The following is a 121,896-nucleotide window of genomic DNA, read 5'->3' as shown; positions in this document are numbered from 1 at the left end:
TAACAAGAGGTTCAGGGTGACCCCGGTTGATTGAGACAGGATAGGGAACGGCTTGTTGGAGAACTTGACGCGACAGGTAAAAAGAGGCTCATGGATGGACTGCGCTAGTAGCCGGGTCACGTCTCACCTTGTTGGGGCTCCTTTAGAGATACTTCTCAGTTCCTCTTCCCCCCAGGTCAGCTGAGGCTGGACTATGCCACTGAGGTGCGTTTCTATGGTTACCCTTTAGCGATGTATTCATTAACCTGCAGCCACCACCCCCAGTCACAACACTGTCTGGGCTGAGGAGGCAGGAGTCACTCCCAATCAGATGGCAGAGTACACAATGGGAGACCCTGGTCACCCCAGCATCACTTGACGATGAACAGCAAAGAACAAGATGGAGGACAACCAGTGGATGTTCATGATAGCTTAGTTCACTGGAGGAAAGCACAGGGCTAGCAAGACGCAGCAGGAACGCGCAGCACCAGCAGGCCATGCAGCAGAATTCCATCCCTACACCTCTGCTTTGAAAATGAACCCAGGCCGCTGGGAGGGAGGGAAGGAGAGAAGAAGAAAAGGCAGGATGCCAGGGACATAGGCGTTTGGGTCCTCGACAGGAGGCAACTGCAGCTTGGGACAGCCATTGCCCTTGCCAGCGCTGTCAAATGTCATGCCAGCCTGCTAACCATCACACTGCTACAAGTGAGACAATTCGGACTCTGCCATGCCCCCAATGCTAGTAGGATGGTGTGGGTGGCAGGTATTAGTAATTTTTACCTTATATTGAACGAATAAAGAACTGTTCTTGCCCTGATCTCTAAATGAGATATACAGCGCCGCAATGTGGTAGACTGTCAAAAGTACCGGTGCTGACAATCAAGTACTGGTGCCGAGCACCGGAAACCACAGGCTCAAATTAAGCACTGAAACAGGCCAGAAATGCCGAAGGCATACCATTGCCATTATGCGCCTCAAAGGCCCCTTCATAATGGACCACAGAGCTTTCAGGTTTTCCAGGCCCATTCGTGAATGGCTCATTCAGTCCAGAAGTGGTCTCTGCATTCTGGGACTTGTAGTACTGTTCACCCCGTTTTAAAAACAGGGCTGGTTGAGTTATGAATGTCTGGATCCGGGAATATTGGTCGCATTACACTAAGAAAATTGAAAATCCATTAAGTGGGGAGGGATGTGGTCCGTCGGCCAGACTGCCGACTTTGGTGCTGCAAACCAGGGTTCGAGCCTCGGGGTCGCGTCCACATCCTGTGATTCTGGGCAAATCACTTAATCTCCCTGTATCTGAATGTGTAATGTAAATACGGTGCTCGTGTAAAGAGCTCCAATACCTTCGGGTCGAGTTCGCGCTACATAAATATGCAACAAAAAAATAAACATGATGGTGTTAAGCTTTTCAGTTGTGTGGTGCAATAATCATATTACGCGCTGATTTACAACGTGCTGCACTGACCTTTAAACTTTCACGGACGCTTTCCCGCCCAGAGTCTCGCTCTACACTTTCATGCCTACTTCTGCATTTTTTGTTAATGAAATTATGTTGCTTTGCGTTCATAAAGGGTGTGGACAACTTGTAATAAAACATAAGAATGAAGGCCTGCAGTTCCCGGCAGAGGGTTCGATGGGTACAATATGGTTACTTTCGTACTGCGTCACCGTCAGCGCTCAGACTGCTTTCAGTGCGGAAACAACACCGCGCGCCCTCACATGAACCCCCTCAGCTCGAGGCGGCCTTGAAGACACTCGGCTGTCTCGGTGCAGAATCCCAAGAAAGCAATCCTTTTTTGGATGCCACAAAGAGTAGCCCGCCCATTTTGGCTTGCCACATTCATTCCCCCCTCGCCTGTCTCTTATCCTCAGATGAAACTCAGCCGCCCCCCTGCACATTTTATATGTGCGGCACGTGAAGTGGAAACCCACTCCAGCCGCGCGGGGCAGGACGCCGGAGCATCCGTTCTCACTTCTCCTCCCAGGGCCTACTGCCCCGGCATGAATATTAAGGCCGTGCTCGTGCTGCTCGCCCTGGCACTGGCCACCATTTTAGCCCTGGTCTGCGTGCTCTTGTCTGGTGGAGGGGCCAAGGCGCAAGAGTGCGGGGGCCAAAAACACAGTGGCCAGCAGGAAAAGCAGACTGGCCAACAGGAAATGCAGGATGGCCAGGGTGTGATCTTTTCTGACCTCACCCCTACAGAGTTATCGCAGGTGGTGCGTTACCTTCAGCAGAACCTTGGCGATGACTTTGTAGACGCCGCGGAAGCGAACCCCTCCGACAACTGCATTTACTACGTCGATGTCGTGCTCCCCAAAAAGCAAGATGCCCTGAATTTCTTAGACAACAGAGGACCACAGCCCAAAAGAGAGGCGCTGGCGGTGGTCTTCTTCGGCAAACAGCAAGTACCTAATATCACGGAGTACGTGGTAGGCCCTCTGCCTCGCCCAACTTACCACTCAGACATCACTCTGCAGAAGTACAAAGACCAGCTCCCCTACTTCCGCAGACCTGTGATTGGGAAAGAGTACATGGAAATGTACTCTTTGATCTACCAGAAAGAGTTTGCCAAGGCGCCTACCTTCCTGAAAGATGCGTATGACTATGATGGGACAAACTTTGCTGCTCTCACCACGGTCCCCCGTGGGTTCCGATCTGGGGACCGCAGAACGTGGTTTGTCCTCTTCCATAACGTTAGTGGTAGTGGCTTCTTCCTGCACCCGGTGGGCTTGGAAATCCTGGTTGATCATCAAAGTCTAGATGTCTCCCAGTGGAGAGTGGTCAGAGTGTTTTACAAGGGCAAGTATTTCAACGATATGGTTCACCTGGAGGAGGAGTATAAAACAGGCAAAGTGATGGTTGAAAAAATGGGTAAAGTGCCACCTGAAATGGACATTGCTTCCATGAATCCTTTAGGGGGCACCGCCGCAAATACTCCTTTCCAATATGAGCCCACCGGCCCACGTTACAGTGTCAAAAACAACCAGGTCTTCTTTCAGTCCTGGAGCTTCGCCTTTGGAAAGCACGTCAACTCTGGGTTGCGACTCTTTGATGTAAGATTTCAGGGGGAGAGGGTTGTCTACGAGCTGAGTGTGCAGGAGGCCATTGCAATCTATGGTTCGAATGCTCCAGGTTTACTCGTAACCAGGTACATAGACAGCAGTTTTGGCATCGGAAGATTTGCGCATGAGCTGGTCAGGGGAGTGGACTGCCCTTATCTAGCTACCTACGTGGATACCCACCATATGATTGAATCCCAGTCTCCAGAAACTGTCAAAAACTCAATATGCATTTTTGAGCAGAATGCAGGTATACCTCTGAGGCGGCACTATTCCAACTTGCATTCTATGTATTACGGTGGTCTACCTAGTACCGTCCTGGTAATCAGGGCCGTTTCCACACTCATCAACTATGACTATGTGTGGGACTTTATGTTCTACCAGAATGGAGTGATTGAAGCCAAAGTGTCTGCCACGGGCTACATAAGTTCTTCATTCCTCTATGCCGACGGTCTCGATTTCGGCTCTAGAGTTGGCGAACACACCTTGGGAACGCTCCATACCCACTTCATGAATTATAAAGTTGACCTAGACATTGGAGGTAAGTTCATCCCCTTTACTCAATTTTACCATTCTTTAGGCATAGCAAAACTCTGCCTGGCCACTAAAGGCATAAGGCTTCTGTTTTGCTTTTGAGGTTGGTTCTAGTCAATCAAAAGAAGGGGTCAAGGATGTTTTTTCCCAATACTAGGCTCATTGTGAGTGCTATTACTGCTCTTCGGAATTTATACTCAATTAATTTCCCAGCTATTTTTTACTAAGATCGAATGTAGATTTTTGATTCCATTTGTATTTTTCATTTCTTTTGTCAACAACATGTCCTCTTTATGTAAATGCAGGCATGTGGACTGAAAAGGTGTTTTGCATATGTTGAGTGTGTCCCTGTGTTTATTCACACATACCTCTGCTGGCCTTGCGTGGGATGCAAATTTACTAGTATGGGCAATGTTACATGGAGTTATCATTATCAAAGGAATGTTTTCCCAGCTTTCTTCTCACAGCTGATTCCAGTGCTAGCTTTATTAAAAGGCTAGTGATCGCCAGCCACCCTTTTAGGTTTTGTTCTTTTAAATGTGCCTCCCCATGCCATAAAGTTTTAAAGGTTTCTCATAGGAAGTTAGACAGTGAACAGTGGCTGTGAGGCAAGTTATATTGTTGTTGAAATGGACAGAGGGAAGACCAGGTGAGTGTTTTGCTCCCATCACTGACTCACTGAGAGCCTGAGAAATTTAATGGTTGAAAAGATATAAAGGCTAAAGTTAAAAAATATGAAAGAAGGGCAGCCTTCTGCGCGACTTATAAAACAAGCATTTGCAATGCATTAGGTCTCGCATTTATGCGAGTTTGAGCTATTGACATTGCAAATAAAAATGCCTATTGGCATTGTCATTTACAATGCCAATAGCTTTAACTCGTGTAACTGCGAGACCTATTGCATTGCAAATGCTTGTTTTGCTCACCATGCCGTTCCAGCTTGAACCTAGCCATATGCAAATCAGTCTTGACCCTGTGCCTCATGGGAACAGTCCAGCCCGCACTGCCAAGCCAGGTCTCGGGGTTTCACCCCTCTTCAGCCAGGATAACTTGATTCCAGTGGCATGGAGAGCACGGGACCCACGTCTGGGCATACCCGTCCCACTCGGGGTGACAAATGCAAAAACAACAATTGATGGACAGAATGCAGAACAATGTCATACATTCACCCGAGTAGAGAGATCTGGGCCTAAATCCATTGTTTTTTTGCTCACCATGCCATTACAGTTTGGCCCCAACCATATGCAAATCAGTCTTGACCCTGCGCCCAATGGGAACAGTCTAACCCGAACTGCCAGGCCAGGTCCTCCCTCGACTGGTAAACAAGCATCCTTGGACCTGTTTTGGGATTTCAGCTCTCATCAGCCAAGATAGCTTGACTCCAGTGACATGGAGAGCACGGGACCCACGTCTGGGCATACCCATCCCACTCGGGGTGACAAATACAAAAAGAACAATTGATGAACAGAATGCAGAACAATGTCATACATTCACCCCAGTGCAGAGATCTGGGCCTAAATCCATCGTTTTTTTTGCTCACCATGCCGTTCCAGTTTGAATCTAGCCATCAATTGTGTGTCTTTTGCTTAATATACATCCAAGGCAGCACAAATATATGTTGATTGTCTACTATGGCAAAAAATGGCACTCGTTACTAATCCTGGGCGTAGTTCGCGAAGTAGCACTTCGCGAAGCTACGCAAAGTGCAGTTCGCACTACGCGAGCTACGCGTAGCACTTCGCGAACTGCGTAGTACCTTGTTCGCACTGTGCCAGATGTCGGTTTCAATGATTGCACAGTGCGGACAAGCAACCGGCACTGTGCAATCATTGAAAATGGCATCTTGCACAGTGCGAGCTGTAGTTTTCTGCTGCTCGAGTAGATTTTTACTCGAGCGGCAGCTTTCTCAACGCGAACTGATAGTTTCTCATCGCGAGCGGTCGCGAGCATACGTGACCCCTCGCAATGAGAAACCTGACCTCCTCGCGTTGGGAATCTCGCCGGGAGGTTTATTTTCCATGCTCGCGATCGCCAACTTGATGTTGCTGATCGCGAACAAGGAAAAAGTCTAGCCGGGATGTCATTTTGCTTGCTCGTGGTCGCCAACTTGACGTTGAGGACCGTGAGCAAGCAAAAAATGACCGCAACACTACACTACGCGTGTTCGCACTGTGCTACGTGCAATTCGCGTAGCGCGAAGTAGCTCGAACTTCGCAAACTACGCGAGCGTAGCGTAGTGCTTTGCCCAGGCTTACTCGTTACTATGAACAGTCTTACACCCATGTACTTCTGACGGGCCATAAACATGCAAACAAGCCTAGAAGGCAAGTAGGCTCTGTATGGCCCTCTTGTCTCAACCATCACACACCAAGAACCGTCCCCCTTAACTCACTGATGTAAACAGATCCACCCAACACAGAAACATAACGAGTCACGCTGGTGGTAGCACATTTTCACAAAATGAACAAGAAAATCTCGGACACATTTGGAAAATCATTTGTGGATTACAATGCTTACAACAAGAACAGAGAAGGGTCTGTTAACAGTATCATTAGCATAGCTGTTATAGCACGTGCAATTCAACTGTGTGCAGGGGTGTGATGGGCCCACTGCACCCCAATTCTGGCTGTCTTACACTGCCCAACTAATATCAGAGACATTTCTCTTGCATTAGGGCTCATGGCAGCCTTGAAACTGCACCCCAATTCATCAAACACGTTTAGCTCGAAAAGGCAATTCTGCAAGCCCAGTCATTAAGCAAAACCTCAGTATAGCCAGAGCACTCGTAGATACTAACCAAACGGTGTAGCTCCAGTTTAAAGAGTAATCAATATTGACACTGAAGAAGCCTCGATAGAGGCAAACCTATAACATTATGATCCATTCCCCACTCGGAGGGTTTACACCCTGCCTCAGCATGCTTCAATTTCAAATTACCAGGAACTTGGCACAGGTGTGTGTGCTCGGCCCCACGTAGTCCGAGGTATACGTAATATTTTAATCTCATTATATAAGGTTGAGGTCATCAAACACATTCATCACCTATAAGGTGTTATTAGAAGATGCCGTCAGCTGATTTCTACAGTGAATTACTTATACGTACCCACCCAAAACATTCCACTCCTTTCACGCGTGCGTCGCTTTCCGCAATTACAGTTCTGCGAAGGAGGCAACTTTACTTATGACACACACACGCTTCCGTCTGATGTTGCCAATGACGTAAGTACGTAGAAAAAAAACACCAAGACGCTACTTCAGCCTGCTCTATTTACAGCAGCTGCTACCATCGAATGCTGGGTGACGAAACACAACTAAATACAGGGACGTGGAAGAAGCAAACGTGACAACTGCAGCATCATGTGAGAAGCTGATCTGAAAATAATTAGAGAGAAGAATGAAAACAACATTTTCGCACGTGTAGCAGGAAGTGTTCATCTTTGCTGGGCGTGTGAGATGCTTAAGAAAGCCTATGCTTTGACAGCACTGAGAAGAGGAATGTATTCTGAGAATAGCAGGTGCCGAATGATTTCTAGCTTCCCGGGTGTCAGCCTGACCCTGTTCTTCTCGCGGTAGGCTTGACTTAAAGTCACTTCTAATTACTGGACCCGCTTGAAAGACTTCAACACAGGCCTGTGACGTCATGCATGAAAATCACTCAAGTGCTACAGGGATTCACACAAGAAGCAGGTAATGACTGCCCATTGTACAGGGGGGGCGGCGGCGGTGGCGAGGTGTGTGCGCGCGCGTTAGGCAGCCGCGGATGCGGTGAGGGGGGTCGGCAGCGGCGGGGTGTGTGCGCGCGCATGTCTGTGTGTGTGCGTGTGCGTCTGCGCAAGTGCGTCTCAGAAGCGCGTCCACAGACCCCGATCGCTGCGTGTGCCCAGGTCTGTCTCCCTTGAGAGGCATCACGGCAACAATAGTTCTCGTTGGCGGCAGCGCTTCGCGCTGCAACGCCAGCGAGACCTAAAAATCCTGTAGCTCACTACGGTGATTCATGGCGGCTAAGCACAGTGTTTGACCCATCTTTCTGCTGGGATCTGTTTTTTTGGGGGGGATATGGAATCTTTTATGGGCATTTCTTAGACAAAACATATTGTGGAATACTGTATGCATTATCTGACATTCAATGACAAGAGTAAACCCATCTGGGGAAATTCTCTGCTGAGATCTTAATCTGACTCACCTGATAATGTAATAAATAATACCATGCATGGGTAAAGCCAATAGGTCTGGTGGTGCAACAGTTATTATTTTTTGTTTCTAACATATGCAACAAAAATAAAAATAAATGCTAAAAAGGAAAACATGCCACCTACCTGTGGCGACCGTGTGCTTCCAAAAACAATGAAATTAAAAAAAATATATAACCATCACAGATAATTTTAAAGAAGACTACGGGGGCTTGGTACCAAGCAAGCGTATGTGAAATGGATATTGAAACCCTTTTCAGTTCTAATGACGAACACAGGAAAAAAATCTTTTTGGCTCACGGAAATTGCACTGTTGGCTTTGCTTAAAAAACATGAAAAAAGGCTAAAGAATGAAAATAAATATTGGCAAATTATTGTCCCTCCAGCCCTAGCACTGAAGGATACTTCTCATTAGGAGGATGCACGCATGTGATTGGGTTAAATGCTGTCACTCACAATGCAAGAGAGCCAATGGCTGGAGTGGGCTGATCAATTGCCATGCTGTATGCTTTGGTAGAAAGACGCAAAATGTGAATGACAGTGACCCAGAACTCCTTTTTGTAAATATAAGTGTATTTTTTATTTAGTATTTGTTTTTGTTTATATGAGGCTGGCGACACAGCTGTAGCTTTCTCTAAGACATCTAAAAATATTGGTAAGAGCTGGAGAGGCCTAAGTAAATGTGAAGAATAAGAAGGACAGTGGGAAGGGATTGAATTAGGGATAAGAGATAGTAAGGCACAATAGTTAAGGGGGTAACAGCAGGGTTAACTAGCAGGTGTGAGCAAAATAGGAAGATGATGGAATGAGCCAAGAGCAAAGAAAGATTGGCAAAAGAATAAAAAACAGGAGAATCAGAGTGAACAAACATTTACAAATGAAATAAGTTTCACCTTGTCTAGAAAGTCCCATTTTTGGGCATAGTTATGCACCACCAAAGGTACTGTAAGTACTTTACTTCGCCATACCTTCCTCTGTCTGGATTCTCAGCCTGCTTCCCTCTTGCCTCTCCCCCCCATGTTCCACTGTTGTGTTGTCATGTCACACACCCATCAATCACACCTCATTGGGTACAAGACTGGTCCACCCCTCTTTGGTTTCCTGGCATTGGCAACCTCCTCTCGAACTCGCCCTTCCTCTCTCCTGTTGTGACTGCAGTGTCACCCCATTTTCCCTGGCAACAACCTGCATCAATTGTTCTTCTTGACAGGAGTCGTTTTGGGAACACCGAACACTTACAACGTTTTGCCAATAGGCCAGACCTAAAAAGCAGGGCAGGGAAAAGGTCCGGGTGAAAGGGCTAGGAAGAAAAGTCATGGAGAATATAACATATAAATAGGCTGACCGGTGTTAGGCCTAAACCTATAATAACTGATAAAACCCCCCTGATAGAAAAATAGCCTTCACCAGTGAAAATATATAAACACTGAAAAAACACCTGTACAACCACAAACTAAATGCCATTCAAAGAAAGGAAAAAGAGAGTTAAAGAGTCGTTTCTTTCTTCCTGAAGGGGCCAATACAATGTAACTCTGTTATACAAGCTAGCAGTAAGAAAGTCTGGGCTAACCTTATTCTGCTTGAGTGTTGTTGTTTAGGGATGCCACTAAAATATTGTTTCTGCTTCCTTTTGGTTTTTTTCAGTTTTGTGGTCTCAGGTCTAAAGATGCAGGATTTAGAAGCATGTTTTAGGTCTTGTTTAATTGTTTTATGAACTGTCGAGAATCAGGAATAATCAAAATCATATCTGATATTTTGGCTGCGTTTGATTCTTTCACTGATAGATAAAATGGCTGGTTTTATAAAAATCTTTCCTAATATGTGGCATCACATTTACCCACAGAGAATGGGTAAAAACCCTTAATGCATCAGACCCCAGTTTCTAGTGAGTCAATGTTATGTTATGTTATGTTAACAATGATTTGTATAGCGCACTGACACCGATTGGTTTCCTGGCGCTGTAGAGACCGAGAACAGTCAGAGTAGGAAGCCAGCGGAGTTAGTAGTAGGCTTGTTGATAAAGCCAGGTCTTTAGGGATTTCCTGAATGATATGAGGTTGGGGCATAGCCGGATCTCAAGGGGGAGGGCATTCCACAGACGGGGTGCCAAGGTGCCAAATCTGCAGCCACCCGAGCGTTTACGTTTAAAGGATGGGATTTGTAAAAGGCATTGTTGGGCTGAGCGAAGGCTACGGGACGGGGCATACTTTATAATGAGTTTTGTGATGAAGGTGGGGCTTTTACAGTGGAGCGCTTTAAAAATCATACAACTGACTTTGAAGGTACAGCGTTGGGCGACCGGGAGCCAGTGAAGATCTTTCAAAAGAGGGGTGGCAGAATGCCATCTAGGCTGGTTCAAAATCAGTTTTGCTGCCTGATTCTGCACCATCTGAAGTCGTTTCAGAAGGAACTGGGGGAGGCCCAGATATATCGAGTTAGCGTAGTCTATGTGGGAAATCACGATTGCGATCACCACCTGTATCAGGGCTTCGTGGGTCAAAAGACGGCGAACCTTCCGGATTTTTCTCATTTGAAAGAGGCACTTGGATATCACCTGGCCTACTTGCGTTTTTAAAGAGAGGTCACTGTTTAGGGTGATACCAAGCGTCTTTGCCGAAGATGAAGGGATCGGAGCTTGACCCATTTCTGTTGGCCAATACTGTGGGCCCCAGTATTTAGCGCTGTCCCCCGTCAGGACCAGCTCGGTTTTTCCTGGGTTCAATTTCAGATGATTTTCGTTCATCCAAGCTTGGATGAACCTCATTATTGATTGGAAGAAGGAGATGGACGTATCTGAGTTGTCAATTGTGAATAGGAGCTGTAGGTCATCCGCGTAGTTCAGCACCGTTACCTGTTTATCTCTAAGAGCTTGGATTAAAGGGGAGATATAGAGGTTAAACAGGAGGGGTGACAGGGACGAACCCTGGGGTACACCGCAAGTAATGGCCTGCTTAGTGCCCGCTAGGTTACCCAGGTGGACTGCCTGGGAACGATTTACTAGAAAGGACCTCAGCCAACCGGCTGCCGTGCCCCGGATGCCAGCCTGAGAGACACGGTCGGTCAAGATGGTATGATCGACCGTGTCGAATGCGGCTGACAAATCCAGGAGCACCAGGGCCTGTGGAATGCGATTGTCTGCTGAGTCCCTAAGGGTGTCCAATACTGCCATTACCACCGCCTCAGTTGAATGGGCTGGGCGAAAGCCCGCCTCATGTGGATCAAGGCAGTTAGATGTCTCTATAAAATTGGACAAGCAGTTGGCAACATGAGCCTCCAGCACCTTAGCAAGAAAGGGAAGAAGGGAAATTGGGTGGTAATTTGCATCAATATGGATAATAGGTGAATTGCCAACACCTCAGGCTTTAAACATTCAATGCAAGGTATAGTGACAAGTATATGTGAAAAGAGCGCTGTCACCAAGCATCTGGGATAGTGGTTAAAACATGACACCAGACTTTTGGAAAACACGGAATGCAGTGTCACTTGGAATGCTCTGCAAAAAAGGTTCCTTCCAAGTTCAACAAAGATTGGAGTGATATTGTTTGTATTTGCAGTGATTCAGCTATGTATATGAAAAAGCTTTGTGATGACCTGTCAAAATTGAAACCTGAGCTGAAGTGCTTCCCTGTAAGAGATCCTTGCCACTTGTTAGATGGTATGCCGAAAGCATCTTTACAATCTTCAGAGTTAATGAGGAATGCTATTGACATTTTAGTCCATTCTGGTTCACTGTTTTCTTATGCACAGGAACTAAAACCCAAATATTTATCATTTGGTGCTTTATGCGGCATCAAAGAAAGAGTCATCCCAACTGTGTCCCTTAGCTGATGGTTCTCAGTCCAAGTGGCTATGAATGGTATATTATCCATGCGGCAACCGTTTACAGAATGTTTGCTGAGTGATGATGCCAGTGGCAAGAAATGTGAGGATCTTTGGTCGCATATTGATAGTGGTGTGAAACAAAGTACACTCTACTGCATCTTAGATTTTTAGATTTTTACAGGAAAACATAACTGCTGTAGTGGACATAATAAAAACTAGAGTCTGAAAACACCCTTGTCTGCCAAGTGTTCAGCATAATTGGTGTAGATGTGAAACATCTCCTTGAGAGTAGGCTGGGTGACACCTTTAGTGACTTTGGCACTGTAACATGTTCCAAAGCAATGGTGAAGAGCAATTCAGGAACTTTTGTTTTACAATGTATGAAAAATGGCTTGCAATGATGCATAGAAATGTCCCTTCACCACCAATGACATTTGAAGTCAATGAAACCTCACTGTGGTACTCTGTTCTAGATCCCTTCTGTAAAGGGGAATTTCCTACATAGTTCAAAAGTGCTGCCTCATTTTTGACCCCTTCAATAACTCTGAGGGTATAAGCGTCCAGATCAGTGCAAATACTGAAGACCCTGCCCTGAGTATCGCAATCTTCAAGTGAACCAGTATTGGCATGGAAAGCTATACCAGTGGCCAGATTTAACAAATTGCGTACTGGCTATTTTGGCTCTGCCCATCTCAAGTGTCAATGTTGAGAGGGCCTTTTCACAGAAGTTTATATGAGAAGGAAAGAGCGAGTGCACATAACCAAAGACTCACTGAAGAAGTATTGTATGGTGTACAACAATAAGTTTAATTTGCAAAAATCTATTTGGACCACATACACAATATACTTACACTATCTATATACCATGCGCTATCTGTGCAGAAAGCAAGCAATAATAAAAGCAAAACGTTCCATAAACACGGGAAAAACACTGTTTCTATAGTTTTTAATCGCGCGAAAATGTGTAACCACTGATAACCACTGTTTTTTTAAGGTATAGAAATCACTTGAAAACACTGAAAAAACCCCACTGGAATTTACCAAAAATAGAAACTGAAAACAGGAAAGCCTACATATAAACAATGATCACGCTGCACAGCTCTGTGCAAACAGTTGGACAGGTACTGTATTATTGGGGAGAGAAAACAAATTCAGCCATGTGTTAAGTACACCGTGTTGGAACCACCAAGATTTGTGTCATTACTTAACTGAAGAATACCTTTGTCAGGTACAAATAAACAAACCACTGTGATTTGGAAGCAGTTCCGGATTACCAAATAGGCGAAGTAGGCACCAGCCTATGGGCCCCACTCCTTTTAGATGCCCCGCGACAATGGATCAAAATACAACTTTAAGTTAATAAACCAGACATCAGATCCACATAACAGTTCGACTCTTAAAAAGCTCATCTTCTGTCAGCTGTCAGTTTGCACACAAATCTGGTGCATTTGGGTATTAGGAGATCATTTACGAGGGGGGCCATGAAATTGCGACTGCCTAGGGGTCTCAATAGGGTTTAATCTGTCCCTGCATGGAAGTTGCATATATAGGTGGCAGCTATACCCAGCTCTGATAGGGCTGGTAGTTATACAAATGCGCAGGTGGTCATGGATGCCACATCACACAAAATTATATCCCTTCAGCCCTGCAGTAGCGCACAGGGGAAACCATTATGGCAACCAGTAAGTAAAGTAACATGAAAATAACATGGATGTGTGAAATGGTTTTAATAATTTGTAGGTAGGATGGCTTCCAGTAGAGGCACGGGGGATAGCTGTGTGGAAGGAATTTTTATTTGCTTTAGCAACGGAGAAGTGACCTGGACGAGGGTTTTCTGGAAGTTGCTTTGGATGGGTTGATAGGTGAAAAGGAATTTTTACTAGCAAAGATCATTTATAGTTGGATGGAAGGTAGAGTTACTGACAATACAGTAGTGTGGGGAGATGGGTGGAATGAAGTATTACTGGCCCAAGGTATGGTGGTGGCTGGTTAAGAGGGTATGTTGTTTTGTGAGTATATATAGGGCACATATTCTTCCATTGGTGTGTACTTTACCGTGCCAATCAGGTTCGGTACCTACTTTCCCAAGTATTGAGAGTTCCAGCTCAGACTGCATTCTGGTGGTAAATTTGAGGCAGTTTGAGGATATCTGATATTCTGCTGTTGATAATTGTGTATATTATAAGTTTGGGGAGGTGTAACCAACATACTTACATGATAACTGAGTTACTTGCCTGCCATAGTACCCGGTTAATTTACATGTGAATGAACTAACTGAAAGCATCTGGTAAGTCCTGATATCCATCTGCTGACTATCTTGACTGAGTTGGGTTGTTGTTACAAGTCGTTTTTAGCTGTGTACTATTGCCTGGTCGTAAGCATTGATGGCATGATTGACTGCTGTTTTCAGCCTAGTGGTTCGATTAAATGTCCAGTATGAAGCGTGGATGCAAACTGTGCACCCATTAAATACCGCAATTGTAGCGGGCTACATTTACTGGGTTTAAAATTTGCACCTGATTTCGCTCTGCAGCTTTTTGATTGGGGAATTATGCACAGTTGCAAATAGTCTGGCCATGCACTCAACCAACTGCGTGCAGTTAGCCTGCCAGGAAGTAAGGAAAACCCTGGGTGAGGCACATTTGGTATTTTCGCTGCAAAGGGGACTTTGCTCCCTAAACGAATTTCCAGGGCCAACCGCAGTCGGGGTCTAAGTGGTAAATATGTGTGATGTTGGATGTGTGTGAGATGTTCTGTCTCATATATTGTTTGGAAGATGATATATATAAAGCGCTGTTGGAAGCAGGTTGTTGCCCAATATGGCACGTGTGCACTGTGCTCTTTGTTTGTACAGAGGGTGTATAATGTGTTCTGCAGGAGGTTGTGCTAGTGTTAAATGATGCTGGGTCTTCATGTTGTGTTGTGCTCTAAGTATACTGTTTGACAAACCTTCACCATACTGATACAAAGAATCCACGGCCCAGCCAGCCTGGCACTCCCAGGAGTGGGTTCATACTGTGTGGTATATCACACCGCACAGACACAGCCTGTTCTCAGTGTTAGAGCCTGGCACTCCCCGGAGTGGGTTCATACTGTGTGGTATATCACACCGCACAGACACAGCCTGTTCTCAGTGTTAGAGCCTGGCCATCCCAGGAGTGGGTTCATACTGTGTGGTATATCACACCGCACAGACACAGCCTGTTCTCAGTGTTAGAGCCTGGCACTCCCCGGAGTGGGTTCATACTGTGTGGTATATCACACCGCACAGACACAGCCTGTTCTCAGTGTTAGAGCCTGGCCATCCCAGGAGTGGGTTCATACTGTGTGGTATATCACACCACACAGACACAGCCTGTTCTCAGTGTTAGAGCCTGGCACTCCCAGGAGTGGGATCATACTGTTTGGTATATCACACCACTCAGACACAGCCTGTTCTCAGTGTTAGAGCCTGGCACTCCCAGGAGTGGGTTCATACTGTGTGGTATATCACACCGCACAGACACAGCCTGTTCTCAGTGTTAGAGCCTGGCAATCCCAGGAGTGGGTTCATACTGTGTGGTATATCACACCACACAGACACAGCCTGTTCTCGGTGTTAGAGCCTGGCACTCCCAGGAGTGGGTTCATACTGTGTGGTATATCACACCGCACATACACAGCCTGTTCTCAGTGCTAGAGCCTGTCACTCCCATGAATGGGTTCATACTGTGTGGTATATCACACCACACAGACACAGCCTGTTCTCAGTGTTAGAGCCTGGCACTCCCAGGAGTGGGTTCATACTGTGTGGTATATCACACCGCACAGACACAGCCTGTTCTCAGTGTTAGAGCCTGGCACTCCCAGGAGTGGGTTCATACTGTGTGGTATATCACACCGCACAGACACAGCCTGTTCTCAGTGTTAGAGCCTGGCACTCCCAGCAGTGGGTTCATACTGTGTGGTATATCACACCGCACAGACACAGCCTGTTCTCAGTGTTAGAGCCTGGCACTCCCAGGAGTGGGTTCATACTGTGTGGTATATCACACCGCACAGACACAGCCTGTTCTCAGTGTTAGAGCCTGTCACTCCCATGAATGGGTTCATACTGTGTGGTATATCACACCACACAGACACAGCCTGTTCTCAGTGTTAGAGCCTGGCACTCCCAGGAGTGGGTTCATACTGTGTGGTATATCACACCACACAGACACAGCCTGTTCTCAGTGCTAGAGCCTGTCACTCCCATGAATGGGTTCATACTGTTTGGTATATCACACCACTCAGACACAGCCTGTTCTCAGTGTTAGAGCCTGGCAATCCCAGGAGTGGGTTCACACTGTGTGGTATATCACACCACTCAGACACAGCCTGTTCTCAGTGTTAGAGCCTGGCACTCCCAGGAGTGGGTTCATACTGTGTGGTATATCACACCGCACAGACACAGCCTGTTCTCAGTGTTAGAGCCTGGCAATCCCAGGAGTGGGTTCATACTGTGTGGTATATCACACCACACAGACACAGCCTGTTCTCGGTGTTAGAGCCTGGCACTCCCAGGAGTGGGTTCATACTGTGTGGTATATCACACCGCACATACACAGCCTGTTCTCAGTGTTACAGCCTGGCACTCCCAGGAGTGGGTTCATACTGTGTGGTATATCACACCGCACAGACACAGCCTGTTCTCAGTGTTAGAGCCTGGCACTCCCAGGAGTGGGTTTATACTGTGTGGTATATCACACCGCACAGACACAGCCTGTTCTCAGTGTTAGAGCCTGGCACTCCCAGCAGTGGGTTCATACTGTGTGGTATATCACACCGCACAGACACAGCCTGTTCTCAGTGTTAGAGCCTGGCACTCCCAGGAGTGGGTTCATACTGTGTGGTATATCACACCGCACAGACACAGCCTGTTCTCAGTGTTAGAGCCTGGCACTCCCAGGAGTGGGTTCATACTGTGTGGTATATCACACCGCACAGACACAGCCTGTTCTCAGTGTTAGAGCCTGGCACTCCCAGGAGTGGGTTCATACTGTGTGGTATATCACACCGCACAGACACAGCCTGTTCTCAGTGTTAGAGCCTGGCACTCCCAGGAGTGGGTTCATACTGTGTGGTATATCACACCGCACAGACACAGCCTGTTCTCAGTGTTAGAGCCTGGCACTCCCAGGAGTGGGTTCATACTGTGTGGTATATCACACCGCACAGACACAGCCTGTTCTCAGTGTTAGAGCCTGGCACTCCCCGGAGTGGGTTCATACTGTGTGGTATATCACACCGCACAGACACAGCCTGTTCTCAGTGTTAGAGCCTGGCAATCCCAGGTGTGGGTTCATACTGTGTGGTATATCACACGACACAGACACAGCCTGTTCTCAGTGTTAGAGCCTGGCACTCCCAGGAGTGGGTTCATCCTGTGTGGTATATCACACCGCACAGACACAGCCTGTTCTCAGTGCTAGAGCCTGTCACTCCCAGGAGTGGGTTCATACTGTGTGGTATATCACACCGCACAGACACAGCCTGTTCTCAGTGTTAGAGCCTGGCACTCCCAGCAGTGGGTTCATACTGTGTGGTATATCACACCGCACAGACACAGCCTGTTCTCAGTGTTAGAGCCTGGCACTCCCAGGAGTGGGTTCATACTGTGTGGTATATCACACCGCACAGACACAGCCTATTCTCAGTGTTAGAGCCTGGCAATCCCAGGAGTGGGTTCATACTGTTTGGTATATCACACCACTCAGACACAGCCTGTTCTCAGTGTTAGAGCCTGGCAATCCCAGGTGTGGGTTCATACTGTGTGGTATATCACACCACACAGACACAGCCTGTTCTCAGTGTTAGAGCCTGGCAATCCCAGGAATGGGTTCATACTGTGTGGTATATCACACCACACAGACACAGCCTGTTCTCAGTGTTAGAGCCTGGCACTCCCAGGAGTGGGATCATACTGTTTGGTATATCACACCGCACAGACACAGCCTGTTCTCAGTGTTAGAGCCTGGCAATCCCAGGAATGGGTTCATACTGTGTGGTATATCACACCACACAGACACAGCCTGTTCTCAGTGTTAGAGCCTGGCACTCCCAGGAGTGGGATCATACTGTTTGGTATATCACACCACTCAGACACAGCCTGTTCTCTGTGTTAGAGCCTGGCAATCCCAGGAGTGGGTTCATACTGTGTGGTATATCACACCACTCAGACACAGCCTGTTCTCAGTGTTAGGGGTGAACGTCGGTGGCCCATCCTACTTTTAACACAAGACATGCATTCCCACCAGAAAACTGAACCGTAACTAAACCCTCCTCCCCTCCTTCTCCTTCACTTGGGTCAACTCTCACTATGCAGTTTGCTATGAAGAGTCACACAGGGCCATCCAAAAAATACAGTTCTAATCAGAGTCACAAAGATGCCTGCCCGGGTCCAGGGGCCCCAGGGACCGTCATCTTATCAGTCTTTATTCAAATACCTCGGGACTGAGTTCCTGTGTTTCACAAATTTATTCTATTCGTCCTTCAATTCATATGCAATTTTCTCAATGACTATCAGTTGTCATATCTTCTGTACCCAGTGTTACCTTGTGGGAAAACAGCCCTGCCCCATAGCCCCACGATTGTTTCTTTGGTTGCTAATATGTTATATTATGTTATGTCTATTTGTAAAGTGCACCAATCACCCATGGGAAATTCTCTTTTTGTGGCTTCTAGTAAAACACAGGCTGCACTATCCATCAGGGCCATATCCTCAATTTCCCTTCTGGCAGAGGTCGGTGACGAAAAACTTGCGATCTTGGGGCATAACCATGGGATGTGTAGAATCCTGTCTGCGCCTCCACATTATCTCCAGCATAGCCCAGAGTGTGTTGTTCATAACATGCAGTCTGGCGGGAGTTCAGTGCCATCTGTACACTATTTTATACAGTGTTTCTTAATCAATGTTTCCCAATCAATCAATCAATCATTCAGGGTTGATAAAGTGCAACTAGTCACCCGCGAGGGTCTCAAGGCTCTGGGGTCATCCGAAGAGCCAGGTCTTGAAGTCCTTCCTGAACTGCTGCAGTGTGGGGGCTTGCCGGAGGTCGAGGGGGTGGTCGTTCCAGGCCTTGGCAGCAAAGTAGGACAAGGAGTTTCCTCCTGTTCTGGCTTTGTAGATGCACAGGACAGTGGTCGGATGATCGGAGGTGTCGTTTGGGTGCGTGGAAGGAAAAGCAGTTGTTCAGGTATGTTGGTCTGGTGTTGTGAAGGGCCTTGTATGCGTGGGTGAGGAGTTTGAAGGTTATTCCTCTTTCAACTGGGAGCCAGTGGAGATCGCTGAGGTGTTGGGTGATGTGGCTGTGGCGGGGGATGCTGAGGATCAGTCTGGCTGGGGCGTTCTGGACGGTCTGTAGTCTGCGTAGGAGTTTCTTGTTGATTCCGGCATAGAGAGCGTTGCTGTAGTCCAGTCTGCTACTGATGAGAGAGTCTGTGACAGTTTTTCTGGATTCGGATGGGATCCATCTGAACATCTTTCAAAGCATGCGGAGGGTGTTGAAGCAGGTCAATGATACGGTGTTGATGTAGCGGTTCACTGTGAGCAGAGTCTAGTTTGATTCCGAGGTTCTGTTTGTGGTCTGTCAGTGTGGGTGGATTTCTGAGGGCGGGGGGCCACCAGGAGTCGTCCCAACTAGAAGGGGTGAAGTCCCAGGATGAGAAACTCTGTTTTCTCTGAGTTGACTTTCAGGCAGCTGTTCTTCATCCAGGTGGTGTCGACTTTCATCCCTTCTTGGAAGTTGTGTTTGGTGTTGTTGGGTTCATTGGTGAGGGAGAGGATAAGCTGGGTGTCGTGTGCGTATGAGACAATGTTGAGCCCATGGTGCCTGACGATGGTTGCGAAGGGGGCCATGTAGATGTTGAAGAGGGTGGGGCTGAGGGAGGAGCCCTGGGGCACTCCACAATTGGTCTCTGTCTGTTCCGAGATGTAGGGCGGCAGTCTGACTCGCTGACTTCTGCAGGTGAGGAAAGAGCATATCCAGTTGAGGGCCTTGTCGCGGATGCTGGCATCGTGGAGTCTCAATCAATCAATCAATCAACAGATTTGTAAAGCGCACTACTCACCCGCAAGGGTCTCAAGGCGCTGGGAGGAGGGGGGAGACGCTATTGCTCGAACAGCCAGGTCTTGAGCTGTTTCCGGAAGGAGAGGTGGTCCTGGGTCAGCCGTAGGTGGGTGGGGAGGGAGTTCCATGTCTTGGTCGCCAGGTAGGAATAGGATCTTCCTCCGGTGGTGGCTCTGCGGATACGTGGGACGGTGGCGAGGGCGAGGCTGGCGGAACGGAGCTGGCGAGTGGGTGTGTAGAATGTGAGGCGGCTGTTGATGTTGAGGTATTTGGGGCCCATGTCGTGGAGAGCTTTGTGAGCGTGGGTGAGGAGTCTGAACGTGATCCTCTTGCTGACTGGGAGCCAGTGCAGGTCTTTCAGATGGGCGGAGATGTGGCTGTGGCGGGGGATGTCTAGGATGAGTCGTGCAGAGGCGTTCTGTATGCGCTGGAGTCTTTTCTGGAGTTTGGCTGTGGTTCCCGCATAGAGGGTGTTCCCGTAGTCCAGTCAGCTGGTGACGAGGGCCTGGCTGACCGTCTTCCTGGTTTAGATGGGGATCCACCGGAAGATCTTTCGGAGCATGCGCAGAGTGTTGAAGCAGGATGACGAGACGGCGTTGGCTTGCTTGGTTGGTCATCGTGAGCGAGGAGTCCAGGATGAAGCCCAGGTTGCGTGCATGATCCGTTGGCTTGGGGGCGGTGCCCAGGGCAGGGGGCCACCAGTAGTTGTCCCAGGCAGAGTGGGATGGTCCCAGGATGAGGACTTCCGTCTTGTCTGAGTTCAGTTTCAAACGGCTGAGCTTCATCCATTCCGCGACATCTTTCATTCCTTCCTGGAGGTTGGCTCTGGCTGTGGCGGGGTCGTTGGTGAGGGAGAGGATCAGCTGGGTGTCGGCGGCGTAGGAGATGATGTTGAGGTTGTGTTGGCGTGCGATGGCCGCGAGAGGGCTCATGTAGATGTTGAAGAGGGTGGGGCTGAGCGAGGATCCTTGTGGAACGCCGCAGATGACTTCGGTGGCCGCGGATCTGGTGGCTAGGGTGCGGTGACAGATGGTGTTGAATGAAGCCGAGAGGGATTCTGTTTTGTCCTGGTGCGCCTTGAAAAATTGATGGTGCGAGTGAAAATCATTTCCCATTGTTTCTGGTCTAGCTGGAGGAGCATCGCCCCCAAACCAGAGGTGAAAAATAAAATGGTAATAAAGTTTATTTATTACCATTTTATTTTTAAGCAACCAATCCGGCCCAAACTGAACATCAAGACGGGGCGGGCCATTGCTGCTGAGTGGCAGCAGGGAGCTGTGTGCTTAAATTTAAAATGCGCATGTCTCTTTGGCCGGCCGTCTTGAGACGACCAGCCAGGCATGCATATTTTAAACCTCTCTAACCCAGCTGTCTTAGAAAGCGCAAGCCTCCAGTGCTCTTAAGAGGGCTGAGAGAGGCCGCTCCCTCCAATCCTGGTGCTTCTCTCATGCTAGTTAACAGAATGAGAACAGTGCCAGGATTAGCTTGGGAGTTGGAAGGATTAGCTTGGGAGTTGGAAGCCTGCCTCGAGGAGAGAAGGCCTCCTTCATGCACAAAAACAATCAATGGAGGCTTTTTCCTCTTTCTATGTGTGCTGCAAAATGTAGCACACATAGAAAGAGGAAAAACAAGGAGAAATAAAGATATTTCTCCTAGTTACGCCTTCCCTGGGGAGGCGAACAGTTTTGATGCATTCTCAGGTTTACGGATCCTTGGAAACCTGGGAGTGTGTCAAAACCCATGGGTGTTGCATGAGAAAAATCAGCATATTGCCCAATCAGCCTGATCAATAGCAGCAGCTGACCGATAACAGCATGATTTTTGCCTGCTCCGGTGATGGTAGGTGCAGTTGCCACCCATAGGTGAACTGCTGTTCCTGTCGGCAAGAATACTAAGAGTTTGTGTAGCAGAGAGTTTAAGGGGATAGCAGGCTTTGGTGGTCAGTGACAAAGGACACACTGCACACAATTTAAAAAGTGACCTTTTAATACTCAAACTAAGCCTGGGCAAAGCACTACGCTACGCTCGCGTAGTTTGCGAAGTTTGCGCTACTTCGCACTACGCAAATTACACGTAGCACAGTGCAAACACGCGTAGCGTAGTGTTGCGTAGTGCAACGGTTATTTTTTGCTTGCTCGCGGTCCTCAACGTCAAGTTGGTGACCGCGAGCAAGCAAAATGACATCCCGGCGAGACTTTTTCCTCGTTCGCGATCAGCAACATCAAGTTGGCGATCGCGAGCGTGGAAAATAAACCTCCCGGCGAGATTCTCAACGCGAGGAGGTTATGTTTCTCATTGCGAGTGGTCGCGTATGCTCGCGACCGCTCGCGATGAGAAAAAACCAGTCCGCGTTGAGAAAGCTGCTGCTCGAGGAAAAATCTACTCGAGCACCAGAAAACTACAGCTTGCACTGTGCAAGATGCCGTTTTCAATGATTGCACAGTGCCGGTTGCTTGTCCGCACTGTGCAATCATTGAAAACGACATCTTGCACAGTGCGAACAGGGTACTACGCAGTTCGCGAACTGCTACGTGTAGCTCGCATAGTGCGAAGTGCACTTTGCGTAGCTCCGCGTAGTGCTACTTCGCGAACTACGCCCAGGGTTACTCCAAACTAGTAAAATTAATCATTTGGGTATACTAGGAATAGATTATGGCGCTCATATAGTAATCACACTCTATCTCAAAAGGACAAACTCTAAGGGGCATCTAAAATAAAGGGAAGAAAATACCCTACTACCCTAAATTCAATCTGAAGATCGAATAACACAATACAATTTTTTCGGAGCACACAATTTCAATGATCATTCAAATAACAGTTTGTTAAACACACAAGAACGAATAATCAGTTAGGCTCTTGCTCTTCTTTTAATGTTCCTCCAATCCCATAAGCCATCGCGTTTCGCCGTGGTAGGATTAACCTACGGCTTCATCAGGGCTGGAAGTAATACAGAGTATGTAATTGTAATCATAGTGTATATAAAACCATGGAGCCCACATTTTGTGACAGCCAAAAGCCAATGAGTTATTCAAAACTATTTGATCCGGTGCAATACATTATAACATAAACCTTTATGAATACACAACGCATTCATAGTAAAAGATCAAGGAGGATTTACACTTCACCCAGTTCTCCAGTGAAATGTGACCAAACTGTCAGTTTCTCACACCACTATCAAAGTGTAAATTATATCTATTACACCTGTGCAAAAAATATTAAACTACGCCTTCCGACGTAAGTACCTCAAAGTTCTTTTGGATGTATTCTAGAAAAACATAAATAAAATCCTTACAGCTATAGATATTATGAGGCAAATGGGTTCACTCGCTTCGAATATTTAATCATTAGTAACAACATTGTTGCTTTTCATTAAGGAGCCATACCTTATCATAGATAGCTCTCCACTATGTAGTTATATCTCCATCTCATAAGCTCTTTGTGAAAATCAGGATAATAATCGATTCCAAATCTAAACCAAAATAACGTCATATTATATTTTAGTCATTGTACCATAATCCAACGTCACAAAAACAACATTATTTAATATATCAAAATCCTTCTAAACCAGCTACTGAGGTTTAGGTACTGAGTCTACTATATCAGTATGGTACCAGCATACACTCAATCTGAGTCCCAAAACAACTCGTAAATATTCTTGCAGGCATAACATTAGTTGCCTATTCATTTAAAAAGAACTTTTGCCGCTAGAGAAGTTTAAAAACAATGAATCCATCGCGGTCTTTTTACCTATCAGTATGATACCAGCACATATTTAATCTAAGCCCCAAAACAACTCGTAAACATTATTGCAGGCATAACATTAGTTGCCTTTTCAATGCATTTACAAGAAACTTTCGCCGCTAGACAAATTTCAGAACAATAAATCAATCGGAGTCTTCTTACCTAGCCGTTAATACTCCACGTGTACTAGAGTTATCCAAAAACGCCGTCTGCCACAATGTATAAGTCAATGGTTCCAAATCCTGGTAGGAAGCGTCAATAACAGACAAAGAGTAAATTAACTACTCCTCCCTTTGATATTACATAGGTTAAGGCACTGTACAAATATTCTAACTCTCACCTTTAATTTCAAGAGCGTTTCCCGAGTACAGGTAACGTTTGCTCTCTTCCGGGTCTCCGAAGCACATAAAGGTTATCCGAGATAGAAAAAGGACTCGGACAAACCCTGTAATGCCAGCGCCATCTTGGAATGGCATAAACTCACCGATTTAGGTGCAATGAATATGATTCCCTCATTGAGGAGTTTAATACCCCTTGAAATAAAATAGTTTATCATTGATTCAAGCTTTCTCTAGCAGCTTAATCGCAAACACATCATGTCAATTTATAAGTACCATTACAATCGTCTAGAAGCCATGCCTCAATAATATCAATCAAACGTGTTATTAATGAAGTGCTGCATCTTTTCTCTACTTAGGTGTACCTATTCCATTATTAATCATCTTTAATTTCTAATTTTTAATTTTGGACTACATCAGAGGGTGAATCGTAAAAACGAAACACAATATTGAATGTATCAATTCAGTAATTCTGTATCAATTAATGAGAAATTCTCATTTCAATAGACTCAATCACCCAAAAAATATTGCAACTCCTGATCAAAATTCAAGCCGTCCTCCACGGCCCTCAAACGCATGATCCACTTTGCCTCATGTCTCCTCAAAGTGAGTTCTCTGTTACCACCATGTGAGTCTACTTTCAAATGCTCTATCCCAAAGAATTTAAAACTTTTGTTATAACCGTGAGATGCGCAGTTGTGTACATGTTCAGCAATGGGATATCTTACATCATTATTTTTAATAGCTCTTAAACTCTTAACTAGTCTCCAACTTCACAAAAAAGGACTGAAATTAGTCTTGTAGCCATAGTAGGTCTTCCAGGAGTATCAAACTTTAGACAACTATATCTCACGAACATTTGATCACAGCTTGGGCCACCAGTTCATATTATTAGATAGGGAACTGTATTTAGGTTAGGTTAAAAATGAGTATTTCATGGTATCTCAGGAACCACAAGAGCTAGAAATATGGTTGAGTGGTTTCAGCATTTGAGGGATAAGCCTCAGTCAATAGGAGAGGACCACAACATGGGATGGAAAAATAGTTCCATTCTTCTCACCTGAAAATGGGCTGCTATAAGCTTTTTACAAAGTCACAGAATGGTAGGTGGTGGGTGAGTGTGCAGGCTGACCGCACACGGTCTTAGAATGTCTCCTGCAGGTCCTCAACTGTCTCTCAAAGCTGATGCCTACAGTGCATCTGGCTAGTGGTTCCTGATTGGCTCACATTTTCATGAGAACCTCTAAGCAGACATTGTTCAGCTGGGCCTTGTTCCTTGTCCTCCTAGCCAAGTCTTAATTTTGATCCTAGCCTTGAGATTATGATCCTAGCTTTGAGGAAAACAGCAGCTCACAGAGTTATGCCCCTAATCAAATGTCCTCTCTGATGTTGCAGCAAAGTCTAGATGGATATGAACTGCTGGATCAAGGGGTTATAACTGGGTGCTCTGATGACAATTAAGAGCCACTCAAGTGAGGAAGTCACCTAGTGGTTCCATATTAAAATATCGATGTAAAAAATATAGTTAACAAAAATATCGCTGTAAAAATATTGAATACAAAAATATCGACTCCCTATACTTAAACAGGTAAGTACAATAATATCGAAACAAACATATCGAAGTAAAAAATATAGATGTAAAAAATATCGACTTAAAAAATATATATAACTTGAACAAACTATATTAAATAATATTAATATATTTAACAAAATAAATTATATTTAATACATTTTTTACCTAAATGTAACAAATAAACGCAATTTAAAATAATATAAACACACAAAAATGTGTACATATACATATATTTACTTAAATACATTGTATTAACTATTATCTTTATTTTATAAACTTTTTAAATTATATAAAAATAAAATATACATATATATATCAATAATTTAAAATAAAATAAAACATCCTATAATTAATTAACACATTAAACTATTAAAAAAAAAACATACATTTCACAAGACAATAATTACAATAGCAGGGAAAGTGTTGGATAGCGGAGGGGTAAAAATTACTATTCCCACTCCAGTGAGTGCAACAGCAGGGAAAGTGTTGGATAGCGGAGGGGTAAAAATTACTATTCCCACTCCAGTGAGTGCAACAGTAGGGAAAGTGTTGGATAGCGGAGGGGTAAAAAACTACTATTCCCACTCCAGGGAGTGCAAAAGTAGGGAAAGTGCTGGATAGCGGAGGGGTAAACATTATTATTCCCACTCCAGGGAGTGCAAAAGTAGGGAAAGTGTTGGAGAGCGGAGGGGTAAAAATTACCATTCCCTATCCAGTGAGTGAAAAGCAGGGAATGTATTGGATAGCAAAGGGGTAAAAATTACTATTCCCAATCCAGTGAGTGCAACAGTAGGGAAAGTGTTGGATAGCGGAGGGGTAACAATTACTATTCCCACTCCAGTGAGTGCAACAGTAGGGAAAGTGTTGGATAGCGGAGGGATAAAAAATACTATTCCCACTCCAGGGAGTGCAAAAGTAGGGAAAGTGCTGGATAGTGGAGGGGTAAAAAATACTATTCCCACTCCAGGGAGTGCAAAAGTAGGGAAAGTGCTGGATACCACGCCAATAAATAAAAATAAAAAAATCTACATTTTATTACATTTAATTTCCATTATTAACATCAATAATATTGAAATTTCAATATATTAATAAAAAATGGAATAAATATTCATTAATTACACATTGTTCAACACTATAATATCCACAACACACAACTAAAATGAATTACAATTATTAATTACTAATACATTTATACAAATTAATTAACAAACAATTAATAATTCATCAATAAAAAATAAATTCCTTCCCACCCTTCCCACCATTTACATCTATAAACACCACAACACACAACTAAAATTAAACAATTACCGTAATTAATTAATTTAAATTAACTATCAAACAATTATTAATAAATTAATGTACACATTTAACTCAATAACATCACAATTATACAATTATGAATAAATATAAATTATTGAATATATTTCATATAATTAAATTACTTCCCACCCTATTCTCCGATAAACCCACAACCCGCTACAGAACTAAAAATGCAAAATTCAATTTTAAAAAAATTGTTAACTACCATAAACAATAAATAAAATCTATATAATTAAATTACTTCCCACCCTATTCCCCTATAAACCCACAACCCGCTACGGAACTAAAAACGCAAAAATATTAACTACTAAGGTGCCAATTCCGATCCAGGAAAAATTTTCCCCGTACGAATCGTATCCGGATTTTTTTCCGTACGAATCGTACAAGAACCGTACAAACTGGCAAGTACGATTCGTATGGGAAAAAATACATACGAATCGCATTGGGAAAATTCCCCGACACGTCCTCGGGTCGGGAAAAGTGTCCGACACGTCCCCGGACGATTTTACGTACGAATCGGAAAACTGAAGTCCGAGCGAGCAAGTACGATCCGTCCCGTCCGTCCGATTGTACAACCATATGGAAAAAACACCGTACGGAGGTAACTGCAATAGCAACCATGGAGACATGTGCCCGCATACGCGCCGTCCCCCCCCCCCAGCCCCCCGTATGTACGCGCCGTCCCCCCCAGCCCCCGTATGTATGCGCCGTACACCCCCCAGCCCCCGTATATGTACGCACCGAACACCCCCCCCAGCCCCCGTATGTACGCGCCGAACACCCCCCCAGCCCCGCAGATGGACGCGCCGTACACCCAGCCCCCCCGCGGATGGACACGCCGTACCCCCACCCGTGTATGTGCGGAGCGTACCCCCACCCATGTATGTACAGAGCGTACCCCCACCCGTGTATGTACGGAGCGTACCCCCAACCATGTATATACGGAGCGTACCCCCACCCGTGTATGTATGGTGCGGACCCCCAGCGCTACGCGCAGGGGGTCCGCACCGTACATACACGGGTGGGGGTACGCTCCGTACATACACGGGTGGGGTGGGGGTACGCTCCATACATCGTTGGGGGTACGCTCCGTACATACACGGGTGGGGGTACGGCGCGTCCATCTGCAGGGGGGCTGGGGTACGGTGCGTCCATCCGCGGGGCTGGGGGTGTTCGGCGCGTACATACGGGGTTGGGGGGGGTGCTCGGCGCGTACATACAGGGGCTGGGGGGGCGGCGCGTACATACAGGGGCTGGGGGGGACGGCGCGTACATACGGGGGGCTGGGGGGGACGGCACGTACATACGGGGGCTTGGGGGGAAACGGCACGTACCGGGCCCCCTATTCCGCTCGCATCGCGGCATACTTAGCTTTTCCGGCACTTTTTGGGTGCCGTAAAAATATTGCCGTCCGGACTGCTGTCGGTACGATTCGTACTTGCTGGAATGTAAAAACATGCCTAACTCCGTCCAGACGTCACGTCCGCGGTGTCCTGGATCACATTCGTATGTATTTTACTGTCGGTCGGTGTTTTTTCCGACTCGTACGGAAATGGTGTTTCCGCACGAATCGTACTTGCAAGTTTGTAGGGTTTTTTTCCCGGGTACGAGTCGGACGGAGAAAACGCTCCGACCGACGGTTCGTACCCGGTTTTTCCAGGATCGTAATCGGCACCTAAGTTTTTAAAACATATAATAAAAATGAAAAAAAAATATCATACAAAATACTAAAATACATAACATTAATAATAAATGGATATTTTTTACAACTATATTTTTGTAAATTATATTTAATACTTCGATATTTTCGCAATCGATATTACTTACCTAACAATCGATATTGACAACGATATTTTTTTTTTAATCGATATTTCTCACCCACGATATTCTTACCTCGATATTTCTGCACATCGATATTTATACATTGATATTCTTGCTCTGTACCCACCTAGTAGCCTAAGAAAAGGGGATCCCTATGAGGGCAATGCAGTTTTCCTGAGTGAAGTCCTTGCTACCTCTAGACAGCTCCTGGCTGAGGGCAAAGGGCTTTGCTCATTTTAAGAAACACCTGAAAACATTACTAGTCCAGCAGAAATAATTGGGGTTTCTCCTGTAGGGAGTAGTATCTATCAGTTCCAGGACAATATATTTAGGATGAGTTTTCTAGAATTTAAATAAATAAACAAACACATTTCACCCTTGCGTGTTCAGGCAAGGCTCTGAACTGAATGTAGGGTAGCCAGAATCCCGATCAGAGTGAAACTAGGATGGAGACCTTGAGGCGCAGTACAGAAAAGCTAGAATGGCCTTATTCTGCACAGGAGCCTCCATGGTATGTTGTACGTAGCATGTCCTTGCAGAGGACACCACTGACCCAACACTGGGTCTCTATTTACATAAGATGGCACAACCCTCATGGGGATGAGAATGACCCCAGTTGTGTCAAACTGAAAGCTTGGCACAGAAACAACCACCAGCCGCCTCATATCCTGGCGGGGGTGAGCAGTAGCCACTCTTTAGTATGGCTGAAGGGTACACGTTGTGTGCCCTCTCCAGTTAGGTCTGCTGGAGAACAACACGAAAGTACATGGAGCACCTCCATTGTCATCACAGATCTTGAGTCTACTGGGATAAACAAAGGTCAGCCAGAAAGTCAAACAAAATTACAAAATTTCACAGCAGTTAACACAATGTGGCAGTGTTCCTCAGCTACAGCAGGGATTCCACAGTCCATGTATCCATTCCTGGGCTCTCTTGACAAATCTTTACTTTCTGGGTGTTGCAGCCTTTGAATCCTTGAACTGAATCAATTGGACTAAGACACCTGATAACAATGATGTTGATAGAGCACAGAAACACATGAATGCACGGAAGTAAAAGGTATGTGAACCTATTGAAAAATATGTGGCTTTGTTAAGTGTGTTGATAGCTAACTGCCACTTTGAAAAGATTCTAAATTTATCAGAACAAATGAAAGGATACAGTTTGTGGTGCCAGGAGATTTACTAATGAAGGAGACAGAGAGGAAAACCTAATTACCTTAATGACGGACACCACACCACTTACAGTCCCTAATAGGAGCTTTTTAGAGTGGTTTGAAAGAAGAAGGGCTGCTTTTGAAGTGAGCTCGATATAGATAAACTGGGAAAAGAACAGAAAAGAAATGGAGAAAATATGGAAAGGGAGATGTCAGTCCAAGTACTAAAAGGTCTGCAATGTGGTAAATGGGGTTTCAAGGTGTTTTTAAACTAATAGTTCACAGTTTTAAATGAAAGTGTTTCTGCAGGTTTTACATAGATCATCATGGGTAGCAGGGGATGTTAGGAGGTGGCCTAAGCATGCGGAAGAGGAAGCTGGACAAAGATGCTCTCAGGAGGGCAGGAATGTGGTTGACGTTAGGGTGGCGATGGCCGTGATGGAGGATGCTGCTGAAAGAATCAAGTCGAGAAAAGCTGCTACAGTGCATAAAGAATATTTGAGAAAGGCAAGGCCATGTTCTTGGAGTATGGTGCTGACAGGAGAGTATCTGTGTGAACCTTGATTAGAATGTCGTGATTATGCCAATGCACCTATAAAGTGGTAGGATTGTTGATGATTCTACAATGCGGCTAGGCTATGGAATGCCCTTCCCAACCACGTACACAACGAATCCAACCATCTGTCTTTTCGGAAACTACTTAAAACGTGGCTTTTCAATGCCACTGTCCAGTAAAGGTGTTTTTTTCGACTGCGTCTGCAACCAGCGCTGGGATGCCTAAGGGTAGCTACGAGCTTTATAAATGTTTCTTTCATTAAATTTCATTCTTGGGGGCCGATTCCGATCCGGGTCGGAAAGCACTCCGACCGAGCCGGATCCGGAGTGTTTTCTGACCGTGCCGGAGTCCTGCAGTCCGACCGAGCGAGTACGATGCGGCCATATGCTGCCGGACTCCCATAGAAGTCAATGGGAGCCGGTCATATGAGGCGTACATGGGCTCCCATTGACTGAATAGGTACGTCGCGGACAAGTGCGCCCCCTACAGTGGGTACGCGTCGGTGCAATCCGCACCGTACATGCCTGTGTTGGGGAGACCCAAGCGTCTCCCCCTGTGTCTGAGTCGTAGGGCTGCGAGTGACAGGGGGTGCGACGCGGACCCCCAAAGGCAACCACCCGGACGATTTGCGAGCCGGACACTCCGGCTTGCACAGGCTGTCCAACGCGTGCATCGTACTGGCTCGGTCATGAATCGCATCCATTGCACGCCACGGTTAGCTTACGACCGAGACGTACGGAGCGGTTTGGACCCGGAAACGACTCGGTCGGTGAATTTCATGTAGCTTGCATCGTACTTGCTCGCTTGTACAGCTGTACGAGTTGGCCAGAAAACACGCGTACAGCTCGTAGTTTTTCCGGCCAGATCGCGTTCGGTGCCCTTCCAACCCGGATCGGAATCGGCCCCTTAGTGTCACATGGTGTTTAAATGGCTGTCTATGGAGTGGTGACTCATGTGAATTTGGAAAAATGTTTGGCTGGTTGATGATCTTAGCACTGAAAATATAATTTAGAGGGAATTCATTAAGAAATATGCAGTTCAACCCTTACTGCTCATTGTGGTTACTCAATTTGTCATCTCCACACTATTATCATAGGAAGTGTTTTTTATGGTTGCTACGACGCAATGTGTTGCCATACACCCACTGCACCGATCCAGATCTCACAAAGTGAGGAATGACTTCCTACATCAGTTGACAGTCACCCTACCCTAGTCTTTCCTTTCCAAAGCCACTGTGACCATTCTATTTGTATGAGTAACAATGCCATCCAGACTCACCCCATATGCAGAGGTCTGGAACTCCCTGTTTTTCTGGTTTACAGATAGACTTTTGAATAAAGCATTTGTTTTGTGGTCAGTGTACAATGCCATTAGCCTTTCTGTAGCAAACACCCACCTTCTTGTGGCTGGCATTATCATCTTTCTGCTACCAATGCCAGAAAAAAAGACATTAAATATACATCTCTTTGATGAACCATGTGACTTTCTGTGATAATAACAGGGAATCGCCAGACAAATTCTAATGGCTGTCATACAAACCTACAGGCAGTAACTTGTGGATTTATTGTCAACAACTGCTAGTGTTTCACGGGACAAGCAGGGGCTACGGGGTCTCAACCATGGTGGTTGTGGCCTTTTACCACTGATGTCCTGGGGTCTGACTTACTAAAACACTGCAAACAGGACACCAAGTATACTATTTCGCAGTTGACCCTCAGGGTGGCAATGGTGAGCAGTCCAGGGCTTTCCAGAGGAGAACACCAATGCTTTCCATCAGATCCAACATCAAGGGGCCGATTCCGATGTCGGACGGACTCAGGTCCGTCTGACATCGATCAGGAGCCGTAACTGACCAACCTGCTGTCGTCGGTTGCAGCCTTGCTAGTACGATGCGACCGAACAGGGTTCGGTCGCACTTGTATACAAGGAATGCATGCCTGCATCCTTGAAAGCAGGGGTGCACCCTGTGGGCGGCACCCCAAGGTGCCTGCCACCGGGTGCAGTGATCCACAGAGGGGCACCCTAGGTGCCCCCAGGCTGTCATTTGGCGGCCTCGCACTCATGGGGGCCCTACTGGGGGCCCCCAAAGACAGTTTCCGACTGCCTATCCGTGCCGGAAAAAACGGCACGAAAAGTCAGTGAAAAGCTGCCATCGTACTCTCTCGGTCGCAAAGAGATGGCCGGGGGAGTACTGGGAGATTTCCGGACGGTGGACGGGCTCTCCGAGCCTGTCGTCCACAATCGGGAAATCCATGTCGGATTCCTTTCCGACCGAGCCCATCGGTATGGCTCGGTCGGAAAGGAATCCGGCCGACATGATCCGAATCGGTCCAACCCAAATGTACTAAAGAAAACACCTTGTGTATCTCAACAATTATCTGAAGACCTACTGGAATCAGGGCCGGACTGGCTGTAGTGAGCACTGGACATTTTCCCAGTGTGCTTTAAGGGTGGGGGCCAGTTTTTTAGTGGAGGGGGCCATTGTTGTTACTTAGGGCTGGTTTTGTAGCAGTGCTGTAATATCGGCCCCCTGTAACAAAAGCAGCAGCAGTGCTTCTCACTAGCTCCCCCCGGGGCTGGTCCAACTGAATTACCAGGGCTGGTTTGTGTTCCCAGTCTAGCCCTGACTGGAGTGCCTAGATTCTAAAATAACGGAAATAGACAACTTAGAGGCCGATTCCGATCCGGGTCGGAAAGCACTCCGACCGAGCCGGATCCGGAGTGTTTTCCGACCGAGCCGGAGTCCTGCAGTCCAACCGAGTGAGTACGATGCGGCCGTATGCTGCCAGTCTCGGTTCGGTCAGACTCCCATAGCAGTCAATGGGAGCCGGTCGTACGACGCGTACATGGGCTCCCATTGACTGAATGGGTACGTCTCGCGCAGTGGGTATGCATCGGTGCCATCCGCACCGTACATGCCTGTGTTGGGGGGACCCATGGGTCTCCCCATGTGTCCGAGTCGTAGGGCTGCGGGTGACAGGGGGGTCCGATGCGGACCCCCAAAGGCAACCACCCGGACATTTTGAGAGCCGGACACTCCGGCTCACACAGGCTGTCCGACGCGTGCATCGTACTGGCTCGGTTGTAAATCGCATCCATCGCACGCCACAGTTAGCTTACGACCAAGACGTACGGAGCGGTTCAGACCCGGAAACAACTCGCTCGGTGAATTTCACGTGCTCGCATCGTACCTGCTCGCTCGTACAGCTGTACGAGTCGGCCGGATAACATGCATGCGGCTCGTTGTTTTTCCGGCCGCCTTCCGATCCGGATCGGAATCGGCTCCTTAATCTTACACTGCATCACCTATTCCACTGTCCGTATTCACCGCCTTCAGATTCGTGGGTTGTGAGGCGGGCCCTTACAACTAAAGTTTCTCACTTGCCTGTCCAATGTTTGGCTTCAAACAAATGCTTCGGTCACTCACTTAAAATATGAACAATGCATCTGAACAACGCTGCATTTCTTAATAGTACTGTCCTGGATCCTCTGAAAGGCTGGAAAAGAAGGTATCTGAACCACGCGTAAAGAGGAACTGAGCTACCTCCTCTAAGACTACCACACGCAATAAGGGCCCACAAGGGGTACTGAATTCCAATTTTGGAAAGAGCTCTTAGGCTGAAAAAATTAAAAAATCCTTAATACCGTGCAACCGTTTCCATACATTATGCTGGCAATACAACACATTAGTGTTTCTGTCAGAATAAATTGGCCATCATTTTCTTAGTTAAAAGGCAGTTATCAAATCCCTCCTCATGTACAAAAAATGTAACAAGCATTGGCAAAGCCAATAGGTCTCGGCAATGCAAGTATTATTGGCGTTTTCAATGTCAATGTCAATGTCTTTTAGTCATGTTGTATAGCAGTACAGCTGCTGGTCAGCATGGCTGAAAATCCTTGTAAAAAGCGATATGTCGTTGCCAGTGTCAAAAGATTAAAAAGTGCTGCTGTGATAAATTCTTGAATCGCTATGGGGACCCTCAATGGCTCATTTATGATGGCTCAATCTGGTATCAGAAAACATTGCCTACATCTCTCCAGTTAGTAAACAGACTCTGCTCCTCACAATCTCCCACTTTAAGACCCCATCACTTTTCTGCTTCTGTACACCAAAACTGTCGTTTTCCAGGGTATTTCCTTAGAGTCCAACACTTATAATATTGACAAAAAAAGTAAGTGCCCCAAAAATGCTGGATAATGTGAGTGTGTGGCCTTAGCAGGGAACTACTCAAAATACCAACTGGAAGGATTTGTCCAATTATAAGCTTCATAATAAGGAAATTGGTAGATTTGCTTTCTACAGCCTCATGGTAAGAGACAGAAAAAAGACAAATAGTACAAAACTCTGATGGGAGGCTTAATCAAGCAGCAACCATTTTATGCTGGATTTGTTTTGGATTTCTGCTACGTTTAGTAACCGGTAGCAAGCTGTCCTGTCTAACTAACTTGTCTTGTGTCTCCTTCGATTTTGTTTTAAGGCTGATAAATATTAAACATTTTGGGCAGCAACATTATTTGAGGCAGAAACAGAGTTAGTAAGTGAACGGTCTAACCCAAATTCATACCTCGGAAGGCGGGGCTTGCGGTACAGTTGTCATCACACATATTGTGAGGCACAAGTGCACTAAATGCCTGCGGCAGGGGGCATGCAGGTAATGGTGAAATGGGAAAGACAGGTGAAATATAGGACAGAGCAAATATATATATAGGAGAAGAAGACAAGAAGAAATAGGAAGGGCAGACACGATGAGGGAAGTGGCAAAGAGTCGAAATGTAAAGGACAAGCAACCTTGAGACATTGATTTAAAAATTCCTCTCACTTTGAAGTCAGAGAAAGAAATGTAACGAGTAACCCTGGTTGGGTAACTCTGCTCCACCAGCAGAGATTGTGGAGATTTGCCTACTCTGCACTCCGTGGCGAACGCGGAGGTAGGCAAAACTCCACCTCCGTGGCAGAGTAGAGTTAGCCGCTCCCCCCCCTTTCCAAATGCTTTAAAAAGGTATAAATAAGGCACTTACCTGCATGTCTGCAGCCTCCCGTGCCTAGCTGCTCCTCTTCCTGCTCCTCTCGCGTCCTCGACGTCCTTCTTAAAAACACTACGTTGTACCTCTTGCGAGTGTGCATGCGCACCTGCAAGTCTTACAACGTAGTGTTTTTTTTTTTTTAAGAAGGAATTCGAGGACGAGACAGGAGCAGGAAGGAGAGCGGCGAGGCCCGAGAGGCAGCAGAAAAACAGGTAAGTGCCTTATTTACACCTTTTTAAAGCATTTGGGAGCGGGGAGGGAGCGGAGATGGAGCGGAGCAGAGCTACACAGAGATTTTGCCAAACTCCGTGGAGCTACGCGTAGAGGCACTACGCCAGATCCGCCCAGGGCTAGTAACGAGGCGCCCTGGGAACACAGCATCTGACATTTTATCTCAGTCTTTGAATACACAACAAATGTGACAAGATAAGAACAAGATTTACATGCCTGTATACATCAATGGAGCTTGGAGTGTGTGAAAACACAAGCGCTTGTATGAAGTGCTCTTTAACAAAGAAAAAAGTAATTCCTAAAACAGTTTCTAAAATGGGAACAGTAGATGGATAGTAGTAATTGGTCCATGCTTTCAGGGAGGGCTAAACACAAGAAGAGGCATGACGTATGAATGCCATGGACAAATGGGGAGAAAGAATACGAGAGAGTCAACGAAGCCAGCAAATGGGAAGCCCATGTGAGGGCTGAAGCCCACATATTGAATATCGCAGTCTCTCTGAGACTGTGCTGTCTAGCCAAGACTTAAAAAGATTTACAAGAAAAGCACAAGCTTAAGAAAAATAGAGTAGGTATTATTTTTGAAGCAATTTTATAATATATTATCAATAAGACAATTAGGCAAGGTGCTCCGTGTGCTAGTGAGACCAAAATGTGCTTGTGCTGAGTGAAAAGTGTGTGTTACAACATTCCAGAAAAGAATAATTCAATTTCTTTGTCTTGTACAATCGCTTGGCAGGCCCACCTGTAAAATCTCTCAATATTAATCAGAAAGTGGAGATGAACAAATCCTCCATGTTAAATCCACACTCAGTCGTCCCACAGTGCAGGGCACATGTACATTTTGCCAGTGTTTTCACGTGGTACACGTGTGTGCAGCTTAAGCATTGTAGGTAAGTAGGATCTGCTTTTATGGATATCCCTACTTTTTGCCTGGTGCTATGCTTGCAGTTTCTGACTAGTCTGACTGGGATCCTGCTAATCAGGACCCCAGTCTCTGTGCTGTCTCCCCTAAATTGGTATGGTAAGTACTTAGGTACAACCCAGATTGGACACTGGTATACCCTTATCAGTCCCTAGTATATAGTACTGAGGTACCCAGGGCGTAGGTACATCAGGGACCCCCCATGGGCTGAAGCATTTACTATGCCACTCATGAGGGACCACTCAAACTGTAACTACAGGCGTGCCATTGCAGCCTGTGTAAGCTGGTGCTAGCACCACTTACGAAAGATATAGTTTTCCCTATATCTAAGGTCACTGCATGTACAACCTATAAGTCACCCCTAAAGCAGGCCTTTCAATCCTGAAGGCAGGGTGCTCGGTTCTAAGAGTGAGGGTGCCCCTGCATTAGCAGGACACCCCTACAGCCTTCGGAGTCCATTCTCCCAGGCTGTAAGTGCATCAGCCATTACGATATGTAGAGTGGCCATGCGTCATTACGCGATGACCATCTCTAAACTGGCTGTAGCGAACCCTATAATATATGGTATCAAACATGTTGGAATCATACCCCCACACAGTAAATGCTGTGGGAGGTATGATTTCATGTACTGTAAAGCTCCTCTGGGAGGCCCTCAGTGCTCCCGGTACCAGTCTTCTAGACCCGGACAGCACAACATGGCAGCTGCCAACCAGAGACACGATTCTGCCCTCCTGCTGCTGAACCAAGCTCAAGCAGGGGAAGGCAGAACAATAGGTATGCTGTCACAGGGAGGTGCCACCACCTCCCAGACAGAGTTTAGTGTATTGGGGCCGGGTGGGAGCGCTTGCCAACGCCACTCAGTCTGCTTGAAGGGCACATTTGGTGCCCTCCTTGCATAGTGCAGTTCAAAGCAGCTCGGGGAGCCATTGGCTCCCGCTCTGGCATGAAACTGGACAAAGGACATGAGAGTATCCTCCCCACTGTCCAACCCCTACCCTGGGAAGGAACCCTGAATAATCCTAACCCTTTCCTTAGGGTACATAAGAGCTTACTTGAGGGTGGGTCCCCTGATTAATTGTGGGCCAATATTCATTTCAAGACACCACTTCTTCGACTGTCTGTGCACTCTGGACATCAAGGCTGCAACTGGGAAGACTCCTGCTGCTCCTGATCTCTTGCCGCCCTGCTCGTCTGCTGCAACATCAGTGCCTGTGCTCCATACAGGAACCTTCCAAGGCTTGTGAGCATCCAAAACACCTGAAAGAATCCCCCTTGAAGTGAAGGAGTCACTCCCCTGCATCTGCAGACACCGCAACTAAGCTGACCGGCCTGCTGATCCTAAGCTCCTACGGACTCCAAAAGGCTCAGCAACACAGGTGGTAGTTCTTCACATCCCTCAAGGCTTGTCCTGTCCTCTCACCAGGTTTGAGGCCAGAATCCCTCTCCAGAGCCGCAGGAACCAAACCACTGTGCACTGCATTGACTTCCTGTTGCAAAGGCTTAGTGGCTTCTTTCCATCAAGATCTTCAGGCTTGAAGTAGCCCCAATCTCAAGCATCTCCAGTGACCAAGATCTTTGTCCTCACCACATCACATGCACCGTTGGCCTTGATCTGTAGTGAGCTGCTTAAGGTCCTCTTGCAACTCCAGTGCCTTTGGCCTATGGGTCCTGTTGAGGGTCTTCCTTGATTTCTGCAGGCTCTCCTGATTTCTAGGGGCCTGCCCTGACTCCACTGCTTGTGGTGAGTCACCTGGACCTTGCTGGTCTCGACACGGCAGCTTCTTTGCTTTCCACGCTGTTTGCAGTTGCCAAGGTTTGTTGGTGTTCTCGACAGACACCGACCCCTCAACTCTCGACATTCGACAGCTCGTGAATGGCTTCTGGTCTTCCACAGTGTCGCCTGGTCCTCACAGCTGCAGCTTCAAGGTCACTATCATCTCTCCTGCAACACGACATCAGTGGCCATTCGTCTTCTGTGCCTCCTGGTCACTCCTGAGTGGCGCAGACCTTGTCCCCTCTGCTTGCAGGTACTTCACATCCTGAATCCACCTTTGTGTTCCACTGGACAATTTCACCTTCTCCAGCAACGGCATCTTCCTGCAGTCCTCCGTTGAGTTTGATGGCGGTTTGCGACGCCACTTCCCACTTATGCACCCGGCTTCCCTGTTGTAGGTATCCTAGTTCGAAGGGTATCCATGGATGGGGAGGCTCCCCAACCTTATGTCTTCCACAGGGTTTCCTCAGGGTCCACTGGGAAGGGTCCTTCTTCTTTAAAATTGCAACCGCAACTTACCCGTTGACATGTATTGAACCTGCGGTCGTGTTCCCACTCTGCACACGGCCTCGGTGGGGTACCTAGTTTCTTGCCTTGGGTGGTTCCTTGGGTACCCAGCACTTCTACATCTTCTGGGTATAGTCTTGACTCGAGTCGTGGTTCGCGTACCACTATTTTAGTATATGGGTTGTTCTACCCTGGTGACCACTTTATATTTTGTGCTTCTTACCTGTTTCTATTGAAACGTTTTGTGCGCATTGTGTATGTCTCTGTCTAGAAGATATCTGTATGTGTTAGTGAGTGTCTTATAGTAAATACACATTTTTATAAATACACTCTGTGGTTCTGTTTCACTTAATCTATACCTATAAGTTTATGTTCTGGTAAAACAAGCTGCTTTACACTCTTTCTGGACTAAGCCTGAAGGCTGCTCTACACAGCTACCACTTAGAGAGCTTTTTAAGGTTGTCTAAGACCTCTTAAATCACCATAAGGGTTGCCTGGATTGGTGCATCATAAACCAAACCAGCTTCTCACAAGCATCTATTCTACAGGTAGAGAAAGCAAAGTGAATAAGGGGTAGTGGGGCATGGCTTACACACAAAAAGACCGACACTTTGGTCCTACGAAATGAACTGGCATTGAATATTTGTTTCTGCAAGTAATGTAAATTTAGCCATGTTTGCCACAGAAAACGTGCATGTCGCAAATTGTCTAAGTTGAAGAATGTGAAGGTTTTCCACAAAATATAGAAACTGTGCTTCTTTTTCACAGACTCATCGTTTTGTAGACACATACCCATAAAAAAATACATACTTTCTGCAAAAAACACAGAGATTGCCCATTTTTGAGGGAAATGCACTGAACAAACGTACATTCGTGAAAATGAAACAATACACAAGGGTTTTCTGCAACTAAACGATTGTAAATATGAAGAAAGCAGCTTCAGGATTGGTTGGAGCAGGCTAACCCAGCGCCCATTTTGAAACTGAGAGTTTGTGTTTGCAATCGCTCGGCTGTTTTACAGTACTGGGATTGCAGCCTTTTGAAGTGCACATTTCGGATTGGCCAGCTGTATAAAGCCAGCAAATGTGTCATGCGCACGCTTGCGCGACTGGCGGTACACAGAATAATACAATGGTAACAATTATTGTATTATTCTGTGTGTACCTTCTGTGCTCGCTGCAGGGGGGGGTGACGCTCTTCTGCCTTAACCCCTTCCCTGCGGGGGTAATTCCCCCGCGGTGCAGGGGGGGGCCGCGGTGCCGCTGCGCTCGTGACGAGCTCAGCTCGTCATGACTCACAGTGGAGCTGTGCTCATGACGAGCTGAGCTCATCACGACCCCGCCCACTGATTAATTCTCCCACACAGGCGGGGAATTAGTCGCGCGTGGGCGGGCCACAGCAGTTATGACGAGCTGAGCTCGTCATGAGCACAGCTCCACTGTGAATCATGACGAGCTGAGCTCGTCATGAACACGGAACGGGTTAACGGAGGAGCCGCTGTTGACGTGGCGTGCAGGAGCCATGTACTGTTTTGTTTGGCTTGATCTACACCTTAAAGGTTCTCACAAAGGAATGTATAACACAAAATCTCACTCACTTTAAAGATGCCTGTACCAAAGTGTTTTAGGCAGAACAGGTTCTATTGTTTGAAGGATTACATGAAAGGAATGTCAGTAACATAAAGCGCCGTAACAATGCTGCAAAAAGAACAATTCTGTGTGCAAACATTTCTGTTTTTCTGCTGCCAAATTTGGTAGTCCATGGCGCAATACCCTGGGAGGACTGAGCTCTATTGTAACATGCTTTAAATTGGGAACTCATAGAATGAGTGCAAAGACTACACAATCAGACAACCAGAAAGCACTCCTTTTCATACCCACCATGTGAACAGTCTTTTCAATGGTGCACAAAGTGTACAAGCTGCCATGTGTCAACTGTATGTCACCATAGATAGACCTGAAGTGTTCAAGCGGATTTTTTATTCAGCTCCTAACTGAACTCTTTGCAGAACAGGGGTAGTGATTCTCCAAAAACTAACGTCTGCTAAAATGCAGACTTAGCTATATTTACCATTGGGGGTGGATTATGCTGATACGACCACAGGGTCGTATCAGCAAGGTTATCGCCGTTTTCCATGGAACATCGCTGGAAAACCAGCGATGTTCCATGGAAAACATCGCTATCGCTGGGAAATTATCGCCATTGCGCTATGCGTTGTTAATACAACGCTAGCATGGCGATAATTTCCTGCGATAGCCAGCGATAAAAAATTCTGGCTTAGAGCGGCCAGCGATAATCATTGCTGCCGCTTTTTAATATGCCCCTATTTTCCTAGTCTCTTGCACATTTCTACTGAAGTGACTGAAAGGAGAGTGCAGCACTGCACAGAACTCTGGAATAAATACATATATGGTGCTCTATATAGATGCATCAGCAAATTCCCAAGTGCTCCCAGTTTTTGCCGCATAATGGATCTGAGATACACGGTGAAGTGCACTGGCCACGATCACACATGTTGTCAAGTGAACAGGGAGCCAGGTCTCCTGGATCTAAAGACGGCACATTGGCCTGTGTGGTGATAAATGCCAGTCATGCACATGGCCCACCTTTCTTGCTCGTAGAGCAGGCATACACAGGCAGGCACAGAGGCCAGGCCTCCAAGGCATACAACGGCAGGCACAGAAGCCAGGCCTCCAAGGCATACAACGGCAGGCACAGAAGCCCGGCCTCCAAGGCATACACAGGCAGGCACAGAGGCCAGGCCTCCAAGGCATACACAGGCAGGCACAGAAGCCAGGCCTCCAAGGCATACACAGGCAGGCACAGAAGCCAGGCCTCCAAGGCATACAACGGCAGGCACAGAAGCCAGGCCTCCAAGGCATACAACGGCAGGCACAGAAGCCAGGCCTCCAAGGCATACACAGGCAGGCACAGAGGCCAGGCCTCCAAGGCATACACAGGCAGGCACAGAAGCCAGGCCTCCAAGGCATACACAGGCAGGCACAGAAGCCAGGCCTCCAAGGCATACACAGGCAGGCACAGAAGCCAGGCCTCCAAGGCATACACAGGCAGGCACAGAAGCCAGGCCTCCAAGGCATACACAGGCAGGCACAGAGGCCAGGCCTCCAAGGCATACACAGGCAGGCACAGAAGCCAGGCCTCCAAGGCATACACAGGCAGGCACAGAAGCCAGGCCTCCAAGGCATACACAGGCAGGCACAGAAGCCAGGCCTCCAAGGCATACACAGGCAGGCACAGAAGCCCGGCCTCCAAGGCATACACAGGCAGGCACAGAGGCCAGGCCTCCCGTGTTGAACCTTCACAAAGAGAGCATGATTGCTCCTTTCAGCTTTAAACAAATATTCCTGCCAAAAGATCCTGGCTTCTGGCTCCTTGGCATTTCCTTTTGTAGAAGCAGTGGTGTGGCTTAGCTGCAAATATTTCCGGATGTTTAAAAATACAAGCAGCCTCCGACAATGCTCATCGTGTATTGATTTCAGACTACCGGGGGCCCTGGGCTGCAGGACGCACTCCCATACAAGGAGGGCGGCCCTGTCACCTTCTCTGAAATGCAGACACAAGAGGCACAGTTATCGTGCCATTATTTAAATTGACTTCATAAATCTGCTTCAAAATAATTCACCTGAATCTATAAGCGCTTCTATTGTATGCTGATGGCAAATTCTTCAATGTGCTCAGGGTCACACCGTGATCGAAGTACTGCTGCTGAGATTGCTGAGCCTCCATTTAATAATGAGCCACCACAGGACGAGACTGAGTTTCAAATGGCTGCAACCAATCTTCTTTAATCTTATCTCACAATTTAAAAGTGGGAGGCTGATTTATACATCAGTTCAATGTATTCAGGGGTTTGGGCAACCCTAACAATAACTAGATCATTGGGGTTTTGGGAGGTCACTGAAGACAGTGGAGGGGCTGAGGGCCAATATGACTGGGAAAGACCTTTTGCTCCAACATCTCAATGCTTGGCTTTCCGTTTCTCCCCTAAAAAGTTAGAACAATCCACCTTCAGCGGGTGGAATGTTCTGTTAGCATTATAAGCCTTCTGCCTTAGGTTGCACCGCCATTGTATGAATCCTCAGCCACTGTAGGCCTGTAACTCGGTAGCAGGCCTTTAACGACCAGTATAGCCCTTGGCAGCAGCCCTCCATGTATAGTACAGACAGTGGGGGATGGGTAGCTAAATGTTGGCATGATAAATTAGTTTATATCTGACATATATTGTGCCAAGTGAGTGTTGTCATTGAGTCTGACCATCTCTGAAGGAATTTGGGGAGAACATTATATTTGGGTCCACAAGAAAAGTGTGTGCGCTCTCTCGGGGCTGTTAGCCAGGCTGCGTATCTTTCCGTCCACCCCGTGACGCAGCCTCCTGGTCCTCAGCCTTCCAGTTTTTCCTGTGCCTGGAATGGTCAGTCCAAGCCCTAATTACAACACATTACTTATTATTTATCAAAGTATCTAACTGTTAGTAGTGCTGCCCTAAGCCGACAGCACCTTGCATTATGAGCCTTGCACACAGGTACATATTATCATCTCACACCGTATGCAGAGAATGCACAATTATGTTATTTATTAATAGGTACTGACATACAACCTGGCTGTTCTCGTTTCTGATTGACAGTCTTTGGGGCAGATTAACAAGCCCCTTGCCACACATTTGCGCCGCAGTTGCGTCACTCCTGGGACGCAGCGGCGTCGTTAACAATGCGCCACATTGCGACATATTTACAACATGACGCATCTAGGCGATGCGTCACATTGTAAAGCCCTGCACTACATTATACCTGCATCAGGTGTAATGGCACGCAGAAAAGCCTCGTAAAAGTGAAGCAGTGAAATCTACAAGATTTCACTGAGTCACTTTTATGACGCCACTGCGTCGAAACCTGAAGCAGGCGTAAGGAGTGACGCAGCATGTTAGGAATAGGCCGCCCCTGAGCACTGCTAGAGTTGCGTCACGCTTGCGACACGACTTCAGCAATGCGCTGCCCTTACGATAAAAGATGCAACACGCATCTGTTTATCCTTACGCCACGGTGCGCCGCGTTGTAAATGCAACGCATTCCTGGTGGTGCAAGGGTATTTTTGTGTGTCGTATCTTTACTGGCGCATCCCTGCTAATATGCACAGATGCATCAGTCCTTGTAAATCTGCCCCTTTGTCCTTAGCTAGACCTTTGGCCGCCCATGGCAGACCCGGTGTTGTACTGGCAGATTACTGAGACAGCCGCAGGTACGAGTGGGGGCATGGGGGAGTCCGCCCCCCCTTTATACACCACTGCAAAAGGCCCCTGCCATCAATCAGTTCCACAGACAATGCAAAGCAAAACTTCACTAATTAACACCCTATACTTTAAGACTTATAAATCAGTATGCCATTTATTTCCTTCTGGGAACAAATATTCTTGAATAGAATAGGATTCAAAGCAACTGTACTTATGTCCTCTCTTTACCCCACAAGTGGAGGAAAGTACAGCCTTAGGGACTCTTCAGAGGTTGGCAGGTGGCCTGACGTCCGTCCACCATGGTGGCGGAGATCATTACCTCCATTACCCTTGCATACTGTTGACCACAACATTTAAAGATCTCTCCTGGCTTGGCAGAGATCTCTGTGCCTTCCAAGGAGGCTTCTCTGAAGGCACTGAAAGTTTGATGAGTGGCACCTTGTCTCATGCGGCTATTCAGTAAAAAAAATGTTTTACAAAACCAAGCTCTCAAAGTGGGTCTTTGTGTTTGGGAAACAAAAGTCCGATGAGCCTGACACCCCAGGAATTTTCTCCCAGGTTGTGGGGGTCATTTTCTTTTCTTCAGTTTGGGAATGCTGGGCTTTCCCTGGTGGTCTTGAACAGAAAAATATACATTGGATTGTCTGCTGTAAATAGGGTGGATGGTCTGATGAACTTACATTGAAATCCCCAAGTCTGTTGGGCCGTCGATGTGAGGTTTCTGCTGGCGAAGCCAGCTGGTTCACCACCAGCAGAAGCATGGTGATGTGCCCAACTCTAAGTAGAGCAGATAGACGGTACTCTGACCTAAGTCATCAGAACTCATCAATGATGGCAAATAGTCTCTCAGTGTCTTCATCACAGAGTTTGATATTTCAAAAGTAAACAATGTCCAAAGCCGAATATGTGATGTTACAGCGCATGCCATTACATCGCATGCCGTTGCAACGCCAACATTTACCCCGACTTTCTGTCGGGGGTGCGCTGGAAGTTGGAATAGATTCATTTTCTATTCCAACTCCAGTGTGTGCAACAGTAGGGAAGGTGGTGTTAAATCCAACCTTTCTACCCACTGCTGCACACCTTTTGCGTTGCAACGGCATGCGGTGTAATGGCATGCGTTGTAACCGTTGCGTAGTAAAGGCTGTTTCCCTCCAAAGCCTGATCTTCTACCAATGTCTAGTCTAGGCAAACACCTCTCTCTTCTACCTTCCCTGTTTGACCTCTACCAACCAAGGACCTGATTTGGAGTTTGGCAGACAAAATGTACTCTGCCAGGGTGATGGAGGAAAGGACCCGTCGCCCCGAGGGAGTACCTGCCAGACAAGTTTCGAGATGTCCGCCGGCCCAGCAGACATCGCGTGCACTTACAGGAACTGTTGTGACAGCAGTTCCTGTAAATGCATCGAAAGTTTGACCCATGGCTCCGTCAATGTGACGGAGTTGTACGTCAAAATGTCGAATTTTTTCATTTTCAAAAAGAAGTTTTGTTAGCAGAATTTTCATTTTGAAAACTAAAAGAAACAATGCCCCCTCACCATGGGAGATTTCTCCCATGGCATGGGGGTCGTTCTGTAGTTTTCACTGCTCGGACAATAAAAACTTGCCATGTGTTCACCCATTCCAAATAGGGTGGGGAACACACGGCCAAACCTTACTCCATCTGTCTGTCAGATGTCTATGTAGGCAATGGAGACAGAGTATTCTCCATTGTCTACATAATCAAGTTACTCCTGACCGGCAGCGGTCCATGCAGGTAACAGTGGTGGGGCTGTGTAAGGGGCGATTTCAAGGGACGATGGCGAGAAAAAAATAATTATTTATTTAATTTTCTCTCTGCAGCATCCCTCAAAATCCCCCCTTCGCACCACTGCTGTTACCTGCATGGACCGCGGCTGCTCCTGACCCTGAATGATTTGTGCAGAACTTGGCATTGGTGGAGAGGGTACGCAGTCACATTGGGATGGAGCATCCTCTCTGCCAAAGTCTAAGTCAGGATCTAAGTCTTCATTTCTTCATTCCGTGAGGCCTTTTCCTTGGCTCCTAGGGCAATGAGTAGTTACAGGCAGTATCTTGTGTGTGTGTACAATGTCGCTTACCATCAGTGCCATAGAGCCAACAATACTGCTGCGGAACAGTTGTATTACTGATTGCTACCCTTTTCATGATTGCCTCTTTTGAGGTAGCAAATTCGAGCAATTAAGGAATATTCTAGGAAGGGGTAGGGGCTAGAAAATCAACTACAGCAAGGCTGTCTGGCTCCCGCTATCCCCTTTCCCTGATCCCACACATCTCCCACTTAAGCTCTCCCTCCTCCTACATAACAACAGCCACTCACTTTAGGTTCCCAGCAGACTGAGAGACTGGGGCTAAATAGCACCCCTTCTCCACATGCTTTTCTCTCCAGTGACTGCACCCATCCAACCACCTATTCTCACCTATTCCCCAGATCCTCCTCCTAACCTCCCTACTCTCACCCTACTTACTATTCTTCATTTCTGTTTCCATCTTTCACCCCACCCTGTCACTACTGGCACAGGGAAACTGCCTCCTCCCTCTCACAACCTCCTGAACCCTATTGCTTCTTTACAAAGCCTTTTGGAGGGTGACTGCCAACATTCCTGAACCTTTGTCGAGGCCCCTTTCCTGGTGTCCCTACAACCCCTACCCTTTCCCTGCCCCTCATCCAAAGCACTTCTGTCCTGCAACCTCACCAGTGTAACATGAACAAGAATCAGATGAACATCTTGGACCATGCATGTCCCTTTTTAAAAGAAATATAACTAAAAACAGATACTATACACGATGCATCTTAAAGGTAACTATATATAGGTAAGTTTAGATTTACTATCGACATACATATATTGTGAAGAACAGTATACATATATACACACATATGTGTGTGTGTGTAGATTCAAGTGTAGCAAACTTAAGGGGCCACGCGAAGTTTGCCATGGTGGACCAGAGGATCCAGTGAATGCCATAAATAAAACCCTTAAATGTATTGTTTCAATCACAGAGGGTGACCCTTTATGACCCCCAATCCATCCAATGTGTCAGAGTACCTCCACCCGGCCCCCTTGCGCCATTATTATCTTATTTGTTGAGTACATGGGGACTGAGTCTCCGAGTCCAAAGATGGCGGCCGCAACTTGAACTTAAAGTTGCGGCCAGCCAATCCGAGTCCATGGTTTGGCTTGCAGATTTGCAGATCCACCACATAAAATATCTATAGGTTTTTTAACCTACATTGCTCAGAAACTACTGAATGGATTAACACCAAATCACAAAATGCTCATTTTCGGGACCTAGATCTAACTTTCCACCAAATTTGGTGTAAATCCGTTCAGAGGGTTTGGCTGTATTTGTGTCTACATTTCCAAACGGAAAATGTGTTTTGGGACTCCTCCTTTTTTTTAAGCCCCCGCTTGTTGAAACTTTTCAGTTTGGAGCTGAGGTGAAAGAACATTTTTATTGGAAGGTTTTGTGAAGATTCCTCAAATGCCACCAACGTTAATCGGAAAACAGAAATGCTGTTCCTATCGAAATACAATCCTAACTAACAATTTTATGGATTTTAGTCGATATTCTGGACACAATATTTTGGCACTACCATATTTAAAACTCAATATGTTGAGGGATGGCTAAGACCAGCTGTAGCCCCATTCATTCATGTAATTAAAAGCCATAATGATGAGCCAGGCAACCTGTGGTCACACGTTTGTGCTCTTCAAAGTTGTCTTGTGTTTCGTCATCCTAGTTTATATACATATTTCTGGTGATAAAATGGACAGTTCCAGTAACCTACAAGTGTTTGGAAAAACAAAACTTGAACTGGAAAGACGTCAATTGGTTGTGTCACTGGAGGACAATTCCAAAGGTCAGCCTATTGGCCACATCTTAAAATGGAAAACATGTATTGAAAGAAGAATCAACTTGCCTGTTAACGTTGGTGGCATTTGAGGAATCTTCACAAAACTTTCCAATAAAAATGTTCTTTCACCTCAGCTCCAAACTGAAAAGTGCAAAGTGGCGGTCAAACCTTGGAAGGCTGTATTGCAGAGATACTCATTGATAATAAGGATCAGCCTTTTTGTGGATCCCTCTTCAAATGTAGTTCAGAAACATTACCTTATTGTTGCATATAATAGCATCACAATCATTATTACTCAAAAAACAGAAATCCTATAGCAGCATTTCAGTTAACAGCTGATAAATAAAGGTGACTCCCTTGCCTATTAATAAAAAGAACATCATTCTTCTTCTCTGGTAAACTGGAATTTTAAAGCAGCATATGGGGTCATTTCTTGAGATTTGTATCATACGGTTCCTATAACATATTGGGCGCCATGTTATACGGTTCCTACAAATTAAAAAGGACTGTGTATCTGGACAACATAAACCTCAGAATATGGGAACTCAGTGCGAACATATCATCAGAAAATGTTAGTCCAATTCCTAGCTAGCTCACAGTGCCCCATCTGAACCCCTAACCTTACCAGGGTACCCAATGGTGTCAGCAACCTCACACATCGTAGCAACAGATCTACCCTTTCGTTATTACGTTTGCATGTCTAGGGTAAACACAAGAAAGATATGAATGTGGATTTTAAAACATTTATTGAAACAATAGTATTCTTGTATAGAAAGAGTGAGCTGCAAATATTAGGCAGAAGAAACAAAGCAATGTAACCAGAATTACAAGAATGGTGAAAAAGATAAATAGTTCAACCATTATAACATCACTAGATGATTATACTCCCATCTAATACTACCTACACTATTGAGAGCATAGTGGGAGTACCCTCTGTCAGATACATTGGGATAGTCTTACCCTTCCCCCCATACCTGAGTATGTTGTGTCAGGAAGCAGGTCTGATGTAGAGCAGGCTATCGTCCTTTACAGGATGAAGGTTAGAGCCAGCTGGGCTGCATCTCAGTCATAGTGGACCGGATTCCAGGACAATTCCAGCAGAAGTGTTCCTCTGCTTAATGGATTGCGGGGGCTGTTAATACAATAAAAGCACTGTTCCAATCGCACTTTGTCAAAGGTGCAGAGCTGATGTGATGGTTTGTCTGGAGCCTTAGAGCTGTCTCCAACTGGGCAACCAAATACAACCATATTGTGTTCTATGTGCCTAGCTTGGACAGAGTGTATGAGCAACACCATGATAATGCTTACTAAGAAATGCATGTAGAATGTAGAATGCATGTTAAACAGCTTCTTAGTGCATTATCGTGTAAGTGTAAAACATTTAAAAAGTCACCATTCGAAAAATGTGTAACTAGAATGGAGACTCAGAGCGAGCCTTGTTCTAATTTATATCCGTGTCCAGCTCTTGTTCACTTTAATGCATTTCATCTAGGTGGCTGTATGTTTGTAGGACTTTTCAGGCATGTTTTGTTACATTTGCATTGCTATAGTACTGCTATTTGTGGTAGTTTTGTTTCCCTTTTGTTACTCCTCTTTGTTTTATGCCCAGTTTCTGCCTCCACTGTAATTGCTGTGTAGCTCAATAGCAAAACACATATCTTATAATCCATATCAATCAATTTGAGTGATTTCAGAGCTAAAGCTGTTTGGCCTTGTAGGGCTATTTATACATTGGAGCGATTTACTTTTTTGTCTTTATTTCAGTGTAATTGTTTTATTTTGCTTGATAAAAATTCAAAACTGTGTGCCTGGTTTCATCTTGGTTGACTTCTCGATGGCTTTTCGTATTGTATTCCACCTTACCTTTCTATAGATAAACTTCCAATAGCAGGGACTAATAGTGGGCTGACTCTCATCATAACTTGTAAAGAGATATCTAACAATCAGCCTCCCTCCATCCGTTCTTCACTTCCATACGGACAACGGTATCCCCCAAGACTCTGTTATCTCTTCCCATCTCTTCAACACTTACCAGAGCCCTCTCCCAAACATCATCAAATCCTTCAAACTCTCCTGCTACAGGGATGCTCATGAAGTCCAGGTCCAGACTCCTGGCCATGGACCAGTGCTTGCTATCATTGGACCAATGGCTGTCAGGCAGTGAGCAATCCAGTGGATGCAAACCAATGGGTGTGCTAGCACCTGCACTATCTGAGGCGGAGACAATGCACCATGTTTTGTTATATTATTTGCACGCTAGCATGTTTATAGTGTTGGGCCTTTTATTCAATGTTATCCTAAGGAGCTGCTCTCAGGTCTTCTTGAGGGACTTAAGACCTCTGGGTTTTACTACAATGTTTACTGAGAAAATATCTATCAGTGGAGGTAGGAACAATTCAGCAACCTTGCCATGATATGTCTTTTCGCTCTGTAATTGGTGTCTTCCTTTGGATACAACCCTGTGCAACTCAGTGAGCTGAACCCCAGTTGCTGACCTTCGATTTCTGGCCCCTAAACAAACCCATTCAAACTATTAGTACTCAACAAAGCAAAATCAGTGGTAGTGTTCAGCGTACCAAAGGAGGAGGCGGCTGGTAACTGGGCCTCATCGGTGAGGTGTATCTTGAGTCCTATCTCACATGGAACTCAGACCCATGGCTGGGTATACCTATCCTACCAGACATCCTAGCGTTTTGAGTTCTAAGGCACAGCGGGCCAAGACTCATTTGCATAAGGTTGGTGCCTGTTTGTAATGGCACAGCAGAGCTGAAAAAACAATGGTTATAAATGCAGTCCAGAGAAATTTCTGGCAGCTGAGATCATCTGAAGCATTTCCCCCATCATTCTGTGCTGAGTCTTCCCAAGTAGGGGGGCTGTGCCCAGATGTCTGTCCCAAAGTCTTCCAACCATCACTTTTTGTAAGGTTTAACCCCTTCGCTGCGGCGGGAATTCCGCCGCAGCGCTGGGGGGTGCGGGGGGGGCAGCGCGGTGGCGCTGTGCTCATGACGGAGCCACTCCGTCATGAGCCACGGTTGAGCTGTGCTCATGACGGAGCAGTTCCGTCATGACTCCGCCCAGTTGCGTTGTCCCCCCGCACAGGCGGGGAAACAGCGCCGCGTAGGCGGAGCGGCCGCCAACGGTCGTGGCATGACGGAACCGCTCCGTAATGAGCACACGGCAACCGTGGCTCATGACGGAGCGGTTCCGTCATGAGCGGGGAAGGGGTTAAGAGAGTTTGCGCCCAGCTTGAAGATATATTTCAGAGATTTTTCTGGACCAGGAGAGTTAAATTTGCTATTCTCCAACAAAAACAAATCCTTTGTAAATGGCATTAGAAGGGCTGTGCTACACTGGCCGGCCTCTCTACTCTGTTTCCATTGGTGTATGGTCCACTGAGCAGAAGTGCCTGAGGGTGGAGCCAGCAGCAGCTCCAGCATCGGGAACGCCGCATTGCCAAGCTCTAGATGAGGTGGGGATATGAAGAGGAAGGCAGACCCCCTTCTTTAATTAAGGCTCCTAGTTCACCGAGAGATGTCTGCATGAATGAGTGAGTCAACGCTTAATTTGAGCCAGCGGTTTCAGGTGAGAGCCAGGGGCACTTATTTCTGGGGACCGGCACTTATCTTTCCACAACAGAGTTTCGTCCAGAAAAACACAAAAGGGGGAAAGCGGGAGGAAGAGAAAACCTAGAAAAGAATGACAAATGGAGAATGCAGGGATCAACAACAAGCAAGAGTTAGAGAAGGAGATAGGAAGGGTCTGGTGAGGATTAAAGATGCGTAAGATGGAAGCAACAGAATGCATCCTTGGTATTCGGCACGCTGGCATTCAAAAGCGCAGGCCGCGGGCTTCTTTGCAAAACCTTGGGACCCAGCGCTTATTCTTTTACACTTTGAGCACTGGTGTGAGTGTATATCAAGGTGGATATCATTGTATGTCCATGGGTTTGGTCATGCATGTTCACATCATTTCGCACAAACGTGTGTTGATAAGTCCATCATCCCCTTTGGTGTCGATAAGTTTCCGCCTGCACCTAAGTGTCTTTAGTAGTCAACATGAGTCATTATGGCCGATTTAATGAGATATTGACGTTGACCTCAAGGTAGGCTCAAAATATCTACATGATGGACTGTTCTAAAATTCCGGAAAGCAAACAAGAAGTCAGATGGTGAATCAGGATTTGTAACTTTGTGTCACAAGACAGAACATCTCCTCTTCTCTAGGCTTGGCAGCAAGAGTGAAGTCTCAAATTGCATCTTTTGTTCTTGTTTTCCAGGAACCTCTAACTCTTTTTTGACACAAGACATGAAGTTCGAGCCTTTCAACATCCCTTGGCAACCAGAAGTGCAGATTCAAAGGCCAAAGATTGTCCGACAAGTGGTGGAAACGGAAAACCAGGCTGCCTATCGTCTGAATGACAAAATGCCCCGCTACGTCCACTTCGCCAGCAACCAGACCAACAAGTAGGGTCACCCGCGCTCCTACCGGATCCAGATTGTCAGCTTCGCCGGGGAGTACCTGCCGGAAACGAGTCCGGTCGAGAATTCAATGAACTGGGCAAGGTAGGTGTCTGCATTCGCCTATGGGCTGTATGATGCTATATCGACGTCACCAATATCAGCCTGCAAAAATATCTCACTGCCACATCGCCTATCTGTGCATGGTTGAGTTAGGCATACATCTACTACTACTTACCTCTTGATGTAGTGGTTAGGTCGGTGTTGTGGATGCAATATTTATGCCAAGCAATGTAACGCATGTGGTAAAAGAGGAGAGGGCCCGTTTTTGTGGTCATTCATTCATCTATGCAAGAATAGCTCTCTTGCCGATTTGCAGTCACCATAGACCGCTTTTATGTGAAAGGAGAGGTGACATGTTGTCTAAAGAGAAGTAATCCAGCGCCAGGACACCTTCGGGTAATCGTGTGCTTTAGAAATCGCCTTAACATTAACATTAACATGTTGGTGTGAGGTCCCTTCCCTTTCTGCTTTTTTTTTTGTTGCATTTTTATGTAGCGCAAACTCGCCCCAAGTGTATGAAAGCGCTTTACATGAGCGCCAGTTGCATTACAGACTGACCTATTGTTTAGATCCGCTGCGTTCCGAGACAGGAACAGTTCACAGACTCTAGATGTCATGGGCACAATTAAATGTTTGGGTCGTACCAATGCCCTGAGAAGGTCTGCATTCGCCACTCTCAGTGGCAGCTTTGTATCTCCTGCAGCCCTCTCCAGATTGTACTGTCGGTCTTCAAATACCATTTTGGGGGTTCAGGACATAGATCGGTTGTAGGAAAAAGGGGGTGGTGATGGACAGAGTTTCTGAATGATGCAGAATACTCTTACCAAGTCAAGAGATCATGGTTTTAATCCATCACCGTTTTTTAGCTCACTGCACCATCCCAGCTCAGAACCTGGCTACATGCAAAGTAGTCTGTACCTGTCCCAGTGCATGATGGGAACAGGGCAAACCAAACTACCAAGCCAATTCTTATACTGGGAAGGAAACAAGCTTCCGGGTTTTTTTTTCGGTTTCTGGCATCACAGCCTTCGTCGGCCCGGCTTGCCTGAATCCTGATGGTGCAATGAGCAAGGGACTCACGTCTGAGCATACCCTCCCACACTGAGTGTGGATAAAATCGATTTGGGAAAAAGGGGGTGGTGATGGACAGAGTTTCTGAATGATGCAGAATACTCTTACCAAGTCAAGAGATCATGGTTTTAATCCATCACCGTTTTTTAGCTCACTGCACCATCCCAGCTCAGAACCAGGCTACATGCAAATTAGTCTGTACCTGTCCCAGTGCATGATGGAAACAGGGCAAACCAAACTACCAAGCCAATTCTTATACTGGGAAGGAAACAAGCTTCCGGTGTGGGAGGGTATGCTCAGACGTGAGTCCCTTGCTCATTGCACCATCAGGATTCAGGCAAGCCGGGCCGACGAAGGCTGTGATGCCAGAAACCGGTCCCCGGAAGCTTGTTTCCTTCCCAGTATAAGAATTGGCTTGGTAGTTTGGATTCAGATGTGCTCAAGGGAGATTTGAAATACATCAGTGGCAATGTTGAAAGCACATCGGGCCAGGATCATCAAACATAATAGAATAAAAATGCATCTTTAGAGGACGTTTGGGACGGTCCCTCGAGGAAGTAACCTCAAAGTGTTATGTTCTTAAAAGGCAGTTCTAGCCACAATCAAACAGTCATCATACTAACAATCAGGAAACAGGGCAAATACTTCACAAGTAGAAGCAACCGCTCTCTGTTGTTACTATTCTCAGAGGGTGAGTTCTGGTACATTAAACACTTGCTGGATTTTAAGGGTTGTGTTTTGTGTACTTTCAATTTTACCTGGGCTGTTTGCAATATATAGTTTGTCCAGCCGAGCAAGGCTAGCCTCGAGCCTGGCTCGATTATAATGCCTGCCTCTTGCATCCCGTCACCATGGAGACTGGCATGTGGAAAACAGAAGCAGGCGTTGACATTTTCCCTTCCTACTGCCGTGTTTTTTAAAATAAAAAACTGCTACGCACAGGACGAATGAAATGATTAATGAATACAAACATAAAGACCAGAAGGATGGTTTTTATTTTGATTTTTTTTCCTGAAGTTTAAACACTCCAAGAGTAATACTATTTTCTATGTGGAGGATTAAAAAATAGAGAAACATGTTTTAAATGCACTTTTACAAAATATATCCGAGTGTGTAAATGTACACCTTCTGCATTTACGCATGCATAAACATTAATGCATGGGAGTATTCCTGAAAAGCACTTTCCAACTCTCCCAGGAGTACTCCTGGAATCCACTGTTAATTAGGAAACAAAAAACTACTCAAAAGTAGGCAGGATAATTAATGATATCTTTCTGAGAATGTCCCAGTAATCTTTTATTTACGAAAGCTCTTCTAACCCTGTGAATTTAACTCTTCAAAAAACTAACAATTCACTGGAAAGGAGACAAAAAATCCACAAAGGACGAATTTGTTTGTTTAAAAGCAATCAGCAATGTACTCTGCGATGTTTACTTTGGTGGGCTCCATTAAACTGTAAAACAACGTTCTCATGTGGTCTCCGCTTAAGTATGAGGTTTATTTATTTATTTGTTTTAATTAGAGGAGGCTTTGAGTTAAGTGAAAATGCGGCCCCCGGGGGAAGAAAGGTCAGCGGACTAGTCTTCCCCCGGGGATTTCGCGCAAGGGAGGGACAGGGTATGGAAGGGGTGGGATAAGGGGTGGGGTCGTTAGGAGGATAAAGGGGGCTGGAAGAGGAAGTCCTTCCTCTTCCTTTCCCCAGCGCCTCAGGGTGGGTTAGTTAGGTTGTTTGGAAGGGTTTCGGGATCTGCGTTGGTTTTTTTGTCGGGGCCTGCAGGCGGCGGAGCGGCGGACACGAGGCGGCCCAGTCTGGCGACGGGTGGCGGCCTGGGAGCGGTGCACGCATCGGTGGAGGCGGGGATCTTGGCGGCGCGGAGGCGGTTGATCGGCGATGGAGGTAGGCGAGGGGCAGAGGCCAGATAACGCTGCGGTGCGCGCAGCGCTGCAGCTCCTCGGCCGCGCGGGGACAGCGGATCTCCTGCGGCTGGGGGTTTTAGACCAGGCATGGGTGGGGATGACCCGGACACCGCGCTCGGCTTCCGCGGGGGTGGCGGCGGCAGTGGCAGCATGTATGGAGGAACCGCCTCCAAAAAAGCACGCGGTGACCGCGCGGGGGGGGCCAGGAGAGGGGGACACGGGGGGAAGCGTGGGGGTCGGCGTATGAGCCCCCCTGCGCTGGGGGCCACAGGAGTTTGCGGGGTGGGGGAGGGGGGGTCAGGGGGGCGGGGGGCCAGGTGATTCTGGTGCAGGAGGTCCCACGGGGGCGATCATGGGAGGGGTGCAGGCGGAGCGGGGGGACGTGGCGCTTGGGCGGGGGATGGGCGGGGGCCTGGTTGAGTACAGTGAGGACAGCGACCCGGGGGAGGAGAGTGAGGAGCCGGTGGGGGAGGATTTTGCGCTGTATCTCTCTGGTAGTGAGTCGGCAGGGGGGAGGGGGGTGGGTGGGGGGAATTGCCCCCGGAGTCCAGGGTGGGGGCAAGGGGAAGGGTGGGGGGCGGGGGGGCAAAAGCAAGGGCCCGGCAAAGGCGGCGAGGGGGTCTGGGGGGGGCGTGGGCAGGGGCGATGTCCGGTGGGACGACCGGTGGGAGGGGATGTCGTTGGAGGAGCGCATCCGGGAACAGCGTCGGTTGATTGAGGAGACGGAGCGTAAGTGGGGGGAGATGTGCGAGGCCAGGGAGAGGGCAGCGGGGGGGGGGTGGCGCCGGGGGGGTGCGGTCCGAGGGCAGGGTGGCGGCACGCGGGGGAAGTGCGGGGCGGGCGGCGGGGCACGGCTGGTGGGTATGGGTGGATGAGTCAGGGACTGACTTGATGTTTCAGAGACCTGGTGGCGCTGGGGCCCCTTCGGACTATGTCGGTCCCGCGCGCGGGGGGGGGGATTCAAGCCAGCGCAGTTTGCTGGTAGAGGCCAGGGGGTCCGCGGCGGCCTGCCCTCCGTCGCGGGAGCGGGCATCGTCGGCGCCGGAGTATGGTTTGTGCAGGGTGCGCATGGCAAGGGTGTGAAGCGAGTGGTGCGTGAGGTGCGGACGGATTTGTGTACGGATGATTTCGAGGAGGAGCTGGATTATGAGTCGGATGGTGAGGAGTTGGAGGAAGGTGAGCTGCGTGAGGTGCATGAGGTGAAGGGAAAGGCGGCAACCCGAAAGGTTGGTATTTTGCAGGCGCAACAGGCCAGCTGTAGCAGGACGCCCGTGGAGAGGACGACGGCCCCAGTGTTCGGACGGGCGCAGGAGGTGCCCGGCACCATTGCAGGTGGGGTGCGTGGTGGGGCGTGGGGGGGGACAAGGCTGAGAGTAAGAAGACATGCAGGTCAGTGGGGGTAGGTGACGGATCGGTGCGGGAGGCGGGAGCGACGGCACAGGGGACGGACCTGAAGAAGGTGACGGACCTGGGGGGGGATGGGAAGCGGCTCGTGGGGGCCGGTGTTCAGACAGACAAGGAGGGGAGAAGGATGGGAAAGATGAGGGGGGGGGAGAAGCACAAAAAGAAGCTGCCCTACATGGGCTTGGCGATGCCTTTAGGGTCGCACTTGTCCGAAAAAACGAGGACACGGATTTGGAAACATGAGTATGTCGATGTGTTCATGGAGAATTGGACGTCGGCCTTTTTGATTTACGTGAGTATTTATTGCGAAAAACATCAGGACAGGGCCATCGCGTTATTTAAATACATAGATATTATTCGCAAAGCGCAGATGCACTTTGGGGGTTTCGCCTGGCTTAGCTATGATGAGGAGTTTCGGGCCCGGATCAGTGTGAATCCTGATAAGCCCTGGGGAGAGGTGGACCAGGAGTTGTGGGTACAGTGGATGTCGTCGACACAATCGTCCGCGTCCACGCATACGGCCAGCGGGCTTCCGGTGACGTATCGGCCTTTTCAGTCCCGTCCCGCTTCGACAGGGGCGGGGGGAGGACAAACTGGTGTCACGAGTGCAGGAGGACAGGCTGCTGCTGCCGGCGCAGCTGGCCAGTCGGCCAAGAGCGGGGGAGCCACCACGGGGGCCTGCTGGAACTTTAACAAGGGCTTCTGCTCCCGCTACCCGTGTAAGTTCAAACACGAGTGTTCTAAGTGTGGAGGGCGACACCCGGTCACACAATGTTTTACGCTGGCCACTCCCTCCGAGCAGTGGCGGATTACCAAGGGCCGGAGCCAGCCTGGGCTGAAGGGCTCCTACGCCGGTTAAGGTGGAGGCCATGAGTCCGTGGCTCTCCCGGTATCCTGATGGGGAAGCGGCATTGAAGCTTTACTGGGGGTTCACTGAAGGGTTTTGGGTGGGGTATCAAGGACCGCGGGAGCGCAGATGGGCGGAGAATTTGAGGTCAGCGAAAGATTTGCCGGGGGTGGTGGAGGCCAAATTGCGGAAAGGAGTTCTGGAAGGGAGGGTTGCGGGCCCATTTGACATGTGGCCTTTGCCTGAGCTTATCGTATCCCCTTTGGGGGTGGTACCGATGAAGGAACCAGGGGAGTTTCGCGTGATTCACCACTTCTCGTGGCCGGAGGGGGCGTCGGTGAATGATTTCATCGCGGAGGAGGATTCCAGGGTCCTATATGTGTCGGTGGATGATGCGATTGAGCTGGTGAGGGCGTGTGGCCGGGGGGCAGAATTGGCTAAGTGTGACATCAAGTCTGCGTTTCGCCTCCTGCCCATTCACCCGGCGGATTTTCCTTTGCTGGGGATGCAGTTTGGGGGGGGCCATCTTCGTGGACAAGGTTTTGCCCATGGGTTGTACGGTATCTTGTGCGCTGTTCGAGACTTTCAGTTCCTTCCTGCAGTGGGCTTTCACAGACAGATCGGGGCACCGGCTGGTGTCCCACTATTTGGACGACTTCTTGTTCGTCGGGCGTGGGCAGTCGAGCGAGTGCGGGGGCGCGTTGAGGCATTTTCAGCAAATGGCTGGTGAGTTTGGGGTTCCCTTGGCGCCGGAAAAGACGGCTGGGCCCAGTTGTTGTCTGTTGTTTCTGGGGATTGAATTGGACTCGGTCGCCTGGGTGGCGCGGTTGCCCCAGCAGAAGGCGGAGGAAATGCAGGAATTTTTGCTGCATGTGGTGGTGCAGCGGAAGATTGACTTGAGGTCCGTCCAGCGGTTGTTGGGTTTACTGAATTTCGCGTGTCGCGTGGTGAGGGCTGGCAGGACTTTTTGCAGGCGGCTGGGGCTGGCCATGTCGGGGGAGGTGCTGCCCCACCACAAGGTGCGGATTTCCATGGGCGTGCGGGCGGATCTGCGGACTTGGCACACGTTTCTGAGCGATTTCAACGGGGTCTCCTTGGACTTTGCGTATGACAATATGGTGTGGCAGGTGCAAATCTTTTCGGATGCAGCTGGGGCACAAGGTTTTGCCATTTTCTGGGATGGGAGATGGTGCGCGGAACAGTGGCCGGTGCACTGGTTGACACAGGGCAGGAGTATTGCGTTTTTGGAGTTCTTTCCGCTTGTGGTGGCATTGCAGGTGTGGGGGCTGGAATTTCAGAACAGATCAGTGTTGTTCCATGTGGACAACCGGACGGTGGCTGACCTGGTGAATCATCAGAGGGCCAGGGATCTGCGGGTGCTGCGCTTGCTGCGAAGTTTTATGCTGCTGTGTCTGCGTTTCAATGTGCTGTTTCGTGCGAAGCATGTGCCGGGCGCTAGCAATGACGTTGCGGATGCATTGTCTTGTTCGCAGTGGCAGCGTTTCAGAACGTTGGCGCCCGGAGCAGAGGTTTTCAAGACCAAGGTGCCGGAGGGTATCTGGAGCTGGGGGGAGTGAGAGTGGTGGAGTTGGTTGAGAAGTCTGTTGCGGATTCTACAAGGCGGGCGTATCGTTTGGCTTGGGCTGAGTTGGGTGCTTTTCTGGGATGGTCGAAGGATGCCTGGCGTATGTCGCAGGGGGATTGTGAGGAGGGAGTGCTGAGGTATGTTTTGCACTGCATGGACAAGGGTTTGTCGCCAGTTACGATTGCGGGGAAGTTGGCGGGGATTTCCTTCTATCGGATGGTTTATTTGGGGTTTGATCCCGCACGGAGTGAGTTGCTGAGTAAGATGTTGAGGGGTTGGGGTAGGGTGCGGGGGGGGGACTGGGGGGGCAGCCGTGCGTGCAGCTATTACGTTTGAATTGCTGGTGGACATCTTGGCGGAATTGAGTTTCTGTTGTTATGACGAGGTGGAAGTGGCGTTGTTTCGGTTCTGCATGACGTGGATGTTTTTTGGGGCCTTCCGGGTTTCGGAGTTGTTGGGGGCTAGAGGTGCTCCGGGTAGGGTATTTGAGGACGTTCGAATGGATGGAGCGCGCCTGGGTATTTGGCTGGGGAGGTCGAAAACAGACCAGGCTGGAAGAGGCACTTGGGTATGGTTGTGCGAGTCGGGAGAGGCGGGTGTTTGTCCTGTGCGAGAATGGAGAGCCTTTGCGGGCAGGTGGGTAGGAGTGTAGGAGAGATCTTTTGTCATGCTTCCGGGAAACGGGTCACAGCTTTTCAGCTGCTGGCGGTGTTTCGTATGGCAGTGAGGTGACTAGGTAGGGACCCGGCAGGGTATGGGACGCACTCTTTCCGGATCAGCACGGCGATGGCGGCTGCGCGGCTGGGGTGGTCCTGGCACAAGATCAGGCGGATTGGTAGATGGAGGTCGCACTGTGGCGAGCGGTACGTAAGGAAGTAGAGCGGCACGGTGCGCAGGGGCGCGACGGCTGTGGGGCGGTTCTGTTATGTTTCGTGTTCTAATTTCTCCTTTCTTCGTATGTTGTGTTGGGGGTCCGGGAGCCAAGACGGTTACCTGGATCGTTGGACATTCATTTGTGCATTGGGCCTCCAAGTATTCCGACAGGCAGGTGTATGGTCGTAGCCTGGGCCTGAGAAGCAGCCATCACGAGGTACATTGGTGGGGCAAGAGTGGGATGCGCTGGGGGGAGCTATTGCCCTGGCTGACGAAGAAAGTGTCGCAGAGGGGATGTCCGGACTTGCTTATCATCCACCTGGGGGAGAATGACCTGGTGAAGCAATCAGGGGTGTCGTTGCTGTATTTGATGCAAAGGGACTTGGAGGCTATGAAACGCAATCTGGCTGGTGCCGGTATTGTGTGGACTGAGTTCATCCCTCGTCGGATCTGGAGGGGGCATTGAAGCCCGCAGCGGTTGAACGAGCCCAAAGGAAATTGAATAGGGCAATGTGGGTCTTTTGTGAGAACATTGGGATCAAAGTGCTGGCGCACACTGGACTGCGGCTTGAGGAGCCCCTGCTTTTTAGAGACGATGGCGTGCACCTTTCGCACATGGGCAATGCGTACTATATGATGGAGTTGAGGGATGTTATTAGTGGTTTATGGAACGAGTCTATCTGGTGTCGAAGAGCGTGAGGGCGAAAGGTGCACTGGAATGGGGTGGGGCAGGTAACCGCCCTCCGGGGGTTCCCTGGTTGGCGGATTTGGGAGGGGGGAGGAGTCCATGACGGGCATACTCACCCTTCCGGGGAGGGGGATACTGGTGAAAGGTGGGGGTGCGTCATACCAGTTTACAACGAATGGAGATGATAGAACAGGTTGGAAGAGAAGTGAGGAAGCGAATGGGATAAGTGAGGCGGTTGCTGTGTGAAGTGGGATGGAGTAGTTGGAGTATGGGAGAGAATGAAGGAATGAGAAGTTATGTTGTTGGGGATTGTTGGGGGGTTTGTCTGATGTTTGGTTATGGTTGTCCAACCCTGTCCTAATAAAATGGCCTTTTACGCTAAGTTACCTTGCGTGGAGAGATTATTGCGCGATGCGGCCCCCGGGGGAAGAAAGGTCAGCGGACTAGTCTTCCCCCGGGGATTTCGCACAAGGGAGGGACAGGGTATGGAAGGGGTGGGATAAGGGGTGGGGTCGTTAGGAGGATAAAGGGGGCTGGAAGAGGAAGTCCTTCCTCTTCCTTTCCCCAGCGCCTCAGGGTGGGTTAGTTAGGTTGTTTGGCCACCCGCCCACCCTACAGTCGAGGGATTCGATTGAGGGCTACTAAGTTTTTCTATAAGCGTGCCAGTTTAGGACGGGTTGTGAGTGCTTGGAGCGGATTTGGGAGGGGGGAGGAGTCCATGACGGGCATACTCACCCTTCCGGGGAGGGGGATACTGGTGAAAGGTGGGGGTGCGTCATACCAGTTTACGACAAATGGAGATGATGGAGGAGGTTGGAAGAGAAGTGAGGAAGCGAATGGGATAAGTGAGGCGGTTGCTGTGTGAAGTGGGATGGAGTAGTTGGAGTATGGGAGAGAATGGAGGAATGAGAAGTTATGTTGTTGGGGATTGTTGGGGGGTTTGTCTGATGTTTGGTTATGGTTGTCCAACCCTGTCCTAATAAAATGGCCTTTTACGCTAAGTTACCTTGCGTGGAGTGAATATTGCGCGATATATCTCCTCATCTATTTTGCCTAGCCGACCTTCCCCTCGACCTGCACTGTCGGTTTTCAGCAACTCTTGTGACTGCCGACTTTGGTACTGAAAACCATGGTTCGAGCCTCGGGGTCGCGTCCACATCCTGTGATTCTGGGCAAATGGCTTAATCTCCCCTAGCCTGAATGTGTAATGTAAATACGATGCTCGTGTAGAGCGCTACAATACCTTCGGGTCGAGTTCAGCGCTATATAAATATGCAAAAAAAAAAAAAGGCAGTTCACTCAGATGAGAACGTTGATGGAGAGCTACATAGGGAAAGTAGTGCAAAGGCCCAGTGCCTCGCCCTCAATCTCAGGGATGTTCGCCAATAAAAAGTTGACTACCATTCCCAGAATGCATTGGGTTGTTAAATGAAATATAATCTCACAAGAAGGTCATAATTGGAGGAATTATTACCATCCACGGTACTACTCCACTCATATACTTCTCACAAAAAGTAACTGGATGGTGTATCAACTAAATGTAAATATGGGTTATGAAAATTAGGAAGCAATTGCTTTCTAAAGACAAGAACCCTCACTCACCCAGAGGTAACATGCTTCATCATTGGGTTCCCTCTTGCACACTGGGACCGCAAGGTACACAGTGTGGGCTACAACTTTCCCTCAGGAGAGGAGCGTGAGGTGTTTTTTCTCCAATGCTTCTATGAGTGAGGGGCAGAGTGCACAAAAATTTCAAAAGTGAGTTTAAAACTATCTCATCAGAGGAAAGTAATTTTAATAAGTATCCCCTATGGATAGAGCTAAAAAACTGTGTGAGGAATAAGGATATGGATATTCCCTAGAAGACTAGGTCAACATGTTTCTGCCTTGATGACCAGAGATTCGTGGCATTCTTCAGGACCGACATCATGTCACTCTGCTGTCAATGTGAATTAAAACAAAAAAACATACTTATTTATATGGACGATCAAGGAACCAACTGCAGTCTGTTCTGTTTTCTGTGAACATAAAAACACATTACCTATATCATATTTACATCCCATATAAACAAAAATTATACCCAAGTGAATGTGAGAAACCAGCGACAAATCACCACACTACACACATGGGAATTGGTGTATTTCAAGTCATCTCACCAATATCAGACCAATTGTCTGCCTCTCCCTTTAGGAGGTCCTCTACATATGAGTCTCGAGAATCTAAAGGCAACATGGAGAGCACAATTAAAACCACAACCATGTCATATATATACATTTTCCTCGGTCCCTTATACAGCACATCTTCAATGTATCCTAAACAGAGAGTCTACAGTCTACATTACTTTCTCATCATTAACGTTTTGTTGCTTGTCAATCATTCATGTCCATATTGGCCGCATTCTATGCTAATGGTATAAAAACCAAAAAAACAACAAGCATGTGCTAAAAAGCATCAACGATGCATCGCATAAAACACCACTCAATTCCCTCAACATATAATGGGATTCCAACGCGGTCTCCTTACCGACTTTCCCGGTTCTTCCAGCTGTTACGTAGAGGCCGAAAGGAGACCGGCCGCATCCGCTCTTAATACTCTTCCTGCTTAATGCGTCACTACCTGGAAGCGGAAAATCTACTTCCGGTTCAGTTAATGTTGAAGAAAATTCTTTTTTTTTTTTTCTTTTCACACGGGCATTATCATAAAAATAAAGATGTCAAGAATGTCAGTGTTTCCATTGTACATGTAACTTCAATACATAATTCAAACAGCTTACAAAGTACATTATTACTTTCTTTTATGTATGTGTTTGTCGAAGACTACAGGGGTGATGGGAATTGTAGTTTTCAAATGCCGATCCATGTATAACATCTCTGTTGTAACACTATGGATAGAAAACTGACTAAATAAAAGCCCATGTCCTATCAAGTGTCTTCAAATGAAAAATATTCCATCACCTTTTCTCCAATGGACTGAACCAACGTAGCTACAAGTTAAGTAACACCTATGTATGTGTGCAGTGCATCCTACCACAAGAGTTAGTATAATAGTGTCACTATCTAGAAAGGTGTTAGTCGAAATCACAGGGTATTAATTTACATATTAACTGTAAGTATATGTCCGTCTATAATGAGCACCAAGGGATATCCTCATGAAGTCCTGTCACATGACTTTTAATGCGGAACACCCATCTCTGTTCCCGTCAGAAAAGCACTCTATCAAGGGGCTCCATATTGATTTTATATCTTGGTTTGTCAATAACAATCCATGTAAAGTCGTCCTCAGTATGGCCCATTTCTACATAGTGTCTTGTCATGGGCGTATTTGTTTTTTTGCATCTAAAGGCACTTTGATGTTCCACCATCCTGTGTTTAACCTTGTGTGTCGTCATCCCAATATATACCAACGAGCACGGGCATGTAATCAAGTAGATTACTCCGCTCATATTACAATTGGTATGTGAATTGAGTAACCGAGGTGTTTTCAAACCCATGTCCAATTATGTCACATGTTTAGTAAATGGACAAACAGAACAAGAACCACAAGGGAAGTGCCCTGTCACCGGGGATGCTCCCCACAAGGTGCTCTGTCTACCCTTTGTTGTCTCAGTCTAGGTCTTGTATGTACCAGTAGGTCTCAGAGACTACTACTCCGTTTCAAGGCAAAGAGTGGTTTCTCCAAAGTCAATTGCACCGTGTTCAGAATGTGCCAAGATTTGTTAATTGCCTTTTTATGTTGTCAGTCAGATTACTAAAAGTAGTCACACAAACCATTCTCTTATTTTCAGGTTTTTCATATGACTCAAGGAGTGCTTCTCTGTGGTTATTGCGTGCTCTCTTTTCTGCTCCACGTACCAATTTAATAGGATAGTCTTTTGCAAGTAGTTCTTCAATTAAGTTTTTTGGCTTGTTGTTTATATCTTGTAATTTCACTACAATTCCTACAAAAGCCTTAAGAATTTAGCTATCGGGAGATTGGTCAATAAGGCACGTTGATGGAAGCTATGGTAGCTAAGTAGTGAGTTCCTAGCCATAGATTTTTGGTATAATTATGTTTGAATCTTCCCATTTTTTGGGTATAGTCGAAGGTCCAAGTATGATTCTGTCATGGCACTTACTTCACCGGTAAACTTGAGATTAATGTCCCGACAGTTCAACCAGTTAGTAAGACATCTAGAGAATTCTGGTCACCTTCCCAGATGACCAGGATATCATCTATATATCGTCTCCAGAGTTTGCGGCAAGGTTGAAATGGATTGGTACTTGAGTATATGAACTTCGTTTTTAAAGCCATAAATATACAAATTAGCCATGCTGGGGGCACAGGTGCTGCCCATCGAAGTTCCAGTCGTCTGTCAATATAGATCACCTTCATAACTAAAAAAGTTCTCTTTTAAGGCCATCCTCCTAGCACACTGCATGACAAAAGCATTAGGTGTTTGATCCTCGCCTGGGTGACACCCAAGTAGATGTTCTATAATTTCAAGAGTGTAATTCTACGGAATGTTAGTATATAATGACTCAACGTCATATGTCACCATAATGTTCACCATAGGGTCAAAAGACACTGTATCCAAGAGACAAAGAACATGCTTATTGTCCTGCAAATATGAGGGCATCTCAGCCACTATAGGTCGAAGAAAATGATCCACAAACCTAGAGAGGGGTTCTAAGATAGAACCAATGCCTGACACGATTGGTCTGCTAGGTAGAGGTCTTTGTTCCTTGTGGATTTTTGGAAGAATATAGAACGCCGACACCTTGGGATGTTTTTGGATCAAAAATTCTGCCTCACTCCTAGTGATCCAATTGGAGTCTCTTCCCTCTTCCACAAGAGATTTAATCTGTAACCTGGGCGTGGGATCCTGTAAAATGAGAGTATAAAATCTGGCATCATTCAACTGTCTTAGACATTTATTATGTTAAACCTCAGTATCCAAAATGACCGTGGCACCACCTTTATCAGCCGGTTTAATCGTAATGTTGGCATCATTTCCTAATTCCTCAATAGATTTCCTTTCAACATTAGAGATGTTACAGAAGGGTTCTTTGGGATGATCCGACCTGGACTCATATTCTTTGAGTACAGCTTTTTCAAAGGTATTTATTCCAGAAGGCACTTAATGATGGAAGGAAGGTAGATTTATTCCTAAAACCAGTACTTGGAACGAGATTAGAGTCATCCTTATCTAAATTAGTAAAGAAAAAGTGTAATCGTACCTGCCGAACAAACTCTGCCAATTCTTTATGAATCATAAAATCATCACCTAGTTTTGTGGGAAGAAAACCCAGGCCTTTAGACAACACACTATGTTCTAGAGCAGTGAGAGTTTTGGAACTGTTTTTAGCTCTATCCATATGGGATACTTATTAAAATTATTTTCCTCTAATGAGATAGTTTTAAACTCACTTTTGAAATATTTCGTGCACTCTGCCCCTCACTCATAGAAACATTGGAGAAAAAACACCTCACGCTCCTCTCCTGAGGGAGAGTTGTAGCCCACACTGTGTACCTTGCGGTCGCAGTGTGCAAGAGGGAACCCAATGATGAAGCATGTCACCTCTGGGTGAGTGAGGGTTCTCGTCTTTACAAAGCAATTGCTTCCTAATTTTCATAACCCATATATACATTTAGTTGATACACCATCCGGTTACTTTTTGTGAGTTGTTAAATGCAATCCAGCGTTGAAAATTAGCTGTACTAAGAAAATTGAGTTATATATTCAATTCCTATAGTTGCTACCAAGACTGCCATCCATTTTAGTCGTTCCATTGCGGAAAACAATGGTACATGATATTTGAACTCCATTTTAAGTGGGACTCATATTGCACACATATTCCCTTTAGCGATATCCTGTATTTTAAAAACAGAATACGATGCTGCTTAGAGGATAATTGAAATACCTTTCTATGGATATTTGTATAGCCTCAGTCACACAGCGGTAAAATGCACTGACATCATCCACCTAGGCTACTATTTGAATAGTATGGCACAACATATTCCAGTTCTATTTTGACCATAGTGTCTACTATGTATATTATTGATGAGTAGCTGTCAATAACAGGGTTGTGTCTCCACCAACAGGTTCTCAGAGACATGAAATAAACAACGAAAGCACAGCTGAAATGATGCATTGTGTCATAATGACCCTTGGTAACTACCTTTCCATAAAAACCCAATACTCGTCATCCTGCCGCTGTCTCCACCTTCCTCTGAGGCCTCTCTCCACCTTCCTCCTTGATTACCTGGCTCATTGCTCTCAGTAGGAACAGAGAGCTGGTGCCATGGTGGACCCCATCAGTGCGGATGCTGACAGCCGTGAGCTGCATAGACCTGTGGCTGCTAGGAGTGTCACTGGTCGGTGGCCATAAGAGTACTCTGCCCATTACCTCACCTCCCTCGGTGCTGCTCAGAGGCGGTGGAGTAGCCACCATCTGCCATGCTACCTACTTCATCCAGACCTCTGGAGACCCAGGTGAAGCAGAAGAAGACCAAAGGAAGTAACCCCTTGGTGGCAATGACTTGCTCTTTAAGTGCAGTGATGCATTGGCGTAGAATGCTTGCCTACTCTTGAGCCTGGTCACTAGCTGCTTGGACAGAGCAAGGGCAGAGAAACCACAGGCTTGAATCTGGCTCACAGCCACCGGCTAGTAAATATTACTCTCTGTCCATTCAGTCAGCCCTGATGTGGTAGTGGAGGAGTGAGGTGTGTGTGCTGCCTATTAGGACCCAGGGATTGGGGAACAGTGTTTACTTTCGCCTGAGCTGCCCTTTGCACTGGAAGTGACGTCAGAGACAGGCGTACGTATACTTACACTGCTGTTCGAAGCTTCCATTTTGTAGCCTATGGAAGAGATGTCATTTTCGAAAAGACCAAGAGTAACTCTATAGGTTTAGCACACCTTATTATATGTGACGAAGCATAGTCCGGTGTTGGAGGGGCAGGTTTTTCCCTTTCTGCTTTTCAGATCTTACGTGAAAAATAGGAAGGGAATGGAGCTGCATGAAGACCTCTCAATATGTATAGAAGCCCTTCAAAGTTTCCCTGGTTCATGCACGACTAGCTACTCCAGCCCTGGTTTCTTCAATGGATTCCGGGACTTCATCCCATTATAAATCGAGGACTACACGTCTAGGTTTACAAAGGGAAAAAATTGAATGAAGCAACGAGTCACTCAAGGACTATGGAATCTTGTCAGGGCTGGCATGACTCTTTACATGGGGCAAGAGAGGTGCCAGGAATCCCAGTGCTTAATTTCTCAAACATAAAATGTAATAAAATAAGTGCAGGGACCCAAACCTTTTCTTTGGAGCACACCACTAGAGCTACAGAATGCAGGGGTTGCCAGATGCCAATGCTACCAGTTCTTAATTTAATCTCTTTCTACCTTTTCTGCCATTCTCTTTTGGTCTGGGTACAAATCTGAGAATGAAAAATAAGTCCCGCTCCCCTGGTTAAGAGCACAGGTGCTGCCCACCTCTGTACTGGGGTGAATGTATGACATTGTTCTGCATTCTGTCCATCAATTGTTGTTTTTGCACCTGCAACCACCAGCACAAAGTACGCGCTGAAGAAATCGTTTATTAGGAAGTTACCCTATCTGTGATCAAGATGGGTCCTAGACGGATTGGCATTAAATTTGTATTTAATTTTATTTATTAAATTTCTGGAGCACATTTGACCAAAAGGCATCAAAGCGCATAGAGCAGAGGAGTAACAGAAAGACCGGTGGCGACCCCAAACAAGCACCCCCAAAGTCACGCTCCTTAACAGAAGCGTAATCCGTAAAAAGCCACCTTTTAAGTTGCTTACGGAACAATAGGTGCGAGCTCAGGCAAAAAGTGTTGCATTTTTTAAGTATGAAATTAGTCTTGGGACATTGGTTTTTAGAAATACACCAGACATCTATGGTTAAATGGTGTTCGAACACGCAAAGTTGTTGGCCGATAACTGTGATAAAGGACTGTGCATCATCCGTGTATTTCAGAGGATGGATATCTTGTTGGGTGAGTAAAAAACCAGGTAATCCATATAAAGATGATCTTTAGTTAGTAGCATTGGACTTGAGGATAATCTTTGACCTTGAGGATGTCATCTGGAACATCTTCCCGAGATGAACGTAGGGAGCCAAGTTGATATCTGTGATGCCCTGGTTCTGAAGAGGGTTCCACAGAGTGGCTTTTGGTCAAAAAATGAAAAGCTGCTGATGGGTCTTGGGGAAATAGGCAGACGGGGACTCCCTTGTTAATGATATGTAGAGGGTGGTTGACTACTTAGATGGTTGTTTTCTCAATGCTTCGGGAGACGGGTAGGGGATTGATATGCTGTTGGGAGTTGATGTTACTGGTCCACTCTGTGATTTTACCAATAAAAAGAAGGTGGGTACTTGCTTTTCTTGCTGTGTTCAAACTATATATTCCGTGAGCAGAGTTGCCCCGGTTACTTACCGGTAACCTTCATTACTCCGAGAATAGCCTTCCTCACCACATGAGTTCCCATCCCTCCCTCCCTGTCTGGCTATCGGCTTCATGTTGTGCTTGGTAGTTTTAGGCTGATGGGTTGGGCCGGCCCGCCTCTTGTAGAGGTCAGGGTGTAATGGGTCGGCCATATTGGGAAGGGATGGGAGGCTTGGGAGGCTGACTTTTTGCTTTGGAGGGTTCTGGTGTGGAGCTGAAGCTCACTTTGTTAGTCATGTGGCGAGGAAGACTAACAAGGAGGTAATAGGGTCTTTCTGATACTGAGAAAGTGAAGAGCCACAAAAGGAGCGACAATTGACGATGTTGCCGATGTGTAGGAAGGCATCAGAGATTCATTTGATGGTCGAGGAGGCGATGACATTGTGATATGTAGTAGCTTTATGTTGGGTATTGATGATGTAGGTTAGGGATTAAATGCTCGCGGTTTGGAAGGAGTACCATGGGAGATTGAGGTGTCAGTTTATGTGAGGGGTGGGTTGTGGTTATTCTTAAATTTAGATTTTGCATCTGGGTATTTTGTGCATCTATTCCAAGTTATTTTCGGTAGGTTTAAAGTGAGGGGGCGTAAGAGAACACTACTTTGCTTTCATTGCTGGCACTGAGTATCGTTTTCAGGCAATGGCATAACATTATGTCTTCATGTTGTATGTGCAAGCACTCTGGGATGGTTTGAGGGTTTTTAGTTGTGTGCATTTTGGAATTTGCTCTGAGCCCTTTAAAGTTTATATATTTGTCTACAGTGATGCAAACCTGAAATATGTCTGTTTTATTCGTGGGGGAGTGAGGGGGAGGGGTGAGTGTACCCACTTGTGACATAGGCAGTTTGCTAAATCCCTCAGTGGGTTAATGCGCTTGCTTCTTCAATCTCAGTGAACATATCATGCGTTTCATGCTTCTGCAGTTGATACAGCCAGTGTTATTGAATACTGGGACAGTAGGCGGTATATCCAAAACATTACCCCCCCCCACCCGGCTTCCGCATACTCAAACCCTTCTGTTGAATCTACAAAGACTAACCAGGATCAGTGACAGTGGAGCCACTAACCAATGTCCTTTCCATATCCCAGCTCAGCAATGTTCATATCTTCTCTTCTAACTCCTAGGTACAAGCTGGCGGTCACCAAGCGCAAGGAGGAAGAGCTCCAGAGCACCTCCATATTCAACCAAAACGACCCCTGGACACCGACTGTGAGATTCACTGACTTTATAAATGAGGAGAACATCACAAACGAGGTCAGTGGAAGAAGAGTGAAAGTGACTCATAACCATATCACTTATAACCACATATAGACAATGGTCCCCAAGGAGTCATTACATTATTTACTGATGCATGTTGGGAAATGGCCAACATGATTATGCATGAATGAGAAATCAACACAAAGGATGGCCGATGCTCTGTATTTAAGTATACAAGTTTTATAACAAAATAGTCAATGGGTAATCAAAGTTGTAATAATAATAATCCACACTTGTAAAGCGCGAACAATCACCCGTAAGGGTCGCTAGGCACTGGGGGCCGTCGGGAAGATTAAGCAAGCTATTGCCCAGAGTCACATGGTGCTGGGCTAATCTGCCGCCGGCGCCGGGAATCGAACCGTGCTCCCCAGATTCCAGAGTCAGTCACCCTGGCCACGGCACCACACCTCTTCAGGTGACGGCACAGTGCTGGTGCAATTTGGTAAGCCATACAATAACAAACATATACTATCAATCAATCAATCAGTCACTTGTAAAGCGCACTACTTACCCGTGAGGGTCTCAAGGTGCTGAGGGGAGGGGGGTGCTGCTACTGCTCGAAGAGCCAGGTCTTGAGGAGTCTTCTGACTGACAATATTTTGGTTTGCTACCCTTGTTCTTTGAAATGCTTGCTGCCCCATATTTTCTATGGCATATTGCATATAACAGCACAATGACCTGGCTGGGAAGAGAAAAGATGGCAGCAGAGTCTAACGATTTGAGCGCTCAAGGGTTAGTTGTGGCATTCACCTCCATTATAGGGATATTCTGCGCTCCAGGCAACATTTATATTTTGCCTTGTCGGAGCTCCCTCACCCCACCAATAGGTCAGTGTTTTATGATGGCTCTCTGGCACTGCCAATGGTAGCACCCAAAAGCAGCTTCACACAATATAACACAATATATTTGTAAAGCACATATTCACCCTTGGGACATCTTGGCGATGGATAACAGATGTTTATTGTCACCCAAGTCAATGGTACTCATTTTATTAACCTCATAAGAATGAAAGGCTGAGAGGACTTGCCGGAATTTAGACTAGTGACCTTGGCATCAAACACACATTTCTGAGAGGATTCATAAGGTCTCTGAGCCCCCAAGGCCTGCAGTCCTGGTGCATAGCTGCCAAGCTTCCCAGGTCCATGTGTGATGAGCGTCTCCAGTCTGGGTTGTTTCCTTTGTGTTCTTGGACTTGCAATCCTGTGTTTTTATGGAATAAACAATGTCTACACGTCCCAGAATTCAAAGAAAAAACATGTAGTGGAGTTGCAAATCAAGCATGGACATGGGGAACTTCACAGGGCTGCTGGTGGTGGTTTAGCATTTTGTAGGAAGGAATACTGCACCTAGAGCCATCTACCAGGAAAACCCCACAGGAAGCAACCAACCAGCCAAAATGTATTTAATCTGCACTAGGTTCCCTAGTCCATACTAAAGGTACTTATCCGATGATAAAAATGAAGGGGCATATTAACAAGGCGGCGCCATAAAAATATCGCCGCTTTTGCGGCCGTTTGCTATCGCGTGTTTTGCTGACTTAGCGCCCGTTTCCAGCACGCCTAACTTTGCATCGCTAATGAGATGCAGAGTAGGCGTGGCTGTAAAACCAACCAGGGAAAATATCGCAAAGGCAGCTTTGCTATATTAACAAGGAAGGGTAGCGATTATTTAAATCGCGTTAACGCAGGAATTTAACGTCTGTTAAATTCCTGACTAATGCACACTTAACATGAGGGAAGGATTCTGTGGCTAAAACCACAGGCCCTATCATCTAGGATATCGCCGTTTTCCACTATGGAAAACGGCAATATCCACACTATGATGTTGCAGAAAAACAGGGGCATAGGAGGTGGCATGGGCGGTATCACCCAATAAAATAGAAACATGGTACGAGAGAAAAAAATGTGAGTTAAGTTTAAGGAGGACGTATAGCGAATGGGTTAATGTACGGCTAGGTAGAATTCGTAAATAGCGTGGTAGAAATTCAAGTTCTACCTCTACATTTTTTTAATCACATATATATGTTGCTTTGAAGTTTCTACCTCTATTAATGTACATTTTCCCATTTTAATTTTTGACATAGGTTAACTCTGATATTGTAACTATGCGACTATACAATATGTAATGTTTTTCTAAGACGGGAAGTTTCAAATGGAAACATCCGTCCGTCAAGCAGGCAAAGATATAAAATAAACCAAGCATTGTATTTATTTATTTTTTTGCATCTTTCATATAGCGCGAACTCGACCCGGAGGTATTGGAGCGCTGTACATGAGCACCGTATTTACATTACACATTAAGGCACGGGGAGATTAAGCCATTTGCCCAGAATCACAGGATGTGGACGCGACCTTGAGGCTTGAACCCTGGTTTCCTGCACCAAAGTCAGCAGTTTAAGGGTGCACTTTTCAGCCTTTGAAGCTGTGGGTAAATTGTATTTTCCTTCAGATGGATATACTTAGGAAGCTATGAGTATCCTCGCTAGCTTAAAGCACCATGATGGCCCCTCCGTGCACTATTAGCCGAGCCCCCCTCCCCCCTGAGATTTCTGACACTCAAGTATGGAACAGGAAAAATAGAAAAACTCACTTATTGGCAGTGGAGTTCTGGCCTCCTGCCATTGTATGGGATCCGAACCTTTATTGACACTGGGCATCTGGACTGGTTGGCCGCAAGTGCCTGGGGCTTTTAGCATTAATGACAGCGGGGTTGTGCGCTGCTGCGGCTGTAAGCCCCTCCATTTTTTAGGTCTCGCTGAGACAGCGTAAGCTGTCTCTTTGAGACATTTTGTAAGTGGGCTTTCAAAAGTGCAACCTACATGTTTTGCTGGCCTAGCTTGAGTGCACGATGGCGTGCACGTGCACAGCTGCTCCTCTGCTCCTTGCATTCCCCCCTCCCTTCTCACCGAGCCCTTTGATGCTCTGCTCGATTACTTTCACTTTCGCCGCTTTGATGTTTGATCGCAAACGCGATCACTTCCGCTTGGCATAGCCTGTACTTGTTCTCTTTGTCCTCACATATGCTCTTCCCTCTATGTTTTTCTCTCTGGTCTCACATGTGCTATTCCCTCTGTATTTTCACTCTGCCCTCACATGTGCTTTTCCCTCTCTATTTTTCTCTCTTTCCTCACACATGCTACTCCCTATGTATTTGTCTCTCTTCCCTCACATGTACTCTTCCCTCTGCATTTTTTCTCTATGCTCTCACATGTGCTCTTCGCTCTGTATTTTTTTCTCTGCCCTCGCATGTGTTCTTCTCTCTATATTTTTCTCTCTGCTCTCACATGCTCTCTTCCCTCTATGTTTTTATCTCCGGTCTAACATGCGCCCTACCCTCTGTATTTTTCGCTTTGCTCTCACATGAGCTCTTCCCTCTCTATTTTTCTCTCCTCCCTCACATGGACTCTTCCCTCTGTATTTTTCTCTCTGCCCTCACGTGCTTTTCCCTCTGTATTTTTTTTCTCTGCCCTCACATACTCTTCCCTGTATGTTTTCCTCTTTGCCCTCAAGTGCACTCTTCCCTCTGATTTTTAGGTCTCGCCTCCGCCGGGCTTGTTAATTTGACCCTTGGCTCTGGCGCCATTTCATTGAGAAAGGCCGTCAGCAGGCGCTAGCAGTCCGTGAGGATCACCCCCATCCCTCTGCCTGCTTGTGTGGTCCACGGTTATCCACCATGACTCCCATACTCGTTTTCCGACTCTCTCTCTCTCTCCCCACTCGCCTACCAAGCGACACTTACATTTTTTTTCACTTTCTTGCCGACCATAAGATTTTTTTGTTTTTCCCGCCAGATTTCCATTCTAGTTTCTACAGAACGCGTTCAAGTTGGCAAGACGTCTCTGCAATCCAGTTCAGTGTTTACCGAGCACCAGAGGGTTGGCAGCATCAACAGGCCAGCCTTGGTCTCACCACCCAACTTTGGGGAATGACCCTTCTTCACCTTAACCAGCTGGATGGGTTCGTCAACGGTATATGAATGAGTTGAAGGAAAGTATCCAAGGAAAATAGGCAAGAGAGAAACTAGTCTCGGTGAACCTGGAAACTACAGCGAACGACCCTCGACAGCCCCCCTACACTTCGCAAACCCTCGCTAATACCCGGATGTCCTACTCTCTTTTTAATGTACCTCCTTGGACGTGTGCAGTGTCAAACATGGCCAGGAGGAAGCAATGCTGAGAAACCCTCGCTCTCATAGTCCCTGTTCCCTTACAGGCAAAACGTGGAAGCGCTTAGAATCAGGCGACCTCCGTATTCGAAGCGCTACACAAGAGGATGGCTCAGAAGGATGCCTGACCCCATACACAACGCGCCGGGCCACGAGTGTGACAAAAGACGGTGTTTGAGTTGTGTTACAGTGAGCACACAGTGTTGGAACCCAGCGGCGCACCCCTGTCTAACCCCCCTCCTTTACTAGAAACCGCATAAATGGAAATTAAAAATTCATTTCATGCATTTACTAATGTATTTTATGACAATGTCGGGAGTCGGACTGAATTACTGGCTGTTCCCATATCTCAACTCACGCTTGGCGTAGGTTTCCAATGGAGGCGCGTGTGAAGGACACACACACGAACACACACGTGCACATATATGCACACAAACACATATACACACAGGCAGCAACACACATAAACTTATGTAAGCATATGCACGTGCATGCACACCAATACGCCAGCCATACATACACATGTAAACATGTATACACACCAACATACACAAACACATACATGCACGCCATTATGGATCTACAGGTATAGGTATACACACAAACACATATGTACACATCCATGCAGACAAGCACACTGACACACTAATACTTGCATACCATCACACCGGCCATACATACACATATAACACACACATGTATACACACCAACACACACATGCATACACAACTATGCACACATACAAACACACACATGCATTTACACACACATATGAACATATACAAACACACACAGACATGCATAAACATATGCATATACATGCACACCAACACACCAACCCCACATACACATATAAACAAGCACGCACACCAACATACTCAAACACATATACATATACACAAACATGCATACACAGACATAGGTATACACACAAACATATGTGTACACATCCATGAAGACAAATGAACACAATGACACACCCATACTTGCACACCAACACACACATGCATACACAAACATATACACATACAAACACACACACATGCATACACACACAGATATATACATATAGACACACACACTATGCACACACACGCTTCTCCCATACTGTCTCAGGGGAAGAGTCGGTGTCAGCTGTCTCCTGGAGGGGGATCTCGCATGAGACAGTAAAACTCAGAGACATGTGGCGGTGGGGAGAGACAGACATGCCTCCCTTTAATTGTGTTGTTGCAAGATGGTGACTATCTTCTGCCACTGGTGCATTCAGATAAGCGGCTGGAAGTTCGTCGGACACATGCACTGGTTTCAATTACGAGAAAGTGGGGTGAACGTTTCACAGATCGGGTGTGTGTCAACACGTGTTTCTCCTTCACGGCAAGGCCAATCAGTACGTTTTGTTTAACCGTGTGGTCATGAATCTTTTAATTGCATTAGTGAGCGGGTATGGATGTAAATAAAAATATAACACTAATACCACATTTTCTGTCATTCTTGTGAACAGGTTTGCTGTGAATGTATGAATGAGAATGGCGTTTTAGAATACGTTGCATGGAAAAGGGTCAACATGGTGTATACGTGTTTTTTGGTGTTTTTTTATTTGTTTTTAATTTATTTTTTATTGCATGGTTAACGTCATGATATACCGGATTCGGATGCTTCATTGCAGATCAGTTGTTTGGCCCGTGGTTATTTACGAGTTTGGGAAATACTTTTGTATTCAAAAAAATTTAATTGAATTGTATTGTTTCGACTCTTTTTGTCTCTGCCCTATCTCTTGGCTGCGTCCTTACTCTCTCCCATCTTCTCTCTCCACCTCTTTGCTACATGTTCTCTCGTAATGTTTTCATTTTCCCCAACTCTCCTCTTTACTCTCTCTAATTCTTTTTTTGCTCCTTTTCTCTCTCTGTCCCTTCTCTCCTCTTTCTCTCCTCACCTGTGCCTTCTCTAACCCCACTCCTCTTCCTCTGCCCGCCCCCCCATCCCTCTCTCTCGCAGTACTGCAACATAGGCAGCACCAGGTCTCTGATGCCTTCTCAGTGTTGGCCCTGGGGGTGGAGGAGGTAAGTCAGCCCCCCAAGTGAATCCCATTATCAACAGATAGTGAACCTCTATTTACCAACAAGTACGGAGCGGTCTCGGGTGACGGCTGATGCGAACAGTGATCTGCTCTCGGCCCCGGCAGGGCCTGTGGGGTGGGGGCATTACCTTACACTAGGAGAGGAAGTAAAAGTGATATCCTCCCCTCCCCCCCACTCCACCACTGTCTCTCCTCACCCTCCACCTCCCTCTCTCCTCCACTTCTGATTCCCTTCCACCTCGGTCTCTCCTTACCCTCCACCTCGGTCTCTCCTTACCCTCCACCTCGGTCTCTCCTCACCCTCCACCTCGGTCTCTCCTCACTCTCCACCTCGGTCTCTCCTCACCCTCCACCTCGGTCTCTCCTCACCCTCCACCTCGGTCTCTCCTCACCCTCCACCTCCGTCTCTCCTCACCCTCCAACTCTGTTTATCCTCACCCTCCACCTCACCCTCCACGTGTCTCTCCTCACCCTCCACCTCACCCTCCTCACCCTCCACGTGTCTCTCCTCACCCTCCACGTCTCTCCTCACCCTCCACGTGTCTCTCCTCACCCTCCACACGTGTCTCTCCTCACCCTCCACGTGTCTCTCCTCACCCTCCACATGTCTCTCCTCACCCTCCACACGTCTCTCCTCACCCTCCACACGTGTCTCTCCTCACCCTCCACACGTGTCTCTCCTCACCCTCCACACGTGTCTCTGCTCACCCTCCACACGTGTCTCTCCTCACCCTCCACACGTGTCTCTCCTCACCTTCCACACGTGTCTCTCCTCACCCTCCACACATGTCTCTCCTCACCCTCCACATGTGTCTCCGCTCACCCTCCACACGTGTCTCTGCTCACCCTCCACGTGTCTCTACTCACCCTCCACACATCTCTCCTCACCCTCCACACGTCTCTCCTCACCCTCCACACGTCTCTCCTCACCCTCCACATGTCTCTCTCCTCACCCTCCACCTCACCCTCCACGTGTCTCTCCTCACCCTCCACGTGTCTCTCCTCACCCTCCACGTGTCTCTCCTCACCCTCCACGTGTCTCTCCTTACCCTCCATGTCTCTCCTCACCCTCCACGTGTCTCTCCTCACCCTCCACGTGTCTCTCCTCACCCTCCATGTCTCTCCTCACCCTCCACGTGTCTCTCCTCACCCTCCACGTGTCTCTCCTCACCCTCCACACGTGTCTCTCCTCACCCTCCACACATGTCTCTCCTCACCCTCCACACGTGTCTCTCCTCACCCTCCACATGTGTCTCTCTTCACCCTCCACGTCTCTCCTCATCCTCCACATGTGTCTCTCCTCACCCTTCACATGTGTCTCTCCTCACCCTCCACACGTGTCTCCTCACCCTCCGCCTCACCCTCCACATGTGTCTCCTCCTCACCCTCCACATGTGTCTCCTCCTCACGCTCCACATGTGTCTCTCCTCACCCTCCACACGTGTCTCTCCTCATCCTACACGTGTCTCTCCTCACACTCCACGTGTCTCTCCTCACCCTCCACGTGTCTCTCCTGACCCTCCACGTGTCTCTGCTGCACGCCACACACTGCTGCACGCCACACACTACTGCACGCCACACACTGCTGCACGCCTCACACTGCTGCATGCCTCACACTGCTGCATGCCTCACACTGCTGCACGCCACACACTGCTGCATGCCGCTGCACGCCACACACTGCTGCACGCCTCACACTGCTGCACGCCTCACACTGCTGCTTGCCGCACACTGCTGCACGCCGCACACTGCTGCATGCGGCACACTGCTGCACGCCACACACTGCTGCACGCCACACACTGCTACACGAAACACTGCTGCACACCACACACTGCTGCACGGCACACACTGATGCAACCGGCACACTGCTGCACACCACACACTGCTGCACACTTCTGCATTACTCACTGCTGAATGCTGCACGACACTGCTGCACGCAGCACACTGCTGCATGCAGTACACTGCTGCACGCCGCACACTGCTGCACGCCGCTGCACGCCACAGTGCTGCATGCCTCACACTGCTACACGAAACACTGCTGCACGCCGCACACTGTTGCACGCAGCACACTGCTGCACGCCACACTGCTGCACGCCGCACACTGCTGCATACCGCACACCGCTGCACGCCGCACACTGCTGCATGCCGCACACTGCTGCACGCCGCACACTGCTGCACGCCACACACTGCTACACGAAACACTGCTGCACGCCACACACTGCTGCACGGCACACACTGATGCAACCGGCACACTGCTGCACACCACACACTGCTGCACACTTCTGCATTACTCACTGCTGCATGCTGCATGACACTGCTGCACGCAGCACACTGCTGCACGCAGCACACTGCTGCACGCCGCTGCACGCCACAGTGCTGCATGCCTCACACTGCTACACGAAACACACTGCTGCACGCAGCACACTGCTGCACGCCGCTGCACGCCACAGTGCTGCATGCCTCACACTGCTACACGAAACACTGCTGCACGCCGCACACTGCTGCACGCCGCACACTGCTGCACGCCGCACACTGCTGCATACCGCACACTGCTGCACTCCGCACACTGCTGCACGCCGCACACTGCTGCACGTGGCACACTGCTGCACTCCACACACTGCTTTTATGCGAGTTTATGCTACTGACACTGTAAATGACAATGCCTTTTATTTGTTTTAAAACCAAAACATAAATAAAAGGCATTGTAATTTTACAATGCCAATAGCTCAAACTCTTATAAATGCGAGACCTATTTCATTGCAAATGCTTGTATTTTACTGATGGTGGGTGGAGTTTGACCTGCTATCGGGCCTGAGACCTTCAGTTTTTTAATAAGAATGGGGCCTGGTTTTCTGTATGCGTTTGTGTTCATTGGTTGTATTGACAGCGGGGTTATAACGTGCTGCCGCTGTAATGGGCTCGGGGCCCGAGTCTGTTGCTAGTGTCTGTGACTGCAGTTCTTATCATAATGGGGGTTTGGTCTGTTGCTTGTGTATGGGGCCATTACCCCCTCATACGACCTCCTCTCTAACACACTAGTATTTTTCTTTATTTTAATTGAATAAAGGCCCCTCCCACCTGCCTCCATGCCTGCTAGTACCAAGACCAGACACAACAAAAGAGAAGGGGTGGGAAGGGACATGATTGGGACGGGCAGGACTTTACTCGGGGTAATGAAGATTACCGATAAGTAAATGGGATATTAGTTTTAACTGAAGTGGTGATGAAATCTTCAAAAGGAGAAACATCCATTACAACGCAGTCATTACAATGACCTACCTTTACAACGCAACTGTTACAATGCAACTGCCTTTACATCGCATGCCATTACAAAGCATGCCATTAGAATGTATGTCACTACAACGCATGCCATTATAACGCATACCATTACAACGCATTATAAGGTAAGTAATGGAGATTTGTTTAGCATGAGAGTGGGTATGGGTTTTGGGGTGCATGGGGATAGTAATTTTTACCCCTACACTAGCCAACACTTTTCTTACTGTTGCACTTACTGGAGTGGGAATAGTAATTTTTACCCCTACACTATCCAACAGTTACCCTACTGTTGCCCTAAATGTATTATGCGTTGTAATGGTATGTGTTGTAATGGAATGCGCTGTAATGGTAGTTTTAAAAAATACATTGTAATGACGTGTTGTAAAATCATACAATGTAATGGTAGTTGCAATGTAAAGACTGCATTGTAAAAGCATGCGTTGTAATTGCATGCGTTGTAACGTCATATATTCCTTCAAAATGCATGGACAAGTGCTGCCCCGTCAGACTAAGGGACTTACTGCCGCAGTAGCTGAAGGGGTGCACTTTATAGCTCTGATTTTGACAAAGGATGCTTCAGCAAAGTCATCTTAAGCCCCTGCATGCGAAGAGGACACAGGTTGTGAAATCAAAGGTGTGCAGAGTGTAACATTATCTATTGTTTGTATTACATTGCTAAATGTGCATGAGCCAGAGGGATTTATGGGCTGCAATTCCAAGAGAAAGCTATAACTGGATTTCAGGAGATGTGTGGAAATTAATGTGAGGCCAAAGCACAGCATTTTACTTCCACAAAGGTATCAATTTAATTGTCGAGCTCTAACTATGTGTATTAGGTAGTAAAATAATGGGTAGGAGAGAAAGACGGAGGCGTGAAGAGGGTTTGAAGGGGGAGGTTGGCTCTGTAGGGAATGACACAGAAGTCCTGCAATAAAAGACACAGAAATGCCCATTAACTCAACATGTGCAAAAGGCATACTTTTCCCAATAACTGATGGTGCACATAGATGGGGAAACTATTTGAGTGGTGCGGGTTAAAGACTTCCGCAAACAATATGCATTCTGACTAGTTGGCCCAAACAGGAATGGTGGGAGAGAGACTTGTCCCAAGATACAAGCAATGATACATGCATCTAAGATGCATCTGTTGGATGTGCAAATCTTAGAGACAATTGTTACATGAGGACAGAGTTTGGGGTACTGAAGGGCTGCAATGCATCGAAAACTTTAACCATGCGTCGATATTTTAGTGACACGTCAATCTGAGTCACGAGTAGGTATCACTGCAGCTTTGAAAGGGGCATATCTGTTTAAGTCTATTTAAGGTGTGTCTGGCAGGCAAGAATAGTAGACACTGAAGACAGACAATTGTTGCCAGTCACACCAGTCTACCAAAAATCTTCTGCAAAGACCAAAACGTTGCCTGCATCATCCTGCCAAGAATGCACCCCTTGCTTTCATCTCAATTTATGAGAACGAATATTTCATTGGAAATGTCTAACTTCTTTAGCCAATCCTCATATGCTCTTCATCAAGCTCTACTTTCATCTCCTATCGTGCACATGCTGATCTCATTTTGATAGTCGAAAAACACAATTATGTTCATGGTCTCCATAATCACCTCCAGATTCTACTTAATCTCGATGTAAACTCTTCTCTCTTAGGCAGGCCCACCTGCATTTGAATCCCTTTTTATAAGGTTTCTCTCACTTGACCTTCCGATAATGCGATCTCTGAGAACTAAATATGACTTCAAGCAATAGCTTTGACCTCACCAGCACTGTCCCAACTGACTCCGTAAACATTTCATACAGCCACTCTGACATCTCTCCACTTGACTCTGGCGGATCAAAGAATTGAATTCAAATCCCATGATTCCATATCTCTATATCGGCTCCATATACCTCCAGCAATTGCCCCGTTTGACGTCACCTGTTCAGGTCTCTTAAACCAGCTACTGCAGCTCAGCTTATTGAGAAAAATTAAAACTTAGTAAATAAGCAGTGAAATCTAGCAAGGCACAGGGTAGTGTGTCAAGAAGAAGACCATCAACGAAGAGCGTCAACCAACCCAACCATGGTCAAACGTCTTAGTCAGGGACGTTTTCCACAACTGACAAATCTAAAATAAATAAAACGTGTCACCTTTAGTTTCGTACTTTTAGCTGATCAAATTTAATTATTGCCCGGTTCTTCAGTTTTTGAAGTTCCTTGATGGTGTCACAGTTCCCTTCAGTAAGAGAACAGAGGAGATACATTTGTTGGTCAAGAAGCATTGGTTCAAACATTTCCCTACATCATATTTGTTGTCTTACTGGAAAATCTGAAGTGAGTTGTGTACGACATGGGCCTGTAGCTTGCCATGCCATATGAGCTCAAGTTCCATGAGGTTCAATAATAGAGAAACACTTTGGGGGTTAATTATGCGGTAAGACAGTGCTTTACAGTTGTGGTGCCTTACTCTTCTGGTCGAGATGTATATGCTTGGTCCCTTTCTGTAGTGGCATCAAGTAGCAAAACATATTTTATGGGATGCTGCCCAGAATAATGCCAGGAGCAGCAGACAATCATTTCCGCAGATCACATTTCATAGTCCCAGCAATCCTTTCAGAGGTCCTGTTATGTGTTCACATTTGTGGAAAGGAGCTTTTTTGATCTTACAAGTTGCGGCTGAGCCTTAGATGCTCCCTGCCATGCTTTCCTCTTCAGACTCTCCTTTCCTCTCCGTTGTTGGATATGCAGAGGCAAGCACAACCACAACAGTGATGCCACTAGTTGGCACTGCCAGTTACCACTGAACATCTGTGCAGAAGATGTGATAGAGTTTGCTACCGACCTATTATTTAAATATCCCCTTCAGTGTCCTCAAATTGTTCAGATCAGGTTGTTCCACTGTTAGCTTGTGGGAAGATAAAGATGATCAAACTAAGATTATTTCTGGGCTCTGGATTGTTCCCGTTTTCTCGCATTTCTTTCCAGTGTACTTTGGGGGCTCCTGTTCCCCACAAGCAGCCACTATATGGATAAAAGTGTTGTTGGGGTTATGATGTCCATAGATTTGAGCTCTCACACTCACACTCAATTGTGTTTCATTATTGACATTGTCTCCTGTTCTCAACCTACTTTTTGAGAGAACTACTCAATTAGATCAGTGTTATGATCCCTGGCATAAGTCCTAGGAACATTTATAAACAGTCACGTTTGATTGCTGTGTTGCTTGAAATTGGATTTCCCTGAAAAACAGAAGACCAAAGGCATTTGGCAGAACAGGAACAGTTTGTTTACTTAAACAGTTCAACAGAACAGTTACAGGCAAAAGGTCTGAGGACTGTCTCAATTTACATTGAGTTTGAGGTTTCTTTATATATAATATTACAATAGTAAAATAAATACAATACAGTAGCAATAAAAGGTTTCTGGTGTACCATATACGATGAGGAATGTTGTTTGCTGTTTAGGGTCATAAATTAATGGTCAATGGCTGCTACAGGTGTGTCTTGACCTGCATTGACACGTAAATCACTGATGGAGGGCAGGTTCAAAGGGGATGAAAAAAAAGTGAATACAATTTTACACAGTTATTAAACAAATCAATATTTTTGGTCTCTCATTTCTCCAGGACCTGGTTGCCTGGATCACTGCTGGCTTCCTTCACATTCCACACTCTGAGGACGTTCCCAACACTGCGACGGCAGGAAACGCAGTAGGTTTTTTCCTGAGACCATTCAACTATTTTGATAAAGACCCTTCCCTCTACTCTCCTGATGGGGTCTACTTCCGAAGTGACCAGAAGTACACCACCTGCGAAGTCAACCAGCTCGCCTGCCAGTTAAAGGAGTCTTCATGTCCCCTAAAACGCCCGCCATTCACCTACGATGGGTTTCAGAACATTGTAACTATATAAGCATCATCGACTAAGCCACCTGCATAAGTGGCTGGCAAATTCTAGGCTAGTGAGAGCTGGCATTGCCAATGCTCAGCCTCCAAGACATCTGTATCTGGAGGGCCACGCCCTATTGTTAACCAATCCGCCTTGAGGTCACCTGAATACAAATGTTTTTTTTCCAAATTGTTTGCTGATTTCCTTGGCCTGCTTAAAAGTACACGTTTCTCTTTTATTCTATTGAGCATGCAAGTACTATGCTCATTGGTCTTGCTGTAGCTCAGAGGTTTTCAAGGAAACCCCCATCAAAAAATAAGCACCTTAATTGAAACTTGTAGGCCCATCCAGCCTGCCCATTCCTACCTCCCTCCGTAAAACTCTATAGCCATATTACCACTATTAAACTCTATAGTCGTATTATTGTTTAGTCAGTACTGATACTAACATTAAACCTGGGAGCATTTATATATTTTCACACTAATCTATTCCACTGGAATTCACTCTCACCTCTCTTACTCAAGGCAGCTCACAAGGTTTCCATAACTTTCTAGTCTGGAAAGCTGATGCAGCTAGAAATAGGGAGGTTTTAGTCAATATTATTGGCCACACCTAAAACAATCCTAAGCGTACCTTCTGACTGATTGAGCAGTAGCCAATCATATTGGCTTAAACAACAAGTTGCTCACATTGTTTCAGTCCTCTTTTAGGTCGAAGCCTTCCAGACAGCTGCTAAAGACATCTTGGGGACATTCAGAAAGCTTCCTTGGGAATGCATTCCACCCGTGGCTTACCATTAGCTTTGTTTGTTTGTCACTTACATTTTCTGACCCTCTATTTGCTGGCTTTATTTGGTTTAGGCTGTGCAGGGTGAGTTTGTCCCTCCCAGGGAGCAAAGCACACCAACTCTCCTTGTATTCTTCCATGAGCGCTCCTTTCTGTAAACAGGCCTGTAAATCTTGTTCTTATCTCGTCACATTCACTGTGCATTCAAAGACAAGGGTAGATGCTAGAAGGTGAAGGTGACCTCAGACACATCCACTCTGCTGGACATATTGTGTGTTCTGTGGGGGTGGTCTTCAGGAGCATGCAATGGGCAGTACTGTTTGAATCAGGTATTGAATGAGTCACAAACGTGGAATGAACATGCTAATGATTGCTGCAATGTGTGTATCTGTTGTCTTGTATTTTTAAATTGGTGGGTGTTTACATATGTTTCAAATTATATGTATAGTTTATGGTGCATATGATTTGCATACTCGTAACAATTCTTTACAGTATCAAATATACTGCTGTAGTAGGTATAAGGGGTCTCTTTGGGGTGTTCTCAGTGTGATTACAGGTAATAAAATGTGTTTATTTGTTGCACTACTTGACAGTAGTGGAGTCTCAACAAGCACTGGGCTTTCTTTTCACTGTTAGAATTATTGGTGTCACCTCTTAAGTGCCTCTAGAAAGATTGCGTGAGCTACATTTCGTAGGAGCAGAATTTAAAAGTATTTCTTTCAGCGGGTTTACATCCACAAATTGCATGTAAAAATTCTACACCTGTATTATTCCTTACAATTTGTATGAAATTTTACATTCTATCAAACTTTACTTACTTCCATCCCCTAATTTAGTTTTAAGTGCACCACGGTTTCCCTTCTCCCTTCTGCCTGCCTTTTATGTTACAAGTTGTTCTAAATATCATGCCTATTCATCTTAACCTCTTTTTGGAAACCATAACTCTCTTGTTAATTCCAGCAAGCACAGAACCCCTTACAATGATCAGATCTGTGTCAATAATGCAACACAAAGAAACTGGCATGAATGCATGGAATGCGTATTCAAAACTAGCCCCAATAACTAATGGACTGACCACTAACTATGGGCTCCTGGGTAGCGTGCTACTCACTGTAAAGCACTTCAATGCCTTGTCAGGGATAGGAAGTGCTATATAAATGCAATTTAAACAATTTAAAATTAAATATCAGTCTCTGTCTTCTGATGGAGCTTTGTGTTTACTTTTCTTTCTCTTACTTAAAAGTGAGAGGATTTATGTGACCATCTTGTTGGATACTGGGGTAGTAAAGAGTTTTTTCTAGCACACAACAACATTTAAATGAATTTTGCAAGTATTTCAGAATATATCAGAATTTCGAACGCACAAATAAAGCACATTTTTTGTTCATTCTGAAGTGTGTTGGAATCAAATACTTTGATATGATCAAAACAAGTCAATGCACTAGGTAATGCCATTTCCACACATTATTGTATGTGCGCTGTATAGTTTTATTAGTAAAACTGTATGTTTCTGCAAATGTAATGGTCATTTCAATTGAAAATGTGTTGTCTGTAATGGCATTTTACCACACTCTGCATATTCTACTCTACATCACTCCACTCTACTCTGCACCACTCCACGCCACTCACTACACTCTACTTTACACCACTGCACTCTATTCCACTCTGCACCACACCACTCTATGCCACTGCCCCTTATTGCCACTTCACTCTGCACCACTCTACTCTAGTCTGCACCACTTTACTCTATGAACTCTACTCTCCACTTCTGCACTCTTTTTCACTGCACTCTACACCACTGGAGCAGCTAGTCACGCATGGACCTGGGAAACTCGGCAGGGCTGTACTCAGTGGTGCCCTTGCAGTTTAAGCGAAGGTCATGATTGGCTGTAATTTTGGCATTGTATCTTCAAAGAAGGCATGTTTACATCCTGATAGGCACATTCGGGCTAGGTAAAGAGGAGCATTGCAATTAGGTGTGACCAGGTCCTACGGTAGGCGTTGTTCTCCCGCTGCCCCGGTATACAGATGGCCATGGAACTTCCCGAGAACCCAGCCATTTCTGGGCTCCAACAATCTCTTGTCTTTTATGTTTATATAGTCTTTTGAGTGATTTAAGACCAGATTTTCTATTTATGACTTAAACATGGTTCAATGACTGTTGCTCCCGACATATAAATAGCCATTCTGTAAGGATACTTTTTGGTGCACTTGGAAGGGGTGAAAAGGAAGGGTAGTGGGGTAGCCATTGCTTTCAAGCATGTGTTTCACTGCACCAGTTTTTGCTGCCTGAATTATTGGGAGCTGAGGGTCTAGGTTTTCGCTCTGCATTTGCCCAGCTTTCTTTAGCTAGTGCCTGGATTTACCACCATGTGGGGTAATTTATTAAGTCGCTCTTCAAAGCTCTGACCCTTTTAAATGATAATTTTACGCTGCTAGGGGGCTTCAATTTACAAACTGATAACTATACATAGGCTAGCCTGCATCCTGATAGATATGCTGGCTTTGTAAACAAAGGAGGGACTGATGGGCTTTTATTTAAGAAGGTCCAGCATACATGCCCAATTAATCATATTGAAAAGAAAGAGTATGCAGTTCCTCAGTGAGACGGGGGGGTGTGGATGCAGAGAAGAGACCGTAAGAAAGAGGAATACCTCTATTCGGAACTAGGGTCCTCACACACCCAGCAAGCTAGGTGTCATACTTCATCATATGGACCTGCTCCTCGTCGGGCCGGCGCTGGCTTCCCTTAATTTCACTCAAGTAGTGACCCCCCAACCCAAAAGGAAGGACATACTACTCATCTACTATTTTCTAACTTTCCCATTTTGGTTGAAGAGCCCAGGTAGTTTCTGGTCAGACCATTTTCATATTCCTTTTCAGTGGAGGTGGACCACTGGAGATAATCCTCACAGGCCAGGAACTCCCATAGACAAGCCTTTCGAGCCTGCAATAAAATTAAGTTGAAATAGATTATCGAGCTCCTTTCCAACATGGTTCTTTCTCTCTCGTTTGGCATTGAACATGATGCAGACGCAGTAAACTTAGGCTCTAGGCATAGTAAGAATCTGGCTCTATGTATGGTATGCCACTAGGTGGTTATACCGTGCACAGAGTCCAGGGGTTCCTCAAAAGTGGACAGGGCTCAATGTAAAACCCAAAGTGCTCTATTAGTGGTATGGTGGGTGAGCAGCCTTAGGCCTAACCCAGATGAGTGTAAGACATTTGTTGCACAACACTGACCAATAATAAACAAATGACTGAAAGGAGATCCACACTCATTTTAGAAAAATAAGCTTTGTTTGTACTTTATTTTAAGACCAAGATCTTTGTAATAAGGTAAGTATGTTTTAAATACAACTACTTTCTACTTTAAAAGCAGACACTGCAATTTTTGAACCGTTCAATGTTATCCTATGGAGGAAACCAATAATGTGGTCAAACAGGTCAGTTTGCAACTTACAGTTCCAGTCTTTGGGACCAAAGATTAGCAAGGGGTAAGGGTCAGTACCAAAACTGCGCCAACAGCAGTACAGTGCGGCCAGGCTCAGAGATCAAAATCGAAGTTCAGCCCAATGCATGTCAATGGAGACTGGAGGTGCTGGAACCCACGCTGCTGGCAGGTAAGTAAATCGGTTGCAGGGGGCCAAGTTTGGGGGTTAGGACCCGCATGGGGAGCCATAAAACAGCACCAAACATACACCATAAGCGGCACAGGGGCAGTCGGGTGCAGGATGCAATTTCAGCATCGTGCACCCAATGCTTTTAAATGGAGACTTTGCTTTCAACAAACAGGCTGCAGGCGTTGCACCGGAGGTTTTAGGAGGTAGACCAACAACAGCAGAGGTAAGTAGCGATGTTGGGGGTCATAAGGGCACCATCAATCTGGCTCACCAAGGCCCTGGGGCATCGGGTGCAGGGGTGCCTTTAGAAGTCGGAGCCTTCTTACCGGAGCAGGTCGTGGTCAGGGGGAACCTCTGGAGTCAGGCTGTAGGCTTCGTCGTGGAGTCCAGGAGGGGTCAGCCAATGCTGGACTTGAGGTCAGGATCGCTGGGGAACCTGTTCTGGGTCAGTTGTCCATCTGGACACGGGCCGGAGGCATCAGGTACAGAGTGGGCAGGTCACTGGAGTCCTTTGTGTTGGTTTCTTGGGGACAGAACCACTGTCCTCTGGATTTCTGGTCTTTTTTTAAGTTCAGGCAGTCTTCCTTGGGTTTCTGGAAGTCGCTGGTGTCAGGATAGGCATCGTCTTCTCACAGGGTTTTGGAAGCTGGAGTCAGGCCGCTAGGGCTAGAGCCAGGTCAGTACTCGTCTTCGAGCTTTGCTGCACGGTGTGGTGTCTTCTTTGTCCTTCTTAGGTCAAAGGTAGCTAGTTTCCAGGTCTGGGGGAGCCACCTAAATACTACATTTAGGGGGCGTTTTAGCAAGTGGGGCCAATGGGCACCTACCTGGGTTGACAGCACCCGCTATTATGCCCTCATCCTGTGGGATGGGGCATTGACCTTGCCCTGATTGGAGGAGTCCCCTCAACTTCAAGATAGAGGGGACTGAAAAGTGTGCTTAACTTTCCCTCCTCCACCTGAGGGTGGTGTTGGCAAGGGTGGGCACACCTCCTTGCCTTTCTAAGTTTCCCCGTGGTTTTCCCACCCACAGTGGGGGAGTAGACCTGGGGCTTCCATCTGCTGCTGGCAGCAGAGGCTGGGGGTCCCATTACAAAGGTGGGAGGCCTTTGAAGCTTCCCTTTCGCGCACTGGGCCCATCCTGGGGGAGGAGGTGCGACACCTCCATCCAGTATGTGAATTGTTTGTGGTCCCAGGGCATAGGCTCTCCACCCAGGGGTTCAGAAACATCTCTGTGCTTGGCAGGCTGCCTAACGCCAGTCAGTGACAACGCCAATGTAGGAAGCTGGCTCTGTATACGGTATGCCACTAGATGGTTATACCATGCACAGAGTCCAGGGGTTCCCCAAAAGTGTACAGGGCTAATTTGAAATAGAACTACTTTTTACTTTCAAAAGTCAACACTAAGTGTAATTTTTTTAACAGTTCAGTGATGTGGTTGGTTTTTGGGAATAGTAATGTGTTCTCAAGAAAGGAAAAAAACATTCCTTGCATTTACTCCAGTTTCCTAGTTAGGTGTCAATATAAGTGGTGTCTAGGTGGTTCCAGGCAAATCGTTGGTGAGATAAATAGATAGGCTGACTGGGGTTAGTTATTGTTAGTTAGCAGAGAGAGGTTTTAAAGGAGGAGAGGTTGTGGTCCATGAAATGAGGTGTAAGCCATTTGCAGAATAACAATAAGAGAGATTAAGGCAGACAGCCATTTGAGTGAGCGGGCCTATACTCTAGAAACATAGGGCATGCAGAGGATGGAAGGTAAGGAGAGGGTCACTCTGAAGAAAGGAAGGAAAGGCATTATTCAGAGGAGAGCAAATTCAACTTTTCATGAACTTTTTATAATTATAGGGGGAGAAGGCTTTAGGAGATCACAAGCAATATGAGAAAGTAAGCTACAGAAGGAAACAACATTATATATTGTGCCCCATTTCACCAGACAGCTTAACCATGTGAATCCAAGTATACACATCATTAAAACTTTAAGAGCTCAAGCCTGCTGTTGCCAGGCCTAGGACAGTCCTTTTTCTGGAATATCTCAACCTTGGTGCAGGGTCTGTAAGTTGCACAAGCTGACCTGGTGCAAAAGAAGTAAGGGCCTGATTTAGATCTTAGCGGTCTTACTGTCGTCCTGCCGCTGCGCTGTTGCCATGTACTCTGTTGAGCCAAGAGCAGTCCGCCCGCCGTGTTTAGGTGTTGTGGCTAGAGATAGAAGACTTCCGAGGTGGCAGTCTTCTCTGCTGGCTAGCAGTACTCCGGCACCATTAGGCCAGCAGGAATGTGCACAGCTGATTTGGATGTTCCCGTTGGCAGTGTCCTGGCAGCGAAGTCCTGATGTGGTGGGGCAATGGTGGCGTGGAGACAGATAAGTTCTACTTATTTACATCTCAATACACATATATGTTGTATATATGTCAATACGTGCATGTAGGTACTTTGTACAGGCCATTGTTTTTACAAATAGCAATGCACACCAACAACATTCACACAACATTGACTGTACACACACACCCACCAGAAAAGCCTACCTTAAAATCCGGTGACAACAGGGTGGCTGAGCATCATGGTCAAGTAGCAGCAGCACAACGAGGACCTGAACAATGGCGTTGAAGATGGAATCAAAGGTGTGGCCCCAAAAAAGGTGAGTTTCACCTCTATTTCTTTGTTTCCGCCAACATGAGCTTGCTGGCTTCCCAGCCACCGTTGCCTAGAAGGAAAGGAACTTCGTAATCTGGATGGCCGGATTCTCAGCGGGACTTCCTCCAACAGCTGCTCCAGCCTCGGACGCCATCGATGCAGGAGGCATATCCTGAGGGAGTAGGCAGGACAGAGGCGGTCTTCTCTCCAATGTCCAGCCAACATCTAAATCGGGCGGGAGGACCTCCAAGGCTGTGGACGGGAAGACTGTCAAAAAAAGTGACAGCGGACCAGACAAGTCAAAATCGAAATCAGGCTCAAAGTCTCATTTACCGATCTTCCCTCACTATTCTGTATTAAAGGTTATTTTACTCACTCACTAAAAATGTGTTGTTTTGCCCTATATGAGCATCTCTCAGATAGTTTTATACCATGTTATCTAATCCCACTCCTTCTACAACACAGCAGAGCAACCGTTTATAGGAAAGGTACCTAGTGTTTGTAGAGTCTTGCAAGTAAGAAATGAAGGAACCCTTTTGGCTCCTGAGAGACTCCGTAGAACTGTGATGTAAGTGTTAGAGCAGAATGCACTGAAGGCTGGTTTAGATTGTTGAGTTCGCAGTTGTACGCAGACGAATAAAGAGGTGTAAAAATAAGCTTTGTGTGTGGCTTAATCATTGGCGGGTACCCTGGCTGGGAAAGACACTACAACTGGCGACGAGGATGGGATAAGTAACCCGAAGATAGACAGTGCTCTTCCAGACAGTTTGCCATGGTGCAAGCATACTGCTTGTGCATGTCACATGTTTTGCAGTCGAAATACAGAATCGGCACTTAATGCATGTAGAGTCAAAGCACAATTCCATCCGTTGTAAAGAAGTTGAAATCAACTAAAGCACTGCAAAGAATTCTAAATATCGGTGGTTGAGAACCTGACGGCCAGACTGTATATCAAGGTACAGTGCTGCTACGCAATATACAATCATACGTAATCCGAAACATTGACGCTAAAGGTAGACACAACCAGGTTTCAAAGAGCAGCTATTAATAATCACAAGTTGCAAGATAATGATACAAGTTGAAAGTGGTGAAGACAAAGTGCAACCATAGACACGTCAAAGAATAAAATTGTCATTAACTTACCAGAACCTGAGTAAAGTGAGCCAGTACGGCCTCAGCGGCAGGTGCTGCAGCCCAGGCAAAGCACAGGGGGTGTGCTTACGATGCTGGTGGGTGCTGCAAGCCGACTGAGGGACCGTGAAGGCAGTTGGAACAGGAACATAGCAGTGGGTGACAATCAAATTGGTCACACACATTGAAACGCTGCTTTTCAAATGGAGGCAAAAATGGAGGGCATAATTTCAAAAGTCATCAAGGATGATCCAGAGGCCAGCACATCTCCCGCAAGAAATGCGCATGCGTGGGCGCACGTGCATGCGCAGTTTTCTCAAGCCTTATTGGTACGGCAAGGAAGAGGAGGAGGGCTGCCTACACAGGTAAGTGGTTTTAAGTTTCTTTTTAATTAAGGTTAAATTATTTCTTATTGGGTGGTGGAGGCAGGGGCTGGCAAACTCTTCTCTGCTGAGGAGTGTGTGGAGATTTGCCTTCTCTGCGTTCTCCGTGGAACGCGGAGAAGGCAAATCTCCACACACTCCGCGGGCGGAGCGGAGGTCTCCGCCCAGGGTTACATTTTTTAACAGAGGGAAGATGTAGTATCTTGCCAGTAAGAAGTGATAGAACCCTTTTAGCTGCTGAGAACTGTGATGTACGTGTTAGAGCGGAATGCATTGAAGGCTGGTTTAGAATGTTGAGCTCGCAGTTGCAGACAGATAAATAAAGAAGTGTAAAACTGGGCTCCATGTGTGGTGTAGTCATTGGCGGATACCCTGGTTGGAGAAGACGCTACAGCGTTAACATTCCAAGTGTATGTTATGCGTTTTTGTTATGTGACCCGTGGAGTACATGCATCCTATGTGTTAGTAAAGGAGGCCTGTGGATCCCACTTTCAAAACCCCTGGCCTGTCCATTTGCACAGGATTTTGGTAATGTTGTTCGCAAATTGCTGGTATATTTGAAAGATTATGTAAGAGGCTAAATCTTTCTGTATATTTAATATTTTCATATTGGTGTTATTGTTATGGGTTTGTGTTTTTACTGTGGGGATTTGATGTGTAGTAAAGGATTAGTGATTAAGTATTATTAAGGGAAATGTGTAGGATGGCAATGATCTACAATGGAACTCTGCATGCTTGTGGAGAAAATGATGACCTGCAAGGGAGGCTTGACAGTTGCAAGGAGCTTAGGATGGATGAAGTGTTATGAAGTTGCTCCTGGCTCAACCAGCTACCAGCAGCTTGCAAAGAATCATTTGTTACAACTTCTCAAGGCTCTATCCGAATTTATCATCGCAAAGCCCTGCAGGGGCCTTATGTCAGAAGATCACTTACAAAAATATCTTCCCATCGGACACAATGGTTCTCTATTAAGATACTTTGGTTTCAATATTGTGGTACAATATTCTCTGAGGTTTAAATAACAAAAAGACCATTGTAAAGAAAAAGTGGATGCCCCTTCCAACAAATACTTCAACCATTAACAGAAAGTCCACAGTAATAAACAATAACTGATGGACACAAAACATAAGCAAAAAAGCATTTGGTTATTTGCAGGGTCTTCAGCTTGAGAATGATTTTTGCCATATTTATAATGTGCAAAACTTCTGCATGGCCTGTAGGACTTTAGAGAGGTGGAAGATTGTGAGAATCAGAGCTTTTTCCATGTCCTTAGGAAATCAGTAGTTACTGAGCTGTTCTCAAGTGAGCAAGCATCATTTACCAATGCCATTTACCGCTTCTGTCTGGGCATGGGGTACAACAGGGCTGCTCAAAGAATCCACAATGAGGCATTAAGTACTGTTGTAAAATTGCACAAATATTGCATCTGGTGAGGCTGCTTGGCAGTGAGTTTTTTTAATTTAAATTCTATAGCTGCTTTTCTTTGTTCTTATGAAGCCATGTTTTTGGGACTATCCGCGGCACCTTACAAGCAGACCTCAGGGTGCGACGTGGCACATATTGTGAATACAAAGAGCAGGGCCACTGGAACTATGCACCGGGAGAGGACCAAAGTATTTCACAAGGTTGACTAAACTATGTGGCAATGAAAGGCAAATTATGTGGCACAATGCAGCTTATTTTATGATAGCTTTACTTCATCATTTTGTCCTTTGTTACCCATGCTAACATAGTCAAGGTTTCACCTCAATAATATCAGTTAAATACAGAAATGGAGCAGGAAGCTACTGAAAGATGACCAATCGAGGGCCTTCTACTGCGTGACAAAACCTGGCTGCTTTTTGACAAACTTTTGATCCGTTTGAGATACAAACCATTTTTTTCTTAATATCTAGAAATTATGCGTGAGATGGTGGATTATGTGAAAAGTGGGCATCTCCATAAATATGCGGAAAACATCACTGCTGTAGAATCGCATAATTCCAGTGGCCCTGACCGTGGGCTACTCACAATGATATTTTCCCACTAGAAGTTAGTGGCCATTTGTTAATCGTCATTGGATAGCATTAGCACACTCCATTCTAGGATTAATAACAGACACTAGTGTGTGTGTTTTGTGGGGAATTCTGTCTAAATAAAGTAATAGCTGATTCAGCTGCGTTTGGGTTTCAAAACTGAAGGTTGATGTGCCACATAACTAGCAGTTTTTGCTGACTTCACAAAAGTGAAAATGAACATTTTGCTTCCAAAGGAAAACGAATTAAAGAAACAATCAGTGTCTACAGCTAGGAAATTCTTCTGAAAGGGATGCATCCTCCAGAGGTAGCACTCTGCCTAATTGTCTGTCGCGTGCATAGTGAGGACCATAGCAGCACTAGTTTCGACACTCCACGCGGTCTTTAACCTAGTGACAAAGTTACCATTCCAGATGGAGTTCCTGTCTGGTACGATTTTTGGATTATCCTGGTATGGACCATAAATTGCAGTTTATGTCTCCACTGCTATGTCACATTAATATTGCTAGAATTATGTCCGTGTACCCTTTGGTCATGAAAGTGTATGACACCCGTAGCATAGAAATAATTAGGGATTGATATAGGATTCCCTGTTCGAGTTTATTCACTGCATAAGTAGTACTGGGAATAAGACTGATTTGTCCTTGTGTCTTTGGGCACCAAGATAGTGATAAGAAAGTCTAATGTCCTGAAGAGGGTCACATGCACGTCTTACATAATGAGACCGAAACATCATTGCCAGTTTTTGCTGATGTTTCGAAATGTGTGCCTCTTCTGTCTTAACGGGAATTAGGGTGCTTATGTCTAGACAGAAGAACTTTTTAACCACATTCCCATTGTTATGGGCAATATTGTGTTTTTTTAAGCTGGTGTTGTGTCTGTTGGCTGCCTGTCGGCGTTGTGTGTTGTAAATATGGGACATTTAAATATGAAAATATTTATTAATAAAAATTGATTATTTTTGAAAATCTATTTTCCATACTATAGCTCAATCAAAAAATGTTTCCTTTGGAACCATATTGTTAATTTTCATTGTATATTTTCCAACTTCCTTGGGGCTACTGAGTTGGCCGAAATGTGGTAAACCTCACCAAAGTGTCTGGGAGGCCAGACAACTCAGTGGGTTCTAGTAGTGTGCTGTGAGTGTCATTCATCCAGGAGGCGACCTCCTACGTCCCTTCTTCAGGATCTCACAGTTATCGCCTGGACCTTTGGCACACAGTTTTGGAGGCACCACAAGGATCAGGTGGTGGCCCTAGAATATAATTTATATTAGCGTTACACTTCGAGACTCTCGGACCCCAAGCGCCCCAGAAGCACCACCTTTTTTGAAGCTCTGGTGGCGCTGTGTGCTGGCCCATATTCACAAGGCCTTCTCAACAGCCATAAGTAGGATAGAGGAGAATGGGAGTGCTCCGGTCCCACTCCACCTGCTGCACAGGTTCATGCTATGCATGTGATCGCGCATTATATGCAAAGTTACGCTCAAATCAGATTTAACTACATAATCACATCAATTTAAAAAAAGGAAAAAAGGCGCTGACCTCGTAAAACATCTGCTCTGCGATCATGCTCAGCTGTAAAAACACTATAGTGTGCCACACCCCTTATTAAATCAGCACCAGAAAGAGACCTTTATCCCTGAAAGGATGAATGGGCGAGTATGAAGTGCCTACCATCCACATCAGAACAAAGTTTACCACTTTGCTAGTGTAATTGTTTCACATTTTTGCAGTCTTCTTTTGAGATGTTTGGTGATTCCTGCATAGACAGAGTTCACATAGTCCAGCCTGCTGGTGATGAGAGCTTGGTTGATGGTCTTTCTGGTATCGTTCAGTAGCCACAATGATGATACTGAGGTTTCCGGCATGAGGATTTGGTGGTGGGTGTATGTCCGAGGTCTATAGGCCACCAGATGGAGTTCCACAGCGAGGCATCCTTTCTGAAAATCACCACTTCAGTCTTGTTGGTGTTGAGATTGAGACAGTTTGACTTCATCCAGGAGGCCACTTCGGCCATGCAGGTAGTTATTTTGTTCCTTGTGTTGGGGATCTGACTGAGAGGGACAGCATAGGTTGTTTGCCGTCGGCGTAGGGGAGGATGTTGATGTCATGGGCATAGATGATGGTGGCCAGTCGGGTCATGTAGATGTTGGAGAGGATAGGGCTGCATAAAAGCCCTAAGGTATTCTGCAGATGAGTTCCTTGGCCTTCAAGGACTATGGTGAAAGGTTGACTGGCTGAGTTTTCTATTCATAAAAGTGCAGATCTGTCGGATGGTAGGAGGTCCCCGAATGCCAGTCTTGTTAAGTTGTCTAATGAGGATGGGGTGGGAGACTCTGTTGGACACTGCCACAAGGTCCAGTAGGATGTGGGTTGCAGTTTCTTCCATGTCCATGATCATATGGATGTCATCCTTTGTTGTGATAAAAGCTGTCTCTGAGTTGTGGTTGGGTCTGAAAACTGACTGGATTGTTTCAAGGAGCTGGTGGTTGGGGAGGTGGTCGGTGAGACTGCATCGTTTCGAGGAGCTGGTGGTTGGGGAGGTGGTCGGTGAGGCATGTGTTGAAACTCTGTCCAAGACCGTGGCTGGGTAAGGTAGGAGGGAGATAAGCTGGGAGTTTGCGAGCTTGGCTGGGTCTGCTGAGGGCTTCTTCAGTAGGGTGTTGACGGCTACATGCTTCCAGACTTTTGGCAATATGGCTATGTCAATGGAGGTGTTGAAGATGAGAGGGAGGGTTTTACTGATTGGGGTGAGTCCCTTGCTGAAGGCGGGATGGGGCATGGGTCCGATGTGTGCATGAAGTTGATGGACTTCATGACTGTAGTGGTCTCATCTGTGATGGTGTTCCATGTGATTAGGGTGTGTTCTTCGGCCAAGATTGGAAGGCTGGCTGTGAGGTTGATGGGGTCAGGTTAAGGGTAAAAGTTTTTGCATATGGCTGGGATTTAGTTGTTGATAAAGTCAGAGGGGTTGTTGTACAGTACTTGTGTTGGGGCAATGTTGCAGTAGGGGGCTGTGGGTGTTTTGAAATGTTGGATGATGGAGATTTTTTTTTCTGCTCTTGCAGCTGTCAATGATGCGATATATTAGGGCTGTCCGCTTGGTGTTTTGGATTTAGCGATGGAAACGCCTCAAGGCAGGTTTGAAAATCCACTTGTTCATTGCTTCTTCTTCTAGGTCATCTTGAGTTCTTCTGTGTAGCAGCTGCTTGAAGTTCATGTTTTTGCCATTTAGCTTTGTTTGTGCGGGGCTAGGGTGCTGGTGCAGGTGGTGATCCATTCATTGAAGTTCTCAATGTCTTAGGCTAGGTTTCCAGTATGGTTGGGGTGGTTCTTGGAGAGGACGGAAGCCCAGTCCTTCTTTGATGTGTTCTTACAGCAGCGGTGGACCAGGGCTGCGGTGGTTGGTCTTCAGTGGTGCAGTATGCTGATGCCGAAACTGACGAGGGTGTGATCAGTCCACATGATGAGTGTTGGTTTGTGGATCGTGATGGCATTGAAGAAAGTGGAAACAGCATCCAGAACGGCATTCTGAATATCTCTGGTGGCATTGTTGGGACCAATACGGGATGGGTGACGCCAAGAATTTTAAGGCTTTTAAGGAGGGTGGCATCGGTGAGGCCCTCCAAGGGAAAGTTTAGTTTCTCCTAGGAGAATGAAGTCACCGGAGTCGATGAATGGAGCAACGAAGTCTGTGATGTTGCTGGTGAAATTGGCACAGGGTCCAGGAGGCCTACAACCCTGGCACACATAGGATACAGTTGCCTGTGATTAGCAGAGTGAAGGTGAGATGCTCCATGTAGTTGGTTTAGCTGTCAGCAGAGGTGGTAAAGATGATGACAATTCCTCTAGTTGGCCTGTTTGGCGGTGTTGTCTGATGATCCTATACTCGGCAGGGATGGTATTGACAATGTATGGTGCTGATGCTAGGGTCAGCTATTTTTTTATGAGGAAGAGGATGTCCAGTTGTGGTCATCCAGGAGGTCCTATTGTCCTTGGCTTGTTTGCTGAGCAGCCATGTGTTGAGGAGCATGCATGACAGTGAGATGTAGTGTGTAGATGTGTTATGTTATGTTAATTGGCTTATATAGTGCACGAATCACCCCTGGAGGGGTATCTCGACTCTTGCGGAGTTGCAAAAGAAAGTGTGGTGGTATGTTATGCCAAGAAGAGAGTGGATTTCAGGGCCTTTCTGAATTTTAAATAATCCGGGCATTGTCTTAAAGGCAGGGGGAGCTGGTTCCATATTAGGTGAGCCTGATGGGAGAAGGCTTTTCCTCCTGTTCGTGTTTTTTTTTATCCTGGGGATTTTGAGCAGGGATTTAGACCGGGATCTCAGGTCCCTTGTAGGGATATATTGGTGGAGCCTCTCCGCCAAGTAGGGGGGACCGTTACCCCACAGTGCTTTGTGTGTCAGGCAACAGAGCTTGAACTTCACCCGTTTCCGTACAGGTAGCCAATGTAGTTGTTGTAGCAGCGGGAGTGAGGCTGACCTGTAGGGTGCGTTAGCAACTAAGCGAGCTGCGGTATTTTGTACCACTTGCAGGCGGTTTAGGGCAGACTCGTTGGCTGCAACCAGTAGAGCGTTGCAATAGTCTAGTTTGCTCAGTCCCAGGGCTTGTACAAGAGTCTTTCGAAAGGAGTCCGGGAGATAGGGGAGGACTCTTCTCAGAAGGCCCAGCACCTAGAAACATGCACCGACTGTGTGGGTAACATGTTCTTTCATTGTTAGAACCTGGTCGAGATGCACCCCTACGTTTTTTGCTGTGGTTTTTGGGGCGGGAGCAGTACCCAATTCTTTAGGCCACCAAGTAGGTGCCCATAGGAGTGGAGCTTCTCCGAAGAGGATAATTTCCGTTTTAATGGCATTCAGTTGCAGAAAGTTACTGCTCATCCACTGTGAGATGGCCAGCATGCCAGAGGAAAAGGAGGCTTGAACTGTCTGAGATGACTTATGCGTAGGATATTGGTACGAACCTGTGTCATCTCAGCAGCGTGGCCAAGGGGGCCACGTAGATGTTGAACATGGTTCGGCTCAAACATGAGCCCTGTGGCACACCCTGGCTGCTGGTTTTAATGTACTTGAGTGGGTGGGGTGCTGGGTGCTGTAGGTACGAACATGGTGGTTGTTGGGGCAGTGAGAGTAGGTGTGGGGCTGCAGGTGAAGCAGCAGGAGGTGCAGGTGAATGCTCTTTCGGGTAGTGTGGTGCAGCATGGCAGCAGCAATGCGAGTGATGGCCAGGGTTGAGGGCATGGGCGACATGGCAGGGTAGCTGCAGGTCGGCGAGAGGTGGGCTTGGGTTAAGAACATGGAGAGAGGCAGTGGAGTAGTGGTGGGCCATGGGAGTATCAGGGTTCCTGGCACTGGGTGCATCTAGGCACGGATTGACACAGACAATCTTATCGTAGGCACAACATTGGTGCGTCAATGTTGGGCCACCATTAAGTAGGCCGAGGGAAGAGGAAGGAGATCTGGGGCAGCAGAGAGGGCACAGGATGCCAGAAAGCATGGCAAAGGGTTAGTGGCACTGGGGGGATAAGGTCGGGAAAAAAGAAAGAGGGCAATGATGCACAAAAGAACAGAAACATACATACAAGAGGTACAAAAAAAGAAACATGCACAAAAGGGCAGAGAAACAAACAAAAAAGTAAGCAGAAAGAGGCATAAAAAGCAGCACAAAAATATTTTAAAATGGGCAGTTCCTGGCAGTGCTTGTATAAGTGACCACTTTCTTGGCAGTCATTGATAAATTCCTGGGCAACCTCTTCATCATGGGGACGAAGTAATTTACTCAGTCCCCTTGGCAGAATGGCAGTATGCACACCGTGAATTACATCAAAGCCTTAGTCTCAAAAGAACCTTCACTTCATGTGATGTCATTCATTTCATCAGTTTGCTTAGAATCCTCATACGAGCATTCATAAAAACCATAATTATATTAAAAGTATGAAAAAATATGAAAAAATATTTGGAGGTTGACTAATGCCATGGGCATCCATGGGCATCAATTCTACAAAATTGCAGGAGTTACACTCTTCAACCCCGATAACATCACATGGATGGCCGCTTTTCTACCATTTAAGCCCTCAACACTCTCAGTTTTAAGTCTCACGAAAGACCTTATGTCGGCTAACCCCAGTGGGGTTACTCTCATTTGTTCTCTTTCTCTTTACTATCCTTTTTATTTGTTGACATCTTTCCACTGCTCACTTTTAGGAAACTACTTTTTACTTTTTATTTAAGCCCCCCTTGAGAGTGCATGTGTTTTCCAGCTCTCTTCCTCGTGTGCTTCTTCCCCCAAACCCCTCCCCTGGCAAACACTCCTCCTGTCTCTGTATCTCTCTTTTATTTGCTGCTCTCTCTCTCTCTTACCTGGTTCTACCCCACCCTGACTCCTTGTTGCTCTCTCCCTTCTGTGTTTTGACCCCTATCCCCTGAATTGCTCTTTCTGTCTGGGGTGCTGCTTTTTCTTTCCCCTTCCACCAACTCCGTCTTGCTTCCCCCCACCCACTCCTTCCTTGCTCTCTCATCCCTTCTGGTGCTTCAAATGATTTTTTTATTCTTACTTTTTTTGGCGCTGTGGCAGCTCCCAGTTGTTGCCGGGCCACTCTGCTTTAAGAAATGTGCTCAAGTGCAACTGAATATTCTGCCATTCTGGATTGGTAAATTATAGATACATAGATAGATAGACAGACAGACAGACAGACAGACAGACAGACAGACAGACAGATAGATAGACAGACAGATGGATAGACAGATAGATGGATAGATAGATAGATAGATAGATAGATAGATAGATAGATAGATAGATAGATAGATAGATAGATAGATAGATAGATAGATAGATAGATAGATAGATGGTAACCTGACAAGGTAGTGTGATAGCTGCGCTCGCGCTACTGCGATAGCGGTGACATTTTAAAATCAAATTCCCCCGTTTTTGTATTTAGGTTCATGTTTATTTCTTAGCCTTGTTTTTAAATCTGGGATTAGGTAGGGTGCTCCCTCCCTCTTACCGCACTTAAATTGTTGGTTGCACCGCCGCTTTGGTGGGTCCGGGTCACGGGTGGTCTATAGCCCTGGGTGGCCGCCATCTTTAGTTGGGTTCGTCTCTACTCTCCCGACGGGCGCCATTACGAGTGTTCCTGCGATAGGGCAGCCTCGCGGGACTTCTATTTAAGGCGGTCCTCTTTCTTTGCTGGTAACCTGACAAGGTAGTGTGATAGCTGCGCTCGCGCTGCTGCGATAGCGGTGACATTTTAAAATCAAATTCCCCCGTTTTTGTATTTAGGTTCATGTTTATTTCTTAGCCTTGTTTTTAAATCTGGGATTAGGTAGGGTGCTCCCTCCCTCTTACCGCACTTAAATTGTTGGTTGCACCGCCGCTTTGGTGGGTCCGGGTCACGGGTGGTCTATAGCCCTGGGTGGCCGCCATCTTTGGTTGGGTTCGTCTCTACTCTCCCGACGGGCGCCATTACGAGTGTTCCTGCGATAGGGCAGCCTCGCGGGACTTCTATTTAAAGTCGCTCCTCCCGCGCAGCGGGATCGCGCAGTGTGACGCCGTCGCTTAGCCGGAGTCGTGCCAGAGTCCTGCCCGTCTGCGCTCGTCCGCGTCGAGGGCGCACGGGGTGCCGAGGTCTCATACAGTCTCTTTGCTCATTTTGGCTTGGGGATGATAACGTATTCTATCGACACTCTGCGGTCAATTGCGTCGTTCATTCCTAGCTGTGATCAGACACCTATTCATCCGCTAAGCGGTCCTTATCGCTGCGCGTGTCAGAGATGGGCACTTGGCCCCCCGGCATCTATTGTTAAGAGGTCTCCTCTTTTTACTCCCCGTGATGATGCTACGACACCTGGACTTCGCATATTTAGCTTGAATGTGAGATCTTTGGTTCAGCATCATCTTGCCGTGTATGATCTTTTACAGGAGGAGTCTCCAGATGTTTTTGCGATCACGGAAACGTGGCTGCGGGAACAGGACGTAGCTATTATCAATTTGGCTTTCCCCCCTGAGTACTCTGTTTTTACTCTAAATCGCTCCTCTAGAGGTGGGGGCATTGCCCTTGCAGTTAGATCCAGTCTTCCATGTAGTTGGAAGGCACTGAATATTGCGGGATGTGAAAGTGCTTCCTTTAAGATTTTGATCAGCCCCCAGTTCTCGATTTCGGGTATGGTGGTCTATCGACCTCCAGGCAGCGATGTGGCTTTTAGGGAAGTCTTCCCGGATGTTGTCAGCTCGTTGGCACTTGGCTGTGCCAACTTTTCTATCTTGGGAGACCTTAATCTCCATTTTGACAACAAGAGCGTGCCGGCTGTTTATAACATTCTAGCTGACCTTGAGGCCCTTCAACTATCCCAAAAGGTAGTACTGCCTACCCATGTAGGAGGGCATACGCTGGACCCCTTCTTTTCGAACCTTATGGAAGCTACAGTTTCCTCTATAACTCCTCTGGGGTGGACTGACCCTTTTTTGGTGGCCATTCGGGCTCCTCTACCGGAGACTCTTGTTAGTCCTCCGTCCAAACCAGTTTTTAGAAGACACTGGAATAAACTTAGATTAGAGGACCTTCACAATGTCTTGGCCGCTGATCCGTTGGGATCCTTGGACAATGCTGAATTGGGCTATGATCAGTTTTGTCAGTGGATCACCAGGGCGCTTGATTCATTAATACCTATCATGGCAAGTAAATCTCGCTCTCACGATTCTAGTCCCTGGTACGATAGTGCCCTTCGTGTGTTGAAGGGCACTTGTAGACGGGCGGAGAGAGAGTGGAGGAAGGATTATGACAAAACTAGGAAAGTGGTATACTTGGCCTCCGTGAAGGCCTACCATCGTGCTATATGTAGAGCGCGTGCGGCGTTCTACGCGGAGGAATTCCGCACTAGCTTTAATCCATCTAAAGTGATTTTTAAGGCCCTCAAGGACTTGCTGGCCAAAAGACCTTCCTCTCCGGCATTGGCCTCTATTTGGCATTGCGAAGCTCTGGCATCCTTCTTTTTGGAGAAAGTGCAAGGTATTTATCGGGCCTTTCCCCTCGTGGGGCTACCTCCGGGGACGTTGGAGATTACTCCTGGCCTCCCTATCATGGAGTCCCTTCCTCTGCTTTCATCTGAGGAATTTGATAGGGTATCTCACGATATCAAGTCTGGGTCTCCTTTAGATCCATTAAGACCAGTCCTCTTTAGAGAGCAGTCTTTTGTGGGACGCCCCATAGTGCGTTCCCTTATTAACATCTCGCTGGCGACGGGTACGGTTCCAGCAAAATGGAAGCGGGCGGTGGTCTCCCCGATCCTGAAAAAGCCCTCTTTGGACCCTTCCAAACCGGAGAACTACCGGCCTATTTCCCTGCTCCCTTGGCCGGCGAAAGTTATGGAAGCCCATGTCAACCAGGTGCTCTCGGACCATCTCACTCGAGCTAACATCCTGGATGATACTCAGACTGGGTTCCGTGCTGGGCACAGTACGGAGACAGCTCTCCTCTCTATGGTCGAACATCTGCGTTGGGTGCTTGATGCGGGACAGACGGCGGCGCTAGTATTATTAGATCTGAGCGCCGCCTTCGATACTGTCTCACATAGCATCCTCCTGCGTCGCCTGGAGGAGATAGGCATCAGTGGTCTTGCCCTACAGTGGTTCCGCTCCTTCCTTGACGACCGTTCCTTTTGCGTCGCAATTCCACCCCATCAGTCCAAATTCCATCCTCTGGGCCTGGGGGTGCCGCAGGGATCCTCGCTGAGTCCCACGCTCTTCAATCTTTATGTGAGGCCGCTCGCTGATGTCATCAAGCAGTGGAGTATGACCATGGTCTCCTATGCAGATGACACTCAGCTAGCGGTTACTATCAGCGGGGATGCCGAGCTTGAGGCCCCCAGGTTCCAGAGTGGACTGAGGGCGGTGGCGAGCTGGATGACTGCAAACTGTCTCCAGCTCAACGCCAAGAAGACCGAGGTTATGGTCGTCGGAAGGGGGTCAGAGCTCTGGGGGGATAGATGGTGGCCTCCGGAACTTGGGCCTGCTCCTACTCCGGTTACAGAGCTGAAAAATCTGGGAGTGTGGCTTGAGCCCACGCTCAGCTTTGTGGGACATTCGAAGAAAACTGCGGCCTGCTGTTTTGGGGTGCTCCGCGGATTACGACCCGTCCTGAAGTTTTTTGATCCCTCTACCAGGCAGCTGGTGGTGCAAGCAACTATAATATCTTGCTTGGACTATGCCAGCTCTCTCCTGGTAGGAGCGAACCAGGCTGACATTAGCCGACTCCAACGGGTCCAAAATGCAGCAGCTAGAGCTATAGTCGGCTTGCCCAGGTCTTGCTCTGTTTCCAGTACTCTCAGATCCCTGCACTGGCTACCGGTTAAAACTAGAATTAATTTCAAAGTTTTATGTGTGGCCTTTAAGATTCTGAAGGGCCTAACGCCTCGGATTCTTTCTAACCTTCTGTCTTTTTACGTTCCCACCCGCTCCCTGAGATCATTGGGCCAAGCGTTTGCGGTGGTTCCTAGGTTTAAGCTTAGTCGAGCGGGAGGTCGGTCCTTTAGGGTAACAGCAGCATTGCTGTGGAACTCTCTCCCGTTGGAGATACGCCTGATGGAGGATCTCCTCCCGTTTCGCAAAGCCATAAAACCCTTTTTATTTTAACTTTCCCTATAGATGTTATGTTCTATGCTTTAACTGTTGTGTTAGGTGTTGCTACGTCTACCTTGTCATGCGCCAGGACGCCCCTTAGCTGGGGCAGCTGCGCGCAATATAAATACTCCTAACATAACATAACATAACATAACATAACATAACATAACATAACATAACTAGATAGATAGATAGATAGATAGATAGATAGATAGATAGATAGATAGATAGATAGATAGATAGATAGATAGACACCACTGCATCATTCAGTAGGCACGCTCATGGATGGAGACCTAAGCGTGTGTCTCGGGTATAACGTGGCTGCATGAGCATGCCTTTTTTTGCCGATGCTGCACGGCTTTTACAACAAGCACTGGCACAGCCAATAGGTCTCGCTTTTGGGACCTTATAAGTATTTAGTTATGCAGCACAATATTCTTACTGCAACAACATTAACTGTTGCGTGGCTAAACACTTATAAGGTCCCAAAGGCAAGACCTATTGGCTATGCCAATGCTTGTTTGTTGTGGTTGGCGATTTTATCTGAATAGCCTACGATCGTGTCTTCTAAAGTCAGGTCAGAGATCTCTCAGCTTTATTAAGGCCATACATATACTATTAATGTATTTCTTATGCCACATAACCACCCTTCAGATTACACTGATGTGGCAAGTGAATGTCGAGGAATCCAGACCACAAGGCCTTCTAGGCCATGGCAAAGAGTTGAGATAGCTCAGAGGAAAGAGAACGCATACAGATACATTCAACATAAAGAACCTCCCTCAGGTGACGTTGATTCACAGGTCCATTGTACAGCAGAGCCATCTCTCAGGTTTATAGATTTTGAATAATGTGCGTTTGTACACTGCTGCTATCCGTCACGCTGCTTGGTCGTTATAAGAAGGTGCATTTCTATAGGAGATCTGTTCCTCAGGCCATTTCACTATTGGAGGAACAGACAAGCTATCCCTTGTATTACACAGATCTCTCTGGCTTATGCATCAAACAGCAGAACTAGCCCTTATGTGAGCCAGGTGCACTGCCCCCATGTGTCGTACACACTCAGGTGTTACAGGCTGCACAGCAGTCGCTCATGTCACACAGATGTTGGAGGCCAGCAGACGAAACAGCAGGGCTGTTGCCCGGATTACAGGAATGCTACAAATTCGTGCATTAGATAACCGACCTGTTATTAATGTAATAGCGCAATGACGTGAAGGTGAATTAACATTAGAGCCACCCTTCGGTTTGAGTGCGTGCTACAAGCGGAAGCACTAGAAAGCACGGCTATTCCTCAGATTACACAGATGGTGCAAGTGTCACCATTACACACCACAACAACGCCTTTATTACACAGAAGTTAGAAGTCTGATGCCCTGGAACGCAGCGCTATCCTCAGAATATGCAGATCGATGCTGCAGGCAGATGCGTTTTAGAACAAAGCGATCCCTCATCTTACAGGCATGTCACAGGTTCATTCACTAAATGATAAACTGCCTCAGAAAAACACAGCTTGTGCGGGTTGTGGCCTCAGCCAGCAGAGCTATCCCCGGATCGAGCAGCTGTTTGCACCTGAGGCGGACACTTTCCCTTGTTGCTTAAACGCATCCAGTAAACAGCTCTGCATTTGGCGCGTGAAGGTTGTTATTATTCTTTTATGTAGGCGTCTGTTTTATGAATGAGGTTATTATTCTTGCTGTTTTACCCATCTGTCCTGCCTGACCTTTTTTTGAACTAGCGGAATTAAAGTGACAGTGCGCCAGAAAGTTCATAATTCCCTCCCAATATCTGTATACCACTACAAAGGGGTACTTTTTAAAAAGCAAGCATGCGTACTGCGAGCCAAGTGGAAATCCAACGGGCTGCAGGAAAGTAAAACGTGTGGCACCGTCAAAAGGAAATAGATAACAAAAAAAACCAAAAAAAAAAAAACCCTGTGAAGTGACCCACGACTGCGCTTCTGAGAGTCAGAGGAACGAGCGCCAAATCTAGAAAGTGACCATTTAAAAAGAATGAATGGGTAACGCTGCCAGGTTGTGCAGCACCATACCCGCCTTTCAAATGTAGGGACAGTTCCATTTAAACAAACACTTCAACTGCATAATCCTAAATTCACGTTATTTCTCTGCCCCGCACACAACCATGCTCAAAGATATACTATTACGTTGCTCTTAATATAACGCATATTGGGGCATATTATCAAGACAGGCGATAAAATGTGTCCTTCACATCTAACATGGGCTTCAATTGGAATTCCATAGAGCATATTATCAAGCCCATTATCGCCGTTTTAGCGGCAGTTTTCTGCCGCTAAAGCGGCGATAATTTTATCGCCTGTCTTGATAATATGCCCCATTGATTGTAGGGAAGTACCGACAATAGCCCCATTACTGCATCAGCGATGGTAGAAGAAAGAGAAACAAGCATTGGCACCGCGCCGTGAAAGTAACGCGGCCGCAAAAGCAAAAGTAATCACGATCGCGGGGACGCGCTCTGTGGTGGGGAGGGGTGGAGCGCGGCGCTTGGGAAAGCAAGGGAAAGGAAAGGGTGCCGGGAGGAATGAGCCATGACAGAAACCCAGATGGCGGCTGCGACATCTGGGACATCTTGTTATCTGCAGATAACAAGATGGCTGCAGATAACAAGATGGCTGCCATCCAGTAGACACACTGTACTAAGATGACAACACAACAGGATAATAAGGCAAGCGCCTCATTCCCTTTAATCACAGAGAGACAATTATGAATGCCAGTGTATACATAGCTAAACCATCCGCATCAAAAACAATGAACAACCAGCTTTCCTCCAAATTAAAAGCACTGTAAACTGAGTGGTATGCCGACTCATGTCGAATAACCAAGGCTACTGGAAATATGAGACTTGAAGCAGCTTTCGAAATAATTATGGTTTTGCCACATAATCCAGCATCTGCTATGTTTTTTTCTAACTCAAACTAATTAAAAGGACCTGGAAATGCTGCTACCGGTGTTAGTGCACAGTGTCACATTCCAGTTGCTCGTTGCTGTGTTAGCACAAAATAGCGAAGTAATACTGCCAGAAATTTTGCTGCATAAATTTCGTGCTTCATGCCGCATAATTTTGTCTCTCTCTACCATATAATTCGAGGGACTGTGCATTATTTGCCACCAAATGCAGCAGTTACAGCTAGCTCTACAAAGTAACTCCGGGCTCTGCAGAGTTGCGAGTCCGCTAGCAAAGCACTTCAAAGCCTTGTCCGGGGTAGTGCTTTGTAAATCTACAACATAATACCATAACGAAAAGGATGACGGTGAACATGCAGCTAATGGGAGGCTTTACATTTATGAGGCAAATATCAGATATGTGGAAACCTGGCGCTACACAATGTCAATTGCCAGCTCTAATGGCAGCCCTTCTGGAGGGAAGAAAGGAATGCTCACAGCTCGTTCAGACAACTTCCACCAGTCCGTCGCCCCTGTATGGTATTTTCGAGATAAGAAAGCCGGGCTTCTGTGTACGCCCTGAGCAGCTGATGTGTTTTCAAGAGCCCGTACAGCTGCTCCCAGCCTGCAAGGCTTCACCTGCCACTCTGGTCATGTGTGGCTCAGATCCCGTCTCCGGGTCTCAGGCAGGAGCAGGGATGTGAAAAACGGACTCCCGAACTGCTTTGGAAATTACAGTTACAAAAGAAACACCTCAACACGCGAAAGCACCAAGTGGGACCAAAAAACAAAAAAAGCATGCAAGCTTTACTGAAGGCATTGAACCAAAACTCAAGCAGATGTAGAATATGCGGGAACAAAGGCACGCGCTCGGGAGGTGCTGCTCACCTCGAATCATGTGCAGCAAAAACGAGCGCTAATCGTAGGGAAAGGGCATTGAGGAAAGAGCGCTAGGGGGGGCAGGGAAAGGCAAGTCATCCAGTGAGGTGTGGGGTGGGGGGGGCGGTGGGGGTTTTTCTTTTAAATACACGGCTACCGTTTCTGTTAAATATTATTCAGCACCACGTTTGCCTGATACCAGACACAACGAGGGTCGTGTGTTCAGGGAAAGGAAGCAGAGGTAAATGCCATTAGTTCTGTCATTCCCTCTGACTAGGGAGGGGGCCGTATGACACTGGCTGCAATCCAAGGGTATCCAAGGGTATCCAAGGGTATAGAGCTCAACCCCGTGCACAGCGTGAGTCACATATCACAAGACAGGGCAGCTACAAGCCGGGAGAGCTCTTCGAGGTTTTCACTCTTCCGCTCGAAATTCCCAAGCTATGTATGTGCCTAAGCGAGGCGCTTGGGAGAGCGAGGCTGACCAGGAGGGAGGGGTAAAAGGGACGCTCTTGTGAACGCAAGCTGCAGGCCAGCATAAGCCTCTGGTGGCACTTTTAAAAGCCACTTACTAAATGTCTCAAAGAGACAGCATGCACTGTCTCAGGCGAGACCTAAAAAGCATTTTCCTCTATGCCGATGCCACACAGCGGTGGCAAAAATATTGTCAAAGCCAAAAGATTAATAAGACGAGACCTATTGACTTTGCCAATGCTTGTGTGTTGCTGGAAGTCTAATGAAAAGGCAAGGAGTAAAATCTACAGTAAGTAAATAGCTCTCTTTGAATCCTGTCATGTTCTGTTCCTCCTGCTGCTTTAACGACCCCTGAGATATTGGACAGAAAAGGTCTTTCCAACTGAAGAACAGGAATCCCAGAGACCGCCAGCTGTGCTCCGCCAGGGGCTACAGAGGGCAGACGCCTGTCTCCCTTGGTTCATGATGCTCAGGGCGAAGGCGAAGCTGGGAAGCCCTCATCCACCCCTGATCTGAATCGCATGATTAAAGGCGAGGCATCTTCAGGGCATCTCTTGTGCCAAGGGAGGGCATCTCCTTTGCCAATCTTGCTGCTTCAGAAGCTTACACTTTTATTTGTGCTGTTTCAGCAGCTAACAGCACCTTCCATTTTAATAATCAGGGCGATACCAGTAACTGTCTTCTAGGCAAGCACTGACGAAGACAGCAGTTTAGACTGATGCCCGTGCTCTTGCTGTCACTCTCTCAGTCTCTCTCTCTCTCTCTCTCTCTCTCTCTCTCAAACACACACACAAACATACTCACACACACAAACAAACACACAAACACAGTAACAATCCAAACAGTATGCAGAGTGCATTTCTAAACACTTGCTCTAGATTTGTGAGGATGCTTCTGTACACTACAGGTTAATGTGTGATTTGATTTGCCCATTACATATACCAGTACTGCAGGCCTCGAGTAGAGGGTAGGCACCGTCCACCTACTATTTTCAGAGGATAGACGCCGTCTACACTGCTTCAAAGCTGGCCACTTTCAGCAGAGTGCCACGGTCCTTTCCTACTTCTCCAGGAATTCACAAAACTATTCTGAACTCATCCAGGTGTAATTTCCTGACACTGGAAGACTTTCAGCAGCCCCAGCACTTTGTTGGCTATTGTTCTGAGCAGCAATGCTCGTTCCGGTTGGGAGCTTATGAGATTCCAGTTGGGCCCATAACAAAAGCCGGACTTAAGGGGCCATCAGGCCTCTTGTTGTTGGAGTATCCTGGCTGGGAACCATGAGGAGCCTCACACCTAGATGCAATGGAGGGGAAACAAAAGCTCACATCTTATCACTTTACAGGTACTTAAGAGAGGCATTTATTTTAAAATTTTTATATAGCGCTAGCTTGACCTGTTGGTATCAGAGCGCTTTACATACATACTGTAAAGAAAAACAGATGTAATTGCATTACAAAGTAGGCAGGCAGTAAGGAAGCAAAACCAGGGATAAAATAAATTCAGCACGGAAGATAAGGTGGTTAACACAGTCAAGAGAGAGGAGTAAACTCGGATATTGAAGTCTAGGTTAGTTGACGTTGATCAGGAAAGTATTTGTTAAGGAGATGGATTTTCAGGTCCCTTTTGAAACAGGAGAAGGAGGGGTTGCATCTGAGGACTCTAGGGAGAGCGTTCCACATCCTGGGAGCGTTGCCAGAGAACGATCGGTATTGTGTGGTTTTCTTTTTCAGTTTCGGAGGAATAAGAAGGAGTGAGTTGGAGCTTCTCAGTGTTCTGGATTGACCTGCTCTTACCAGTTTGATTGTTCAGGTAGTAAGGGGCCGGAGAGTGAATGCTTTTGTCTTTCTACAGCCCCTGTATATAAGAGACATGCATGCACTGTAAGAATGTCAGATGGTTTGGTCGCCCAAGTATTTACACAAATGAGAATTTAAATACCACTATTTTGTTTTATTTCTTTTATAGCGCTTTAGCAATACTCATCCCAATGCAGGGCGTCAGAGCGCTTTACATCAATCACATGTACAGATTATACATTGACAATATATCATATGGGTGTACATCAATATAAAGGATGTGTTACATAAAACAGTGAGCCACATGTCCTTCACAGCTCACTTTGCCATATTAGAAGGATTAGAATTTATGAACTCCAAGAAACAAAAGGCTTGCTTTCTTAAAAGCAGCAACCCACTTATCTATTTACATAAAATAAAAATCTTCCATCTGCGTGTTACATAATGTGCTTTGCAGAAGACACATTAACCCTCTATGCTACTTTGATTCAAAACTAGGACTAGGCAAAACACAGATCTCCCCAGCAAATAGTTAATCCTCCAGAGTTATCCTACCATTATTATTATTCCCTGAGATTCCGCTGGAACACAAAGATCTCTGCAGCAGGGCTTCATTTACCTATTGCCTGAGGTCGGATTGACACGCATTCTTACCTGAGGACACTTTCACTGCTGGGGCCCTGACGCTGTTGTTCTCTCCGCCGCCGTTGCCTGTAACACCGCACGGCCGCTGTGGGGGAGGACTACAGCTCCCAGCTTGCACAGCGGTGACCAGCACCGCCCACTTCCTGCCGTGCGTGCCCGGAGGCGCTTAAACACCAGTTGCTCCCTCGGTGGAGCAGGGGCTTCATTTACCTATTGCCTGAGGTCGGATTGACACGCATTCTTACCTGAGGACACTTTCACTGCTGGGGCCCTGACGCTGTTGTTCTCTCCGCCGCCGTTGCCTGTAACACCGCACGGCCGCTGTGGGGGAGGACTACAGCTCCCAGCTTGCACAGCGGTGACCAGCACAGCCCACTTCCTGCCGTGCGCGCCCGGAGGCGCTTAAACACCAGTTGCTCCCTCCGCGTCGCGGACGCGCGCGGGCTGCGCCGGGCGAAGCCCGGGCCAAGGGCGGGCCCGTTTTAGCCCGTTCTGGACCGGACAAGGCCGGGCCGGCCTTAGTTTCTTTTTTCTGCAATCTACAGTTAAGGTCAGTCTGCGGAAAACTTCATACCAATCTTTTGTCTGCATATATTACCGACGCTAGGTTGAGTACTTTTGTATACATTATGTCTGCTTCTCCACCAATCTGTAGGGATAATGCCAAAGATAATAGAAGGCCAACAGGAGAGTTAATGGGCACTCTGGATAATTTTTTAGTTAGAGTGTCCTCTGCTCTTGCTAAGGATATTGAGCTAACTGAAAAAAGACTATCCCTTGACATCGCCTTTGAAAAAAGATCTTCTATGGGCAGGATAGTTGAAGCTCGTTCTCCGGATTTACTCTGGACTAATACCCAAGATTCAGTGGCCTCAATGGCATCCCCAGAGGAGGAGGGGGTGCAGGGGCTACCAGAATTAGCAAGACCCCAGACTAATGAGCTTCCCCGCAACGCTAGTATACCAGATACGAGTATAGATATAGTTACCCCTGTTGCAACAGGTACATGCTTTGCTAAAATTAAAACCCGGTCAACCACTAGTATCAAGGCGGTGCCGTCCAAAACTGAACAGGGTCTCTTTTCAAAACGGAGCCGTAATGGTAATAAAGTACAGACCCCTGGGAAGAAGAGAAAACCTAGCAAAGCTCAGACCGTCAACAAGCCCGTAACCCAAGGTGCTCTACATATTCCTGGAAGTACTTGCCCTGCAAGTGAAGATATAAATAACCATCCGCGTGATGAACAGAATAGTATAAATGAGTTGGGTCCACCCTTTTGGACAAAAATGAAACATTTGATTAAGAAGTCTTGGGCCCCATTAAGTGAACGTTTGGACTCAATTGACTCCAGATTAGTATGCCTTGAACTATTGCTTGCCTCATCCCGGGGTAGGGAAGGGAAACAAGCCACTGGGCCAGTCAGTAACTATGCAGGGGGAGGGGGAGAGGGGATAATTACAACCCTTGGAGTAGAGATACCCCCCTCAGTCCCTAAGGGTCCTATAGCTCCCAGTAAAATGCCTGCAAGTGGTAATTTGGTAAAACCTCGTGGAAATCCCCCTGAACCAGTCTCAAACAACCTGTTAAGGGTAGAGCATTCCGGTGATAGGGGAATGCTGCTGCAAAGAGAGTCTGGTAAACCTCTAACACAGAAGGAAGCACCGCATAAAAGCATAATGGCCTATAGCGAAGCTCCTTTACCAAACATCCAGCTTCCTCCAGAGTCTGCACCTTATGTAGTGGTTCTGGTGGGGGCTCCTTCATTATGTCAGGGTAAGAGGGAATCATACCAGGAGCTAAAGAACAAGTGTATCCATTGGCTCAATAAGAATCGTCCATTACCAATACATGTCTCTGCTGAAATTCTCCACGCCAGAAGAGTGGGCTGGGTGGGGTACAAACCAAAGTCAGTGGGAGGGGACTGTATAGTTGTTAATTTCAGGGATTGGAGGGCGGTGGGTTACATCTGTGATTGGTAGCAAAACGATCCGGTATCATCTATTCACCCTCTTCCCCTGTCTTATTTCTACGCACCCGCGCTTCCAGGGAGGGGGGATAAACAGCTTTTTAGAGGGCAAAAGGAGTGGAGTACTGGGGGAATATATTGCTGTGTAATAGATTTGACGTGCTATCTGGCATGGAAGAATGTGACTGACTACAAGGGGATAATTATGGTCAGATGGTTGTTAATACAGCCCCCAATGAGGCAGAGAGGGTTGAAGTACAAAGGATAACTGTTATAGAAAGCCCAGTGGTTAATACTGATCTCCAAACATCAACTTGTAAAAGTTTGAGTTGGAACATTGCCGGGATGAGAAGTAAGCATAGGGATAGGTCCTGGTTGGAAGAGATAAAGCCCTATGACATAATGGCATTTCAGGAAACATGGGACACAAACCATAATTTTTAAATAGATGGGTATACACATTTTTTTATTTCTGCTAAACAGGCCCAGCATGGTAGAGCAAAGGGAGGTTTAGCAATGTTTTTTTCCCTGAATTTGAATGGCTCCTTAAAACAGATTGATGCGAGCTGCCACAATTGTCTGGCAGTGGAGCTATCTCGGCCACAGTGTGGGAAATTATTATTGGTTAATTTTTATAACTCTCAAAATAGTGAATGTTCAAATCAATTTTTAATATGTCTAGAGGACTTTTTATTGACATATAAAGTAAAAAACCCATGGGCGGAGGTTATTGTTATGGGTGACTTTAACATCCACCCATGTGGACAAGAATGTGTTCTTGATAATTTAGATGGTCCCCCATATTCCGCTTTTGTACACTTTGAACACACTATGCAAGGGGAGGCCCTAGAGAAATTTTTGGCCACCACAAATCTTTATGAATCGGGATGTACTGTAGGAGGTCCTAGGGTAGCCACCTATAAAGGCACGGATACAGGCACAGTCATAGATTATATTTTTATGACTCCCCCAGTCCTAGGCAGTGTTGTTTCATATAAGGTGGGGTCAATTAAGTTTTATAGAATTCAAGAATATGGGCACCAGACGAGAGGTGATATCAACGGACCAAGACAGGAGATTGAAATGGACGAAAGTAATTCCTGAAGTTTTCTTGGGGGAGGTTATGTCTAATACAGAGAAGGAAGTCAGTATCTGCTTGGATATTGTTGCACCAAATACACTGATTGTAGAAGCTTTTGGTATTATTTGCAAACATATTAGTAGCAAGCTGACGAAGCAAATACATTCCACAACCACTATTAGTGGAAAAAGATGGTTTGATAATGCTTGTACTGGGGCACATTCGGCACTCCTTAAAGCATTAAAACATTGCCCTAGAAATAGGGAGCAAATTAGGGAGCTAAGGAAGTCCTATAAACAGGTCATCAGGTTAAGAAAAAATCAGATCAAGGATGAGGCATGGGACAAACTTTTGTCCCAGAAGGTCTTGAGGGATAGTGGGAAATTTTGGCAAACTATCAACGAGCCTTTTTTTTCCGGTGAATATAATTCCCGACTTGATTGTAATATTCAAGATGACCAATGGACTGCCCACTTTGAGAACATTTATGGAAGTCAAGGGGTTGAGAGTCCACAAGTAGATATCTCTAATTCAGAATTAGCGCCAGTAGTGGTCTTCCAGGAGAGTGAAGTATTTAAAGCAATAACGGAGACCAGGATAAATAAGGCGCCAGGTCCGGATGGGGTCCCAGCGGACCTCTATAAAAGTCACCCTAGATTTTGGGCAAGGGTATTGACTAATGTTTTTAACGCATCAGGTTCAAACATAATTCCCATCTCTTGGTCAAAATCCATCATTATTCCGGTCTTTAAAAAAGGGCAAAGAGATGACCCATCCTGTTACAGGCCTATCTCCCTGATAGATTCTGCTGTGAAGATACTAGGCAGAGTTATTTTAGCTAGGTTGACAGATCATTTTGAGGGAAGCGGGATCCTAACTAATGCTCAATATGGCTTTAGAGCCAAAAGGAGCACATTAAATCAATGTCTTAATTTACAGGTCCTTATTAATAAGTATACTGTAGCTAAAAAGGGTTCCCTTTACCTGGGATTCATGGACCTCTCATCAGCTTTTGACCTAGTAAATAGGTCGAAGCTGTGGCAAATTTTACTAAATATGGGCATTGATAGTGCATTAGTTAAATTCCTTGCTGATCTCCATTGTGGCTTGATTGCTTCTATACGAGTCACCCAAGACTGGAGATGTACAAAGTATTTTAAATCAGAAAGAGGGGTTAGGCAGGGGTGCATTTTGGCACCCCTGCTTTTTACACTATACATTAATGCATTAGAACCTGCCCTGAAGGGAGCATCGTTAGATGTTCCGAGAGTAGGAGACAGACACAACTATACCAGTTCTCCTCTATGCTGACGATGTGGTTTTGCTGGCCCGTACTGGAGTCGGTCTAAATAAATTGTTAATGAAGTTTGACATATTTATGGAGTCACTTGATCTAAAAATAAATGCAAAAAAATCTCATGTAATGATAGTCGGGGAACAAAGTAGAACGAAAAATATGATGACATTTTTCTGTGGGAAAGATGAGGTTAGTAGGGTCCCTGTTTTTACATACTTAGGTCTCTTATTTGATGAAAAAGGGTCCTGGGGACCGCAAATGAAACTTAAAAGAAATGTATTTGCTAGATCCACATCAGCCCTGATGGGCTTTTCAAAACGTCTTGGAGCCAGACCCATGGAAGCTATTTTAAAGGTCTACAAGGCAAAGTGCCTTGCAATAGCTACTTATGGTTCTGAGATCTGGGGGTATACCTCACAAGATCATCAAATCCAAGTGGTGGAAAATACATTTCTAAGAACCTTATTATCTGTGCCACAGTCAACCCCTACCTATTCGATACATGTGGAGACGGGGCTGGATTATGTATTAGATAAAGTGAAAATGGCCCCGATATTATGTTGGCTCAAGACTTGGTTAATGAGGAGATAACTTTGAACCACATGATCCTGAATGACTGCCTAGCTCTAGATATGGCCAGTAAAATCCCGTGGTTAGCATACATTGAATCCACTTTTAAAAAACTTGGCCGGCCAGAGCTTTTTTTGGCCCCGGAAATCATTAAGAAAGCAGACATAGATCTGATAAAAACTGCCATGGTAAACTTACAATTAGCTGAAAGGGAGGAATTTGAGTTGAAAAAACCTTCAGTTAGACTACACTTTGGGTTAGTGAGTCTACCAGGTCTGGAACTCTACCTGAAGCTAGTTACACGACCCTTCCATCGTTCTCTGTTAATTAGATTTCGATTTAATTTAATTCATTATTCTTTGGGAGATTTCCCCAAATGGGGAGCACCGGATAATGCTGAGCCCTGCAAGTGTGACAATCTGTCATCACAAGACACTTTGCACTTTGTCATGCTTTGCAAGTATTACTCAGGCATTAGGGAAAGGTATCTACTACCGGTGCTAAAGGAAGTAGGGTTTGCTCAGGTTAGACCGGCACTTATACACTTACAATTATTGAGTAGTGTCCGGACTAATTTTCATGTCGCTAATTTTTTAGTGGCAGCCGTTCGAATCAGCAACACGAAGAAAAAAGTAGGCCTAGGGAATGCTGTATTTTGACCGGGGACGATGATGTGTTTTTATATAGACTTTATTAAATGGTTATGACCTTTTAATTAATTTTAAGTATAATATTTATTATAATATTTATTATTCATTATTAATTGCATGGAATTTTTAGTGAATATGAGGGGAGTGTGTCATTTGTTCCTGAATTAATACCTTATGAAATTGATATGTAAACGAATTTATGGTGTTCCTTTTGTTTTTATTTTTAATTGTATATTTATGTTAATTAATGCAATTGTGTCTTTTTATGATATTAATTTATCGAATAAAAGTATATGACTGACTGACTAACTCTTTTTTTTTATTTTTATTGAAACTGAAAGGTGTCATACAACATTTAAGTACAATACAGAAAAAAATATAAAGTTACAAAAACCAGAACATCTCAGAAACAATGAACCAAGATCCTTCTAAAATAACAGAAACAATTAGGAAAATAACCTTAATACAAAGTGAGTCAGAAAAAATTTCCCCAAATTTTTTCGAATTTTCTCCCCCTCCAATCCTCGCCGCATAGTTGCGCTCACTGATCTTAACTCTGCGCATTTTACGTAGCCATTCATAAAAAGATGGTATCTGGGTTGATCGCCAATTCTGAAGTAACAATGATCTGGCCACTACCATGCAAATAAATAGAAGTTTGGCAAGTGATACAGAGAGATTAAGATTCTGATCAAAGCCATGAAGCATCAAAATAGAATTTACAGATATCTGTATATGAAAAATCGAAGATAAAAAAGCAAAAATATCTCCCCAGAACTCTTTGACCATGCAACATTCAGCTATGACATGTGTCCAGTTAGCGGGGGCGAAGCTTTGACAACGATAGCAGATCGGTGTGTAATTACTAAACATTTTGGCAATTACCGCCGGGGTATAGTAGAGGAGCCATTTCCCAAAAAATATCATTCTGCGCCAATTGGCTCCCCGTAATGTGGAAAAATTATATTTATTAATGGTCCGCCACGTCGTTAAAGATAAAACCTGTTTTTCATGTTCCCACCATTTTTTAACTACTTTGGATCCTAAATCGTCTTGTTTAATCTGAGCAAGATGACGTTGCCACTCACCAGGTTTCCTTATTAAAGTACTTTTGAAAAAAAGATCGTTGTTAAAAGGGGAAATCTGATAGAAGGAGGTGGGTGCAAATGGCTGCAAAAGTTTATAAATTATATTATAAGACCCGGCTAACAAAAAATTGCCAGAAAGTAGTAGGCGCATCTCGGACGGAGTTAACCACCTGGAATGATGTAAAAAATCGCCCACTTTGCTAAAGCCGGCCTTAGTCCAATAGCGCATTAAATGCGAGCTTACCCCCTGCCCTCTTGAGGAGAGTAAATTAGTCAGCAAAGAGGAGGTATTAAAAAGAGAGAGAGAATATCTGCTAATCATGGCCGAACGCTTCATGAAAAACCAAGCTAATATTTTATACCGAACCAATTTTGGGGATTTAGGTATTTGAAGAGGGGAGGATATTTGACTCTCTGAAAAAATTAAATCGAAGAAAAAACTAATATAGTGGTTTGGGTTCGGAGTAGGGACCTTGAAACGAGTTAAATACTGAGCAAAGTAGGCGAAATAATAATCTCTAATGTTTGGAAGTGCTAGGCCACCATTATCTAAACCGTCATAAAGAGTAGTCATCGCAATCCGGGGCTTTTTATGTGCCCAGAGAAAACTTGAAAATAAGGATTCTATTTTCGAGAAAAAAGACCCTGGGAGAAAACACGGAATTGTTGAAAACAAGAAATTAAATAGTGGTAAAATAGACATTTTAATCAGGGCGACTCTACCCAGTAATGATAAAGGTAATTTATTCCAGCGGGTTAGCATTGAGCGAACCCTTTGAAGAAGGGGAACAAAGTTCAAACCGAAAAGATCTGTAACTGAAGAGGAAAAAAACACCCCCAGATATCTTTTAGGTTTATTATTTATACAGCCACGTAAATCGGGATATAATTCTGGAATATGATTGCCACAAATCAAAATTTCAGTCTTTTTTTTATTGATCCGGTAGCCCCCAAAAGACTCAAATTGCTCAAAAATCTGAAATGCCTGAGCTTGAGACTGCAGATCGGAATTAATAAGTAACATGATATCGTCCGCATAAAGTTTAATCTTAGACATAGATGGAATTGGGGGTGAAATCTCTGCAGACTTTCGAATAACTATTGCGAGAGGTTCGATAAAAAAAGCAAAAAGAATAGGTGATAAAGGACACCCCTGACGGGTTCCACGATTAACTGAAACAGATCCAACCGAGTGTGAATTAATGATACTATTAGCACTAGCACCCGAATAAAGATTACGAATGAAATTAATAACGTTACATGGGATATGAAAGTGCTGCAAAATAATAAAAAGTGTCTCCCAAACCACCAAATCAAAAGCTTTTTCTGCATCAAATAACAAAATAAGTGCAGGGATCCTCCGTGTCTCCAAGTAATCCAAAGCTTCTGCCAAATAGTGAGTATTAGTCATGAGCTGTCTACCGGTAATAAAACCGTTTTGGTCGTTATGAATCAGATCAGAAGAAATTCGGTTAAATCAAATAGCGAATAATTTAGTGACGATCTTGTAATCGGAATTTAAAAGAGTAATGGGACGATATGAGTTAGGATCGGTAGCATCTTTCCCCTTCTTCAAAAAGCTGACCACAGTGCCCTCGCGGAAAGAGTCAGGAATTGAGTCTCCAGACAGCATGGAGTTAAGCAAAAGTAGAAACAGATTAGAAAAAGAGGGAAAAAAAACCTTGAAAAACTCTGCGGGTAGTCTTTCCCTGATGGAAGATCTTTTACCACCGCCTCTATCTCTTCCAGAGAAAATTCATCTGCCATAATTAATTCTTCGGAATGGGAAAGAGAAGGGATCTCAGCCTGCTGTAAAAAGGAGTTTAATTTAGACTGATTGATTTTAAGCTGATGAGAATATATATTTTGATAATGACGATGCATTATCGCACCTATTTTATCTGGATCGATTGTAGATTGATGCGAAACCGGGCATTTTAACTCCCGAATTAAATTAGATGCTGCTTGTTCTTTGGCCTGCCAGGCCAAGAATCTCCCAGTAAAATTACTTTCTTCATATATTTTTTGATATTGAGTACAAAAAAAAACCTCGCCCTGCTCATATAAAAAAGTGGTATATTTTTGTTTAGCTTCATTTCATTGTTCTTTAACCGATCGTGAGGGATTTTGTTGCCTTAGAACGCTAAGTGTATGTATACGGGATTCCAGTAGTTTGATTTGAGCCCTGGATACAATTGAAATGGCCGCATCTTTCCCTATGATGATTCCGCGAATAAAGGCCTTTAGGGCGTCCCAGATAATACTTATGGAGGCGGTGCCCATATTAAGAGTTATAAAGTCTTTAATCATGTTTTTTTAATTCAGAGACCCATTTATCGTCATTAAGATGAGCTCTATTAAGAACCCATCTTTTGGGGGATCTTCTAAAATCCCCAAAAGTGAACTCCCTAATAAGCAAAGCATGGTCTGAGAATACGTTGAACAACGTATTGCAAAAGCCGAGCTTAAGATTACGAGAAGCTATGAAAAAATCGATGCGGGATGAGGATTTGAATCTACCCGACCAGCAGGTATAATCTCTTTTAGAGATTATCAGCCCGCCAATGATCAGAAAGATCGAATAATTTGATATAATGTGAGATGGTTTGAAAGACTTTCGGTTTAAGTTGTTTGGATGATTGAGATGATGTATCCAAATGCGGGTCCATTAACACAATAAAATCCCCACCAATAACAATATCACCTGAGACCATCAAAAGAGATTGGAACAAGTCTTCATACAAACTGGCATCGTCTATTAGAGGTCCATAGCAACATACAAAGGTAAAAGGTCGCTGCCTGGTTTTAACTCTGCATGAGACCCAGCACCAACGTCCTGAGCCTCCCTGTTGTGATTGAATGATATCAGCACATAAGTTCTTATTCAAAAATATTGCCACCCCTCGCTGAGATACATCGCATGATGCGAAACACCGAAACGAAGCCCAGGATTTGAGCATTGAAAACCCATCAAGCTTGGAAGAGGGAATATGAGTCTCCTGTAACAAAATAACGGAGGGATTCTCGGCCTTTAACCAAACTTCCATAGCGCGCTTTTTCTTAATATTGTTTAAACCATTAACATTGAGAGAAAGGAACTTCAAACTATCCTTGTTAGACATTGAGATCAGAATTAAATTGACTAAGGAGAATTATCACCGAACCGCTTTTGCCCCCTAGATACAATAAATACATATTGACAAATGAAAAAAATAAAGAAAGATAGACAGACACCATCAGTTTCCTTTTTGTTTCGAACCACCCACCACCACCCACGACCCCAGCGACCCCACCCCCCCGGAGCCCTCCCATACCCAGACAACCCCAACCACACCTCCGTGACCCCCATCCCCACCACTGGCCAAGATTCCCCAGCCCACGCGGACCAACGGTTCCAACCCCCTGCCATTCGGGTGACATCTTGCACCCCCTGGGCCCCCTAGATTCCGCACTCCACCCTGCTCAACTGAACCTCCCCTCCCCCTACTCATACCCGCCAAGGAGAAAGACAGGACAGTTTTCCCAGCTAAGCACATCCGTCACATCTATCAACCTA

General features: G+C 46.3%; 1 pseudogene across 1 annotated transcript; it reads left to right on the top strand.

Annotated features, from left to right (window-relative positions):
- Positions 1-1,904: 1,904 nt before the first annotated feature.
- LOC146869328 (amine oxidase [copper-containing] 3-like) lies at positions 1,905-85,953 on the top strand (annotated as a pseudogene). The gene is made up of 4 exons (XR_014980085.1): positions 1,905-3,583; positions 52,041-52,326; positions 70,248-70,377; positions 83,517-85,953. The product of XR_014980085.1 is annotated as an amine oxidase [copper-containing] 3-like (transcript).
- The last annotated feature ends 35,943 nt before the right edge of the window (positions 85,954-121,896 follow it).

This window comes from Triturus cristatus, chromosome 1_1, assembly GCF_964204655.1.
Source record: "Triturus cristatus chromosome 1_1, aTriCri1.1, whole genome shotgun sequence".
NCBI lineage: Eukaryota > Metazoa > Chordata > Amphibia > Caudata > Salamandridae > Triturus > Triturus cristatus.
This window is presented reverse-complemented; position numbering and strand designations above follow the sequence as displayed.